This window comes from Hypanus sabinus, assembly GCF_030144855.1.
Source record: "Hypanus sabinus isolate sHypSab1 chromosome X2 unlocalized genomic scaffold, sHypSab1.hap1 SUPER_X2_unloc_8, whole genome shotgun sequence".
NCBI lineage: Eukaryota > Metazoa > Chordata > Chondrichthyes > Myliobatiformes > Dasyatidae > Hypanus > Hypanus sabinus.
Window position 1 is genome coordinate 213,291 of NW_026779008.1, and position 140,520 is coordinate 353,810.

The 140,520-nt window shown below is 44.4% G+C and overlaps 1 protein-coding gene and 1 long non-coding RNA gene across 4 annotated transcripts; one reads left to right on the plus strand and one right to left on the minus strand.

Annotated features, from left to right (window-relative positions):
• Positions 1 to 30,517: 30,517 nt before the first annotated feature.
• On the minus strand, positions 30,518 to 48,859 carry LOC132385979 (uncharacterized). The gene is made up of 3 exons (XR_009509369.1): positions 48,734 to 48,859; positions 36,353 to 37,362; positions 30,518 to 30,798 (listed from the first exon to the last, which is right to left on the minus strand). It is a non-coding gene; the product is annotated as an uncharacterized LOC132385979 (long non-coding RNA).
• A 5,242-nt stretch (positions 48,860 to 54,101) lies between these two features.
• LOC132385977 (zinc-binding protein A33-like) lies at positions 54,102 to 105,613 on the plus strand. 3 transcript variants are annotated; one of them, XM_059958208.1, is made up of 10 exons: positions 54,102 to 55,933; positions 56,400 to 56,495; positions 56,906 to 57,139; positions 58,941 to 58,963; positions 59,050 to 59,168; positions 69,327 to 77,328; positions 78,758 to 79,024; positions 86,569 to 86,670; positions 91,735 to 92,002; positions 105,149 to 105,613. In XM_059958208.1, exons 1-6 carry the CDS (start codon positions 55,523 to 55,525, stop codon positions 69,875 to 69,877), a joined length of 1,434 nt encoding a protein of 477 aa, XP_059814191.1. In that variant the 5' UTR covers positions 54,102 to 55,522; the 3' UTR covers positions 69,878 to 77,328; positions 78,758 to 79,024; positions 86,569 to 86,670; positions 91,735 to 92,002; positions 105,149 to 105,613. The 3 variants fall into 3 exon arrangements, with proteins under 3 accessions (XP_059814191.1, XP_059814193.1, XP_059814192.1); XM_059958210.1 differs by lacking the exon at positions 86,569 to 86,670; XM_059958209.1 differs by lacking the exons at positions 86,569 to 86,670; positions 91,735 to 92,002.
• The last annotated feature ends 34,907 nt before the right edge of the window (positions 105,614 to 140,520 follow it).

A 140,520-nucleotide genomic window follows, 5' to 3' on the forward strand; every position in this document is an offset into this window, starting at 1 on the left:
TATTTTAAACCATCCCCAACGGCTCTTACAAACTTGCCCATGAAAATATTGGCTCCACTCGGGGTTCAGTAGAAACCCATCACTTTTGAACAGGAGAGATCCCAATGATCCCAGATCTTGAATCCCTGCCCCCTGCACCAGCTTCTCAGCCATGCATTAATCTGCCAAATCACCCTGTTCCTACCCTCACTGGTACGTGGCAGATGCAACAATCCAGAAGGGATGAGAATATACAAGACAGGTTTAGTAAGTTTGCAGATGACACTGGAATAGGTGCTATAGTCGACAGTGAAACAGGCTATCAAAAATTACAGGGCAATCTTGACCAGTTGAGTACATGGGCTGAGGACTGGCAACTGGAATTTACTTCTGATCAGTCCAGGATGTTGCATTTTGGACATCAAGTTCAGGTTGGACTTTCGTAGTGGAAGGGATTGTCTTGCGGAGTATTGCAGGGCAGTAAAACCTTGGAGAACACATCCATGGCTTACTGAAACTTGAGTCACAACCTGACAGGGTGCTGAAGAAAGCTTTTGGCACCCTCACCCCCATACATCAGGGCACTGAGAGTAACGGGTTGGCTGTAATGGTGCAGTTGCTTAGGGCACTGTTGAAACTACACCTGGGGAATCATAAACACAGGTGATTCTGCACCCATTCGAAATCCAGAGCAACACACATGAAATGTTAGACCACATAAGGTCAGGCAACATGAATGGAGGGGAATAAATGGTTGACTCTTTGTGTCAAGACCCTTCATCAGGACATGAATTGAAGGGGGAAGAAGACAGAATGCAAATAATTAGAGTCTAAATGTTGATGGACTGTCATTCATTGTCTTTCTCCCTGTCATCTGTTTCCCTGCTCCTCATCAGATGCATTTACCCCGACTACTGTCCAGAGCCAGAAATCTGCCCTCTGCTAACCCGTCTCTGGTTTCTAACTGAACATCCAACTTATGGTTCCCCATTCTGCTTTCAGACCCTGGAGGACAGGGGCGTATTCTAACACAGCGGTGTGACACGTAGTCCTTTAGAAGCAGTGAAAATGAACCAGAAAATTGAAATGAGCTGGGAGTAAAGTAGTTAATTACTGGTGTGGTTCATCCCGAAGTAGAGTTTCGATTTTAACTCTGGGCTCAGCAAATGTGAAGATTAAATATCCGGCACGCAAATTATTTAAATCCTCTTGCCAGTGTGAAATCTGTAGTGCACCACAAGGTTGGATAACTGAGTCAATCTTCTCACATTCAGTCAGAAGAACGGCCTCTCTCCAGCATAAAAACGCTTGCGTGTCTGTAGTGTGGTTGAGTGCGTGAATCCTGAGCAGGAGAATGGTTTCTCCCCCATGTGTTCTTTCTTGTGCATCTGTAGGTTTGAAGACCGAGTGAATCCCTTCCCGCACCCTGAGCAGGTGAATGGTTTCTTCCCAGTGTGAACAGACTGGTGTGCCAGGAAAGCAGTTGACTGAGTGAATCCCTTCCCTCAACCTGAGCAGGTGAACGGCCTCTTGCCAGTGTGAATTTGCTGCTGTAACTTCACTTGAGACGACCGAGTGAATCTCTTCCCACACTATGAGCAGCAAATGTTCTCTCCCCAGTGTGCATTCGATGGTGTGTCAGTAGGTCCGACGACCGAGTGAATCTTTTCCCACAGTCTGAGCAGGTGAATGGCCTCTCCCCAGTGTGAATTCGTTGGTGTATCAATAGATCAGACGACCGAGTGAATCCCTTCCCACAAACAGAGCAGGTGAATGGCCTCTCACCAGTGCGAATTCGCTGGTGTATCAATAGGTCAGACGACCGAGTGAATCCCTTCCCACAAACAGAGCAGGTGAATGGCATCGTCCCAGGGTAAATTCGCTGATGTACCTTCAGTTTAGATGACTGATGAGTCCGTCCGTGTTACAGCGATTTTCAACCCAGGTCGGGAGAAGAAGTCATTTTCCTCCTGTTGACAGTTCTTCCTGCCTGTGAAGGATTGGGACACCTTTATGTGGCTCGGTTTGATTCTCTGGGTTTGTATTATTCACTACTCCCTCACAGCTACGCAGGTGAGTTGCTGCCCACTGAGGGAAACGCTCTGCACCGATTGCCTGACTTGCCGGACAGATGGAATGTTAGTTTAAAGTGATTTGCCGTTTTTTGGTTGTGCAGAAATTTCCTGTTCAGAGCGATGGTCGGTCCACACACTTATTTAAAAAATAGAGGGGACATTAGCAACATTTCAACTTCTGGTTCTTTCTCACAGCACTGTAAAATGCCTGAGAGATTACATGGGTAATGATGGATTCTTTCCAATTACTCTGATGACCTGTTCCCCACAGGTGACTGATGGTGGCGAACTCATCGATGCACTTCTGTGATGTGAAAGCTGCAGGTCACCTGTTACCCAGGAAAGGGTATTTGCTGTCGTTCTGTACCCAGAGAGAGAAACATGTTCTCACGTCTAGAAAGGTCCGGAAAAAGAGGCGGCAGAGTAAAAGTGAATTTCTGAAGATCTAAAGCTGAAGGAAGGATGTTGTTGTTTTTTTTATACAACATTAGTTGACATTTTCACGGACTTGAAGGTAAACACTTCAACTGTACTTAACTCAGTACTACTTTTGTTCCAAGTTCCTAATACCGTATTTGGATTTAAATATGTGGAGCTCAGCAGCGTTTTCGAGATCCATCCTCTTTCGTTCCCTTCCCTCTGTTCTTCAAAACACGCCGTACTGACCGATCGGGAAATCGCTGATATCAGCCATGCCTGCCCCATTACCCAGTAAACCCCACGAACCAGAAACCTGTCTCTCTGCTTCGGTCGCAGTGATGCGCATGCGTCCCAAAATGCACCAGCGCTTTCGCTCATCATGATTACCCGCGGCCTGTTTACGGATCGTGCGACTGAGAGAGAAGGAAAGGACCGGGACTGTCCTGGGGTGCGGAGCCACAATGTGTCCGGAGATCATAGTAAGTGTATCTCAGTCACATTTCGGTCGTGCGTACCGATAAAATTTCTGCCCAGAGTCCCGCTCCAACCTGCTGCCAATTCTTTGGCCGCAATGCGCATGCGCTGCTTTCCGGAATTGTCTGTCAGCTTTGCGCATGCGCACTTTATCGTCTGGTCACGCACAGGAAAATCTGGATCAAGCAAGAGAAAGCCTGCAGATCCAAAGCAATTCACACGAAACGCTGCAGGAACTCACAGCACAGTCAGCATCTAATTACAGAAGCAAAAACTCAGAGTGGGGAATAGAGGGGGACGGGCCTCTGTTTACCAGAAGAAAAAAACGATATTCGTGCAACCAGGTTGGAGGGTACCCAGATGGAATCTGAGGTGTTCCTCCTTCACACTGTCATCTTGACACAAGTGGAGGCCTTCGATCAACACGTCGGAACGAGAATGGGAAGCGGATTTGAAACGTTCGGCCACCAGGAAATGCCCCTTGTGGTGGATAGTAATCATAAGACACATAGCAGCAGAATTTCGTAGTTTAGAATTTAATCCTCACTAACGCCCTGTGCAACTTCAACATAAAATCTGAATTCCTGGTATTAATAATGTGACTAAATGAGAAGCGAGAGTGTATATTGAACCTCTGGAATTTAATGCTGGAGAGGTAGCAATTGTGCAGAAGGAAATGGCAGACGAACTGAACAGGTGTTTGGGACCAAGCTTCACTGTGGGAGACACCAGCATTATGCCAGAAGATCGACTGTATCAGGAGGCAGAAGCGTGATAAGTTGCCATTACTAAGGGAAAGGTTCTTGGGATCTGAAAGTCCTAAAGGTGAATAAGTCGCCTGAAGCTTAATGTGAACACCCCAGAGTGCTGAAAGAAGTGGCTGACGAGATTGTGGACGCATTAGAAATTATATTTCAGGAACACTAGATTCTGGAATGGCTCCGGGAGAATTACAACTGTCACTTCAGTCTTCAAGGAAAGGAGAGTGGTGGAAAAAAGGAAATTAAAGGCCAGTCAGTGGTTGGGGTAATGTTCCAGTTGTTTGCTCAGGATGTGGTTTCACGGTACCTGGAGGCACATGATAATATAGGCCTCAGGCTGCATGGCTTACTGAAGGAACGCCCTTGCCTGATAAATCTATCGGAACTCTTTGACGAAATAATAAGCATGATCGACAAAAGAGAATCGCTGGATGCTGTGCACGGATTTTGAAAAGGCAGTTGACATGAGTGCGCTTAACATGTTAAGAGCAGACGGTATTACAGCAAAGCCAGTAGCATGGATAATGTATTGATCGTTTGGCAGGAGGCAAAGAATGGAAATAAAGGTATGGTTGTTTTTTGTTGGTTGGCTGCCGATAACTAGTGGTGTACAACAAGGGCGTATGTTGGGACAGCTTATTTACTACATCATATATCAATGACATGAGGAATGGAATAGTTGGCTTTGTTTCCAAGGTTGTGGATGATGTAAATGTACGGGGAGGGGCAGGTCGTTTTTGAGATCCATCCGCTCTCCTTCCCTTCCTTCTGTTCTTCCAAACACGCCATACTAACTGATCTGGAAATCGCTTATATCAGCCATGCCTTCCCCTTTACCCAGTAAACCCCACGAACCAGAAACCTGTCTCTCTGCTTCGGTCGCAGTGATGCGCATGCGTCCCAAAAGGCACCAGCGTTTTCGCTCATCAAGGTTACCCGCGGCCTGTTACCCACAAGTGGAGGCCTTCGATCAACACGTCGGAACGAGAATGGGAAGCGGATTTGAAACGTTCGGCCACCAGGAAGTGCCGCTTGTGGTGGATGGTAATCATAAGACACATAGCAGCAGAATTCCGTAGTTTAGAATTTAATCCTCCCTAACGCCCTGTGCAACTTCAACATAAAATCTCAATTCCTGGTATTAAGAATGTGACTAAATGAGAAGCGAGAGTGTATATTGAACCTCTGGAATTTAATGCTGGAGAGGTAGCAATTGTGCAGAAGGAAATGGCAGACGAACTGAACAGGTGTTTGGGACCAATCTTCACTGTGGGAGACACCAGCATTATGCCAGAAGATCGACTGTATCAGGAGGCAGAAGCGTGAGAAGTTGCCATTACGAAGGGATCTTGGGATCTGAATGTCCTAAAGGTGAATAAGTCGCCTGGACCTTAATGTGAACACCCCAGAGTGCTGATAGAAGTGGCTGACGAGATTGTGGAGGCATTCGAAATAATATTTCAGAAACACTAGATTCTGGATGTTGGGAGAATTATAACTGTCACTTCAGTCTTCAAGGAAACGATAGTGGTGGGATAAAGGAAATTAAAGGCCAGTTAGTCTGAACTCAGTTGTTGGAGTGATGTTCCGGTTGATTCTTCAGGATGTGTTTTCACGGTACCTGGAGGCACATGATAATATAGGCCTCAGGCTGCATGGCTAACTGAAGGAACGCCCTTGCCTGATAAATCTATTGGAACTCTTTGAAGAAGTTATAACCATGATCGACAAAAGAGAATCGCTGGATGTTGTGCACGGATATTGAAAAGGCAATTGACATGAGGCCGCTTAGGAAGTTAAGAGCAGAAGGTATTACAGCATGGATAATGCATTGGTCGTTTGGCAGGAGGCAAAGAATGGAAATACAGGTTTGGTTGTTTTTTGTTGGTTGGCTGCCGATAACTAGTGGTGTACAACAAGGGCGTGTGTTGGGACAGCTTCTTTATTACATCATATGTCAATGACACGAGGGATGGAATAGTTGGCGCTGTGTCCAAGATTGTGGATGATGTAAATGTATGGGGAAGGGCAGGTAGTTTTGAGAACGTAGAGTGGTTAAATGACGTTTTAGACTGATTAGGAGAATGGAGATATAAGAGAAAGATGGAATATATTGTCGGGAAATGTACGGCCATGAAATTTGGAATATAAGTTTCGACTATTTTGCGGATGGAGAGGAAATGCAATGTTTGAGGCGCAAAGGGACTTGAGAGCTCCCGTGCAGGGTTCACTAAATTCTAATTTGCTGGTCGAGTCTGTGGTGAGGAAGGCAAATGTGAAGTCAGCATTCATTTCGCTGGAACTGCTATACAAACGTAAGGATATAATGTTAAGGCTTTCTAGAGAACTGCTTAGGCTGCACATGGAGTATTGTCAGCAGTTGTAGGATCCTCGACTGAGAAAGGATGTGCTGACATTTGACAGGTTTCAAACGAGGTTCAAGTAAATGAATCGAGGATTGCAGGTCTTGACATACTAAGCGCCACTGTGTCACTTCACATGGTCTTATGAAGGCCAATGTGCCAAAATGCCACATTATGATTCTCTCCAGGAATTATGGAACTTCCCAGATCTCTCTGTCCTCCGGCACACCTCAATTCCATGTCATTCACTCAAGTGCTACCTTGCCTGGTTTTCGCAAAATGTAACATCTCACACGTGCCTGAATTGAATTCCATCCGCTTTTTTGCAGCCCATTTCCATCTGTTTTCCTGATGCTGCAAGAATTGATCACATACTTCGCCATCCACTGCCGCTCTGAATCAAGTTGTCATTTGCAAAGGCTGTTTACCACATTGTCATTGAAATACGTGTACTTACATACAGTATGGTGTACCTTAGAATGTCTTCCAACGAGTTACCCACGACTGATGTCAGATTCACATGCCCCTAATTTCCCGGGTTATTCTCAGAGCCCTTCTTGACTAATGGGAGTTAACCCCCAACTTTCCGCCCGTGGCTGAGGCGTTTTGAATATCTCTGCCAGTGCCCATGCAATTACTACACTAGCCACCCACAAGAGGCGAGGGGAAACCCAATCTGGACATTCTTCATCCCTAATTTGCGTCAGGTTGGCAAAAACCTCTTCCTTTGTAATCTGTATATTGTCCATGACCTCAGGGCTGTTTTTGGCCCATTTCCTTCATTCATGTGTCGATCACCCAAGCAAAAACAGATGGAATCGTTTAAGATCTTCCCCATCTCTTTCGGCTCTATTATTGCATGATCATTCTGATGGTCAAGGGCACCATTTTTGTCCCTTGCAATCATTTTGCTCTTTATACATCTGCAAAGGTCCTTGGGATTTTCCTTTACCATAACCGCTCGATACAACTCATGCCCTCGTTTAGCCCGACCCAATCATCTCTTAAATATTGCATGCATTTCATATACTTCACAAGACAGTCATTTAATCCCAGGTGTCGATGCCTGATATGCCTCTCTCTTGTTCTTAAAAAGGCCCTCAACATCCTTCTAAATCAAGATTCCCAAAAGTTTGCGATTTATTCCGACAGGAACCTACACGCCCTGAACTCTCAATACTTCACATCTGAAAGTACCGCACTTAGAAGGGATCCTAACCAAGTCCACACCAGCCTGAACTCTTTCGATGACATCGAAATTAGTCTTCTTCCAATCTAGAATTTCAATCCGTGGACCATTTGTGTATATCATCATAATTATGTTAAAGGTATGCAGAAATGAGTTCAGTGGACCTTGACACTGTCTTATACACCCTTTTTCAATTTATTCCCACCTATGTTCTTGACACTTCTCATGCTTTGAATTTTTTTAATGATTTTAAATTCTCTGGCCCCCCAATGTCTTACTTTCACCATGGACGTCCAGTCCCTATATACATCCACCCCCACCGAGATGGTCCCAAAGCTCTACGCTTTTTTCTTTTTTTTTGGATTCCAGACCTAACCAATTTCCCTCTACCACCACTCTCCTCCGTCTAGCGGAATTAGTTCTTACTCTCAATAATTTCTCCTTTGGCTCCTCCCACTTCCTCCAAACCAAAAGTGTAGCCATGGGCACCCGCATGGGTCCCAGTTATGCCTGCCTTTTAGTTGGCCTCGTGGAACAGTCCATGTTCCAAGTCTGTACGGGTATCGGACTCTTTTCCTTCGGTACATCGACGACTGCATTGGCGCTGCCTCTTGCACGCATGCTGAGCTCGTCGACTTCATTAACTTTGCCTTCAACTTTCATCCTGCCCTCAAATTTACCTGGTCCATTTCCGACACCTCCCTCCCCTTTCTTGTTCTTTCTGTCTCCATCTCTGAAGATAGCCTATCTGCTAATATCTGCAATAAGCCTACAGACTCTCACAGCTCCCTGGACTATTCCTCTTTCTACCTTGTCTCTTGCAAAAAAGGCTATCCCCTTCGCACAATTCCTCCGTCTATGCCGCATCTGCTCTCAGGATGAGGCTTTTCATTCCAGGACGAAGGAGATGCCTTCTTTTTTTTAAACAAAGGGGCTTCCCTTCTTCCACCATTAACTCTGCTCTCTAACGTATCTCCCCCATTTCCCGCACATCAGCCCTCACTCCATTCACTCGCCAACCCACTCGGGATAGGGTTCCCCTGGTCCTAACCTACCACCCCACCAGCCTCCAGGTCCAACGTATAATTCTCCGTGACTTCCGCCACCTCCAACGGGGTCCCACTACCAAACACATTTTTCCTTCCCCCCCCTCTTTCTGCTTTTCGCAGGGATCGCTCCCTACGCGACTCCATTGTCCACTCGTCCCCCCCCCCCCATCCATTCCCACCGATCTCCCTCCTGGCACTTATCATTGCAATCGGAACAAGTGCTACACCTGCCCTTACACTTTCTCCCTCACCACCATTCAGGGCCCCAGACAGTCCTTCCAGGTGAGGCGACACTTCACCTATGAGTCGGCTGGTGTTGTATACTGCGTCCGGTGCTCCCGACGTGGCCTTTTATATATTGGTGAGACCCGACGCAGACTGGGAGACCGTTTCGCTGAACACTTACGCTCGGTCCACTAGACAAAGCAGGATCGCCCAGTGGCCGAACATGTTAATTCCAAGTCCCATTGCCATCCTGATGTCTATCCATAGCCTCCTCTATTATCAAAATGAATCCAAACTCAGGTTGGAGTAACAAAACCTTATATACCGGCTGGGAAGCCTCCAACCTGATGGCATGAACATTGACTTCTCTAACTTCCGTTAATGCCCTCTTCCCTTCTTACCCCATCCCTGATATACTTATCCGTTTGCCTGTTCTCCATCTCCCTCTAGTGCTCCCCCTCCTTTCCTTCTCCCGAGGCCTCCCTCCCATGATCCTTTCCCTTCTCCAGCTCTGTATCACTTTCGCCAATCACCTTTCCAACTCTTAGCTTTATCCCACCCCCTCCGGTCTTCTCCTATCATTTCACATTTCCCCCTCCCCCCACCACCTTCAAATTTCTTACTATCCTTTCGGTTAGTCCTGACGAAGGGTCTCGGCCTGAAACGTCGACAATGCTTTACCCTATAGATGCTGCCTGGGCTGCTGTGTTCCACCAGCATATTGTGTGTGTTGTTGTTTGATTTTCCAACATCTGCAGATTTCCTCAAGTTTAATCAATCTGATGGCCTGGTGGAAGCCGCTGTCCCGGAGCCTTATGGTGCTGTTTTTTTTTTGCTGCGGTACCATTTCCCAGATGGTAGCAGCTGAAACAGATTGTGGTTGGCGACGACTGGGTTCCCCAATGAAACATCGAGCCTTTTTACCCACCTGTCTTTGTAAATATCCTGTAAAGTGATCATTGTATGCAAGTTCTTCCCAATACACTGCTGTCACCTGTGAACTTCGCCCACTGACCCTGGCAGACGAGTTTCAACACATCTTTCCGGGGTTTCATTCTGGAGCGCACGATCGACGTTCTGTCCCACTGACCAGTGAATGCCCTGTACTGTTAAAAGGAGCTGCAAACATTTGGTAAATTATGGCCTGACGAGGACACAGAAAGATGCGATAGAGTAACCGGAAAGTATCTCAAAACACAGGCCGTCATGCTCCCCTTGAACGTTTCACCTTTTACCGTTATGGGAGCTGCAGTTAATAAGTGAAAATTTAAAAGCACCCTCTGTCACAAACATCTTTCTTGCAGGAATCTCTGATCTCTCTGCATATTCTTTCCTGGAACTCGCTCGGACTGTTCGGTGCTGTCTGTAGTATAATCCCGTTAACATTGTCAAACGTTCCTGTTTTCTCAATTACACCGATAGCGCCTCACTGTTGAGTTTTCCAGTCTGTCCTGACTGAGAACGGCTGTGACATTTTCCATGACTAGTAACACCACCTCTCCTCCTTTAATCCCGCCAGCTCTGTCGCGTCCACAACAACGAAATACATTGAGGTGCCAGCCCTGGCCTCCTGAAAATGTCTGACTGATGGCTGCAATGTCACAATTCCAAGTGTTGATCGATTACCTGCGCTCCTCTGTCTTTCCTGCGACACGTCTTGCATTGGAATATACGCAGCTTAGGACTCTAGGTGCGCGCTCAGTCTTTTGATTCCTGCGTTTGTCTGAGGTTTTACCGACATCTGTGTCCACAACCTCTCCAGTAACTGTTCTGGCCCTCGGGATCGCATTCCCCTGAAACTCCAGCTGAGACCGCACCATGGAGCAATGGCCAACCCTCCCGCCAGGACTTCTTTATCATTTCAGTGATTCACCTCCCCCCACAGCGTCACTTGTACAAATCCCATCCCAGCTCTCTGGATCAGGCTTTTCATTCCAGAACTAATGAGAGTTTCTCCTCCTTCAAAGAAGTGGGCTTTTCTTCCTCCACATCAACGCTGCCCTCACCCGGATCACTACCAGTTCGCGCACTCCATCCTCTCGCTATCCGAACGGAGAGAGGGTTTCGCTAGTCCTCACCTACCACACATTGGCCTACGGGTCCAGCACATAAATTCTGTAATTTCCGCCATCCTCAAGGGGATTTCAGTATCGAGCACGTTCCACCCCCCGTCCTCCACATTCTGCTTCCCCTGGGGATCGCTCCCTATGCGAGTTCCTTGTCCATTCGTCCTTCTCCACTGGACTCCCTCTTAATACTTGCACATGCAAGTGGAACATGTGCCAAACTTGCCCCTGCACCTCCACCCCTCAGGTCCCCAAACAGTCCTTTCCGCTGAGGCGACATGTTACCTGTGAGTCTCTTTGGGTCACGTTCCCGGTGTTGCCTCTTGTGTACCGGTGAGATCTGTGGTAGACAGGGAACTATTTTGCTGAACTCTCACAGTTCGTTTGCCAGAAAAATAAAGCGGGTACTCCCGTTGGCCACCAATTTCATTTATAGTTCCATGTCCATTCTGACTCCGGGTGGAGGAGCAACGCCTTCAATTCCGCCTGGGTAGCTCCAATCTGATGGCATGAACTTCGATTTCTCCAACTTCCGGTAATTGGCTTCAGCCCCTTCACCATTCCTCCATTCCCATTTCTCGTTCTTACCTCAGCGCCTTTCCTGCCCAACTCCTCCCTCTGGTGCTCCACCGCAGCCATTTTCTTCTATGCTCTTCTCTCCTCTCCTGTCGGAATCCCCCATGTCCAGCCCTTCATCTCTTTCACCAAACAACTTGCCAGCTCTTTACTACACCCCTCCCCCTCATCCTGTTTCACCAATCACAAACCACCTTGTAATTCTTCCTATACACCGCCAGTTTTTTGCTCCGACTTCTTACCCCTGTTTCTAGTCCCGATGGACGGTTATGGCATGAAATGTCCACTGCTCAATCGTGTCCACTGATGCTGTCTTGTCTGCTGAGTTCATTCAGCATTTTGTATGTGTTGCTGTCTATTTCCAGCATCTACAGGTTTTCCCGGCTTTCCCCGAGGATATCAATCCCCCTCCATTTCAAGCGAAAACCATCTCTCCTGTACATGTCTCATGTTCCGTGTAAGAGAACCCAATGATCCAGACATCTTAGGCTTTCCCTCCAACAGTAACTCGTTAACCAGATGTTAAACTGCATAATCATCTTATTTTCCTATCGCCCATTGTTCTGCGTCCTGAACCTTGGGATGTAATTACATATCTGCATGTTGAGTCTATCACCCCCTCTGCCTCTCTGTGTTATAAGCGACCTTGTTCGCTGCAAGCAGCATCTTACTATCTTTGCCGAGTTTCGCGAGGAGCTGATGAGGAAGACAGAGTTGTTGATGTTGCCCACATGGAGTTTAGTAAGGTTGTTTTCAAAGTACCGCAGTGGAGTCTCTTCCCAGATCATGGTGCAAAAGATCCACAGTGAACTGGCCATTTGGATTCAGAAATAGCGTTCCCGTTGAAGGCAGTGAGTAGTGTTGGATGGGACTTATTTTGACTGAAGGTCCGCGACTGGAGCTGTTTCACAGGGATCTGAACGTGGAGCAGAGAGAACCCGTCCCATTCCGCACTGACGTGACGGAGGGTTCGAGTTTGAAAACAAATCCTTCTCGTACGTGGAGAAAGCGAAGGTGGCGATGAAGCTGTGGCCTGTAAGTGTATATAAATGACGTACATGGAAATGTAGGTGGGTGGGTTAGGAGGCTTTTAGGTGGCGTGTAGAGTGGCGGTGTTGTGACAAAGGGCACAGAGGTATTTAGATCGGAGAAATTACAGATGGAGCTTATCCCAACCTGATTTGAAATCTTGCATTTAGTCAGATCAAATATGCAGAGAAGAGGTACTGTTAATGACCAGCCTCTGAACCGTGTTGATGACAAGAGGGATCTTGGGGTCCAAGCCCATAGCTCCCTGAATGTGGCCTCATAGGTCAATACTGCCCTCCAGCGCGTCTGCCGTATTTCACGCACCTCTGCCCTCACCCCATCTCCCCACCAGGGATAGAGTCCTCCTGGATCTCAGCTATACCCTACCAGCCTACAGATCCAACGTAACTTCCGCCACCTCCTATGAGATCCCACCACTAGCCACATCTTCCTCTCCCCCCCCCACCCCCCCTACTGTCGGCTTTCCGCAGGGATCGCTCCCGACGCGATTCCCTTGTCCATTCAATCCACCATCCCTCCCAACCGACCTCCCTCCAGGCACTTATCCCTGCAAACGGAAGAAGTGCTACAGCTGCCCCCACACGTCTTCCCTCACCACCATCCCAGGCCCCAGACAGTCCTTTCAGGTGAGGCACCACTTCAACTGCCAGTCAACCGGGTCGATATACTTTATCAGGTGCTCCCGATGTGACCATTTATACATTAGGCAGACCCGCCGCAGGCTGGGAGACCGTTTCGCAGAACAACGGCGCTCGGTCCTCAGGCAGTGGCGGGATCTCCCTGTGGCCACACACTTCAATTCCACAGACCACTCCCTCTCCGATATGTCTGTCCATGGCCTCCTCTACCGTCAAGATGAGGCCACACGCAGGTCGATGGAGCAATACCTTATCTCCCACCTAGGTAGCCTCCTACCTGCCGGCATTAAAATTCAACTCACAGACGTCCGTTGATACCCCTGACCCTACCCCCCTTACCCCATCCATATCTATAATTTTAGTCTGGTTCTCTTTCTGTCTCTTTTCCCCCCTCACTATAATCTCCCCCCACCCTACCGTTCTTTCTCTTTTATTTCCCATATTCTCCACCTTTCTCCATCCCATTTCCCTTCAGCCTATCACTTCCCAGCCCTTTACTTCATCCCTCCCCCCACTTCTTATCCCCCACTCCACCTTCCCAGGTTACTTCACTCCTGATGAAAGGTTTCGGACAGAAACGTCGTCAGTACCTACTCTCATAGATGCTGTCTGGCCTGCTGAGTTCTGCCAGCATTTTGTGTTTTTTATAACACTGCTGAGACCGTATCTGGCTAATTGCATTCAGTCTGGTCGCCCATTACAGTACGGATGTTTTTGCTTTGGAGAGTTCAGCAGAATGCTGCTTGGATTAGAGGGTGTGTCACAAGGAGTGGTGGGATAAGTTGTGTTTTTCAATGGAGTGGTGGAGGCTGAGACGATCTGCGGGAGGTCTATAATCCTATAAGGTGGACATATAGAGGGTGTTGACCCTTGGCCAAGTGGTTAAGGCATTCGTCGAGTGATCTGAAGGTCGCTAGTTCGAGCATTGGATGAGGCTGCGTGTGTGTCCTTGAGCAAGGCACTTAACCACACACTGATCTGGGACGACACCGATGCCAAGCTGTATAGGTCCTAAAGCCCTTCCTTTTGACCACGTGAAGAAGGGAGACTTGCAGCTTTGGCATTTTTCCTATAAAAAAAAACCTTGCCCAGTCTTGCGCCTTGGAAGGTTTCCATGATCTATCGAGACTAACGGAAGCCTACATACGGCCAGTACCGTTTCTGAGAGTGTTGAAGTGTTTCATATCAGAGGGGATGCATTGAAAGTGAAACATAATCATTTCAAAGTTGATGTGCGGGGCAATAACTTTCTTTTGCACGGAGAATGGTGGAATGCCGGGAACACACAAACTGTGCTGTGCCGAGAGGCAATAAGAATAGAAGTATTCAGGATGATCTTTGAAATGTATGTGCAGGAAACGGACGGTTATAGACGTTATGCTGGAAGAAGGAATTGGTTTAGTGGGGCATTTCATTACCAGAGTAATTCCTGTGGTGTACTGTTCACTGTTCCGTGTTCCGAAAGCGCCTGCTTTAGGTACCGTGACCGGGCAACTAGCTCCAGTTATGCACCATTCCCTGGAAAAAGACTTTGTCCCCCCCCCCCCCGTGAACACTTTAAATCTTCAGATTCCTACGTTAAGCGCAATTCTTATTTACATCGGTGGAACATTACAACCTTCTCGTGCTGACGACAAACGTGAATTTAGATAATCAAATGTCAATGCAAAAACAGACTAGACCTGAAACATCTGGCTGAGCTGATGAGGATTCGGACGTGTCTTTCATATGGATGAGAAAGTAATCCGGACAGCGTTTACAGGCAATGGATTTGTAATAAACGCAGATGGGATAAAGGTTTACACACTGCTTAATATTGTTGTGTTACCTTTAAGGCATTTGTTTAGTTTATCATATTTTCGCTTTAGTAATTCGATTGTTATCATTTTCTAGTTAAAGGTAAGATTGTTTAAAGTAAATTCGTTGTCTATGATACATGGCGGCATGCGATGACGTCACACCCGGTTTCGCCGCGTCTTGTGGGAAAATACCGGTTTGGAGAAACGGGAAGGAGAGGGCTCACATGTGTGCAGGGTCAGCGCGAGAAAAGTTTTCTTTCTACGCACTAGAAACATTACTGAAGCAACGCCGTAAGTTCATAAGATAATCGATATTTTGTATTTAAAATATTAACGCTGATTCTGTTAAAATGAATGACGATTGATAAAGTTTATGTTTTTTGTTATTTGAAGAGTTGCGGATAGTTTGTGTTGAAGTGTATTTAAAACCAGTCGATGATGTAGGTAGATTCTGACTGTATGTTGCACTTTAATATAATATAGTTGTTGTAGTTTTACTTTTGCAAGTATTTATGATGTAAATGTGATGTCAAGAAGGTAACGAATACTGTACAAATCTTGTATTGTTTTATCAACAGTTTTCACCATACGTTAATGTGGAAGAGTGAACAGTAAACGATTAATCTTACTCGGACAGCCTCATTGACTGGTTTATGCTTCGAGTTTCGTTCAGAGTTCTCTTACACCTGCGCGAGAACACTACAGTGAAAAGGCGGCATTACCAGGTGTTTCAAGTGCTGCAGTGACAACAGGATCCAGCATCAAGTCGTTGCCATCCATCGACAGGGGCAGTAGGGCATCAACAAGTAAGGCCGCCCAAGCAAGAGCTAAAGCAGAAGCCGCCAAGGTCCGAGCGTTGGACGCAGAACAAGAAACAAAATTGAAAAAGGAAGCGGCTGCCAGAGAAGCAGAAAACCAAAAGGAAGAGGCTGCCAGAGAAGCCAAAAAACAGTTGGGAAAGGTAAGGATAGAGTCAGAGTTAGAAGTGCTGACTACACCGAAAAGCAGAAGCTGCCAGGGTGGATGCAGAGATAATAGAAAGTGCTGAAGAAATGCACGTTCTGGTTGACGTAAAATCTACTTCAGAAAGGTCCAGATTGGAACGCACAAGCGACTATGTCCGATCTCAAATAGACTGAAGATTCGCTCTTCCTCTCCATACTTAGATGCTCACATCCCACCTCTCGAGGAGTCTCAGGAAGGCCCAAATGCATCACATTCACCTGAGGAAGACAATGTACCCTTGCAACTCCGCGACGAATTCAAGTATGAAAGGGCTCAGGACAAATACTTCTCGACACCAAACTTACCAGATTTGGCGAGAAATGAGGCAAAGGCCGAATTCAGAACAGCGAATTCCATAACAGATGTACATCCTCGGTCAGATACCCGCCGACATATTCCCCCAGCCAGCGTGCCACTAGCAGTTGAACCCATGGCACAGCATTTAGCAGGTCGAGATCTCGTCACAGGACTATACCAATTTGACGATAAGCCTGGATATTACCGTGCATGGTACTCCTCATTCGCCAACGCTATCGACGAAGTCCAGCTCAGAGTAACCCAAGAGTTGGATCTTATGACGAAATGGCTGGGAAAAGAATCACGCGAACAGGTGAGACGCATACGTTCAGTGTACGTCAACAACCCCAAGCTAGCCTTAAGCAAAGCGTGGGAGAGACTTCGGGAGGACTATGGGGCCCCCGAAATTATTGAAGCGGCGCTATACCGACGTCTGGAAAACATTCCTAAGGTGTCAGCCAAGGACCACACTAAGTTAAGAGAGATCTAAGATTTACTCATGGAGATTCAAGGCGCCAAAGAAGATGGCTATTTAACTGGTCTATTATACCCAGATACTCCATCCGGGATTAGACAAATCGTGGACAAACTTCCATTTGGGCTGCAGGACAGGTGGCTGTCTGTTGCCTCAGAGTACAAGGAAGAGAACAATGGTCGATTTCCTCTGAGTATTTTACTAGGTTTGTGTGCAAGGACGTGAAGAAGCGAAACGCCCCTAGCTCATGAGTCCAGGTAGCAGTACAATTTACACCAAGCCAGTTAAATCCACTTCGAATAATTTCAACATTAATAAACCTGTCTCAGTGCGTAAAACTGAAGTCTTTACAACTAATAATGACCCTAGCAAGAATTGTCCATTGCACAACAAACCCCACCCCCTCAAAAATGCAGAACGTTTAGGAAAAAAACCCTTTAAGAGAGAATGGCCCTTCTCAAGGAGAAAAAAATGTTTTAAATGTTGTTCCTCTACCTCTCACTGCGAGAGAGTGTACGATCTCCTTGAAGTGTCCGGAATGTAATAGCACTAATCACCATGCATCCCGGCCCTTTACTGCAAACCGACAAAGCTCCTTCAGCCTCACAACAGGACGGCGGGGAGGGAGAGGCTCACTCGAAAACAACTGTTGTCAGCTCCAGCTGTACAGAGGTTTGCGGTCAAGCTCAGTCAAGCCGTTCTTGCCTCACTAAGGGAGCCAAAGACAAGGCCATCAAAGCCTACGTAATTCTGGACGATCAGAGCAATCGCTCACTAGTCAGATCAGAGTTCTTTGACTTGTTCAACATTGAGAGTAATCAGTTCCCATACTACCTTAGAACTTGCTCAGGCAGCGTGGAAACATATGGAAGGAAGGCAGAAGGCTTCCAGCTCGAGTCCCTGGATGTTAAAGTTGTTATCTGTCTCCCTCCGCTCTTAGAGTGCGATGAAATTTTGAATAACCGCACTGAGATCCCGACGCCAAGTGCGGTGCTACACCAGCCACATCTCCACTACATTGCCAAGCACATCCCAGAACTGGATCCAAAAGCAGAAATACTCCTGCTATTAGGAGCAGATGTTCTCCAGGTGCACAAGGTTAGGCAGCAGATCAATGGACCACACGACGCCCACTTTGCGCAGCGCCTGGATCTGGGCTGGGTGGTGATAGGAGAGGTGTGCCTTGGCAATGTACACAAACCGACAGTTTGCACACTCAAGACCAATGTGCCAGAGTTTCATGTGTATCAGGGAAGCACGACAAGGCTTTAACAAATGTAAAGTAACTGACGAGACGCTGGTTCAGTCAGTCTTCGCTCAAACTGAGCATGATAATAAACTTGCTCCATCAGCTCAAGACGCCATTTTCTTAAACATAATGGACACCAAAGTCTTCAGAGATGAAGCAAATAATTGGGTCGCCCCACTACCTTTCAGAGAACCATGCCAGTGCTTGCCAAACAACAAAGAGCAGGCAGTCAAGCGGTTCACGTCCTTGCCAAAAATCCTGAAAAAGGAAACCTGAGATGCAGCAACAATACGTAGCATTTATGAAGAAGATCTTCGCTAATGGACATGCTGAAGTAGCACAACCGCGGAGGGAAGGCGAGGAGTGCTGGTACCTCCCAACGTTTGGGGTTTACCACCCACAAAAGCCCAATCAGATCAGGGTGGTCTTTGGGTCCAGTGCTCAGTGCGCTGGTATCTCCCTTAATGACGTGCTCCTTACAGGCCCCGACCTCAACAATACCCTTCTCGGGGTCCTGCTGCGCATCCGGAAGGAAAAGGTCGCAATCTTAGCGGACATCCAGCAGATGTCCCATTGCTTCTTAGTACAGGAGGACCATCGCAATTTCCTCCTTTCTATGGTACAAGGACAATGACATTAACAAGGAAGTTATCGAGTACCGGATGAAAGTCCACGTTTTTGGCAATAGTCCATCACCTGGCTATCTATGGGCTGCGAAGAGCCATCGGAGAGGGCGCACAGGAGCACGGCGATGACACCGTTGAGTTTGTAGAAAGGCACTTCTCTGTCGATGACGGCTTGATATCACCACAGACAGAAGAAGAAGCAATCGATCTGCTCCGACGTACTCAAGCCTCACTCGCAGAGTCAAACCTCCGCTTGCATAAGTTCGCATCAAACCGTCAGGCAGTAATGGAGGCCTTTCCACACGATGACTGTGCTCCAGTAATCAAAGACCTAGATATAGATGGAGAAACCGTACTCACACAAAGGAGCTTGGGTCTCCTTTGGGAGATTACGACTGACACATTCACGTTCTCCGTGCCGACCGTGATCAAGCCATTCACCCGCCGTGGAGTTCTCTCCACTGTCAACAGTGTTTTCGATCCCTTGGGTCGACTGGCGCCAGTTACGATCCAGGGCAGAGTCCTTCTCAGAGAACTTACCTCTGAGCTCTCCGACTGGGATACACCCCTACCAGAAGACAAGCTAAGCAAGTGGGAGGCTTGGGGAGATTCAATCAATATCTAAAACAGCTTCATATCCGACGTAGGTACACTGCGACCTCACTCACTGAGGCGGCGCACACAGAATTGTGTGTTTTCTCGGATGCGTCTACCAAGGCCATCGGTGCCGTGGCTTACTTGAAAGTAGTCGGGAAGGATGGTCAAGTTGAAGTAGGATTTGTAACCGGTAAGGCGAAGCTCATTCCTCAGTCCGAGCCGACAATTCCAAGGCTTGAACTGTGCGCAGCTGTGCTGGCTGTGGGAATGGCGGATCATATCCAGGACGAGCTGGACCTAGAGCTGGACGATATCAAGTTCTACACAGATAGCAAAGTCGTGCTTAGTTATATTCATACCGAATCAAAACGCTACTACGTGTACGTTCATAATAGAGTTCAAAGTACCCGGCTGTCCTCAAAGCCTGAACAATGGCATTATGTACGTATCGAGGATAACCCTGCAGACCATGCCTCGAGATCCTTACCTGCATCCCGCCTGGCTCAGACATCCTGGTTCACCGTACCCCACCCCCCCCACCAACATAAAAAAACTCAAATGAGCGAGACATTTGAGCTGATTGAACCCAAAGGAAATTCGGAAATTCGGCCGCAAATACAAACAGGAGTCACCTACCTCGAAGAATCGATACGTACTAACGAACGCTTTCAGCGGATCTCCACTTTGAATTCTTCAGTGAGAGGACTTGCGTTCCTCATTCACGTGGCCAGATCACACAAACATTCATCCCGAGACGGTAAATGAAGGGGATGGCACAATCATAACTTACCTCGCACTGCGGAAGAATTGACCCTGGCAAAGAACGTCATCTTTAAAGCAACTCAAAGAGCAGCTTTTGCAAGGGAGTTTTCGGCTCTCCAAGCAAATAAACAAATACCAAAGGACAGCCCTTTGAGGAAATTCAAACCGATCCTGAACAACGATATCATTTGCATTGGAGGCCGGTTAATACACTCCCAACTTCCAGCTGCAGAAAAGAGTCCAGTAATCCTGCCCAAAGACAGCCATGTATCCTTACTGCTCACTCGCCATCACCATGAACAGGTAAGGCATCAGGGTCGTCACGACGGAAGGAGCAATCAGGGCAGCGGGACTGTGGATCTTGGGAGGTAAAACACTAATCAATTCAGTACTCCACAAATGTGTAACCTGCAGGAAACTGCTAGGCAAGTTGAAAACTTCTGACCAAGGTGATGTGAAAACTTTCCAAAGGCCAGTTACAGAAGTCATTCTACTTCTAGCTAAGGACTGATTTAGAGACTGAAGTTTTGTATTATGTTCATAATGGCCTTACGAAGCTCAGGCGAGGAGTACCTTATAGGCATTTGTTTAGTTTATTATATTTTCGCATTAGTAATTCGTTCGTAATCGTTTTCTAGTTAAAGTTCAGGTTGTTTAAAGTAAATTCGTTGTCTATGATATATCGCGGCATGCGATGACGTCACCCCCGGTTTCACCGCGTCTTGTGGGAAAATACCCATTTGAAGAAACGGGAAAGAGGGGGTTGTGTGTGCAGGGTCAGCGCGAGAGAAGTTTTCTTTCTAAGCACTAGAAACATCAGAGAAGCAACACCATAAATTCATAAGATAATCGATATGTTGAAGTAAAAATGTTAACGCTGATTCTGTTAAAAGTAATGACAGTTTATTACTTAGATTTGAGGATAGTTTGTGTTGATATATTTAAAAGCAGTCGATGGCGTAGGTAGATTCTGACAGTATGTTAGACTTTATTGTAATATAGTTGTTGTAGTTTTACTTTTGCAAGTATTTATGATGTAAATGTGATACCAAGGAGGAAACAAATTCTGCATATATCTTGTATTGTTTTATCAACAGTTTTCACCATACATTGATGTGGAAGAGTGAATAGTAAACGGTTAATCTTACTGGGACCGCCTCATTGACCGGTTTATACTCGGTGTTTAGTTCAGTGTTCTTACACCTGAATGAGAACACCACAATGGTTACACCTTTACAGAATACATAAACGTGTAGGGTGTAAGGGGTAAAATGAGAATGGACTGAATTATATTGACATGAACTAGAATGGGAACATAAAAATAATGGGTTTATGGAGAACCTAGGAGGGAAGGAATTATATCGCCATGACATACTATGTTTAATTATTCCCTTTGTCATGTTGCAAAACATGTCTCCGGATCGTATAAGTTTTTTTTTTATTGTGCAACAATTGAACACGGGGCATTTTAGCGTGAAGCATATCAGGAAAGAAATCATGCAGTCTTGATTGCAATTTTGGTGGTCTTAACTGATTTCATTTATCCTCTTTCTTCAATTAAAGTGTGACTAATTAAATTCGCAATGCTGTGTTTCATTACGTATAATCGATAGGATTTGTTGGGGTAATTTAGCTTTCCTTAGAAGACAGAAGCAGTGAAGATTTTACTTCCCACTTCTCTTCCCCACAGCCCAGTCCAGTTGATAACGGGAATGCGCCTTTAAGTTGGAGTGTCAACCGCCGTTTATCCAAAGCCTGACATACTTAATTAAGCCAATCAGTAAACGAGCTGGCGGAGACTAATGTGACTCACATTGGGTTAGTAAATGAGCATCTGACTCGACCCACGCCGTCTTGTGGGAATGTCTGACAGTGAAGTTGGTGAGCGGAATGGGAATAGATGGACATATCCGCAGACGGATGTGCGGGCGGCATTCCGGAGTAGTTCTTTGTCTGGCATCTGGCGGGAAGAATGAGGTTCTGAATCTTTTGGACGGGGCTTTGCCCCTCCCCACACACACACTATCCTAACGTCCCGGACTGCCGGTCGCTGGGACAATCCGCTCTGGAATAACTCCTGGGAGATCAGGCGGTGAATCTGAGGAGCTGGAACCCGGACTGGAGACTCGGCCGCCGCCTTTGGCGACTGCTCAGGATGCGGCGCCGTTAATCAACTGAAGCATCGAAGTAACGGGATATTTCACCGCGCTGATCACCTGCTCCCTGAATTTCGACTGAGTCGCCGCGTAAATAAACGTGTTCGTGCAGCAACTGAAATTCATCAGGAAAACACCGACATAATGGAAGATCAATATAGAATCATTAACATCGAATCCTTTTCCCGAGACCTGATAGTGAATGAAATTTACAACCATTGTCATCCACAGGAGGATGAAGTTGCCGGAGAGGGTGAAGAGTAAAACCACAGACCTCCTCCTGCTCTCCATCTCCGGGTCACTGCGGTTCTCCCCCTTGCTCTGACCCTTCAGCCTCTTACGGAACCGACTGGCCACTAAAATGTGCCTGACTGTCAGAGTGTTGAGCAGCAGGATCCCAGCGAAAGGGAGGAACGGAGTTAAAACCGTATCGAGCCAGTCATAGCCCACCCACCAGGGGTCAGTGAAATAATTGTCCTTGGTAATACAGGACCACGGTACATTGTCGATGATCACTTTGGGTTCCCATGTGAAATATCGGGGAACGTTTCTCAGACTCGATAGTACGCCGGTTGTTGTTAGAACCACAGCCGCAGTTTTCCTGGTGCAATATTTTGTTTTCAGTTTCTGGCAGCAAATGGCGACAAACCGGTCAAAGGTGAAAGAGACGGTGAACCAGACAGAACAGTGTGTGGCTGTGTAGCTCAGTACATCGGTAACACTGCACACAGGAGTGATGTCCAACAAACTCCGCGGGAAGTAATACACTCTGATTCGAATCAAAATGACGCTGGTGACAATGATCAGTAGATCGGCCGCTGCCATGGCCACCAGGTAGCGAGTGGTGCAGGTAGAGAGGCCGCACTTTCCCCGGGAGAGGATCACAATCGTCACTACATTCACTGGAGAGAAGGAACAGACACTGGGCATTACTGAAAACATTCTCCGGGTATTAACATGGGATTGGGCTTTGGCTAAAACTCGGGAGTGCTAGAGTCTGTAAACGGCTGCTAATCTTACACCAGAAATGGGTCGCCCTGTCTCTGACTTTTCTTCTTCAGTGTGGAGATAAGATGATGTGTGGGGAATCGTTGGCGATTAAAACAATCTGCAAGAACAACAGCGATTGGTGCTGATCCACATTTCAGTCGCTGATGGGGCCGGTTTCACTGAATTAACTGTGACTGACCAGGACTCTGGAAAATCAGCATCTGATGAGGCCGAGAAGGGATACAGAGAGGAGCAACACACACAAAACTGGAGGAACTCAGCAGGTCAGGCAGAATCCATGGAATTGAATAATCTTTCGTTTCGGTCGAGACCCCCCTTCAGACGAAGCGCTGCCCCAATTTATGACGTGTTTCAGAGGGAAAGAAGGTACCACTTAGTGACCTGTGGCTGAGTTGCTCCGTTAATGGATTAATTCTGTAGCACATCTCAATTCGATAACTCTCGTCAGCAGATCCGTGGACACTGGTTCAGGTGATCAGACCCAATTATTGTCCGACAGGCAGTGAGATCCGACTTGGACAGACTCCACAGGGAGACATGAAACACAGGACCAGGGTTTCACTCTGATCGATAACTCAGAAACAGTGAACTTTACAATGTAAACCCCTCCCAGTCACAGCTTGTGGGGGAGCTGCCTGTCCCCACACTGGGACAACTCCGGACAAGGTGTCATTGAAGGCAAGAACAACGTTCGAGTCGATCCCGTGAGTTAGATGAAAGACAGTAGTTCAGCTCCGCTTGACATTAAATATGAAAAAATCAGAGTGTTGAACTGACAGTATCAATATCTCCGACGGATATTTGTACAATGATCATCAAGATAGAAGCTTATCAAATGATCACAAATAGATTTACATGGTTAACACATAGAAATAACAAACATGAATTGCTCTGCTCACTCACCAGGAACTCCAATGACGGCAATGAACACGTACAATATTTTCTCCACACTACAGTACCTATCCAACAATGCAGGCATTTTCTCTGTCCAGTGACCTGTCCCCACTGTGCTACAGGCGATCTCTCGGCATGAAACGTTGAGGCAGCACATGCCTGGGGTTTTAATACCATTTAGCGACTCCACAGAGACACATTTCAACAGATTTAAAAATAACTGTTTTAAAATTATTTACAAAACAATTGTCAGGCAGGTGCAATCCCCGTGGTGACAGATTGCGATTAAATAATTAACTAGTGCAATGTTTGGACTGTTTGTGTGAATTAATTTGTCCCAACAAAGGTGACTGAACCTTTAGTGGTTTCTTATCAATTCAATGTGATCCCACTGTAAATATGTACTTCAATGGAGCCAATTGAGAGACACAGTATATTGAAGTAAATTATGTCATTGTAGCTTGTAAAATTGCATTGTATCACCTACTGTTACCATTCTCCTCGAGAGTACACATACTTGGATTAGTTTGTGTTTGGGGGACTCTAATGAGAGGGTCGCCAGGTAAAGATCTGCTTGTGATGGTGAATAAACACTTCCATATCCACAAAATCCCCCCGCATCTTCAGAGACTTAGTGACAGTCAGAACATTTCGGTGCTCGTCCGGGACCCACCCTTAACCATAATACATGATCATAAATTCTAGTAGGGGGATGAGTATGTTTCAATCATATCACCACGTATGTGTTAAAGAATACGGCGGAGCGCTGGAGAGGCGGATAAGAAAGTGCAGTTCTGTGTAGCGTGTTTCTGTGTCTCTGTGTCGATCGACTCGTTGTCTCTGCCTGACCCTGCCTGACTATATACATATCCACAGTCGTCGAGTTCAATTTATCCCCTCGGTTCAGTCCCGTATCTTCTCTTTCCCAGAGTGTTGCATTGAACGTGGCCATGTTTAGGGTGGTTCAAGAGTCTCCGGCATTCCAAATAAAGTTTATGGAGCGGATTCCTACTTTAGTTTCTACAAGCGGTCCAGCTGCACCATCCAACCATGTGGTGAACACACGTTCAATTTGGACTCCCCCTAGGTAACTCTGGATACAAGTCGTGGCTTTTCGTCAGCACTATGGGCAATGCATTGTACGTAACACAGTTGTCCTTCCAGGGGCAATGGGCCAGTGTTACATCCTGACAAATCCCAACCCACCTGGGTTGTGGGCGATCAACGGCAAATAAACTTTGTGTCCAGAATTGCATCGTTTCTTTGGGAATCCAGTACTCATAACAGTGTTTCAACCACGTGTTTGCTAACCCAGCCATTAGGCGGCGCTTTTGAGCTCGGTGGCAGCTCATCCTGATCAGCACCCCGTCTCCCTTCATTCTGCCACTGCAAACCTTGTTCTGTGATAGGGTCGTTTGGAAACCCTATTTCGCCTTACCCTCCTCTGTACCTTTCTCCCTCAATCCCTTTTCCCTCGTTCACATCATCCTTCTGAGAGCCCATGCTTCAGCATGTGTGGGATTTGAACGGATCAATCATTTCACACGCCCTTCTGCTCTCCGTACTGTGCGATACCAAGTTCCTCGGCCAGTTCCTACTCTGTCACGGAGTCAAATTCTGCGTATGCAAAGTGGGACCAAAAACACTCGAGAAAACCGGCCACAACCTCGTCACAGATATAAAACTTCCTCCATTTCCACTGTCTACAGTCATGCAAAACCTCCACTGTCACCTCTATTAGTCCTGCAGCTTCTAATGGAACCTTCTGTACATCACCCAGTGTCTCCTGAGCGGGTGTCTGTTCCGCCGGGCAGGGCTGAAGGGAAAGCTGAAGTTAGACAGAAAAGGGTTAGCTTAACTTCCTCTGTTTCATATGAACCGTGAGTTGTCCTGTCTGCTGAATGCACCGGGAAAGTTTCCGAGAATCATCTCTCATTCACTGTTCCAGCACTCAATTGGGCCAAGTCAAAAGGGACGGAATACCGTGTCACACACGCCCCACGCCCTCGGCTCTGATGTGTCCTGCAGTCCCTCCATTGCAACAGGCGCCATTGGGGCACTGAGTATTGAAGGTTCCAACCACTTTCGGAAAAATCTGCTGGAAGTCAGGCCACTTCCCCAATAATCCTGGCTTTTATACTATTAGTCCCGGAGTGCAGGGGCAAAGGATGGCAGACGTGGCTGTTTCTCATGGAGCTCGACTGTAGTGGGTTCCCGGCACGGCCAGCATGGAGGTAGCTGTCTGTGCTGGGCCTTGATGAAAAGAGCAAGAAGCAAGCAGCTGTCAGGATGGGGGAGGAAGCAGAAAGAGCCCCTTACTGGGTATGGAGCTGGAGAGAGGGGTTGAGTTCGAGGTCAGGAACAGTTGGGCAGTGACTTGGCCCTCACTTCTGATCCACCAGCTGGACAATGTAGTGGTTAAGGGTTGAAACTCTCTATAAAGGTTGGGCACTACCTGACCATATCTGCCCCTGGACAAAGGCAACGATTACATAATCAGGTGACTGAAGAGAGCAACCCGGTGTGTGATACATGCGTCTCTTCATACGCTAAATCACCCCAATCTGCATCACCATCATCGTCAGTCCTCGCACATATCACTCCTCTCCGAGCTGAGAGTTCACTTTGCAGACTTTCCATCTGTTTTAAACACTTGCGATCAGCGCAGCCTTTCTTCTCAGCTGCCGATTTCTTCATGACATTCGTAACAGCCGTAAATCCCGACCCTGACTTTTCCTTTCTCTAATTCTGTATCCGCCTGTTTATACTCCTCTTCAGGTTTCTCATTTTCTCTTGTTAACGCTTTCACACTGAGCCTGAAACTGTCTCATGTGGATCAAATTCCCCTGAACCTGCTCCGTCAGAATTTCTAACTCTTCCCTGCACTTACACAATTCCTCTGCCAGTTTCAGTATTTTCTCTCTTCACTTCCGTTACATCATCCAACAAACATTCCATCATAACAATTTTAATCCCTTGTAATTTCTTTATTTTTACTAACTGTTTTCCACAATTGTTCCTCCAGAGTCCCGGAACCTTGGCTGTCAAACTTTTCTAACCACGCCTCATATTCTGACCATTTCCTTAATAATTAATGATGAAAGTAACCTCTGAAATCCTCTAAATCCCTGGGTTATTCCTGTCCTTCCCCTTTCACAGTTTAATATCCTAACCTACTGTGTCGTTTAACTCGTCACCAGGGTCCCAGACCACTTTTCTTTCTTTTTGAGTGCACCCGGGGCGCGAAAATATGTTCACCGTTCATCAACTGAGATCAGTTTGGAAACTCACCAGGCAACTCGTAATCAATCTCAGCTCGCATTTTATTTTTCCTGCACAAACAACAAAGTAACTATGTTGACCCCAGGCTAACAACTTAAAACATGAATTCCACTGCTCCCTCTGTACTAATACACACCCTGACCACTTCTCAAATTCACAACACTGAAATAGGGGATTCCACTGTATCCAAATGATCCATCATTTCTTCTCCAGTCTCTTCCTTGGGGGTTCTTCCTTGTGATAGTTAGTCGCAGGAGTTATCACACCTTTGCATTTGAAACTCTTTACTTGTTTTGAAACAAGCATGATTTGAAACATTTGAAACAACTCTTATCAGTTCAGAGGACGCATCTTATTCTTGTTGGCTGAGGTCCATCAGGCTGATGACTAACAGATTTCCATTGGATGTAGTCCAAGGGCTAATCAACATCATGCCAAAGGTAATTTATTTTGTTCTCCTCCACTATGGATCCAAACAGACAAACTGTGTCGCTCAGACTCTCAGCAGAAATATCGAGATTCCTTCTGCAGAACTGCCACTGTACGTAATCCACACCTTATCTCAGAGAGACTTCAGGTTCAGAGATAACGAGATTGCTTCTGCAGACCTGACAGTGTACATAATACACAGATTATGTGAGAGTGATTTCAGGCTTACAATGGGAATACCAGTAACTTCTTGTGTAAAGTTGATCTGATCAGGTTATCCCACAACAATCAGTTCACTAAATGGGGGTTACAGAGCAGCTTCACAAAATGGCAGCCTCTATTCCTTCGACCTCATTGCCAAAACACAGACAAGTGATCACTCTACTTCCACTGTCATCGACCCATTCACGTTCGATATTTTCTTGCATATGTTAATCCATTCAGACAGTGGTGTATTTTGGTGCAGAGCAGTCAGGATGGGATGCTCCCCCAGTCAGATGTGGGAACTCTGGACATCTGACAGTTTTCCGATGACTATTTGCAGGAAGTGCACCCAATCACATCGCCTGACTGACTGGTTCAGGGAGTTGGATGTACTCAGGATCATTCGGGAGCCTGAAGATACTATCAATGAAACATCTGAAGAGGTGGCCACACCCAGAGTACAAGCTTCGGACAGGAGAAGCGTGACCACCAGCAGAGGTAAGGGTCATTAGGAAGACAGTGCAGGGCTGTCCTGTGGGCGGTCTCCTCAGCAGAACACCTTGTTGGATACTGCGGGGTGGGTGGGGAGTTGATCCATTGGTGCATGGAAGCAACAGAAAGGCCGGCAGCACTGTCCACTCTGAAGCTTAATAGGGACGTGTACATTTTGGCCTTGTGGCAGTTATAAGAGATGATATTCTGGGGAGAGAAAGGAGATTCTGTAGGTGTGGACAGGATTTAAATTAGAACTGATTTCTGCGTCACAGATCCAAACCATTAAACTCCAGTCCCATTAAACGGGAACATTAGCCGAGGAATACCTCCCACGCCCAGTGAACAAAGTGCAGAACTGGGTTTGATAAACAGCAGCAGTAATTGCCGAGTTCGGCACCAACATTCACTTTTGAACTTTATTCAGCAACTGTGATGGTGAAATATCCAGCCTGTAGCCTGTCGCCTGTTTAAACAGTTTCCCCAGTGTGAACTCGGTAGTGCGTCACAAGGTGGGATGACTGACAGAATCTCTTCCCACATTGGGAGCAGGAGAATGGCCTCTCTCCAGTGTGGACTCGTCGCTGTGTCTGTAAGTCGGATGACTGACTGAATCTCTTTCCACAATTAGAACAGGCGTATGGTCTCTCCCCAGTGTGAATACGCTGATGTATCATCAGTTGAGATGACTGAATAAATCCCCTTCCACAGTCTGAGCAGGTGAACGGTCTCTTCCCAGTGTGGACTCGTTGATGCACCTTCAGTTGATATGACCGAATAAACCCTTTCTCACAGTCTGAGCAGATGAACAGCCTCTCCCCAGTGTGAATTCGCTGATGTGTCTTCAGTTTAACTGTCCGAGTAAATGCCTTCCCTCAGTCTGAGCAGGTGAACGGCCTCTCCCCAGTGTGGACTCGCTGGTGCACCTGCAGCTTACATGCTTGCTGACTGGTAAGTCAGACTTGTGGAGGACGGTGCGAAGTTGCTCCTAATGGATGACTGCACCCTCAGGGTGGCGGAGCAGCAACTTATAAGTGGTATTGTGGTACCTTCAGACAAGATGAACGAGTGCACCAGTCTTGTCTGTTTGAATCCAGAGCCCAAGAAAAGCTCCCTTTCGTGTCTCAGTGGTCTTTGACCCCCTGAAGAACTGTTTCTGAGTGACAGCTAAGATCCACCTGCAATTCCTCGGCCCACTTTCCCAACTCGTCTCGATCCCACTGTAACCTTAGACAACCCTCACTTTCTCCACACACCGGTTTTGGTGACATCCACAACCTCACTAATTGTTTGATCTACATTCTCCAAATAATTAACACACATCATTGCCCAGTTGTAAGCGGGTGAATTTACTATCCCTTTCATCTCCAGGGGTGACGAGACTGCCTGGATCCGAGGGGGGGGGGGTTTCAGGGAAACACGGGCTTTCAGTGTCTGAGCCGGTGAGGAAGCCGTGAGTGGCCAGTCCACAAGACAAGACAGCAGATCCCCTCGGCAATCAAACCGACCCTCATCAGGCCTGTCCCTCCGTGTCCAATCCCCCTCTCAGTGCGAACTCAATCGCCACTGCCACTCCTTCAATGGGGCGACTGAGTCGTGCAGACGGTGTGAAACCACCTCATTTGCGTCGGGACCATTTCCATTCCACCCATCCCCAGGCAAAGGAGCTGGTTTTAAACTTGTTTTTACATTGGTTTATTTCTGATTTTAAAAGTTGTCATTTCTGTGTACTGATGTCTGTTTGTCATCCTGACCAGTTCTGCCTGAAGTTGTTTGGCCAGATTGTTTTTGGTGAAATTTGACAATGGCGTCTCCCCGGGTTTGGACCTTCATGTCCGTATCTCAACAGGAACCTTCCCTGCTCCCACTCCAGGCTCAGCTGAGAGTGACCGTAGTGGCACTGGAGACGGCCCAGTCCCTGACCTCCCAGACGGCACCGTTACAACTGGTACCAAGACCTCCCAGACCAGCCCCAGTCTAGCATCTGCTTGCTCTGAGATCTCTCTACCCACCCGTACAAGTACAACACTGACACCCCCCCCCCCCTCAGCGCCGACACCTACCGTCAGTGTGTCCATCACCAGGGGCACACATCATGTTCTTTGGCGGCAAAAAAACCAGCCCGAGACCCCGGTCTCCAGTTGGCAGCAGCTCATTTGAGGGACCCGCCATTTGGGCTCCTCCTCATTCGGGGGCAGACCTTGTGGGTGGGTGAAGCTCATTTCACACTCCTGTGACCCTCTGAGTGAAGAGGTATCCCCTCATGTGCCCCATAAACTCCCCACCTTTCACCCCTAACCCCCTGTCAAGTATCTCTCTGCTGAGACTCACAGAACACAATCCCAACACTGAGTGTTTCTTCATCAAGCAGCTTTATTCTTTATTACCTGCAGGGGGTAAGTTCACCTCCATTCTCACCAGGGATGGGAGGGGAACTCAAACACAACGTTTATAAAATATTCCTTCTGTACATAAGAACGAGACGAGGTTACTGTTCCCAGCGAGCTCCGTGTTCCCGATACATTTGTTGTTGCTGCCATCTCCGGTTGAGTCGTCTCTGTTACTTCCTCATTCCTGCACAGCGTTCAGTGTTTGCAGTCACGAGTTCCTTTAGTAAGCACAAGTCCTGTTGCTTCCTCCGGCTACTTTAGTCACCTACGTATATTGCATATACTAGCTCAGCACTCCGGGGTTTGTAGAACTTTATTTTGTCTCATGAGATACTTACATTAAAATTCAAAGTTCAGTACATATTTCCCCATTCCCTCCTCTTTGTTGTCCCATGACAACAGACATCCAATATTATCCGGACTTAAGGAGTGAATGATGTCTTTATGGCGAAAATACTTCAGATCTCAGGGCTTTCCTTTCCCTTATATCCCACCCATTACCTATGAGTACCCAGAACCCTGATGTCCCCTCGTTTCGGTCACATGGAAGCGTAAAAGAATAATAATCTGATTATTATTACTCTAATGGTTATTCCATAATGTAACACGGTATTCTCTCATCCAGATTCCCAAAATGGCTTCCTGAGGGGTTATCATTGTGGAACTGTACAATGTAAACCAGAATCCCACCAACCTCCCAGAGTCCCAAATGGCCACTGACTTACTGAGGGGTTATCATTGTGGAACTGTACAATGTAAACCAGAATCCCACCATCGTCCCAGAGTCCCAAATGGCCACTGACTTACTGAGGGGTTATCATTGTGGAAATGTACAATGTAAACCAGTATCCCACCATCCTCCCAGAGTCCCAAATGACCACCGGCTTCCTGACGGGTTATCATTGTGGAACTGCTCTCCCACTTCTCTCATTCTATCTGCTGCCTCTCAAATATAATCCATCAGGTGAGTTACATTTTCAGTTTTGTCTGGTGTGTCGGTGCAACATTCTTGTCCAATTAAAGCACACGTAACCCACTTTTTATCTAATATAAAGTCTCGGGTGGCTGGAAAACGATGCTGGAGAGGCAGTGACGGGAGACAAAGAATTGGTAGACAGACTGAATAAGTATGTTGTGTCTGTCTTCACAGAGGAAGACACCAGCATAATGGTGGAACTTCCGGGTGTCAGGAGTCAGAAGTGTGCAAAGTTACCAGAACCAGAGTGAAGGTTCTTGAGGAACTGGAAGGCCAAGTTAGATAAGTCACGTGACCCAGATGGTGTACACCCCAGCTTTCTGAAAGAGGTGGCTAAAAAGATTGTGGCCCCATTAGTAATGAACATTCAGGAATCACAATGTTCCGGAATGGTTCCTCAAGAATGTAATATTGCCAATGTCACACCACTCTTCAAGAAGGGAGAGAGGCAGAAGAAAGGAAACTATAGGCCAGTTAGTCTGTCCGCAGTGATTGGGAAGATGTTGGAGTCGATTATTAATGATGAGGTCTGAGAGTACAGTGTCACAAGATAAAATAGGCCACAGTCAGCATGGTTTCCTGAAGGGAAAACCTTGCCTGACCAACCTGTAGAAATTATTTTAAGAAATAACAAGCAGGACAGACAAAGGAGAATCGATTGATGATGTTCACCTGGATTTTCAGACGGCTTCTGACATGATGCCACACACGAAACTGCTTTAACAACCCACGAGTCCATGGTATTACCGGAAAGATTCCAGCATGGACAAAGCCGTGGCTGACTGAGAGGAAGCAAAGAGTGGGTATAAACGGAGCCTCTTGATGAGTGGGTTCCACAGTCGTTTGTGTTGGGACTGATACTCTTTCTGTTAAATGTCACTGATGTGCATGATGAAATTGACGACCTTGCTGCAAAGTTTACAGGTACTATGAAGATGGTTGAGGGTCAGGTCGTTTTGAGGAAATAGAGAGACTATGGAAGGTCTTCAACAGATGAGGAGAATGGGCGAAGAAGTGGGAGATGGAATTCAGTGTCAGCAAAGGGTATCAGCATGCACTTTGGTAGAAGAAATGAAAGGGCTGACTATTTTCCAAATACTTCCTAAAGGTCAATTTGCAGATTGAATCTGTGGTGAAGAAGGCAAATGTAATGTCAGAATTCATTTCAAGAGGAATTGAATATAAACGCAGGGATGTAATGTTGAAATTTTTGTAAGCACTGGTGAGGCCTCACTGGGAGTACTGTGAGCAGTTTTGGACTCCTTATCTGAGAAAAAGATGTGCTGAAACTGGAGAGTATCCAAAAGAGGTTCACGTAAATGATTCCCAAATTAAATATGTTGTCATATGAGGAGTATTTGATGGCTCTGGGCCTGTGTTGAGTGGAATTCAAAAGAATGAGAGCAGACCTAATTGAAATATATCAAATAGTGAAAGGATTTTAAAGTGAATACGGAGAGGATGTTTCCTATTTTGGGACAGTCTAAGACCAAAGGACACAGCCTCAGAATAGAGGGGTGTCTTTAGAATGGAGATGAGGGGGAATTTCTTTAGCCAGAGAGTAATGAATCTACGGATTCTATGGATAGTGAATCATAGGCAGCTGTGGAGGCCAAATCTTCATGTATATTTAAGGCAGAGGTTGATAGTTTCTTGACTGGTCAGGGCATGATGGGCTACCAGAAGAAGGCAGGGGATTGGGGCCAAGAGGGAAATTGGATCCGCTAAAATGAAATGGCGGAGAAGACTCGATGGGCCAAATGGCCTAGTTCTGCTCCTATATCTGATGGTCTTATGGCAATCTCTCATTTAACATCAGCAAGAGCCAGGAGCTAATTATTGACTTCAGGAGGAGGAACCAGGAGATCTGTGAGCCTGTCCTCATCAGAGATCAAAGGCGGAGAGGGTCAGCAACCTTAAATTCCTCAGTGGCATCAGTTTCCAGGATGTGTCTTGAGCCCAGCATGGAAGTGTAATTACGAAGAAAGCACAGCAACATCTCCATTTCCTTAGAAGCTTGCAAAGATTCAGCATGACATCTACAACCTTGACTAACTTCTGCAGGTGTGTGTGGAGAATATGTTCAGTGGTTACATCATGGCCTGGTATGGAAACACCAAAGGAAAATCCTGCAGAAAGTAGTGGATATGGCCCAGTACATCACGGGTAAAACCCTCCCCACCACTGTGCACATTTCTCTGGTGCGCTGTCTTAGGAAAGCTACAACTATCATCAAGGAACCCACCATGTGAAACATGATCTCTTCTCACTGATGCCATCAGGAAGAACGTGCAGGAGTCTCAGGACCCACTCCACCAGGTTCAGGAACTGTTATCACCCTTCAAACATCAAGATCTTCAAACAGAGGAGATAATCTTACTCAAATTCAATTGCTCCATCACTGAACTGTTCCTATAACCCATGGACACATTCACGGATTCTTCATCACCTGTTCATGGTAATTATTTATTACTTTTTTTTTCTTTTGTATTTGCACAGTTTGTTGTCTTTTGCACATTGGATTTTGTCTACAATGTTGGGTTCGGGCTTTCATTGATTCAATCATGATTCTTTGATTTACTGAGTTTGTCCGAAAAAAAAATCTCAGGATTGAACATGGTGACATGCGTAAACTTCGATAATAAACTTACTTTGTAAATTTTGAATTCTACATTTAAATTACTCTCTCAAACACACATGTGCTTTGTAATTTCTAAAGGTTCAGCATCGACTGGCTAAATGATTTGGCTCTGATCAGAATGATCGTCCCATCACAATGACCCCTCTTCTGAGGTATCCCAGCTACAGGAAAGATTCCTGAATCAAACTGGGATCACTGTTTCAAGCGTGTACGCACACACACAGACACACAGCTGTGATGAAGAGCTTTGAGGGGGTTGGTCCTGACTGGAATCAACTCCTATCTGTGCATGGACCTGGATCCACTGCAATTTGCCGATCACCACAATCTGTCTACAGCAAATGCAATCTCACAGGCTCTCTTCTCAGCCTTAGATCACCCGGACAAAAGCAATGCACAAGTCAGGCTGCTGATTACAGCTCAGCGTTCAACACAATCAGACCCTCAATTGTAATCAACAAGCTCCAAAACCTGGGCCTCTGTACCTCCTTCTTCAACTGGATCCTCACCAGGAGACCCCAGTTTGTGTGGATCAGAAATAACATCTCCTCCTTGCTGACAATCAACACTGGCACACCTCAACGATGCGTGCTCAGCCCACTGCTCTACTCTCTCTGCACCACGTCTGTGTGTCTAGACTCATCTACAAACTTGCTGACAACCCAACTATTGTTGGTGGAATTTCAGACGGTGACGAGGAGGAGTACAGGAGTGAGATAGATCAGCAAGTTGAGTGGTGTCGCAGCAACAACCTTGCACTCAGCATCATGAAGACAAAGGAATTGATTGTGGATTCAGGAAGGGGAAGTCGAGGGAACACACACCAGTCCTCATCGTGGGATCAGAAGTGAAAAGGGTGAGCAGTTTCCATTTCCTGCCTGTCAACATCTCTCAGGAACTATCCTGGGCCCAACATATTGATGCATATTGATGCATATTTCATTCGGAGATTGAGGGGAATCGGTCTGTCACTAAAGACACTTGCAAATTTCTACAGATGTACTGTGGAGAGCATTCTAACTGGTTGCATCACTGCCTGGTGTGGAGAGGCCAGTGCACAGAATCGGAAAATGCTGCAGAAAGTTGTAAACTCAGCCAGCTCCTTCATGGGCACCACAGCATCCAGGACACATTCAAAAGATGAGGCCACAAAAAGGTGGCATCCATCATTACGGACCCTCATCACCCAGGACATGCCTTCGGCTCATTGCTACAGGACCCTGAAGAGACACTCAATGTTTCAGGAACAGCTTCTTCCCTCCACCGTCAGATTTCTAAATGGACAATGAACTCTAGAATACTTCCTCAGTATTTTCCCTCACGTTTGCCACTACATTTCAGATTTAATTTTATAAATACTTGTTCTAATTTATAGTTTTTATTACTATGTATTGCAATGTACTGCAGACACAAAGGAACAAATTTCACCACATATGCGGATGATATTAAACCTGATTCTGATACACAAACACACACAGCTGGGCTCAGAATACAACACTCCCACATTCCTCCCTTTGTGACACCCTGCTTGCTCCGCGGCCCCCGGTATGAAGCTCAAACTGTTGCAACACCTGCCCTTTAAATTCATGGCAGAGGCTGTGTTCTGTCTGTTCACTGTTTGAGTTCGATATTAAATGAAGAGCATTGAATGGGAAGTAAGGTTTGAATAGAAGAATAAAGATCTCCTCTGAAGGTATAAGGGGTCCTGGTGAGAGCGTACATGGAACACTGCACAGGTCTGGTCTCCCTCCCGGAGTCAGCTTGTGGGATGAAGGGAATGAAGGGATTTCCCAGATTGATTTAGGAGGTGAGGTAGTGTCCTTGGAGAGATTATACTGACCGGGCCTTTCTCAAAATTAGAGAAATAAAAGGCCGTCTGACTGAGACAGACAGAGTCTCACAGGGTATTGACAGTGTTGAGGGAGAAATGATGTTTCCTTTGGCTGTGGTGAGGAATGGGGGTCACAGAATCCGAGTACACCTCAACAGGACTGAAATGAGGTGGAACTTCCTCATCCAGACGGCAGTGAAACTTTGGAATTTTCTCCACAAGGTTTCTAAATTTGAAGGACAAATTTTGGGGCTCTGCGATGCTGGGAATGTTGCGCGAAAGTGGCGCTGAGGTCAAAGATCAGGCATGTTCTGTGTGAAAGGCGGAAAAGACGGAAAGTCTGTTTATTTGTTCCTAAAGTCCGAGTTTACCTTTGCGCCTGGTTCTCCTTTGACCTTCAGCCTGTCCTTTTGCACAGGGGAGCGCTCACAGCACCGGAGTTCCATCGGCAGCCGCTGCGGGCCAGCTCCCGGATCCCAGCAGCAGGAGACAGGACCGGGAGGAAACTCCGGACAACAGGCTCCGATCCACGGCGGGGAAAGACCGGGCACCCCTGTGTGGTTGAAACATCTCACGGTGTCTCCGCCCGAATCTTCACCTCCGCCGTCGGAAGGATTCAAAACTCCGGCCGCTGTTGCAGCCTTTACCCGGGGAGCTGCTCCCAATCTCGGGTCTCTCACCGGGTCCACTCGTTCCCGGTTCCAAACTTCGGTCCGCCCAGCGGGACGCCCACTGACACTCGTCAGCCAATGGAGGCAAGAGTCTCTCAGGGGTGTTCTCTGATTGGCTGTGAGTGTATCCGAGGACGGGCTGCTGCCGGTTGCTGGATATGTCAGTCAAGGTTTGATATCAGAAACAAAACAAGTTCCCAAAGGCTCAAAGATCAAAGTAAAATTAGTAAACCCAGATAAGACATTTTCAAAACAAAAAGTAAAATCCACATTAATATATTGATCTATAAATTGACAAACATCAACCCAAAATGTTTTAACATATTCACAATCCCAAAACAGATTAAATAAATCCTCTGGATATCAACCACAAAAATAACAGTTAGTTTCAATATCAGAATTAACCCGTCAGATAAATACTATTTGGATAATATCTATGCATAGTTTTAAATAAGCCCCAAATACTCCTCCACCTCAGATTACCCAAGCGACTATTCCAAAAACTAACAGTGTACATATAAGTCACCACATACAACTCCTACAAACATACAGAGCAAAGCTACAGAACGGTAGCTATATCTGGATCACTGAAAGATCAGCCAGAGTGCAGAAGACAACAAACTTCGCCAATGCAAATAAACAACGAGAACATGAAATAACGGCAGCGGCTGCCGATAGATGTCCGGTGCTCTCAGCGCTCCCTGTTCAATCTGACAGGACAAGAAATAGTGAGGCGCAAAGGTAAACTCGTGTTTCAAAAAATAAGAAATAGAAAAGGTGTGGCCATTCGGCCCCTTGTGCCTCTTCTGCCCTTTACTCAGAACATGCTTGACTTTTGACCTCAGCACCACTTTCCTGCAACTTCCCATCACCGCTGAGCCCCAGGATATGTCTATTCAATTCCGAAACCTTGTGGAGATAATTGCAGTGATTCACTGCACTCTGGGTGAGGAAATTACTCCTCATCTCAGTCCTGCTGAATTGTTCTCGGATTTTGAGTCTGTGCCCGCTGGTTCCACACCTTATGGGAAACATCATTCCAGCCCTTCTGCTGTAAATATCCTGTGAGATTGTATTTCTCTAATTCTGAGACAGGAATGCGATCTGTCTCTGTCAAACCACCTTTTATTTCACTCATTTTGAGACAGTCCCAGTACGATGATTTGTTGTGGGAGCAACTCTATGGACAGCAGGTGAGTGCAGTTATCCTGTGTTGTTCCGCACCCTGATGGTTGAGGGGTAGTAACTGTTCCTGACCCCGGAGGGGCGAGTCCTGAGGCTCATGTACCTTATACCTGATCACAGCAGTGAGAAAAGAGCCTGCCTGTGTGGTGAGCCTGATCACAGCTGCCTGTATCACCGTCCCCTCTGGCCTGCCCTATCCGGGACCAAAGGGATTGTGGAGAGTAAATGTGGTACTCTGTCCAGTATCAGTGTGATCTGTCCCCTCTGGCCTGCCCCATCCGGGACCAAAGGGATTGTGGAGAGTAAATGTGGTACTCTGTCGAGTGTCACTGTGATCCGTACCCTCTGGCCTGCCCTATCCGGGACCAAAGGTATTGTGGAGAGTAAATGTGGAACTCTGTCGAGTATCAGTGTGACAAGTGTCCTCTTCATCTGCACCGTCCGCACGATCCTGTTGCCCGTTCTGGGTTCTTCGTCAGGACCCGAACTCCATCACCTCACTACCGTTTCTCTGTGCTCACTCTCGCTTTTCCCCAGTCCCGTTAAAGAGTCAATTGCGCTCCATATTCATCAGAATTTATGTCACCCGGGGCCAGGTCTGACACGGCGAATTGAGATTAGTTAACTTAAAGGAGTGGGCAGGCTTGGACCTGAGACAGTTTAGAAAAGTCTGCACTGCCAGCTGGACTTACTGATAAGTCCAGGGGTTTGCCGGCATTGGACTCTCACGTATCCTTCAAACGAGCTATAAAGTACGCAAGGGATTCTCCTTTTTTCTGTAGTTATCGGGTAAATTCACCAAAATCCGCTTGCAGTCGTGCTGTCATTCAAATGGGTTCCCATACCTCAGTGACCCACCGTACCATGGCTTGTATTACATCAGCCCCTCTGGTGGCTCCCGGTCACCTTTGGCCATCTGCCTGGGAAAGGGGTACCCACTCCCTGTCCCTGCCCGAGAGGTTCCATATATATCCCTGAAGAGTGGCACAAGTCCCCGGGCAGGGTCTGGAAAGGGGAACCCACTCCCTGTCCCTGCCCGAGAGTTTCCAGATATATCCCTGAGGAGTGGCGCAAGTCCCCGGGCAGGGTCTGGAAAGGGGAACCCACTCCCTGTCCCTGCCCGAGAGGTTCCATATATAACCCTGAGGAGTGGCACAAGTCACCGGGCAGGGTCTGGAAAGGGGAACCCTCTCCCTGTCCCTGCCCGAGAGGTTCCATATATAACCCTGAGGAGTGGCACAAGTCTCCCGGCAGGGTCTGGAAAGGAGAACCCACTCCCTGTCCCTGTCCGAGAGGTTCCATATATAACCCTGAGGAGTGGCACAAGTCCCCGGGCAGGGTCTGGAAAGGGGAACCCACTCCCTGTCCCTGCCCGAGAGGTTCCATATATAACCCTGAGGAGTGGCACAAGTCCCCGGGCAGGGTCTGGAAAGGGGAACCCACACCCTGTCCCTGTCCGAGAGGTTCCATATATAACTCTGAGGAGTGGCACAATTCCCCGGGCAGGGTCTGGAAAGGGGAACCCACTCCCTGTCCCTGCCCGAGAGGTTCCATATATAACCCTGAGGAGTGGCACTAGTCACCGGGCAGGGTCTGGAAAGGGGAACCCACTCCCTGTCCCTGCCCGAGAGGTTCCATATATTACCCTGAGGAGTGGCACAAGTCTCCCGGCAGGGTCTGGAAAGGGGAACCCACTCCCTGTCCCTGCCCGAGAGGTTCCATATGTATCCCTGAGGAGTGGCACAAGTCCCCGGGCAGGGTCTGGAAAGGGGAACCCACTCCCTGTCCCTGTCTGAGAGGTTCCATATATAACCCTGAGGAGTGGTACAAGTCCCCGGTCAGGGTCTGGAAAGGGGAACCCACTCCCTGTCCCTGTCCGAGAGGTTCCATATATAACCCTGAGGAGTGGCACAAGTCCCCGGGCAGGGTCTGGAAAGGGGAACCCACTCCCTGTCCCAGTCCGAGAGGTTCCTTATATAACCCTGAGGAGTGGCACATTCTCCGGGCAGGGTCTGGAAAGGAGAACCCACTCCCTGTCCCTGCCCGAGAGTTTCCATGTATAACCCTGAGGAGTGCAGGCAAGTCCCCGGGCAGGGTCTGGAAAGGGGAACCCACTCCCTGTCCCTGTCCGAGAGGTTCCATATATAACCCTGAGTAGTGGCACAAGTCCCCGGGCAGGGTCTGGAAAGGGGAACCCACTCCCGGTCCCTGTCCGAGAGGTTCCATATATAACCCTGAGGAGTGGCACAAGTCTCCGGGCAGGGTCTGGAAAGGGAAACCCACTCCCTGTCCCTGTCCGAGATATTCCATATATAACCCTGAGGAGTGGCACTAGTCCCCAGGCAGGGTCTGGAAAGGAGAACCCACTCCCTGTCCCTGCCCGAGAGGTTCCTTATATAACCCTGAGGAGTGGCACAAGTCCCCGGGCAGGGTCTGGAAAGGAGAACCCACTCCCTGTCCCTGCCCGAGTGGTTCTATATGTAACCCTGAGGAGTGCAGGCAAGTCCTCGGTCAGGGTCTGGAAAGGGGAACCCACTCCCTTTTTCAATGAATTCAGGTAATGCCCCTGGTCCGGACGGTTATACTGCCAAATTTTTAAAATCCTTTTCTTCTATACTTGGTCCTTGGCTTTGTAAAAATTTTAAAGATGCGTTAACTGTAGGTAAATAACCACAATCTTTTTATGATGCCTCCATTTCTCCAATTCTTAAAAAAGATAAAGACCCCACTGAATGTGAATCCTATCGGCCAATATCCTTGCTGAATACGGATTCTAAGATTTTTCCTAAAATTCTTGCCACCAGATTAGAAAATGTATTACCTCAAATTATCTCGGAAGATCAGACCAGATTTATTAAAAACTGTTATTCATCTTTTAACATTAGAAAATTTATTAATATAATTTATACTTCTTCATCTAAAATACCAGAATGTCCTTTTCTTAGATGCTGAAAAAGCATTTGATAGAGTTGAATGGCTATATTCATTTTATACTTTGCAGAATTATAATTTTAGCTTGAAATTTATATCATGGATTAAATTAATGTATTATAAACCTTTGGCTTTGTTTCTTACCGATAATTAAAGATCTCCTTTTTTTCAGTTGTCCCGTGGGACCAGGCAAGGTTGCCCTTTAAGTCCTCTATTATTTGACATTGCTTTGGAACCTTTAGCCGTTGCCATTCGTGAATCACCTAATATTTTTGGTATTACCCGTGGGTAAGGGACTTATAAGTTATCATTATATGCTGATGATTTGTTACTATACATATCTGACCCTGAGAGATCTATTCCTGCTATTTCATCCTTGCTTGCTCAGTTTAGTAGCTTTTCTGGCTACAAACTGAATTTTAATAAGTGTGAATTATTTCCATTAAATATGCAAGTTCCAATTTATAAACACTTACTGTTTTAAGTTGTCACAGATCATTTTACTTATTTGGGTATTAAAATTACCAAGAAACATAAGGGTTTATTTAAAGTTAATTTTTTTACCTTTAATTGAACAAATCAAGCAACTTGTTACCAGGTGGTCCCCATTATCTCTGTCATTGGTTGGTCGAATTAATACTATCAAGATAATAGTATTACCCAAATTTTTATATTTATTCCAAGCATTACCAATTTTTATTCCTAAATCTTTTTTTGATATTATTGACTCCAAAATGTCCTCGTCTGTGTGGCAGAATATAAATCCTAGATTAAGTAAAAAATATTTACAGAAGCCTATGAAGGAAGGTGGTTTTGCTTTGCCAAACCTGAGATTTTACAATTGGGCAGTTAATATTCAATATTTAATATTTTGGACACAAGAATTGGTCGTAGTACCTTGCCCACAATGGGTAAATTTGGAGTGTAAATCTGTACAAGACTTCTCATTGTTTTCTATTTTAGGATCTTCGCTTCCTTTTGCTTTATCTAAACCAAATAAACAAATAGCTAATCCTATAGCTAAACATACATTAAGAATATGGTTTCAGTTTCATAAATTCTTTGGCTTGAATAATCAAGCCCTATTATATCTAAATTCTTTTTCCAGCCCTCTTTTATGGACTAAGCCTTTGTGTTATGGAAAACAAAAGCTACAACATGTTTTCGTGATCTATTTTTAGATAACAGTTTTATGTCCTTTGAACAGCTATCCAGACTAAAACTCTTTTTTTTTTCAGATACTTGCAAGTTAGAAATTTCTTGAATGTGAGTATTTTCTGCAATTATGTCCAATGGATATTATAGAAAAAATTCTGGCTCTGAATCCTTGCCAGAAGGGTTAAGCAGCCATCATTTATCATATGATCATGAAAATACAGCCAGGAGTATCAGAAATAATTAAGAAGGATTGGGAAAAAGAACTTCACTGTCTTATACCCACAGAGCAGTGGGAGAAAATTTTACAATTAGTCAACTCTTCTTCTATTTGTGCTAAACATGCCTAATACAATTTCAGGTTGTTCATAGGGCTCACATGTCCAAGGATAAACTTGCTCGATTTTATTCTTATGTTAATCCAACCAGTGACAGATGTCAGTCTGAAGTCACTTCATTGACCCACATGTTCTGGTCTTGCCACTATTTTCAAAATTACTGGAAAGATATTTTTGCTATTATTTCAACAGTTCTGAATATCAAAATGCAACCGCATCCTATTACTGCAATTTTAGGTTTACCAATGGTGGATAATAGTCGTTTATCTCCCCCCCCCCCCTCAGCCCGGCGGATGATTGCATTTGTTACATTAATGGCGAGAAGATCCATCCTACTGAATTGGAAATAAATTAATCCACCAACGATATTTCAGTGGTTTTCTCAAACTATTTCTTGTTTGAGTTTAGAAAAAATTACAAGTGTTGTCTTTGACCCTTCAGTTAAATATGAAGAAACTTAGAGACCATTTATTCAACATTTTCATATAAGCTAAATTGACTTTTCCTAAACCTTACTTTTAATATCCTTAATTATTTGGATGGAGGTGCGGAGTTATTGACGCTACTGTGTATAATTGATATAATGCAATGGCCCATGTCGGTTAGGATTTTTTCCTTTTTTTTGGGGGGGGGGAGGGTTCCTTATTTTATCCATTTTTTATAACCACTATGAGTTTGGAAGGTTAATATCATGTATTTGTATTTATACCTTAACCTATTAATTATGTACTCTCAAGCTCTTTGTATTCATGTTTCATTTATGTTTGTTTAAAATCAACAAAAAGATTTAAAAAGGACTACTCAGAGGAAAGGGTGGAATAGGCGCAACGGGCCGAGTGGCCTGCTCCTGTTTCCTTTTTCTGAAGTCCGAGCTTACCTTTGCGCCTGGCTCTCCCTTGACCTTCAGCCTGTCCTTTTGCACAGGGGAGCGCTCACACACCGGAGCTCTGGTGTTCTCTGATTGGCTGTGAGTGTGTCCGAGGGCGGGCTGCTGCCGGGAGCTGGAGATGTCAGTCACAGTTTGTTCTCAGACTCATAGCAAGTTCCCCGAGGATCAAAGTTCAAAGTAAATTTTATTATCATTTTTTAATATTTAAACAATTTATTAAACACAAACAAAAACAGAAACATTAAACATATGCTAACAAAGTCAGGGAATCACACAAAAGCAGCAACGAATATATAACCATTAACTTTAAATATACAATAAACAAGGAAAGCCGCTGTAAATATTTATGACAGAGAAATGATCCCCATGAGATTTAGTGTTATTAGTAAACCCAGATAAGACATTTTCAAAACAAAAAGTAAAATCCACATTAATATATTGATCTATAAATTGACAAACATCAACCTAAAATGTTTTAACATATTCACAATCCCAAAACAGATGAAATAAATCCTCTGGTTATAAACCACAAAAATAACAGTTAGTTTCGATATCAGAATTAACCCGTCAAATAAACACTATTTGGATAATATCTATGTATAGTTTTAAATAAGCCCCAAATACCCCTCCACCTCAGATTCCCCAAGCGACTATTCCAAAAACTAACAGAGTACATGTAATTCGCCACATACAACTCCTACAAACATGCAGAGCAAAGCAACAGAACGGTAACTATATCTGGATCACTGAAACATCAGCCAGAGTGCAGAAGACAGCAAAATTCTCCAATGCAAATAAATAACGAGAACATGAAATAACCGCAGCGGCTGCCGATAGATGTCCGCTGCTCTCAGCGCTCCCTGTTCAATCTGACAGGACAAGAAACAATGAAGCACAAAGGTAAACTCGTGTTTCAGAAAATAAGAAATCGAGAAGGCGTTGCCATTCGGCCCCTTGCGCCTCTACTGCCCTTCCACTCAGAACAAGCTTGTCTTTTGACCTCAGCACCACTTTCCTGCAACTTCCCATCACCGCTGAGCCCCAGGATATGTCTATTCAATTTAGAAACCTTGTGGAGGTAATTGCAATGATTCACTGCACTCTGGGTGAGGACATTTCTCCTCATCTCAGTCCTGCTGAGTTGTCCTTGGATTTTGAGTCTGTGACCGCTGGTTCCACACCTTATGGGAAACATCATTCCAGCCCTTCCGCTGTAAATATTCTGTGACATTGTATTTCTCTAATTCTGAGACAGGAATGTGATCTGTCTCAGTCAAACCACCTCTTATTTCACTCATTTTGAGACAGTCCCAATATGATAATTTGTTGTGGGAGCATCTCTATGGACAGCAGGTGAGTGCAGTTATCCTGTGTTGTTCCACAGCCTGAGAGTTGAGGGGTAGTAACTGTTCCTGACCCAGATGGGGCGAGTCCTGAGGGTCTTGTGCCTTCTACCTGATCACAGCAGTGAGAAAAGAGCCTGCCTGTGTGGTGAGCCTGATCACAGCCGCCTGTATCACCGTCCCCTCTGGCCTGTCCTATCCGGGACCAAAGGGATTGTGGAGAGTAAATGTGGTACTCTGTCGAGTATCACTGTGATCCGTCCCCTCTGGCCTGTCCTATCCGGGACCAAAGGGATTGTGGAGAGTAAATGTGCTACTCTGTCGAGTATCAGTGTGATCCGTCCCCTCTGGCCTGTCCTATCCGGGACCAAAGGGATTGTGGAGAGTAAATGTGCTACTCTGTCGAGTATCAGTGTGATCCGTCCCCTCTGGCCTGCCCTATCCGGAACCAAAGGGATTGTGGAGAGTAAATGTGGTACTCTGTCGAGTATCACTGTGATCCAGGCTCTCTTCCTGCCTCTTATTATTCTTGTCTGTGATTGCAGTGCGACAATCTCTAGCCCAATGTCCCCTCTTTCTACAAACCCCTTTTTTGTCCTTAGCCAAGTGTCCTCTTCATCTGCACCGTCCGCACGATCCTGCCACCCGTTCTGGGTTCTTCGTCGGGACCCGAACTCCATCTCCTCACTACCGGATCTCTGTGCTCACTCTCGCTTTTCCACAGTCCCTTTAAAGAGTCAATTGCGCTCCCTATTCATCAGAATTTATGTCACCCGGGGCCAGGTCTGACACAGCGAATTGAGATTAGTTAACTTAAAGGAGTGGGCAGGCTTGGGTCTGAGACAGTTTTGAAAAGTCTGCACTGCCAGCTGGACACACTGATCTGTCCAGGGGTTTGCCGGCATTGGACTCTTACATATCTTTAAAACGAGCTATAAAGTACGCAAGGGATTCTCCTTTTTTCTGTAGCTACTGGGTAAATTCACCAAAATCTGCATGCAGTCGGGCTGTCATTCAAATGGGTTCCCTTACCTCAGCCACCCACCGTGCCATGGATTGTATTACATCAGCCCCTCTGGTGGCTTCCGGTCACCTTCGGGCATCTGCCTGGGAAAGGGGAACCCACTCCCTGTCCCTGCCCGGGAGTTTCCAGATATATCCCTGAGGAGTGGCACAAGTCCCCAGGCAGGGTCTGGAAAGGGGAACCCACTCCCTGTCCATGTCCGAGAGGGTCCATAGGTTACCCTGAGGACTGGCACAGGTCCCCGGGCAGGGTCTGGAAAGGGGAACCCAATCCCTGTCCACGTCCGAGAGGTTCCATATATAACCCTGAGGAGTGGCACAAGTCCCCGGGCAGGGTCTGGAAAGGGGAACCCGCTCCCTGTCGCTGCCCGAGAGGTTCCATATATAACCCTGAGGAGCGGCACAAGCCCCAGGCAGGGTCTGGAAAGGAGAACCCACTCCCTTTTTCAATGAATTCAGGTAAAGCCCCTGGTCCGGACGGTTATACTGCTGAATTTTTAAAATTCTTTTCTTCTATACTCACTCCTTTGCTTTGTAAAATTTTTAAAGATGCGTTAACTATAGATAAATAACTGCAATCTTTTTATGATGCCTCTATTTCTCCAATTGTTAAAAAAGATAAAGAACCCACTGAATGTGCATCCTATCGGCCAATATCCTTGCTGAATACGGATTCTGAGATTTTTACCAAAATTTTGGCCACTACATGAGAAAATGTATTACCTCAAGTTACCTCTGAAGATCAGACCAGATTTATTAAAACCTGTTATTCATCTTTTAACATTAGAAAATAAATTAATATAATTTATACTTCTTCATCGAAAATACCAGAATGTCATTGCCTGAGATGCTGAAAAAGCGTTTGATAGAGTTGAATAGTTATATTTATGTAATAATCTGCAGAATTTTAATTTTAGCTTGAAGTTTATATCATGGATTAAATTAATGACTTCGGTTCTTACCAATAATCAAAGATCTCCTTTTTTTCAGTTGCCCCGTGGTACGAGGCAAGGCTGCTCTTTAAGTCCTCTATTATTTGACATTGCTGTGGAACCTTTAGCCGTTGCCATTCGTGATTCACCTAATATTTTTGATATTACCCATGGGTAAGGGACTTATAATTTATCATTATATGCTGATGATTTGTTTCTATACATATCTGACCCCGAGAGATCTATTCCTGCTGTTTCATCCTTGCTTGCTCAGTTTAGTAGCTTTTCTGGCTACAAACTGAATTTTAGTAAGAGTGAATTATTTCCATTAAATATGCAAGTTGCAGTTTATAAACACTTACCATTTAAAGTTGTCACAGATCATTTTACTTATTTGGGTATTAAAATTACCAAGAGACATAAGGGTTTATTTAAAGTTAATTTTTTACCTTTAATTGATCAAATCAAGCAACTTGTTACCAGGTGGTCCCCGTTATCTCTGTCATTGGTTGGTCAAATTAATACTATTATTAATAGTATTATTAATACTATTAATAATATTACCCAAATTTTTATATTTAAACCAAGCTTTACTAATTTTTATTTCTAAATCATTTTCTGATATTGATTGCAAAATATCTTCATACATGTGGCAGAATAAAAATCCTAGATTAACTAAGAAATATTTACAGAAGTCTAAGTAGGAAGGTGGTTTGGCTTTGCTAAACCTAAGATTTTACTACTGGGCAGTTAACATCCGATAGTTAATATTTTGGACATGAGAATTGGTGTAATGGGTAAATTTACCCACAATAAATTTGAAGTGTAAATCTGTTCAAGACTTCTCATTGTTTTCTATTTTAAGATCTTTGTCTCCTTTTGCTTTATCTAAACCAAATAAACAAATAACTAATCCTATAGTTAAACATACATTAAGAGCATGGTTTCAATTTCGTAAATTCTTTGGCTTGAATAAGTTTATCTTATCAAGCCCTCTTATATCTAACTTTTTTTCCATCCCTCTTTTATGGACTTTGTGTTATTGTGTTTATGGCCGTTGTGTTATTGAAAACAAAAGGTATAACATGTTTTTGTGATCTATTTTTAGATCAGTTTTCTGTCCTTTGAACAGCTATCCAGCCTAAAACTTTTTTTTTTTAGATACTTGCAAATTAGAAATTTCTTGAATGTTAGTCTTTTCTGAAATTATGTCCAATGGACATTACAGAAAAAATTCAGGCTCTGAATCCTTGCAGAAGGGTTTAGTAGCCATCATTTATAATACAATCATAAAAATACAGCTAGGAGTATCAGAAATAATTAAGAAGGAATGGGTAAAAGAACTTTACTGTCTTATACCCACAGGGCAGTGGGAGAACATTTTACAAATAATCAATTCTTCTTCTATTTGTGCTAAACATGCCTAATACAATTTAAGGTTGTTCATAGGGCTCACATGTCCAAGGATAAACTCGCTCGATTTTATTCTTATGTTAATCCAGCCTGTCACAGATGTCATTCTGAAGTCACTTCATTGACCCACATGTTCTGGTCTTGCCCCTATTTGCAAAATTACTGGAAAGGTATTTCTGGTATTATTTCAACAGTTCTGAATATCAAATTGCAATCCTATGACTGCATTTTTTGGTTTAACAATGGTGGATAATGGTCGTTTATCCCCCCTCAGCCCTGTAGATGATTGCATTTGTTACATTAATGACTAGAAGATCTATCCTATTGAACTGGAAAGAAATTAGTCCTCCAACTATATTTCAGTGGTTTTCTCAAACTATTTCTTGTTCGAGTTTAGAAAAAATTACAAGTGTTGTCTTTGACCCTTCAGTTAAATATGAAGAAACTTGTAGACCGTTTATTCAACATTTCCATAAAAACTAAACTGACTTTTCCTAAACCTTACTTTTATTGTCCTTAATTATTTGGATGGAGGTGCGGAGTTATTGACGCTACTGCGTATAATTGATATAATGCAATGGCCCATGTCGGTTAGGATTTTTTCCATTTTTTTGGGAGGGGAGGGTTTCTTATTTTCTCCATTTTTTTTAACCACTATGAGTTTGGGAGCTTAACATTAATAAGGTATTTATACCTCAACCTATTAATTATGTACTCTCAATCACTTTGTATTCATGTTTCATTTATGTTTGTTTAAAATCGATAAAAAGATTTAGAAAGAAAGGACTACTCTGAGGAAAAGGTGGAATAGGCGCAACGGGCCGAGTGGCCTGGCCTGCTCCTGTTTCCTATTTTCTGAAGTCCGAGTTTACCTTTGCGCCTGGTTCTCCCTGGGCCTTCAGCCTGTCCTTTTGCACAGGGGAGCGCTCACACACCGGAGCTCCATCGGCAGCCGCTGCGGGCCAGCTCCCGTATCCCAGCAGCAGGAGACAGGACCGGGAGGAAACTCCGGACAACAGGCCCCGATCCACGGCGGGGAAAGACCGGGCTCCCCCTGTGTGGCTGAAACATCTCACGGAATCTCCGCCCGAATCGTCACCTCCGCCATCGGAAGGATTCAAAACTCCGGCCGCTGTTGCAGCCTTTACCCGGGGAGCTGCTCCCAATCTCGGGTCTCTCACCGGGTCCACTCGTTCCCGGTTCCAAACTTCGGTCCGCTCAGCGTCCCGCCCACTGACACTCCTCAGCCAATGGAGGCAAGAGTCTCCCAGTGGTGATCTCCGATTGGCTGTGAGTGTGTCCGAGGGCGGGCTGCTGCCGGGAGCTGCAGATGTCAGTCACCGTTTGTTCTCAGACTCATAGCAAGTTCCCCGAGGCTCAAAGTTCAAAGTAAATTTTATAATTACTTTTTAATATTTTAAATTTTTATTGAACACAAACAAAGACAGAAACACTAAACATATGCTAACAAAGCCAGGGAATCACATAAAAGCAGCAACGAATATATAACCATTAACTTTAAATATACAAATAAACAAGGAAATCCGCTCTAAATACTGTTGGACAGAAGGGACTGTATCTAAGAGGAGTCACAAAACAAGAACGTTTACAGAGATAACACAAAATATTGACAGATTTGTACAGTCTTTACAGGTTTCTGGTTACGGGAAGTGTTCAGAGTATAAACGTATAGTTTGAAGTCTGAGGTAAAAATCTAAATGAAGGTTTCTTATTGCTGTGTTTGCATTTATGGATACAAAATTTGCTGTAAATTAACAAAAGATTTATGATAGAGAAATGATCCTTGTGAGATTTGGTATTACTAGTAAACCCAATAAGACATTTTCAAAACAAAAAGTAAAATCCACATTAATATATTAATCTATAAATTGACAAACATCAAACCAAAATGTTTTAACATATTCACAATCCCAAAACAGATGAAATAAATCCTCTGGATATCAACCACAAAAAGAACAGTTAGTCTCAATATCAGAATTAACCCTTGTCAAATAAACATTATTTGGATAATATCTATGTATAATTTAAAATAAGCCCCAAATACTCCTCCACCTCAGATTCCCCAAGTGACTATTCCAAAAACTAACAGAGTACATATAAGTCGCCACAAACAACTCCTGCAAACATGCAGAGCAAAGCTACAGAATGGTAACTATATCTGGATCACTGAAAGATCAACCAGAGTGCAGAAGACAACAAACTTCGCCAATGCAAATAAACAATGAGAACATGAAATAACCGCAGCGGCTGCCGATAGATGTCCGGTGCTCTCAGCTCTCCCTGTTCAATCTGACAGGACAAGAAACAGTGAGGCACAAAGGTTACCGAGTGTTTCAGAAAACAAGAAATCGAGAAGGCGTGGCCATTCGGCCCCTTGCGCTACCACTGTCCTTCAACTCAGAACATGCTTGACTTTTGACCTCAGCACCACTTTCCTGCAACTTTCCATCACCGCTGAGCCCCAGGATATGTCTATTCAATTTCGAAACCTTGTGGAGATAATTGCAATGATTCACTGCACTCTGGGTGAGGACATTTCTCCTAACCTCAGTCCTGCTCAGTTCTCCTCGTATTCTGAGTTTGTGAGTGCTGGTTCCACACCTTCTGGGAAACATCATTCCAGCACATCCACTTTAAATATCTTGTGAGATTATATTTCTCTAATTCTGAGACAGGAATACAATCTGTCTCAGTTAAACCACCTCTTGTTTCACTCATTTTGAGACAGTCCCAGTACGATCATTTGTTGTGGGAGCAACTCTATGGACATCAAGTGAGTGCAGTTATCCTGTGTTGTTCCACAGCCTGATGGTTGAGGGGTAGTAACTGTTCCTGACCCTGGTGGGGCGAGTCCTGAGGCTCTTGTACCTTCTACCTGATTACAGCAGTGAGAAAAGAGCCTGCCTGTATGGTGAGCCTGATCACAGCCGCCTGTATCACCGTCCCCTCTGGCCTGCCCTATCCGGGACCAAAGGGATTGTGGAGAGTAAATGTGGTACTCTGTCGAGTATCACTGTGATCCGTCCCCTCTGGCCTGTCCTATTCGGGACCAAAGGGATTGTGGAGAGTAAATGTGGTACTCTGTCGAGTATCACTGTGATCCGTCCCCTCTGGCCTGCACTATCCGGGACCAAAGGGATTGTGGAGAGTAAATGTGGTACTCTGTCGAGTATCACTGTGATCTGTCCCCTCTGGCCTGCCCTATCCGGGATCGAAGGAATTGTGGATAGTAAATGTGGTACACTGTCGAGTATCACTGTCACCCAGAAACACTTCCTGCCCCTTATTATTCTTGTCTGTGATTCCAGTGCGACAGTCTCAGGCCTAATGTCCCCTCTTTCTACAAACTCCTTTTCTGTCCTTAGCCAAGTGTCCTCTTCATCTGCACCGTCCGCACGATCCTGCCACCCGTTCTGGGTTCTTCGTCGGGACCCGAACTCCATCTCCTCACTACCAGTTCTCTGTGCACACTCTCGCTTTTCCACAGTCCCTTTAAAGAGTCAATTGCGCTCCCTATTCATCAGAATTTATGTCACCCGGGGCCAGGTCTGACACAGCGAATTGAGATTAGTTTACTTAATGGAGTGGGCAGGCTTGGGCCTGAGACAGTTTAGAAAAGTCTGCACTGCCAGCTGGACACACTGATCTGTCCAGGGATTTGCCGGCATTGGACTCTCACGTATCCTTAAAACGAGCTATAAAGTACGCAAGGGATTCTCCTTTTCTCTGCAGTTATGAGATAAATTCTCAAAATCCGCATGCAGTCGGGCTGTCATTCAAATGGGTTCCCTTACCTCAGTGACCCACCGTGCCAGGGCCTGTATTACATCAGCCCCTCTGGTGGCTCCTGGTCACCTTCGGGCATCTGCCTGTGAAAGGGGAACCCACTCCCTGTCTGTGTCCGAGAGGTTCCATATATAACCCTGAGGAGTGGCACAAGTCCCCGGCCAGGGTCTGGAAAGGGGAACCCACTCCCGTTTTCAATGAATTCAGGTAAAGCCCCTGGTCCAGACGGTTATACTGCTGAATATTTTTAAATCCTTTTCTTCTATACTCGCTCCTTGGCTTTGTAAAATTTTTAAAGATGCGTTAACTGTAGGTAAATAACCACAATCTTTTTATGATGCCTCCATTAATCCAATTCTTAAAAAAGATAAAGACCCCACTGAATTTGCATCCTATTGGCCAATATCCTTGCTGAATACGGATTCTAAGATTTTTACCAAAATTTTGGCCACTACATGAGAAAATGTATTACCTCAAATTATCTCTGAAGATCAGACCGGATTTATTAAAATCTGTTATACATCTTTTAACATTAGAAAATAAATTAAAATAATTTATACTTCTTCATCTAAAATACTAGAATGTCATTTCTTTAGGTGCTGAAAAAGCGTTTGATAGATTTGAATGGCTATATTTAGTTAATACATTGCAGAATTTTAATTTCAGCTTGAAATTTATATCATGGATTTAATTAATGTATTATAAACCTTTGGCTTCACTTCTTACCAATAATCAAAGATCTCCTTTTTTTCAGTTGTCCCGTGGTACGAGGCAAGGCTGCCCTTTAAGTGCTCTATTATTTGACATTGCTTTGGAACCTTTAGCCATTGCCATTCGTGAATCACCTAATATTTTTGGTATTACCCGTGGGTAAGGGACTTATAAGATATTATTATATGCTAATCATTTGCTACTATACATGTCTGACCCTGAGAGATCTATTCCTGCTGTTTCATCCTTGCTTGCTCAGTTTAGTAGCTTTTCTGGCTACAAACTGAATTTTAATAAGTGTGAATTATTTCCATTAAATATGCAAGTTCCAATTTATAAACACTTACTGTTTTAAGTTGTCACAGATCATTTTACTTATTTGGGTATTAAAATTACCAAGAAACATAAGGGTTTATTTAAAGTTAATTTTTTACCTTTAATTGAACAAATCAAGCAACTCGTTACCAGGTGGTCCTCATTATCTCCGTCATTGGTTGGTTGAATTAATACTATCAAGATAATAGTATTACCCAAATTTTTATATTTATTCCAAGCATTAACAATTTTTATTCCTAAATATTTTTTTGATATTATTGACTCCAAAATACCCTCGTATGTCTGGCAGAATAAAAATCCTAGTTTAAGTAAAATATATTTACAGAAGCCTAAGAAGGAAGGTGGTTTTGCTTTGCCAAACCTGAGATTTTACTATTGGACAGTTAATATTCAATATTTAATATTTTGGACACGAGAATTGGTCGTAGTACCTTGCCCACAATGGGTAAATTTGGAGTGTAAATCTGTACAAGACTTCTCATTGTTTTCTATTTTAGGATCTTTGCCTCCTTTTGCTTTATCTAAACCAAATAAACAAATAACTAATCCTGTAGTTAAACATACACTAAGAATATGGTTTCAATTTTGTAAATTCTTCAGCTTGAATAAGTTTATCTTATCAACCCCTATTATATCTAACTTTTTGTCCAGCCTTCTTTTATGGACGAAGCCTTTGTGTTTTGGAAAACAAAACGTATAACATGTTTTCGTGATCTATTTTTAGATAACAGTTTTATGTCCTTTGAACAGCTATCCAGCCTAAAACTCATTTTTTTTTTAGATACTTGCAAGTTAGCAATTTCTTGAATGTTAGTCTTTTCTGAAATTATGTCCAATGGACATTACAGAAAAAAATTCTGGCTCTGAATCCTTGTCAGAAGGGTTTAGTAGCTATTATTTATAATATGATCATGAAAATACAGCCAGGAGTATCAGAAACAATTAAGAAGGAATGGGAAAAAGAACTTCATAGTCTTATACCCACAGGGCAGTGGGAGAACATTTTACAATTAATCAATTCTTCTTCTATTTGTGCTAAACATGCCTAATACAATTTAAGGTTGTTCATAGAGCTCACATGTCCAAGGATAAACTCGCTCTATTTTATTCTTATGTTAACCCAACCAGTGACAGATGTCATTCTGAAGTCGCTTTATTAACCCACATGTTCTGGTCTTGCCCCTGTTTGCAAAATTATTGGAAAGATATTTTTGGTATTATTTCAACAGTTCTGAATATCAAATTTGCATTCGTGTTTCATTTATGTTTGTTTAAAATCAATAAAAAGATTTAAAAAGGACTATTCTGAGGAAAGGATGGAATAGGCGCAACGGACCGAATGGCCAGACATGCTCCTGTTCGTTATTTTCTGAAGCACGAGTTTACCTTTGCGCCTTGTTCTCCCTTGGTTTTCAGCCGTTCGGATTGCACAGGGGAGCGGTGAGAGCTCCGGAGATCCACCGGCAGCCGCTGCGGGGCAGCTCCCGTCTGGGAGACAACTCCAGACAACAGGCCCCGATCCTCGGCGGGGAAAGGCCGGGCGCCTCCGTGTAGCTGAAACATCTCACGGAATCTCCGCCGGTCGCTTCAGCTCTGCCTTCGAAAGGATTCACGACCCGCCGGTGGTGCAGCCGAAACCCGAGGCGCAGCTCCCGGTCTCCGGCCCACTCGGTCCCGGTCCAAACAGCGTCCCGCCCACTGACACCCCTCAGCCAATGAGAGCTCCTTCTCCCAGCGGTGATCGCTGATTGGCTGTGAGTGTGAGAGGACGGGCTACTACTGGGAGCTGGAGATGTCAGTCACAGTTTGTTCACAGAATTAAAGGAAAATCCCCGAAACTCAAATTTCAAAGCAAATTTTATTATCAGATAAGTCACCACATACAACCCCGAGAAGCATTTTCCTGCGGACGTACTTAGAAAAAGTATAGAATAGTAAACATAACAGAAGCAGGCAGTGAAAGATCAGCCAGAGTGCTGAAGGTAACAAACTGTGCGAATGCAAATACAGGAACAGCGATAAAATAACAACGTGATTTAGAAAATAAGAAACAGGAGCAGGCGTTGCCACTCGGCCCGTTGCACTGTTCTGCCCCTCACTCAGAACATGTTGAACTTTGACCTCAGCGCCACTTTCCTGAAACGTTCCCAACATCGCCGAGCTCCTAAATATGTCCGTTTACTTTAGGAAACTTGTGGAGAAAACTCCAAATATTCACTGCACTGTGTTGGGGAAATTTCTCCTCATCTCAGTCCTGCTGAGGTGGCCTCGGATTTTGAGTCTGCGATCCCTGGTTCCACTGCCCAGCCAGGAAAAACATCATTCCTGCCCCTACCCTGTAAATACCCTGTGAGACTGTGTCTGTCTCAGTCAGGAAGTTTCTCCATGTGAACCTTGTGTTAATGAAATTGGTGACAGTTCTTTCAGACCAGCAGCTTTGACCACAAGAACACCAGACAGTGGTCAGCACGGAATGTCCTGCAGTTACTGCAGGAGAAGGACTGGATGGACACAGTGGAGTGGTTCCCTGAGCAGACATTCCAGAACATCTGGCAGAATGCCTCATCACCAGATCTCTCCAACGGGCAGCACGATTACTGCTGTCCTGATGAAGGGTCTCGGCCCGAAACGTCGACAGTGCTTCTCCCTACAGATGCTGCCTGGCCTGCTGTGTTCCACCAGCATTGTGTGTGTGTTGTGTGATTCCCCGAGTCTGCAGCGCGCGTAGTGGACAATCCCGGTACTGCAGGGGATCAGCAACTCCCCGAAAGTGAAAGCATTCTGAATCAGGAAGTGCTGGAGTTAACATGGCTTCGAAAGGAGAGACCGAGAGTTTGAGCGAGGAGGTGATTTGTCCGGTCTGTCTGGATTTCTTCACCGATCCGGTTATTCTGGAGTGTGGACACAACTTCTGTCGGTCTTGTATCACACAGTGTTGGGAAAGGGAGCAGAAAAACTCCTGCCCGGAATGTAGAGAGGAGTTTGCTGACCGCACCCTCAGGGTGAATCGGGCCTTAGCAAATCTGACACAAAAAGTTCGGAATCTAAGCCTGAATCCGAAAGGGAAGGAAAGTAAACGTCACTGCGAGGAACATGAGGAAGAATTGAAGCTGTTTTGTGAAACGGACAAGACACTGATCTGTGTGATCTGCAGAGACGCGCAGGAACACAGAGAGCACCGCTTCATGCCGATTAAAGAAGCTGTTAAAATCTACAAGGTAAAAACTAACGTTAACTTAACATATTTCCTTTGTCCTTTGCTACACCTGACTCCTAACCTCCTCCCTCGTCGCCATTCAGGGCCGCAAACAGCCCAGTTCCTCCCGTTTCTTCCATGGTCGATTGTCCTCTCGTATTAGATTCCTACTTCTCCAGCCCTTTACCTCTTCCACCTGTCCCCTCCCAGCTTCTCACTTCATCACCCTCCCCCACGTCCCCCTCACGCTGTCTCACCCGTCACCTGTCAGCTGGTTCTCATCCCCAACCATTTTATTCTGGCTCCTGTCACATTCCTTCCCAGTCCTAATGAAGGGTCTCATCCCGGAACACCGACTGTTTATTTCCCCTGAATAGATGCTGCCTGACTCACTGAGTTCCTCCGGCATTTTGTGTGATAATCGGGTTTGATCACCTGTTACTTTTGAAGCATCTTTGTTTCTATTTCCTTCACTCTCTGACTTCCAGGATCAGCTAAAATCTTCCTTAGACTCTCTCACAAAAAAGGAATCAGACTTCCAGGAAAAGGAGCAGCAACAGAAAGAGAAGATTTCCGGAGTTCGGGTGAGGCTTCCTGAGCGGAATTTCTGATTTTACTGTCGAGTTTTGCTCCCTTTAATGCAGAGTAGCCGAGTATCGCAGCTCCAGTGACCTGGGTTCGATCCTGACCTCTGCTGCTGTCTGTGTGGAGTTTGCATGCTCCCCCTGTGACCACGAGAGATTCCGACACATCCCAAGGACATGCCGGATGAATGGCTAATTACCGTTAACCCTGTGAAGGTGGGGAGGGTGTGTGTGAATCAGATGGGAGTTTATGGGTCAATAAGTGAGAGTAGGTTTCAGGAAAACGTGAGGGAATGGTGTTGACGGGAATGCTCTCAGAAGTAGCATAGACTCCAATAGACCGAACTGAATGACGAAAGGAAACAGAGCACAGCAATGCAGTATATTAATCTTCACCTTTCATTCAACAGGAACAGTCACACAGCCTTCAGTCCCACGTCACATCCCAGTTTGCTGAACTGCGCCAGATTATCACTGAGAAAGAGCAGAGCTTACTCAGGGATCTCAGGGAAGAAGAGAAGAGGATTCTCAACCCAATGGAGAAAAATCTTCTAGCACTTCAACAGAATATAAGGAGTATTCAGGAGGAAATCACTAAGTTAAAGGAACAGATGGATCAGAAAGATGGTGTGATATTTCTCAAGGTGAGGGATTATATTTCAATTTGTTTCTGTCAAAGGGCACTGAATGAACAATGGTATATTTGAAATAAACACAGCACAGCGGCCAATTCTAACAAATCAATTGCCGCTGCTGGCGACCTCACACAAGTTGTTATACCTGCATGATGCGCCCTCCCATCACTCCAATAATGACATTTCAAAATGTCCAAGATACGCTTTCAGTCCTTCAGTAGTAAAATACAATCTTGAAGCGATGAAGCTTCAGGGTAATTCATTGTAAAGTAAGCTGCAACACAGCGGTCAAGAACAGAATGACATCCGCCCGTCCCCAGCTCAAAACTGTGCAGAACAAAGTATGAATACGTAACTTATTCCCTTCGCTTTTACCACGTCCCCACTCACGTGACGAGTTACCATAATAAACACGTAACACAGAATACAATGCAGACAGAAAACAGACGTGTTGCTCCTACACACAGCATTTACAAATGGCAGCAAACTGTTTCTCACCAGACAACTGATACAACTATTCAGGGTTGTTGTTGTCCCATAATAATAAGATTATTAAGGGATTGGACACGCTGGAGGCAGGAAGCATGTTCCCGCTGATGGGTGAGTCCAGAACTAGAGGCCACAGTTTAAGAATAAGGGGTAGCCCATTTAGAACAGTGATGCAGAAAAACTTTTTCACGCAGAGAGTGGTGGATACGTGGAATACTCTGCCCCAGAAGGCAGTGGAGGCCAAGTCTCTGGATGCTTTCAAGAGAGAGTTAGATAGAGCTCTTATAGATAGCGGGGTCAAGGGATATGGGGAGAGGGCAGGTACGAGGTACTGATTGTGTATGATCAACCATGATCACAGTGAATGGCCGTGCTGGCTAGAAGGGCCGAATGGCCTACTCCTGCACCTATTGTCTATTGTCCCAAAACTAGACTTCCACAACTTCTGTACATCCCAGGACAGAATGCAAATCTCTCTGAAATTATTTACTCCGATCATAACACAGAGCTGCTGACTGTTTCCTTAAATACCGCATTAAATATCCTCCAAAACTCCCATTAACACCCGGTTCCAGTCACAGGCTGTGAGTGTGTCTGATGCAGTTGGTGTGAGGGTCTCAGTGAGAACAAAGAATTTGACCCACACATCAGACTTATCTCCTGTATCCGGTTTCCATCAGATTATGGAAACTTTCACTGTCTCTTTATTTTTTGGATACATTTCACATGGGATTATATCCCATTCTCTATCATAAACAGGCCATTAGGTCCATCTTCTATCAGTATCCCTGCTTCACAAGCCCCCTGCCACCTACTCACCACACCCAGCAACAGTGCCCCGAACTCCCTGGTCCCTCAACTGTTTATCCAGCCTCCCCATTACAGTCAGTCTCTGCTGTTCCATTTCATCCACTCCTGTGACAGCGAGTTTCACATCCTCCTCACTAAATTTCTTGTGGAATTTGTTAAAATCCATCTGGAATTACATCTCCCCACGAGTCTCCCCATAAATAGAGGAACTTCCTCCACCCGCACACAATCACATACATCACTGATCTTAAATTCCTCCATCCTATCACACTGACGTCATATCCAGATGATAATGCACAGCCTGTCCTGTCCTCCCTGTAAGTTTCTTCCTCTCAGTAATGGTCTGACATTCATAAACTTTCCCTGTCATTTACCCCATGGTTCTGTATTGTCCGTGTGTCTGAGTGATTGTGGGAGTGGGAATTTTCAACACCTTGTAATGATTTGGATGAAATTCAGGATGTGGACAGTAAGTCCAAGTCTAATCAGATTTGTGTTTTATTTATTTCAGGAGGAAGCTCGTCGGAACAGAAGGTAGGACAGGCTCTTTACTGAAACCCTGAATGGATTTGAAAATAGTTCAGAATAGCAATTTATAACCAGCAGTTTAATATTTACAGGATTAATGACGATGTCCAGGAATTGTCAGTGACAGATGAGACCCTACCGGTTGAAAAATTCGATCACCTCTATTTGTTGAACACAGTGCTGAGAGAAATGCTTGATGCTATTAATCGAGGTAAAACTTACAAAGATTCATTTCTCCTTGTTTATGAAGATCAATTTACTTCCAATTTGAGGCAAAGATTGTCTATAATACTGGGGTGCAGGGGAACTGAAGTTTATTCCACATCAACCCCACTGACTGGGAGGCATCACTGTCACATGGTCAGCTGGAGATGTCAGACCCCTGGACACACCAGCACAGGGTCACAATACAACCAATACACGGGACTGGCAGATGAACCACTGTGTTCCAATCCCAGGCGAATGCACTAACACGCCAGTACATAAGTTTGGATCTAACCAGAGGAACTGGGAATTTAATACTGACAATAATATTGTAGGGAATAAAAATGAGTATCAGTGTGGTGACCGGGATTGTCAGGAAAATACACAAGTCCTTCATGTGCCCTGTGAGTGCAGACCCTGACTGACACAGGTCTTCCCCCTTCCGGATCAGCAACTCTCACTGTTGTTAGAGGCCGAAGAGGGGAGTGGTCGTGATCGGGGACTGAATCACCAGGGGAACAGACAGGAGAATCTATTGATGTGAACGGGACACCCGAATGGTATGTTGCCTCCTGGGTGCCAGGGTCAGGGATGCCTCGAATCGTGTCCGCAGCATTTTAGAGAGGGAGGCCAAAGAGCCAGATATCTTGGTAAATTTCTGACAATGACATTGGAAGTAAAAGCAAAGAGGTCCTGAAAATAGAATTTGGAGAGCTTGGTAGAAAGCTCAGAAGCAGTACCCCCAGTGTTGTAATTTCTGGATTGCTGCCTGTGCCACGTGCTGGTGAGGGTAGAAACAGGATAATCTGACAGAGAAACATGGCTGAGAAGATGGTGCTGGGGACAGGGATTCAGGTTCTTGGATCATCGGGATCTGTTCTGGTGGAGGAACGAACTGCTCAAAAGGGATAGGTCGCACCTCGACCCGAGGGAGAACAATATTCTCACAGAGAGGTTTGATAGAGCTGTTGGGGAGGGTCTGAACTAATTTGTTGGGGGGGAGGTCGGGAACTGGAGTGAAGGGATAGGACTGATGGTAAAATGCAAAGATAGCGTGCAGTCAGACTGTCAGATATGGCGGACAGATGCGAGGACAAAATGTCAGCCAGCAGGGTGAGTGTCAGTGCATTAGAGATGCAGATTTAAAAAGGGTAGTAGATACAGTACACAAAGTGTTATATCTCAATGCATGGAGTATGAGAAATAAGGTGGATGATCTTGTTGCACTATTACCGATTGTCAGGTGTGATATTGTGGCCATTACAGAATCATGGTTGTAGTTGGGATCTGAATGTCCAAGGTTACACAATGTATCGGTGGTGTAGGAAGGTCGGGTGAGGGGGTGGTGTGGCTCTGCTGGCAAATCAGCAGCTAGATGTGACATAGGATTGGAAGATGTTGAATCCTTGTGGGTTGAGGTAAGGAACTGCAAAAGTAAAAATGACACTGACACCAGTCATATACAGGCCTCCCAACAGTCAGTGGGTTGAGGCCCACAGATTACAACTGGAAATAGAAAAAGCTGATGAAAAGGACAATGTTATGAGAATCATGGGAGATTTCAACATGCAGGTCAATTGGGGAAATCAGGTTGGTAAAGGATTTCAAGAGAGTGAGTTTGTTGAATGCAATGTGATGGCTTTCTAGAGCAGTTTGTCGTTGAGCCTACTCGGGGAACAGCTCTACTGGATTGGGTGTTATGTATTGAACCAGAGGTGAGTAGTTAAAAGAAACCTTAGGAGGCAGAGCTCACAACATGACTGAGTTCAACTTGAAATCTGATAAGGAGACAGTAAAGTCTGACTTTGTAGTATTTCAGAGGAGTAAAAGAAATTACAGTGGTCTGAGAGAGGAGTTGGCCAAAGCAAATTGGAAGGAGATGCTGCCAGGGATGAGAGCAGAGCAGAAATGGTGTCAGTTTCTGGGAAAATGAGGATAGATGTACTCCAAAAATAAATAAATACTCAAATGGCGAAATAGTACAACCATGGCTGACAAGTTAATGTAAAGGCAAAGGAGAGGGCATACAACTAAACAAAAATTATTCGGAAGAGAGAGGATTGGGAAGCTTTTAAATATCTACAGAGAGGAACTAAAAGGTGGGAAAAAATAAACAAGAAATTGATTTGAATTGAACTGGCCTGGTTGAAGAGGCTGTCCCGGAGCCTGTTGCTCCCGGCTTTTATGCTGCGGTACCGTATCCCGGATGGTAGCAACTGGTACAGGTTGTGGTTGGGGTGACTCTGGTATCCAATGATCCTTCAGGCCCTTTTTACACACCTATCTTTGGAAAACAAGATAGCAAACAATATCAAATTGTTTTTCAAGTATTGTAAAAAAAATAAAACAGAGATGAGAGTGGATATAGGACAGCTAGAAAATGAGGCTGGATGCATAATAACAGAGGATAAAGAGATGGCAGATAAGCCAAATATTTTGCACCAGTATTCACCGTGGAAGACACCAGCACTGTGCCCGGTGTTGAAGAGTGCGAGGGAAGAGAAGTGAGTGCAGTTACTGTTACAAGGGACAAGCTGCTCAAAAAGCTGAAAGCCCCAAAGATACATAAGTCACCCAGACCAGATGAACTGCACCCCAGTGTTCTGAAAGAGGTCGCAGTAGAAATTATGGAGGCATTCCAAATGATCTTTCAAAATCACTGGACCCTGGCATGGTGCCAGAGGACTGGAAAATGGCAAATGTCACTTGACTCTTTAAGTAAGGAGGAAGGCAGCAGAAAGGAAATTATTGACCAGTTTGCCTCACCTCTGTGGTTGGGAAGAAATTGGAGTCAGTTGTTAAGTATGAGGCTATGGAATACTTGGTGACACTGGACAAGATAGGACAAGTCAGCATGGCTTCGTTAGGGAATATTCTGCCTGACAAACCTGTTGGGATTCTTTGAGGAGATTACAAGCAGGATCGATAAAGGGGATGCAGTGGATGTTGTATACTTGGAATCTCGGAAGGCCTTTGACAAAGTGCCATGCATGAAGGTGGTAACCAGGTTAAGAGGCCATGGTATTACAGAAAAGTTACAGGCATGGTTAGAACATTGGCTGATTGGTAGGAAACAGCGAATGGGAGTAAACGGAACCTTTCCTGGTTGGCTGCCAGTGACTCGTGTTCCTCAGGGACACAGGTGTTAGGACACCTTCATTTTATGCTGTATATCAAGATTTAGCTGATGGAATAGACAATAAGATATAGGAGCAGAAATAGGCCATTCGGCCCATTGAGTTTGCTCCAATATTCAGTCATGGGAAGACCCAATTCTTCCGGACATCCCCACTCCACTGCTTTCACCCCATACCATTTGATGCCCTGGCTAAATGAGAACCGGTACATCTCTGCCTTAAATATGCCTTGGCCTCCACAGCCACATGTCGCAACAAATTCCACAGATTCTCCACACACACTGACTAAAGTAATTTCTCCGCATCTCAGTTCTAAAAGGACGTCCTTCAATCATGAAGTCATACCCTCTTGTCCTAGAGTAAATGGCTTTGTTTCCAGGCTTTGCAGATGATACGAAGATTGGCGGAGGGGCCGGTAGTGTTGAGGAAACAGTTAGGCTGGACAAGGACTTGGATGAGGAGAATGGGAAAGAAATTGGCAAATTATATACAATGTTGGAAAATACATGGTCCTGCACTTTGGTCGTAGAAATAATGTGCAGATTTTTTTTTCAAATGGGGAGAAAATCAAAAAATCTGAGCCGAAATTGGATTCAGCAGTCATTCTGCAGAACTCCCTAAAGGTTAACTTGAAGGTAGAGTCACTGGTGAGGAAGGCAAATCCAATGTTAGCATTGAATTCAATCGGTTTAAATAGCATTCATTTCAAGAGCAGGGATGTGATGCTGAGGATTTATAAGGCACTGGTGAAGACTCACCTTGAGTATTGTGAACAATTTTGGGCTCCTCGTCTAAGAAAAGATGTGCTGGCATTGCAGAAGGTTCATTTCATAAGGATGATTCCAGGAATGAAAGGGTTATCATACGAGGAACGTTTGATAGCTCTGTGTCTGCACTCGCTGGAATTTAGAAAGATGAGGGGGAATCTCATTGAAACCTTTCAAATGTTGAAATTCCTAGAAACCTTTCGAATGTTGAAAGTCTCAGACAGAGTAGATGTGGAAGGGATGTTTCCCATGGTGGTGGAGTTTAGGACAAGAGGGCACAGCCTCAAGACAGAGGGGGAATCTATTTAAAACATGCGGAGAAATTTGTGCCAGCAGCTAGTGAATTTGTGGAACCTGTTGGGTGTATTTAAGGCAGAGCTTGATAGGTTCTAGATTGGACACAGCATCAAAGGTTACGGGGAGAAGACCAGGTAGTGGGGCTGAGGAGGGAAAAAAAGGATCATCAATTATTGAATGGCGGAGCAGACTCGATAGGAAAATGGCCTAATTCTGCTCCTATGTTTTATGGTGATCAGACCACTTCATTGAAGCATTGTGAGAATCAGCTCGGACACACCAACAAGCATTGACATGAGTCAAGATTTCATCTCGGGAGAAGCACACACAGCATAACCGGCCTGGCAAAGCTCCCTCACACACATACACAGGAAGGACTGGCAGATTGTAGTCAGAGCCTCAGCAATGTACGTTGTTATTTCCCTCAGTAACCTGGAAACCAGTCTCTTCAGAGACAGTCATTTATTCATTTAAACAACTCAATCACGTGTGACTCATTGTCAACACACACCAGACATGTGATGACACACTGAAACATACAAATTCTTCAATGTGCACACTCTCCTTCAATGTGTATACACTCCACACGGATATTTACCACAATCAACACACACACACACACACACACACACACACACACACACACACACACTAACAGAGTGTGACACACGGCCACAGAAATAGGCACAAATTCCCATTTAGGATTGAAATCTGCCGTCCTTACCCAGTCTGTCTGTTCTGTGTCACTGAGCTGCCCTCTGACGTGACGTCACATCAACACTTCACAGACAGACTTAGGGGTGAGATTCCTCAGGAGGATGATCTCGGAGGGTTTGATGGATGTTGAACTCACGGCCCACTTCATCAATTTGCAAGACTAAGATGTCTTCTTGAGCATGGTCCATTTGTGTGTATTTGCCACACCCCCCATCCCTCTAACCATTTCCCATCTGTGTATTTATTTTAAAATATGTTATTTTTTACCTGTTTCTACAGCGTCTGAGGGAAAATTCCGTTCACCAACCTCCCTCTCTTAGAATGTTACCCGATTTCCCATCTCACTTTCAATCTGAGGCCTCTGGTTCTGTACTCCCATTTCTTGGAAAAAGAACGTTATTTAAGCTCCTTAGAATTATTTCCCTCCATAAGGGGTCATACCTGAACATCCTACACTACAGCTGAATAGCCCAAGCTTACCCACTCTCTGATTTTAACCCAAGCCCCCAGTCCTGGTAACATCCTCCTGAAGCCTCCTGTCCAGTGTAATGACATCCTCCCCATATTCGGGAACCGGAAAAGCAGACAATACTCCAAGTGTGGTCTGTCATCGACATCAAAGGCCTTGCTTAAGTTCATGTGGACAGTGTGGAATAGGCTGATGAATACAGGACTGAAGGTGTTTTTTTAGATTGGGACAAGAAGGGCGGCGTGGGAGCTAAATTCTGAAGGAAGACAGTGTAAAAAAAAAACTTTGTGTACAAGAACGGCGAGACTGCACAGGACAGCGCGGAGAGTTTAAAAAGATGACCACCCTATACAGCGGGCAGCGGAGTGGGTGGCAGCAGAGTGTAGGGCTTTGGCTCAACGGGCTTAGGCGGTAACGGGAAGAGCTGAGAGCGAGGAACCGACTCTTTTTCTCCCCTTGGCAAATCGGCCTGGACGGACGGGGGAACAGCAGGGCACATTAGTTAACCGTTTAAAAAGTCCGTGTGCTTGGTGAAGTAAGTGGGTGAGTAGACCCATCTTTCTTTGTGTCATTCCTGTAGAATTAGGTAGCATGTCTGCAGGGTCTGTGCTTTGTTCAGGGTGTCAGATGTGGGAATCCTGGAAGACCTCCAGCCTCCCTGATAGCCACATCTGCACCAGGTGAACCGAGATTCAGCTCCTCGGAGACCGTGTTAGGGATCTGGAGCTGCAGCTTGATGACCTACTGCTTATTAGAGAAAATGAAGAGGTGATAGACAGGAGCTACAGGGCGGTAGTTATCCCTAGGCTACAGGGGTCAGAAAACTGGGTGACTGTCAGGAGAGGGAAGGGAAATGCCCAGATAGTGGAGAGCACCCCTGTGGCTGCCCCCCTCAGCAACAAGTATATCGTTTTGGACGCTGATGAGGGGGATGACCTGACAGGGGACGGCTACGGTGACCGGGTCTCTGGCACTGAGCCTGGCGCTGTTGTGCAGGAGGGAAGGAGGGAGAAGAGGAATGCGGTAGTCATAGGGGATTCCATAGTCAGTGGAACAGACAGGAGATTCTGTGCGCCTGGCAGAGATACCCACATGGTGTGCTGCCTCCCAGGTGCCAGGGTACGGGATGTCTCGGATCTGGTCCAGAATATTCTGAAGGGAGAGGGTGAGCAGCCAGCTGTCTTGGTACATGTTGGTACCAATGACATAGAGAGGAAAAGGGAGGAGGTCCTGAAGAGAGATTTCCGGGAGTTAGGAATGAAGCTGAGAAGCAGGACCTCCAGGGTAGTAACCTCAGGATTGCTACCTGTGCCACGTGCTAGCGAGGGCAAGAATAGTAGGATCAGGCAGAGACTGGTGCAGGGGGCAGGGCTTCAGATTCTTGGATCATTGGGATCTCTTTCGGGGGAAGTACTACTTATTCAAAAAGGACGGGTTACCCCTGAACCCGAAGGGGATCAATATCATCGCGGGAATGTTTAATAGAGCTGTTAGGGAGGGTTTAAACTAATTTGGCAGGGGGATGGTAAACCGGAATGATAGAGCGGAGGAGAGGGAATCTATAAATCTAAGATAGTGAGCAGTAAAGATGTCAGGAAGGACAGGCAGGTGATGGGGCAAATTTGCAGCCACTGGGATGAGTTGCAGTGCAATCAAAGCAAAACTGACCAAATACTGGACTTAAGGTGTTATACTTAAATACACACAGCATAAGGCATAAGGTGGATGATCTTGTCGTACAGCTACAGATTGGCAGGTATAATTTTGTGGCCATCACTGAGACGTGGCTAAAGGATGCATGGCTGTGAGAGCTAAACGTCCAAGGATACACGGTGTATCGGAAGGATAGGCAGGTAGGCAGAGGGGGTGGCGTGGCTTTATTGGTATGAAATGATATTAAATCATTAGAAAGAGGTGACATAGGATCGGAAGTGCAGAATCTTTCTGGGTTGAGCTAAGAAATCGCCGGGGTAAAAGGACCCTGATGGCAGTTATCTACAGGCCTCCTAACAGCTGCAGTGATGTGGATTACAAATTACAACAGAAAATAGAAAAGGCTTGCCAGAAGGGCAGTGTTATGATAATTGTGGGGATTTTAACATGCGAGTGGATTGGGAAAATCAGGTCGACACTGGATCTCAAGAGAGAGAATTTGTAGAATGTCTACGAGATGGCTTTTCAGAACAGCTTGTTGTTGAGCCCACTAGGGGATCAGAGATACTGGATTGGATATTGTGTAATGACCCAGAGGTGATTAGAGAGATTGAGGTGAAGGAACCGTTAGGAGGCAGTGATCGTAACATGATTGAGTTCACTGTGAAATTTGAGAAAGAGAAGCCGAAATCCGATGTGTCGGTATTGCAGTAGAGTAAAGGAAATTACAGTGGCACGAGAGAGGAACTGGCCAAATTTGACTTGAAAGGGACATTAGAGGGAAGGACGGCCTAGCAGCAGTGGCTGGAGTTTATGTGAGGAGTGAGGAATGTGCAAGACAGATATATTCCAAAAAAGAAGAATTTTTCAAATGGAAAAAGAGAAGTCAAAGCCAAAGTGGCTGACAAGAGAAGTCAAAGCCAAAGTAAAAGCAAAGGAGAGGGCATTCAAAGAAGCAAAAATTAGTGGGAAGACAGAGGATTGGGAAGATTTTAAAAGCTTACAAAAGGAAACTAAGAAGGCCATTAAGAGGGAAAAGATGAACTATGAAAGGAAGCTTGCAAATTATATCAAAGAAGATACTAAAAGCTTTGTCAAGTATATAAAGAATAAAAAACGGTTGAGAGTGGATATTAGACAGATAGAAAATGATGCTGGAGAAATTGTAATGGGAGATAAGGAGATGGCTGAGGAACTGAACGAGTATTTGCATCAGTCCTCACTGAGGAAGATATCAGCAGTATACCGGACACTCAAGGGTGTCAGGGAAGAGAAGTGTGCGCAGTCACAATTACGACAGAGAAAGTACTCAGGAAGCTGAATAGTCTCAGGGTAGATAAATCTCCAGGACCAGACGGAATGCACACTTGTGTTTTGAAGGAAGTAGCTGTGGAGATCGCGGAGACATTAGCAATGATCTTTCAAAAGTCAATAGATTCTGGCATGGTTCCGGAGGAGTGGAAGATTGTAAATGCCACTCTGGTATTTAAGAAAGGGGCAAGGAAGCAAAAAGTAAATTATAGACCTGTTAGATTGAGAAATGGTTGTAAAGTTTCTGGAGTCAATTGTCAAGAATGAGGTTACGGAGTACCTGGACGCATATGACAAGATAGGCCAAACTCAGCATGGTTGCCTTAAAGGAAAATCCTGCCTGACAAACCCATTGAAATCTTTTGAGGAGATTACAAGTAGGCTAGACAAGGGAGATGCAGTGGATGTTGTGTATTTGGATTTTCAGAAGGCTTTTGACAAGGTGCCACACATGAAGTTGCTAAACAAGATAAGAGCCCATGGAATTATGGGAAATTTACTTATGTGAATAGAGCGTTGGCTGATTGGCAGGAAACAGAGAGTGGGTTAAAGGATCCCATTCTGGTTGTCTGCCAGTTACCAGTGGTGTTCCACAGGGCTCCATGTTGGGGCCACTTCTTTTTACATTGTATATCAACGATTTGGATTATGAAATAGATGGCTTTGTGGCTAAGTTTGCTGATGATACAAAGATAAGCGGAGGGGACGGTAGTGCTGAGGAAACAGAGAGTCTGCAGAGAGACTTGGATAGATTGGGAGAATGGTCAAAGAAGTGGCAAATGAAATACAATGTTTAAAAGTGTATGGTCATGCACGTTGGTAGAAGAAATAAACGGGCTGACTATTATTGAAATGGAGAGAGAATTCAAAATTCTGAGATGCAATTGTACTTGGAAGTGCTCGTGCAGGATACCCTTAAGGTTAACCTCCAGGTTGAGTCGGTGGTGAAGAAGATGAATGCAATATTGGCATTCATTTCTAGAGGAATAGAAAATAAGAGCAGGGATGTGTTGTTGAGGCTCTATAAGGAACTGGTAAGACCTCACTTGGAATACTGTGTGCAGTTTTGGGCTCCTTATTTATGAAAGGATGTGCTGACATTGGAGAGGGTTCAGAGAAGATTCACGAGAATGATTCCGGGAATGAGAGGGTTAACATGTGAGGAATGTTTGACCGCTCTTGGACTGTACTCCGTGGAGTTTAGAAGAATGAGGGGAACCTCACAGAAGCATTTCGGATGTTAAAAGGCATGGACAGAGTGGATATGGCAAAGTTGTTTCCCATGGTGGGGGAGTCTAGTACGAGAGCATGACTTAAGGATTGAAGGGCGCCCATTCAGAACGGAGATGCAAAGAATTTTTTTTAGCCAGAGGGTGGTGAATCTGTGTATTTCTTGCGGCAGTGGAAGCCAAGTCATTGTGTGTATTTAAGACAGAGATTGATAGGTATGTGAGTAGACAGGGCATCAAAGGTCATGGTGAGAGGGTGGGAGAGTGGGACTAAATGGGAGAATGGGAAAATGGATCAGCTCATGATAAAATAACTCCTGCTTTAAAAATCTAACACAAGAAAATCTACAGATGCTGGTAATCCAAGCTGCACAGGTCCTGATGAAGGGTCTCGCCAGATCTCTCTGACACCTGTCTGGAGAGAGTTGATGTTGGGAGGATGTGGGTGGGTCGAGAACGGTGAGCACAGCCTCCGACTATAGGGATGTCCATTTAGGACAGAGTCTCCCCCGATCCCCGGGGCCGCGCTGTCCGAGTCTCCCCCCGATCCCCGGGGACTCTCTAATTCTCTGCTTCTCCCCCCAGTCTCTGTCACCCTGGATGTGGAAACGGCGAGTCCGTGGCTCGAGGTGTCTGGGGATCGGAAGAGTGTGAGATGGACCGGGACCCGGAGGAATCTCCCTGACACCGGGAAGAGATTCACAGACCGGCCTTGTGTGCTGGGATCGGAGGGATTCCCATCGGGGAGACATTACTGGGAGGTGGAGGTGACGGGGAATCGGTTCTGGGGTCTGGGAGTCGCCGCAGAGTCTGTGGAGAGGAAGGGATGGGTCAGTCTGAGTCCGGAGACCGGATTCTGGGTCATCAGGCGGAGTTATGACGTGTTATATCGGGATTATGACGTGTCCGGTCGCCCCTCCCCCGAGTCCCGTCTCGCTGCCCGTCCCATCCCCGGGAGGGTGGGAGTTTATCTCAGTTACGAGTCCGGGACAGTTTCATTTTACAACGCGGAGACCAAGTCCCATCTCCACACCTTCACTGGGAATAAATTCACGGGGAAACTTTATCCTTTCCTCGCATCCGGGGATGTGAACCAGTGGCTGAGAATCTGCTCCGGTTCCGCTCCGGGTCTGTAAACGGGTCGGGTCCCGGGACCGGCGTCAGGAGTAAAGTCCCTGTAAATATAAATGTGCGGAGAGTGCAGCTAAATACGTGGCTCAGGGGATGGTGCAGGAGGGAGGGCTTCATGTTTCTGGTCAATTGGGCTTTGTTCCCGGGAAGGTGGGGCCTGTTCCGACGGGACGGTTTGCCCCTAAACTGGGCGGGGGGGAGGGGAGGAATAAAATTCTTGCGGGTAGATTTGCCAGTGCTGCTCCGGGGAATTTAATCCAGATTTGCAGAGGGAGGGGAACCAGAGTGTTAGAGCAGATAGTGAGGTGCAGGAGGATAAGGAACATGAGAGGACTGCATGTATAAACGGAAATGAAAAAAAAAGCGGATGATATACATATTCTCAGGTACATCTATTTCAATGCACGGAGTATTGTCGGTAAAACAGATGAGTTTAGGGCTTGGGTTGACACGTGGGATAACGACATGACTGCTATTAGTGAGGGGCAGAACTGGCAGCTCAAAGTTCTGGTAAAATTGGAGAACGGCCAATTTTGTGGAAATGAAAAAGGATCCAGGAAGAGTGGATTGGGATAAGCTTTTTTTTCTGGCAAGGATGTGTTCAGTAAGTTCACAGGCATAAGAAATTAAAGAGAGATTGGGTTGGCAATGTTATAGCAACTTCATTTAATTCAAAATCGAGAGGAGTTGCAATTTCGGTTAATAAATCTTTACCTGTGGGGAGATATGTGATTATACATTGTCAAATTTTTTCAGAATTATGGAATTTTATGAACATTTATGCACCAAATGAAAATGATGCAAAATTCATACAAGGAGATTTTTTGAACTTGGCTGACGCAAATGATAAAATATTAATAGGCGGAGATTTTAATTTTTGTTTAGATCCAGTTTTGGATAGGTCAACTAAAGTTGTTACAAAATTAAAAGTAATAAAACTAACTTTATCATTAATGAAAGATTTAAACCTGATTGATATATGGAGGAAAATTAATCCAAGAGAAAGAGATTATTCATTTTATTCAAATAGACATAAAGCTTAGATGGAGATTAAATACAATTTTATTAAAACGTCAAGATTTTTGTGATTTTATGAAAAAACAGATTCAATTTTTTTTGGATACAAATTTACATTCAGTTGAGGGTAAAATTGTATTATAGGAAGCGATGAAAGCATATTTAAGGGGTCAGATTATAAGTTATACATCTAAAATTAAGAAGGAAAATTGGGAAAAGATATCATAAAGTTAGAAAAAGAATCTCAAAGATATATGACAGAACAAAAACAAAGACAACTTGTTAATAAAAAACTACAATATAATACACTCCAGACATATCGTACAGAAAAAGTAATTATGAGAACTAAACAGAAATATTACGAATTAGGTGAAAGATCACATAAAATTCTTGCTTGGCAGTTGAAAACAGAACAGGCTTTTAAAACAATAAATGCAATTAGAACAAGTGTAAATAAGGTTGCTGATAAACCTTTAGAAATTAATGAAACTTTATTTTTTTTATATACTGAACTATATCAATCAGAATCACAAAATAAGATTACTGAGATGGATAAATTTTTATCACAAATAACCCTTCCAAAATTTAATTTGGAAGAACAGAAAGGATTAGATATGCCCTTTACATTAAAAGAGGTTGAAGAAGCTTTAGGATCACTTGAGAGTAACAAATCCCCAGAAGAAGATGGTTTTCCTCCTGAATTTTATTAAAAAATTAGACATATTAATTCCTCCCTTTATGGAATTAATATACCAAGTGGAAAGAATGCATAAACTCCCACAATCTTTTTTAACAGCGATCATAACTGTATTGCCAAAAAAAGAGATCCTCTAAAACCAACATCATATAGGCCTATTTCTTTGTTGAATACAGATTATAAGATAATAGCAAAAATTTTATCTAATAGAATATCTAAATATTTACCAAAATTAATGCATATGGATCAAACAGATTTTATTACAATCAATGGATAATCTAACCTGGTTACTTAGTATAATTCATCTGGCACAAAAAAGAGAGGAAATGAGTGTGGCATTTGCTTTGGATGCAGAAAAAGCATTTGATAAATTGGAATGGGATTTTTTTGTTTAAGGTATTGGAAAAATATGAGCGAGGAAAATCTTTTATACAATGGATTAAAACCTTAAATACTCATCCTCAAGCTGAAGTAGTTACAAATGCTCAGATTTCAACACCATTTTGCTTAACGAGGTCAACTGGACAAGGCTGCCCGTTATCACCTGCTTTATTTGTATTGGCAAAAGAACCATTAGCTGAATTAATTAGAACAGATTCAGATATTGGCGGTTTTAGAGTTAATCAAGAAGAATATAAAATTAATTTATTTGCTGATGATGTTTTGATTTATTTTACAAACCTATTACAATCTTTGCAAAGATTATCTTTTAAATTGGAAGAATACGGGAAAGTATCAGGGTATAAATTAAATTGGGATAAAAGTGAAATTTTACCCCTTACCAATTATAATCAATGTCGATTAGTAACTCAATTTCGATGGTCAATAAATGGGATAAAATATTTAGGTATCAGAGTTGACAATGATGTAAAAATTTATATAAACAAAATTATTTGCCATTATTAAAAAAAATAAAAGAGGATCTTGATAAATGGATGATGTTACCAATAACATTAATAGGTAGAGTTAATGCTGTAAAAATGAATATATTCCATAGATTGCAATATTTATTCCAAACTTTACCAATACAATTACCGCAGAAGTTTTTTCAAGAACTAAATAAATATGTAAGGAAATTTCTTTGGAAAGGAAAGATGTCAAGAATATCATTGGAAAAATTGAGATGTAAATTTGATTTAGGAGGGTTACAACTTCCAAATTTTAAGAATTATGATAAAGGAAATCAACTTAGATTTATTGCATCTTTTTTTGATGAAAAAAAAACCCGGCATGGATTAGAATAAAATTAGATAAGATAGGAGAAAACATACCAGAAGATTTTACATACAAATGGGAATCCAAATTGATATGGGAAAAAAAAGAATCTCCTATATTAAGACTCTTGATTGATTTATGGAATAAGGTAAATATGGACGATAAGATAAAGAAATCTTTATTAGCAAACTTTAATTCAAAATAGGCTTATTCCTTTTACAATGGATAATAAACTTTTACATAATTGGTTCCAAAAGGGGATTAAATATATACGTAATTGTTTTGAAGGAGGTATATTGATGTCGTTTGATCAATGAAAAAATAAATATAAAATATTAAACAACACTCTTTTCTCTTATTTTCAATTAAAGGACAATTTACGAGAAAAGCTGGGTCAAACAATGTTGATGCCAAAACTTAGTGAAATAGAAATATTAATTCAAAAAGGAAAAATTTAAAAAAATACATCTTGTATGTACAATTTGATTCAAAAACAGACTGAATCTGGAATTCATAAATCAAGACAAAAATGGGAAACTGATTTGAATTTTAAAATTGTTGGAAAAAGTTGGTCAAGATTATGTTCTGATAGTATGATAAATACAATAAATGTTCAAATTAGATTAATACAATATAATTTTTACATCAATTATATATAACACCACAGAAAATAAATAGATTAAATTCAAATATGTCTGACCAATGCTTTCGATGTAATCAAGAAATTGGTACTTTTTTACATTCTACTTGGTCTTGTTTTAAAATTCAACCATTTTCAATATATCTGACTTTTATTGGAACAAAGTACTGGAGTTCAACTCCCAAATAGTCCAATATTATTTTTATTAGGAGATATTGAAAGGACAATACCGAAAATTAAATTGAATAAGTATCAGAAAAAATTGAAAAATATTGCATTGGAAGTAGCTAAAAAAGTTATCGCAATTACTTGGAAATCTGAGTTATATTTAACTATGGATCATTGGAATAATGAAATATATTGTTGTATTCCACTTGAAAAAATTACATATAATCTAAGAAATGAATATGATATATTTTTCAAAATTTGGCTCCCATACCTACAAAACATGGGATTAAATATAGAGGTCCTTTGAAGATAAAATTATAATGTAATTGGGGAAAGTAAGAATACATATAAATATTATTTTGAACTCCATGGAGCATGTGGGTATCCTCCAATATCGAGGCAATCTTTTTCTTCCTTATTTCTTTCTTTAGATAAGGGTTAAGGTGGGGAGGGGGAGGAGGATTAATATTATTTTTCTTTTTCTTACTAATTTTTCATTACATTTATTCTTTGTAATTTTCTAAAAATTTAATAAATAAATAAAAAGAGCATCCCAGTAATCCAACAGCCCACTCATCTTTGCTACCCTTTATGTCATTTCCTTACGTTTAACACAATTATTACGTGCCTTTTCCAGCTCAAACTGTGAATTGATTTAAAGTCAGTCCCATAATTTAATAGCTTTTATTTGAAAACTATCTACCCTCGCAAAGATTGTACTTAAGACTGCATTTGATTTTTCTTCAGCCTTGTACGCTTCACATTGAAGTAGTATGTGTTTCGACGGTTTCATAATGACAAAATGTACACGACACAGAATGAAGTTTTCCAATTAGTTACAAGGCGTAATTAAGCATAGTGTGGATATTTCTGTCATGTGAATATCATTCCTTCACTTGTTTTAAGCCCTTCTTCTATAAACCCAACAGGTTTATGTATTCTGGAAAGGTGTCTGTCTTTACGTCCATTATCCTACGTCTTGCCATAAGCCCCTAATTCTTAACACTACCAACCCTATAGCTTCTAATTTGCTAAGTGGAAGGTCTATATCCACAGCTTAACATTTAACAGCTTTTGGAGCTAAACAATCAAAATCATCATTTACCTCAACAGTGTGATATGCAGGCCCCATAATGTGCAGACATATAAATCAAACTTTATATATGAAATACCGTTTGACAAGTTTCCAACAGTCAATGTGACCTACTGCCAGAATGACCTGTTTAAGACTCATCAAAACCGAAATGTATTCTGAGCAAATTATAAGGACCACTTTCTTCCATCCACTGTAAGCCTAAACTGTTGGCAAAGAATTCTGCCTTCTGTGCTGATAAATGGCTATAAGTCATTTCTTTATCATTACCTGCAATTCAGGCACACAAAAACAGCCACACCAACATCCCCAATTAAATTATCTTTTGATTCATCTGTAAAAATGGTTACTGTATGATAATAACTTTCATTAATAAACTGATGACCAACAGACTCTCAGGCAGAACTGAATCCGATCGTGTAAAAACTAAAATCACCTGAAGTCATTGGAAAAAACAATGTGGGGTTACAGAGAAAGCTACAGTGGGACATACTGTATCATCAAATACACCCGTATTCCCAGCGTGGAAAGAACCCAGCCACCCAAAACAAAAAACACTCTTCTAGTGATGTCCCCAACCGTCCTCCAGCGCACCTTTAACAGGATGATCATTTCCTTGACCCGCAAATTAATCCAGTATGTTGACATCAACTTGAATCTTTGAGGGCAATTGTCCCATTGCAATCAGTAAAGCCAAAACAGGAGACAACATTACCGCACCAGAACACAATCTAAAAGTCTGTAATTGTATCACATACAAACACTTTTAATTTGAAGATGAAGCTGATCCACAAGCCACACAGACATAATCAAGAACAGATCAAATTAAACAAATATAATTGGTAAACAAAGATTTTCATGTTGCACCCAAGAATACCCACATAGATGTCTGAGGAGATTTAAAGCTCCTTTACATTTATCAATTATTTTACTGATAGTTGCTTCCCCGTCAGCTTATTATCCATCCACATACTGAGAAATCTTACCACTGACACTTCCTCAAGACATTAATCCTATAAGGTAAAATCAACTGCAAGTCTATTAATGCTGTTTGTAAACCACGTAATGTGTTTTAACGACTGAAAGCTTACAATCCTCATCAATCTGCCCACTGTTTGATCCATTAATTGTAAATTGCAGTTAATACCTCAAATCCATAAAGCTAAGTCATCTGTATATTGTGATTTACCCAGGGAATCCCATTTTCCCATCTCAGAGAAAATATCATTAATCATAATATTAAATAATGAATGGCTACAAATACTGCCTTGTGGGATTCCATTCTCTATCTCATAGACACAAACATGCCGACCTTTACTTGGACAGTCCATACAAAAAAAAAACTCAGAAAAATTATACAATGTCCCCCTTACTCCTAATTTAATCAAAAGTCCTTTCTTCCATATTATTTCCCTTTTCAGTCTCAAGAAATACTGCTATTACAACATCTTTATTTAATTGTGCTTTCCGAATATCATCTTCCAAACCTAAAACTGAATCTAATGTCATTTCACACTTCCAAAATCCACTCTAATAAAACACTTTATCACCACTCTTTCCAAAATATAACTCAAGCGCTTGATTACCATACATTCCATAAGTTTACATAAATGAGACTTTCACTATAGGCCCTTAACTAGAAGGATCAAATGGGGATCTGCCAGGTTTTCAGGCACTACTATTTCCATTTTCCATGAGGAAAGTAGATGCACAATTCAAATATTTAATATTTTACAAATGCGAATTATATACAATTACAATTTCAAATATCACTCTTTCCTGGAGACACCTGACCTGCATTATTAATAGACTTCTTAAATTCATACAAACAAATCTCTCCATCAGTGATACTATCATTGCTGCAGCTGACTTCCAGCACATCAGGGTATTCACTGAAAAACAGATCCCTATATTGTTTAACTTCTTCACTTAAATTATCCTGATTATGAATCTCTGCAAATGACCCAGCCAGTAACACAACCTTCCATGTTTCAGTAACAATCATTTTGCCCTCAATAATCAACACTGGAATATTATGATCCCCACAAATCCCATTTTCTAAATCATATCCCAAACAATTCCAAGTTTGATATCCCTTCATATAACCTCCAATAAATCACCTACTTCCTCACCACGGCCTTTGCCCTTTTATTGTTAATAATGTAACTCGGAGACTGATGCACCATCACATAAAAACTCACATTTCTCCCAATTTGCTTCCTGTCCCGTTATAAAGCCAAATCCAAACTCATAAAGACTGGAAGGCTGACTGACGTTCACATAAACTAATCACCTTCCGAGTTCTCATTTGAGCGACAGGCACTGCAGCCAATGACAGCAGGGGTCAGTGTTAAGTCTGAGCTACGATAGGCTGAAGGAAATCGGCCCATGACCAGCCCCTCCTCTTCCGCTCCATCGCCATGGCGGATATCAGCGAGTCGCTTCTGTCGGTGTCGCCGGCCTCGGCGCCCACAAGGACGGGTGTGATTCCCCTTCGCGCCCCGGTGGGTCTGTTTCGGTGCCGTCTGTGGTGGCTGACGAAACATGCTTTGACAGGGAGCGAGCGAGGTCCAATGACTACAACTCCCAGAAGGCCCCACTGATGACGTTGTGGTGTTGTTTCGGGGTAAGGTATCAAAGCAAAATGGAGGAAAATGTAATGCATTACGTTTTCTGGACTGTGTCGTGCCTTCAATAAACAATTAAACTAAAAGAGAGATTCCAGCGAGAAATAGAGAGAAAACAGAACAATACAACACAGTACAGGCCCTTCGGCCCACAATGTTGTGCCGACCCTTAAACTCTGCCTCCCTAAGCTTAAATTCCTCCATATATCTGTCTAGTAGTCTCTTAAACTTCACCGGTGTATCTGCCTCCACCAGTGACTCGGGCAGTTCATTCCACGCACCAACCACTCTCTGAGTATAAAATCTTCCTCTAATATCCCCCTTGAACTTCCCTCCCCTTACCTTAAAGCCATGTCCTCTTGTATTGAGCAGTGGTGCCCTGGGGAAGAGGCGCTGGCTGTCCACTCTGTCTATTCCCCTTAATATCAACTATACCTCTATCATTTCTCCTCTCATCCTCCTTCTCTCCAGAGAGTAAAGCCTTAGCTCCCTTAATCTCTGATCATAATCCATACTCTCTAAACCAGGCAGCATTCTGGTAAATCTCCTCTGTACCCTTTCCAGTGCTTCCACAACCTTCTTATAGTGAGGTGACCAGAACTGGACAGAGTACTCCCTGTGGCCCAACCAGAGTTTTACAGAGCTGCATCATTACATCGCGACTTTTAAACTCAATCCCTCGAGTTATGAAAGCTAACACCGCATAAGCTTTCTTAACTACTTTGTCTACCTGTGATGCAACTTTCAGGGATCTGTGTACATGTAGCCCCAGATCCCTCTGCTCCTCTGCACTGCGAAGTATCCTGCCATTTACTTTGTACTCTGCCTTGGAGTTTGTCCTTCCAAAGTGTACCACCTCACACTTCTCTGGGTTGAACTCCATCTGCCAATTCTCAGCCCACTCCACTCCTGCATCCTATCAATGTCTCTCTGCAATCTTTGACAATCCTCTTCATTATCCACAACACCACCAATCTTTGTGTCTTCTACAAACTTGCCAACCCATTCTTCTACCCCCACATCCAGGTCGTTAATAAAAATCACAAAAAGTAGGGGTCCCAGAACTGACCCTTGTGGGATACCACTAGTCACAACCCTCCAATCCAAATGTACTCCCTCCACCAGAACTCTCTGCTTTCTGCAGGCAAGCCAATTCTGAATCCACCTGGTCAAACATTCCTGGTTCCCATGCCTTCTGACTTTATGAATAAGCCTACTGCGTGTAACTTTATCAAATGCATTACTAAAATCCATGTAGATCACATCCACTGTACTACCCTCATCTATATGCCTGGTCACCTCTTAAAAGAACTCCATCAGGCTTTTTAGACACGATCTGTCCTTCAGAAAGCCGTACTGACTGTCACTGATCAGACCATGATTCTTTAAATGCCAATAAATCCTATCTTTCTGAATCTTTTCCAACAGCTTTCCCACCACAGATGTAAGGCTCAATGGTCTATAATTATCGGGACTATCCCTACTACCCTTTTTGAACAAGGGGACAACATTCGCCTCCCTCCAATACTCCGGTACCATTCCCGTGGACAATGAGGAGATAATGATCTTCGCCAGAGGCTCAGCAATCTATTTCCTTGCCTCGGATGCAGAACTGGGAAGCGCAGATGGAGTTCAACACAGATGAAGAGGTTCATTTCTGCAGGTCAAATTTGAACAAAGAATATAATATTAATGGTAAGACTCTTGGCAGTGTGGAGGGTCAGAGAGATCTTGCGGTCCATGTCCATACGACACTCAAAGCTGCTGTGGAGGTTGGCAGTGTTGTTAGGAAGGGGTCTGGTGTGATGGCCTTCATCAACCGTGGGATTGAGTTCAAGAGCTGTGAGGTGATGTTGAAGCGATATTTCTCCTAACCTGTACATAAGTAATTGTACCCCAACACGGCAGGGCTGTGGGCTTAGTTGGACCCCACTTGGGAGTCCTGTGTTCAGTTCTGGTGTCCTCACTACAGGAAGGATGTGGATACTATAGAGAGTGTAGAGTAGATTTACAAGGATGTTGCTCTTGGATTGGAGAGCATGCTTTATGAGAATAGATTGAGTGAACTTAGCCTTTCCTTCTTGGAGCGACGGAGGATGAGAGGTGACCTGATAGGTGTAAGATGGTGAGAGGCTTTGACCATGTGGATAGCCAGAGGCATTTTCCAAGGCTTGAAGTGCCTAACACGTGGGGACGTAGTTTTAGCTGCTTAGAAGTCGGTACTGAGGGAATGTCAGGGGTAAGTTTCTTACACACAGAGTGGTGGGTGCATGGAATGCACTGCCGGCAGCGATGGAAGGTGGATACAACAGGATATTTTAATAGACTCTTCGATAGCGTCATGGAGGTTAGAAACACAGAGGGCTATATGATCGGGAAATCCGAGGCAGTCTCTAGAGTAGGTTACATGGTCGGTACAACATTGTGGGCTGAAGAGCCTGTAATGTGCTGTAGATTTCTGTGTTCTGTGTCAAAGACAGGCAGAGGGATTAGTTTAAATGAACAGGAGGACAGCATGAAAAGGTTGGGCCAAAAGGCCTGTGTTAGTGCCGTAAGTGACGGGTTCTGTCCCAACCATCGACTCTAATCCCCTCAGCAGATGCTGCCTGACATGATAACGTTCTTGAAAAGTTGCATTCAGTTCCGCTTAGCATTCTGTACAAAGGATGTTTTGTGCTGGAAGAGTGCAGAGGAGATTCATCATGATTGAGGGGGCTTCTGTTCATAAGTCCATAAGGCATAGGAACAGCATTAGGCCATTCAGCCCATTGAGTCAGCCACCTTTCCATCACGGCTGATCCCAGATCGCACTCAATTCCAGATATCTGACCTCCCCCCATATCCATTGATGCCCTGACCGATCAGGAAACGATCAACTTCCGCCTTGAATATACCCACACACTCGGCCTCCACCGCAGTCTGTGGCAGAGCATTCCACAGATCCAATACTCTTGGCTAATTAAAAAAATAAGCTGCTTACCTCCGTTTGAAAAGGTGGCCCCTCAACTTTGTGGCTGTGCCCCACCACAGGAAATACCTTCTCCCACCTTATCCAGTCCTTTCAACATTCGGTAGGTTTCAATGAGATGCCCCGCATTTTTCTGAGTTCCAGTGAGCACAGGGTCAAAGCTGCCAAGTGCTCCTCATATTTTAACCCCTTCATTCCCAAAATCATCTTTCTGAACTTCCTCTGGACTCTCTCCAATGACAACACATCCTGTCTGAGATGTGGGGCCCAACACTGTTGACAATACTCCAAGTGTGGCCTGACTAGAGTCTTATAAAGCCTCAGCATTATCTTGTTGCTGTTATATTCATGGGGTGAGATTGGACTGTGTTGATCTACAGGGGGATCTTGGAATCCGAGATCATAACTCCCAGATAGTGGTTCCATTGTCAGGCAGTTATGTTGCAGTTGTATAAATCTCTAGTTTATCCACATCTGGAGAATTGCATTTGAAGACAGGAATAATGCGGAGGTTTTGGATGGTGAGTGGAAGAGGCTTAACAGGATGCTGCCTGAATAAAGAGACACCGGACAATCTCGGGGAATTTTCTCCGGAGTGGCAGAGGCTGAGGGAGATCTGACAGACGTTTACAGGAATGTGAGAGACACAGACAGAGTGGACAGCCGGGATTTTTTCTCTAAGGTGGAAATGTCCAATGCCAGGACAAAGGGGGAACACATCCTCATTGGTCCTTTTTGCACTATTGAAGTATTTTGTGATTTAGTGTAATTTTGTTTTTTCTCTGCATAGCTGCTGTTGGAAAAAAAAACAATTAGAAAAGACAATGATGTTAAAAACTTGACTCAGAATGTTTAAAGAAGATTTGCGGTTCAAGTTTTGTTTTTCATTCCCAGAGTGGTGGGTGTCTGGAGTGAATATCGGGTGGTGGTGGAGGCAGATGTGATAGAGGCTATTGGATACCACGTGGATGAGAGGAGAATGGAGGGATGTGTTCCTTGTGTAGGCAGAAGGGATTGGTTTAGTAAGGCATGAAGTGACCAGTTCAATTGGTTCAGAACAACACAGTGAGCAGAAGGGCCTGTTCAAGGACAAGTACAGCAAGCAGAGCAGGTAAACTGGATAAAGTGATCCCACTCAGAGAACAGACTGTGACGTCAGTGGATATATGCCGTCATCACAGTTCTCTCACCAAAGATACTTCACTGCTGGATAAAATGAAGTTTGTGAAGTTTATAACCAATCGGGTGAATTGTACTGATCAGGCATCTCATCCTACTGAGGAAATTAAAATTGTTGTGAAAGCTGCAGAAAGGTATCTTGGTGTAACTGGTGTTATGTGGTAAGCTGTAAATGAAGCTCTGAGTTGTGGGGGTTTCTGCATCCCAGTCTACTTGTGAAGATATGTAATGGGATTGAAATATTGAAGTGAAATGCAAGAAGCCTGATTTTACATGGTCAACACTTTCAGCAGTTTATTTCTGATTTGTCAGATTCTTCCGATGTTATATCTGTTCAGGAAACCTGCACATTTTAAGTTTTATTCCTGTGCAGGATTATATTGTCGTTTGGCTTGACAGGTCAGTTGGTAGAGGGGTGGTGTTGTCAGTTTTATAAGGAAAGGGGCAGAGTATAGTGTTGCGAATGGGAATAAAATGCATCATGAACTTGTCGAAAATCTTGATTCAACAGGTATGTGTGTAATTTTCTTTTGAAAAATATTAGCTTTCTGAATCGTATTTGGAGGTTTGGCCATCCACTTTTCTCATGGAAAATGGTTGTAGTAGTTCCCATTCTAAAACCTGGATCTCCCCGTCTGATCCTCCTTGTAGGCCAATATCATTAAAGTCTCATTTATGTAAACTTGTAGAATGTATGGTAATTTAATGTTTGAATTATATTTTCGATAAAAGAGGTAAATTCACGTTTTATCAGAGGAGAATTTGGAACGGTAGAATAAGACCATAAGACAAAGGAGCAGAAGTCGGTCATTCAGCCCATCGACTCTGTTCTGCCAATTCATCATGAGCTGATCCATTCTCCCATTTAGTCCCACTCCCCCACCTTCTCACCATAACCGTTGATACCCTGGCTACTCAGATACCTAGCAATCTCTGCCTTAAATAGCATTGGAATCAGTTTGGGTTTGGAAGATCATAATAGGAAAGTACAGTTAAATAAAGATGTTGTAATAGCAATATTTTTGATATTGAAAAGGCAAATGATATTTATTGAAGGATGGACTTTTGATTAATTTTTGGAAATGCAAATGAGAGGGCTATTGTACAATTTTTTCTGATTGTTTCTATTTGTACGTCTTGTAAAGGTCTGGATGGGCAAGTATGACATTGAATTCATGTTTATATTTGGAAGATGGTATTAGTAAAGCCAGTTAAATATAGAAGTTGTAACAGCAGCATTTTTACTATTCAAAAGGCAGATGGTATTTATGGAAGGAAAGAATTTCTATGAAATTGTGGAAATGAGGATGGAGGGGCGATTATCTAACTTTGAGTTGTTTTAATTGAACGTTTTGTGTCAGGTATGCCACCCATATTATATTCAGTTATATTCAGGTTGTTATGAGATAGAGACTGGGATCCCACAGGCAGTATTTATTATTTTATATTGTTATGAATCCCGTAACTGGAGAACTTACCAGCAGAGATAGAGAGGTCCGTTGAAGTCTGATGTCACTATTTTCAAACGTTTTACTCGTAAAGGGACACAAAAGTAGGGTTAATACATACATTTAGATAGTGCACATTGTCAACATTCAATCTAAAGCGCGGGTATAGTAATCATCATCATTAAGAAGTGAGCTCTGCTGGTGTCTAGGGGTTAATAGATTGTCCGTTGGAAATATAAAAGTCACTCTGAAGGTCTGCAGGCCGCAGCCCTTTGAAAATCGCTGGGTTTTGCGTGGGGCGACCGAGAGAGAGAGATTGGGCGGGGGAGAAGAGAAAGAACTTGCCGAGTCTTGATGAATCTTCCGTGAAATCGGGGAAGCGTTGGTTCCCTCTCCCCGATGATAGTTAAAAGCGGTTTCCTGTGTGATTCCAGCCACAAATTCCAATCCCGGAATCTAACGCACGTGGCTTCCTTCAGAATGGCATCCCGCTACTGCGGGATCGCTCTCTCGTGTCTTCTGGGTGCGTCTAAGGTGCTGTCCCCCTGAGACTCTCCTTTATACTTCCTCACGGGAACGCAGGTGTCAATCAGGTTGGGATGATGCAATCTCTCTCTCAACCAGCCCACCTTGCCCGAGGGCTTTTCACGTGGTCTCCATGAGACAATAGTTGCTGGCATCTTATTCTGTATCCCTGGTGGGACGTGCAATTTTTCACGTTCCTCTCTCTCTCACTTCTTGGGTCTACTGACCCCCCCCCCCCCCCCCCAACGGGTGCTCTTGCGATTCTCACAAAGGAGGGGGCTGGGATCATAACAATATTATAATTAATAATATTTTTCTCTGAGACAGGTTTTTCATTGTGTAAATCACTATGTGCAGATGATGGAGGTTTATGGATTAGAGGTAGAAATTTCACTTTTACTGTGTATAGGATGCTTTAGCAATTAGTAAGGTCGAACAGTCGGCGACTAGATGGGATTTAAGCTTTCAGTAGCAAAAACACAAGTTATGTGCTTTACAAACAGGATTAATGGACCTGCACTTGATTGGAAATGATATGGTCAAACTCCTTAAAAGGTGTCAGTGGTAAGATTTCCAGGCATGTGGACGGATAATAAGCTGACATTGAAGCACCTGATCAGAAAATAATTGATAAATGTAAAGAAACATTAAATACTCTTCGTTATCCCTGTGAGTATTCTTGGGTGTGACATGAAAATATTTGATGACCAATCTCGTTTGTTTAATTGGATCTGTTCTTGATTATGTTTGTGGTTTATAGATCAGCTTCCTCTTCAACTTTATGATGTTTGGGTGTGATACATTTTGTGCTTTAAGATTGTGTTGTTGTTAAGTCAGGTCGTCCCCTGTTTCGGCTTTACTGGTTGAAATGGGACAATTGCCCTTACAGGGACAGAGGTTAAAGTTGACGTTAACAAATTGGATTTAACATCATGTGCTAAAGGGTGGTGGGGAACATCTCAAGAAGAATGCTTTTAGTTCTGGGTGGCTGGGTTCTTATCACGCTGGGAATATGGGTGTATTGGATGATACAATATGTCCCACTGTAGCTTTCTCAGTAACCCCACTTTGTTGTTTTTTCTAATGACTTTAGTTAATTTTAGGTTACACAATTGGATTCCGTTCTGCCTGAGAGTCTGTTGGTTCACGAGTGTATTAATGAAAGTTATTATCATACGGTCAGCATTTTTACAGATGGATTAAAACGTAATTTAACTGGGAATGTTGGTGCTCTGTTCTCATTTTTTGTGTGTGCCTGAGTGCAGGCAATGATAAGCAAATCACTTACCAGCCATTTGTGGGTCTATGAAGCAGAATTCTTTGCTTTGATTTTAGGGTTACTGTATGTGGAGGAAACTGGTCCTTGCAAACTTGTAATTTGTTCAGATTCTCTTTCGGTTTTGATGAGCCTTAAAACAGGACATTCTAGCAGTAGGTCAGATTAACTGTTGGAAACTCATCAAGCATTATTTCATATACAAAGTTCGGTTCATATGTCTGCACCTTATGGGCCCTGCACATCACACTGTTGAGGGAAATGATGGAGTTGACTGTTTAGCAACAAAACCTGTTAGCAGTTCAGCTGTGGATATAGACATTCCACTTCGCAAATCAGAAGCTAAGGGGATGGTAGGGTTAAGAATTCAGGACTTATGGCAAGATCTGAAGGAAAATTGCCATAAGGACTGATGCCTTTACAGAATACATAAACAAGTTGGGTTTTTGGAAGAAGGGCTTAAAACAGGAAGGGAAGGAATGGTATTGACACGACTTAGAATTGTCAACACTGTGCTTAATTATGCCTTGTATTTAATTAGAAAACTTCATTCTGTGTCACAGGACCATAGAACCCTAGAACACTACAGAACAGAACAGGCCCTTCAGCCCTTCATGTTGTGCCGACCCATATAATCCTTAAAAAAAGTACTAAACCCACACTACCCCATAACCCTCTAATTTTCTTTCATCCGTGTGTCTGTCCAAGAGGTTCTTAAATACCCCTAATGTTTTAGCCTCCACCACCAACCCTGGCAAGTCATTCCAGGCACTCACAACCCTCTGTGTAAAATAAAACTTACCCCTAATGTCTCCCCTAAACTTCCATCCCTTAATTTTGTACCTATGTCCTCTGGTGTTTGTTATTGGTGCCCTGGGGAACAGGTACTGACTATCCACCCTATCTATGCCTCTCATAATCTTCTAGACCTCTATCAAGTCCCCTCTCATTCCTCTACGTTTCAAAGAGAAAAGTCCCAGCTCTGCTAACCTTGCTTCATATGACTGTTGTGTACATTTTGTCATTATGAAACTTTTAAACACATACTATTTCAGTGTGAAGCAGATATGGGCGAAAAAAATCAAATGCAGTCTTCAGTACAATCTTTGAGGGGTTGATAGTTTTCAGACTAAAAACTTTATTAAGTTATAGGACTGACGTTAAATTAATTCACAGTATTGAACATGCAGAGGCATATAATAATGGAATCGTCCCAATTGTATCGGGACGTTACTCTGGGGATGACGACTTAACAGAGGTGGCTGATGGATGTGGGAACAGCAGGAGAGACGTGTCCCACCGAAGAAGTTCTCCAATGGCGGGGGTAGGAATCCGTCGCTGACAAGTCAAGTTAACGACTGTGTTAACTCTAAGGAAATGGCATATAAGGTAGCAAAGGTGAGTCGGATGTTGGATTATTGGGATGCTCTTAAAATCCAACAAAAGGCAACGAAAAAAGCCATAACAATGGTCAAGACGAAATATGAGGGCAAACTAGCCAATAATATAAATCAGGATACTAAAAGTTTAGTTTTCAGTTACATGAAGAGTGAAAGGGAGATGAGAGTTGATACTAGACCACTGGAAAATGATGCTGGTGAAGTAGTAATGGGGGACAAAGAAATGGCAGATGAACTTAATGAACAATCTTCACTGTCTTTTCCAGTCAGCACCACCCCCACTTGTCCCATTTAACCTGTTTCAGTTCGTGTGGACTGTAGCACCCGGGGGAGCTCAGGACCCTATTCTATTCTGTTGTTGGATGCGGTGAACGAGTTAAAATTAATGGATCGATAATTCTCATCTCATGATTATTTCACTCTCTGCATATTTACATTTACAGTGATCTTACTCCTGACGCCAGTCCCAGGACCCAACCCATTTACAGACCCAGAGCATAACGGGAGCAGATCCTCAGCCACTGGTTTTCATCCCCAGTCGCAAAGTAAGGATAAAGTTTCCCCGTGAATGTATTCCCAGTGAAGGTGTGGAGATGGGGCTTGGTTTCCGCGTTGTAAAATGAAACTGTCCCGGACTCGTAACTGAGATAAACTCCCACCCTCCCGGGGATGGGACCGGCAGCGAGACAGGACTCGGGGGAGGGGAGACCATGGGACATGTCACAATCCCGATGTAACACATCATAATTCCGCCCGATGACCCAGAATCCGGTGTCCGGACTCAGACTGACTCGTCTCTTCCTCTTCACAGACTCTGCGGCGACTCCCAGACCCCAGCCCCGATTCCCCGTCACCTCCACCTCCCAGTAATGTCTCCCCTATGTGAATCCCTCCGATCCCAGCATACATGCCCGATTTGTGAATCTCTTCCCGGTGTCAGGGAGATCTCTCCGGGTCCGGGTACATCTCACACTCTTCTGATCCTCAGACACCTCGATCCATGGATTCGCCGTTTCCACATCCAGGGTGACAGAGACTGGGAGGGGAAGCAGAGAATTAGAGAGTCCCCGGGCATTGTGGGGAGACTCAGGCAGCACTGCCCCAGAGATTGGGGGAACACTCGGGCAAAGCGTCCCCAGGACCAGTGGAAAGCCCGTGGGCCTTCGGCGCAGTCGGGTTGCCGACAGGCAACCTTTCCCACGGAAGCAGGTGGGCAACTAATATCTCTCCAATATCTTTCCGCTGGACGGAGAGCAGAGATTTACCGATCAAACAGACACAAAATGCTGTAGGAACCGAGTGGGTCAGGTAGCATGTGTGGAGAGAGATGGACAATCAACGTTTCAGATCGACATCTTCTCTGAAGAACAAAAATGAATAGGGGAGAGAGACAGCAGAAACGAGTGCGGGAAAGGAGTGGATTAAGATGGGAAGGGGGTGAGTGAATGGATTTAAACAAGAGGTCACAGAGGCTCTTCTAAACTTTTAGTATCCTGATTTATATTATTGGCCAGTTTGCCCTCATATTTCGTCTTGACCATTCTTATGGCTTTTTTTGTTGCCTTTTGTTGGATTTTAAGAGCATCCCAATAATCCAACATCCCACTCACCTTTGCTACCTTCTATGCAATTTCCTTAGGTTTAACACAATTAATACATGCCTTTTCCAGCTCAAACTGTAAATTGATTTAAAGTCAATCCCATAATTTAATAAAGTTTTTACCTGAAAACTATCTTCCCTCGCAAAGATTGTACTGAAGACTGCAGTTGATTTCTCTTCAGCCAGCCTTATATGCTTCATATTGAAATAGTATGTATTTCGACAGTTTCATAATGACAAAATGTACACGACACAGAATGAAATTTTCCAATTAGTTACAAGGCATAATTAAGCATAGTGTGGGCATTTCTAAGTCGAGTCAATATCATTCCTTCCCTTGTTTTAAGACCTTCTTCTATAAACACTGCAAGATTATGTATTCTGTAAAGGTGTCTGTCCTTATGTCCATTATCCTACGTCTTGCCAAAAGCCCCTAATTCTTAACAGTACCAACCCTTTAGCTTCTAATTTGCTAAGTGGAAGGTCTATATCCGCAGCTTAACATTTAACAGCTTTTGGTGCTAAACAGTCAACATCATCATTTCCCTCATCATTGTGATCTGCGGCCCATAATGTGCAGGCTTATAAATCAAACTTTAGATATGAAATACCGTTTGAGGAGTTTCCAACAGTCAATCTGACCTACTGCCAGAATGACCTGTATAAGAGTCATCAAAACCGAAACGTATTCTGAACAAATTATAAGGACTAATTTCCTTCACCCACTGTAAACCTATCATCAAATACACCCGTATTCCCAGTGTGGTAAGAACCCAGCCACACAAAACAAAAAACACTCTTCTTGTGATGTCCCCAACCATCCTCCAGCACACCTTTAACAGGATGATCATTTCATTGCCCTCTGAAATTAATCCAGAATGTTAACGTCAACTTGAACCTCCAGCAACACACACAAAATGCTGGTGGAACACAGCAGGCCAGGCAGCATCTGTAGGGAGAAGCACTGTCGACGTTTCAGGCCGAGTCCCTCCGTCAGGACAGGTATAGATGTTGCCTGGCCTGCTGCGTTCCAGCAGCATTTTGTGTGTGTTGCTTGAATTTCCAGCATCTGCAGATTTCCTCGAGTTTGAACTTGAACCTCTTGTTACTTTGAGGGCAATTGTTCCATTGCAATCAGTAAAGCCAAAACAGGAGACAACATTACTGCACCAGAACACAATCTTAAAGCCTGTATCACATACAAACATTGTTAATTTGAAGATGGATCCCATTCTCTATCTCATAGAAACACAAACATAACATGCTGACCGGTACTTGGACAGTCCATCCAAAAAAAAACTCAGAAAAATTATACAATGTCCCCCTCACTCCTAATTTAATCAAAAGTCCTTTCTTCCATATCATTTCCCTTTTCAGTATCAAGAAATACTGCTATTACAACATCTTTATTTAATTGTGCTTTCCAAATATCATCTTCCAATCCTAAAACTGAATCTAACGTCATTTTACCTTTTGAAATCCACTCTAATAAAACACTATATCAACACTCTTTCCAAAATATAACTCAAGTGCTTGATTACCAAACATTCAATCAGTTTACATAAATGAGACGTTCACGATTTTGGCCCATAACAAGAAGGATCAAATGGGGATCTACCAGGTTTTAGAATAGGTACGACTGCTGCCATTTTCCATGAAGAAAGTAGATGCACAATTCAAACATTTAATATTTTCACTAAAGAGAATTATATACAATTACAATTTCAAACATCTCTTTCCCGGGGACACCTGACCTGCATTATTAATAGACTTCTTCAATTTATACAAATAAATCTCTCCATCAGTGATACTGTCATTGCTACAGCTGACTTCGAGCATATCAGGGTATTCACTGAAAAACATATCCCTACATTGTTTAACTTCTTCACTTAAATTATCCTGATTATGAATCTCAGCAAATGACCCAGCCAGTAACACAAACTTCCCTGTTTCAGTAACAATCATTTTGCCCTCATTAAACAACACTGGAATATTATGATCCCCACAAACCCCCCCCCCCATTTTCAAAATCATATCCCAAACATCTCCAAGTTTAATATCCCTTCCATTATTATCTCCATATAATCTCCAGTAAATCACCTCCTTCCTCACCACGGCCTTTGCCCTTTTATTGTTAATAATGTCACTCGGAGACTGATGCACCATCAGATAAAAACTCACATTTCTCCCGATTTGCTTCCTGTCCCGTTATAAATCCAAATCCAAACTCATAAAGCCTGGAATGCTGATTGACGTTCACATAAACTAATCACCCTCTGAGTTCCCATTTGAGCGACAGGCACTGCAGCCAATGACAGCAGGGGTCAGTGTTACGTTTGAGCTGCGATAGGCTGGAGGAAATCGGCCCATGCTCAGCCAATCCTCTTCCGCTCCATCGCCATGGCGGAGATCAGCGAGTCGCTTCTGTCGGTGTCGCCGGCCTCGGCGCCTACAAGGACGGGTGTGATTCCCCTTCGCGCCTCGGTGGGTCTGTTTCGGTGGCGTCTGTGGTGGCTGACAAAACATGCTTCGACAGGGAGCGAGCGAGGTCCAATGACTACAACTCCCAGAAGGCCCCACTGATGACGTTGTGGTGTTGTTCAGGGGTAAGGTATCAAAGCAAAATGGAGGAAAATGTAATGCATTACGTTTTCTGTACTGTGTCGTGCCTTCAATAAAAAATTAAACGAAAAGAGAGATTCCAGCGAGAAACAGATAGAACAAAGAACAATACAGCACAGTACAGGCCCTTCGGCCCACAATGTTGTGCCGACCCTTAAACTCTGCCTCCGTAACTAAACTTCCTCCATATACCTGTCTAGTAGACTCTTAAACTTCACTCGTGTATCTGCCTCCACCACTGACTCGGGCAGTTCATTCCACGCACCAACCACTCTCTGAGTATAAAATCTTCCTCTAATATCCCCCTCGAACTTCCCTCCCCTTACCTTAAAACCATGTCCTCTTGTATTGAGCAGTGGTGCCCTGGGGAAGAGGCGCTGGCTGTCCACTCTATCTATTCCCCTTAATATCTTGTATACCTCTATCATGTGTCCTCTCATCCTCCTTCTTTTCCGAGAGTAAAGCCCGAGCTCCCTTCATATCTGATCATAATCCATACTGTCAAAACCAGACAGAATTCTGGTAAATCTCGTCTGTACCCTTTCCAATGCTTCCACATCCTTCTTATAGTGAGGTGACCAGAACTGGACAGAGTACTCCAAGTGTGGCCCAACCAGAGTTTTACAGAGCTGCATTATTACATCGCGACTCTTAAACTCTATCCCTCGACTTAGGAAAGCTAACACCCCATAAGCTTTCTTAACTACTCTGTCTACCTGTGAGGCATCTGGACATGTAGCCCCAGATCCCTCTGCTCCTCCACACTTCCAAGTATCCTACCATTTACTTTGTACTCTGCCTTGAAATTTGTCCTTCCAAAGTGTACCACCTCACACTTCTCCAGGTTGAACTCTATCTGCCACTTCTCAGCCCTCTCCTGCATCCTATCAATGCCTCTCCGCAATCTTTGACATTCCTTAGCACTATCCACAACACCACCAACCTTTGTGTCTTCTGCAAACTTGGCAACCCATCCTTCTACCCCCACATCCAGGTCGTTAATAAAACTCACGAAAAATAGGGATCCCAGAATTGATCCTGGTGGGACACCACTAGTCACAATCCGAATGTACACCGTCCAGCACAACTCTCTGCTTTCTGCAGGCAAGCCAATTCTGAATCCACCTGGTCAAACATCCCTGGATCCCATGCCTTCTGACTTCTGTATAAGCCTGCCATGTGGAACCTTATCAAATGCATTACTAAAATCCATGTAGATCACATCCACTGCACAACCCTCATCTATATGGCTGGTCACCTCCTAAAAGAACTCCATCAGGCTTTTTAGACACGATCTGCCCTTCAGAAAGCCATGCTGACTGTCACTGATCAGACCATGATTCTTTAAATGCCAATAGATCCTATCTTTGTGAATCTTTTCCAACAGCTTTCCCACCACAGATGGAAGGCTCAATGGTCTATAATTATCGGGACTATCCCTACTACCCTTTTTGTACAAGGGGACAACATTTGCCTCCCTCCAGTCCTCCGGTACCATTCCCGTGGACAATAAGGACATAATGATCCTAGCCAGAGGCTCAGCAATCTATCTCCTCACCTCGGATGCAGAACCGGAAAGTGGCAGAGGGAGTTCAACACAGCTGAAGAAGTTCATTTCTGCAGGTCAAATTTGAACACAGAATATAATATTAATGGTAAGACTCTTGGCAGTGTGGAGAGTCAGAGAGATCTTGGGGTCCACGTCCATACGACACTCAAAGCTTCTCTGGAGGTTGGCAGTGTTGTTAGGAAGGGGTCTGGTGTGATGGCCTTCATCAACCGTGGGATTGAGTTCAAGAGCTATGAGGTGATGTTGAAGCGATATTTCTCCTAACCTGTACATAAGTAATTGTACCCCGACACGGCAGGGCTGTGGACTTCGTTGGACCCCACTTGGGAGTCCTGTGTTCAGTTCTGGTGGCCTCACTACAGGAAAGATGTGGATACTATACAGAGTGTAGAGTAGATTTACAAGGATGTTGCTCTTGGATTGGAGAGCATGCCTTATGAGAATAGATTGAGTGAAATTAGCCTTTCCTTCTTGTAGTGACGGAGGATGAGAGGTGACCTGATAGAGGTGTATAAGATGATGAGAGGCTTTGACCATGTGGATAACCAGAGGCATTTTCCCAGAGACTCTTAGATAGGTTCATGGAGCTTAGAAACACAGAGGGTTATACGATCAGGAAATCCTAGGCAGTCTCTAGAGTAGGTTACAACATTGTGGGCTGAAGAGCCTGTAATGTGCTGTAGATTTCTGTGTTCTGTGTCAAAGACAGGCAGAGGGATTAGTTTAAATGGACAGGAGGACAGCATGAAAAGGTTGGGCCGAAAGGCCTGTGTTAGTGCCGTAAGTGACGGGTTCTGTCCCAACCATCAGATGCTATTCCCCTCAACAGATGCTGCCTGACTTGACAACGTTCTTGAAAAGTTGCATTCAGTTCCACTTAGCATTCTGTACAGAGGATGTTTTGTGCTGGAAGAGTGCAGAGGAGATTCATCATGATTGAGGGGGCTTCTGTTCATAAGTCCATAAGGCATAGGAACAGAATTAGGCCATTCAGCCCATTGAGTCAGACACCTTTCCTTCATGGCTGATCCCAGATCGCACTCAATTCCAGATATCTGACCTCCCCCCATATCCATTGATGCCCTGACCGATCAGGAAACGATCAACTTCCGCCTTGAATATACCCACACACTCAACCTCCACCGCAGTCTGTGGCAGAGCACTCAACAGATCCAATACACCTTGGCTAATAAAAAAATAACCTGCTTACCTCTGTTTGAAAAGGTGGCCCCTCTGCTTTGTGGCTGTGCCCCACCACAGGAAATACCTTCTCCACAACCACCTTATCCAGGCCTTTCAACATTCGGTAGGTTTCAATGAGATGCCCCGCATTTTTCTGAGTTCCAGTGAGCACAGGGTCAAAGCTGCCAAGTGCTCCTCATATTTTAACCCCTTCATTCCCAAAATCTTCTTTCTGAACTCTCTCCAATGACAACACAACCTGTCTGAGATTTGGGGCCCAACAGTGTCAACAATACTCCAAGTGTGGCCTGACTAGTGTCTTTTAAAGCCTCAGCATTATATCTTTGCTGTTATATTCATGGGGTGAGATTGGACTGTGTTGATCTGCAGGGGGATCTTGGAATCCATTTTCATAACTCCCAGATAGTGGTTCCATTGTCAGGCAGTAATGTTGCAGTTGTATAAATCTCTAGTTTAACCACATCTGGAGAATTGCATTTGAAGACAGGAATAATGCGGAGGTTTTGGATGGTGAGTGGAAGAGGCTTAACAGGATGCTACCTGAATAAAGAGACACCGGACAATCTCGGGTAATTTCCTCCGGAGTGGCAGAGGCTGAGGGAGGTCTGACAGACGTTTACAGGAATGTGAGAGACACAGACAGAGTGGAGAGCCGGGATTTTTTCTCTAAGGAGGAAATGTCCAATGCCAGTGGGCATGCACTTCAGGGGAAAGGGGTAACACGTCCTCATTGGACCTTTTTGCACTATTGAAGTATTTTGTAATTTAGTGCATTTTGTATCTTTTCTATGCATAGCTGCTGTTGAAAAAAAATAATTGAAAAGGCAATGATGTTAGAAACCTGACTCAGAATGTTTAAAGGAGATTTGCGTTTCAAGTTTGGTTTTTCATTCCCATAGTGGTGGGTGTCTGGAGTGAATATCGGGTGGTGGTGGAGGCGAAAGAGGCTATTAGATACCACCTGGATGTGAGGCGATTGGAGGGATGTGTTCCTTGTGTAGGCAGAAGGGATTGGTTTAGTAAGGCATGAAGTGACCAGTTCAATTGGTTCAGAACAACACGGTGAGCAGAAGGGCCTGTTCAAGGACAAGTACAGCAAGCAGAGCAGGTAAACTGGATAAAGTGATCCCACTCAGAGAACAGACTGTGACGTCAGTGGATAGATAGATAGATACTTTATTCATCCCCAAGGGGAAATTCAACATTTTTCCAGTGTCCCATACACTTATTGTAGCAAAACTAATTACATAGTATTTAACTCAGTACAAATATGATATGCATCTAAAATCACCCTCCCAAAAAGCATTAATAAATAGCTTTTAAAAAGTTCTTAAATAGTTTACTGAAGTGCATTGAGTGGTATCTTAAGCTCAGTCCTAACCCCGGCACTTTAACATGTCTTGCCCCTGGTAGTTGAATTGTAGAGCCGAAAGGCGTTGGGGAGTAATGATCTCTTCATCCTGTCTGAGGAGCATTGCATTGACAGCAACCTGCCGCTGAAGCTGCTTCTCCATCTCTGGATGGTGCTGTGCAGAGGATGTTCAGGGTTTTCCATGATTGACCGTAGCCTACTCAGCGTCCTCCGCTCAGCCACCGATGTCATACTCTCCAGTTCTGTGCCCATGACAGAACCCGCCTTCCTTACCAGCTTATTAAGACGTGAGGCGTCCCTCTTCTTAATGCTGCCTCCCCAGCACGCCACCACAAAGAAGAGGGCGCTCTCCACAACTGACCGATAGAACATCTTCAGCATCTCACTACAAACATTGAATGACGCCAGCCTTCTGAGGAAGTACAGTCGACTCTGCGCTTTCCTGCACAGGGCATCTGTGCTGGCAGTCCAGTCTAGCTTCTCGTCTAACTGCACTCCCAGATACTTGTAGGTCTTAACCTGCTCCACACATTCTCCATTAATAATCACTGGCTCCATATGAGGCCTAGGTCTCCTAAAGTCCAGCACCATCTCCTTGGTCTTCGTGAAATTGAGACACAGGTAGTTTGAGCTGCACCATATCACAAAGTCCTGTATCAGTTTCCTATACTCTTCCTCCTGACCATTCCTGACACACCCCACTATGGCCGTATCATCAGCGAACTTCTGCACATGGCAGGACTCCGAGTTATATTGGAAGTCTGATGTGTACAGGGTGAACAGGAGCGGAGAGAGCACGGTCCCCTGCGGCGTTCCTGTGCTGCTGACCACCGTGTCAGACCTACAGTCTACCAACCGCACATACTGAGGTCTGTCTGTCAAGGATATATGCCAGCATCACAGTTCTCTCACCAAAGGCACTTCACTGCTGGATAAAATGAAGTTTGTGATGTTTATAACCGATGAGATGAATTGTCCTGCTCAGACATCTCATCCTGCTGGAGAAATTAAGATTATTGTGAAAGCTGCAGAAAGGTATCTTGGTGTAACTGGTGTTCTGTGGGAAGCTGTAAATGAAGCTCTGAGTTGTGGGGGTTTCTGCATCCCAGTCTACTTGTGAAGATATGTAATGGGATTGAAATATTGAAGTGAAATGCAAGAAGCCTGATTTTACATGGTCAGCACTTTCAGCAGTTTATTTCTGATTTGTCAGATTCTTCCGATGTTATATCTGTTCAGGAAACCTGCACATTTTAAGTTTTATTCTTGTGCAGGATTATATTGTCGTTTGGCTTGACAGGTCAGTTGGTAGAGGGGTGGTGTTGTCAGTTTTATAAGGAAAGGGGCAGAGTATAGAGTTGTGAATGGGAATCAAATGTATCATGAACTTGTAGAAAATCTTGATTCAACAGATATATGTAATTTTCTTTTGTGAAAATATTAACTTTATAAATTGTATTTGGAGGTTTGGCCATCTACTTTTCTCATGGAAAATGGTTGTAGTAGTTTCCATTCAAAAACCTGGATCTCCCCGTCTGATCCACCTTGTAGGCCAATATCATTAAAGTCTCATTTATGTAAACTTGTGGAATGTATGGTAATCGAGTGTTTGAATTATATTTTCGATAAAAGAGGTAATTTCACGTTTTATCAGAGGCAATTTGGAACGGTAGAATAAGGCCATAAGATAAAGGAGCAGAAGTCGGTCATTCGGCCCATCGAGTCAGCTCTGCCATTTTATCATGAGCTGATCCATTCTCCCATTTAGTCCCACTCCCCCACCTTCTCACCATAACCGTTGATACCCTGGCTACTCAGAAACCTAGCAATCTCTGCCTTAAATAACATTGGAATCAGTTTGGGTTTGGAAGATCATATTAGGAAAGTAAGGTTAAATAAAGATGTTGTAATAGCAATATTTTTGATATTGAAAAGGCAAATAATATTTCTTGAAGGATGGACGATTAATTTTTGGAAATGCAATTGAGAGGGCTATTGTACAATTTTTTTCTGATTGTTTCTATTTGTACGTCTTGTAAAGGTCTGGGTGGGCAAGTATGACATTGAATTCATTTTTATGTTTGGAAGATGGTATTAGTAAAGTCAGTTAAATATAGATGTTGTAACAGCAGTATTTTTACTATTCAAAAGGCAGATGGTATTTATGGAAGGAAAGAAATTTTATGAAATTGTGGAAATGTGGATGGAGGGGCGATTATCTAACTTTGAATTGTTTTAATTGAATGTTTTGTGTCAGGTATGGGTGGGAAAGTTATATTCAGGTTGTTATGAGATAAAGACTGTGATCCCACAGGCAGTATTTATTATTTTATATGATAATTAATATTTTTTTTCTGAGATAGGTTTTTCATTGTGTAAATCCCTATATGCAGATGATGGAGGTTTATGGATTAGAGGTAGAAATTTCAATTTTACTGTATATAGGATGCTTTAGCAATTAGTAAGGTCGAACAGTCGGCAAATAGATGGGACAAGTTATGTGTTTTACAGACAGGATTAATGAACCTGCACTTGATTGGAAATGATTGGAACTGATATGGTCAAACTCCTTGTCAGAAACACACTGAGTCTCAGCAATTTGCAGAACGGTAAACTTTATTTTTCGAGTCTGCAGAGTCGGACCCAACCAGCTCCTGCTAGATTGAGTGCCGAATTACACTTTACACAGTTTTTTATACCCTACATTCTTCTTTAATCTCATTACAAAATTACAAATGTGATTACCCCTTTGGCCCACTTATCAGCCTCAGCGCATTAACACCGTTATTGTTCAACCGTTAAGCATGTCTTCCCGTTACCCGTATCGCTTCTTTAATCAGCAAGCTATTGTTTCATCCTGATTTTGCAAATTGGTTTATACGTTGCCCTGCAAGTTGCTTTGCACGTTCTTTCTGTGTCAGCACATTCTAAATGGACTCCTTAAGAATCATTTCTCTCAATCCACCCTTTTTCTTTTTAGAATGTGCTATCAGTTGGGCTTTTGCCACGGGTTTACATAGGCTTCTTCCTCTAGCTCTATTTCCCTTTGTAGGAGTACCTGAACAGGATCAGCCGGGGCCCCTGGTTGCATGACTTGTCTTGCCACCCGAGCTACTAGCTCCCGCAAGCAGGGGATCAGACATGGTAGCAGAAGGAGGACCATCAATCCCCCTCCTATAACCCCTAAAGCGGTTCGCCACCAGCCTCCTTTCAACCATCCGTCCAGCCAGTCCCAATACCCCAGCGGCTTCAAGGTCTGTACCGGCACGTGGGCCAGTTTCCTTATTTTATCTGATATTTTTTTGAACCACCTTTCCGTTGTCATCTATCTTTAAGCAGCAGTTGGTTAGATTAAACTTTCCACATACTCCTCCTTTTTGTTGTAGTCATAACATTTCTCGTTTACATGCGAGTGTGATACAAAGGACCCTGGAAAAACCGTCATGCCCACCCTTACCGTCGTCCTGCACTTATCACATCCCCCTTCAGCGCTTCTCAACAATAGCAGTATATACATTACAGTCCCAAAGTTCATTCTGTCCGTCTTTTGAGCTTTAGCACCATCGGGTCTTCTCCCTGGACGCAAGTCCATTCTGCACCTTCTTCGGGCTTTACGGGTCCCTTGATTCTCGCGGCGTGGGTCCACCCTTTTTCTTTTGTCCTTACTGCGGCTTCGGTGGTCAGTAGCACCTGGAATGGGCCTTCCCACTGCGGCTGTAACTTCTCTGGCTTCCAAGTCTTAATCAGGACCCAGTCACCGGGCTGAGTTCGGTGGAGTGCGAAGTCCAGAGGTGGGGTTTGTGCGAGTAACCCCTTCCTGCGCAATTCTGGAAAAGAACGAGACAGTGCCTGTAAATAGTCCCTTACAAAGACATCTCCCCCTTGCAGGGAAGGATAGCCCTCCACCTTGTTCCAATATGGAAGGCCAAACAACATTTCATAAGGGGATACTCCTATATCTTTTCGAGGAGCCGTGCGGATTCTTAGTAGGGCCAGGGGTAGACACTTGGTCCAGGGTAGCTTGGTTTCCATCATCAGTTTTGTCAATTGCGTCTTCAAAGTGCTGTTCATCCTCTCAACTCTTTCTGAGCTCTGAGGGTGCCAGGGGGTGTGCAGCTTCCACTGGATTCCTAAGGCGTCACAGATTAGCTGGTGTGTTTTTGAGGCAAAGTGTGTTCCCCTATCTGAATCAATAGACCCCATTATTCCATATCTCGGGACTATATTTTCTAATAGGATCCGTGCCACTGTAGGGGCGTCCGCTTTAGTGGTTGGGAATGCTTCCACCCACCGAGTGAAGTGATCCACAATTACTAACAGGTACTTCCATCTCTGAACTTGTGGTAGTTCCGTAAAGTCTATTTGGATCCGATGGGACGGTCGGTCGGCTAGTGTTTGTCCCCCCTTATGGGTGGCACGCATCATTTTCTTGTTTACCTTTTGGCAGGTGTAACAGCCCCACACCTCCTGTTGAGCTAGTGTGAATATCCCTTTACAGACATAGTCCCTTAGGATAGTGTCGCACATAGCTTGCACTCCCCAATGGCTTTGTTGGTGTAGTTGTTGCAGTATATGACGAGTTACTTCCTTATTCAGTACTTGCCGTCCGTCGGGGGTCTTCCACTCGCCTTCTGATGTTTGTCGGGCTCCCCTGTTGATTCCATGTATAAGAACTGTGCCGGGTTACAACTATTGTTCCTTTCAAAGCTTACATCATCCCCGACCATCAGAATGGTTTCGTATTTCAGTATGCGAGAGTCCGTCAACCACCGCTGAGCTTTTTGGGCTAAGAGGGTGCTAACGGAGTGCTGGGTATACACCGTCATTCTTCCCCCAAAGGTTAATTTCCGTGCTTCTTCTACTAGTACGGCTGCTGCCGCTACGGCTTGTATGCACTTCGGCCATCCCCGGGATACCGGGTCCTAACATTTTTGATAAAAAGGCCACAGGTTGCCGCTTTCCTCCTTTTTCTTGGGTTAGTACTCCTAACGCAGTTCCTTCATTGTTTGTTGCATACAGCTGAAAGGGCTTTTCCAGTGCTGGCAGTGTTAATACCGGGGCCCGAATTAGTTGCCCTTTTATTTTCCTGAACTTCTGTTCTTCTTCTTCGGTCCAGCTGATTATTCCCCGGTCTTCCTTTGCCAATTTGTCGTACATAAACTTCACCAGGGGGGTATAATTCTCTATCCAAATCCGGCAATAGCCCACTAAGCCCAGAAATTGTCTTATTTCCTTCTTTGTCCTGGGAAGCGGTATTTTAGTTATTCCCGCTATTCTTTCTGGGGTTATTTGGCGGTGCCCTTTACTGACTCTGTGTCCGAGATATGTTATTTCCTTCTCGACAAATTGCAGTTTCTTCTTGGACACCCGCAATCCTTTTTCTCCTAGGTAATTCAGGAGTCTTGTAGTATCGTCTCGCACTACCTCCTCTGCTGGTCCCGATAGTAGTAGGTCATCGACATACTGTAATAGTTGGTTCTTTTCGGTACAATGGAATCCAGCCAATACTTGCTCCAGTACCTGTTCGAATAGGTTTGGGGACTCCGTGAACCCTTGGGGCAAGACGGTCCACCGGAGTTGCTTCTTCCGCCCAGTGAATGGATTTTCCCATTCAAATGCGAACATATCTCGGCTACCTTCCTCCAACGGGCAACTCCAAAAGGCATCTTTTAGATCTATCACACTGAACCATTCATGTTCAGGAGGTATTTTGCTCATTAATGTATAGGGGTTAGGCACTACCGGGTATCGTGTTTGGACTACCGCATTTAAGCCTCTCAGATCTTGAACCATTCGATACGTGCCGTCGGGCTTTCGGACCGGTAGGATGGGGGTATTAAAGGGTGACATACATTCTTCCAGGAGTCCATCTGATACTAATGTCTCAATTACAGGTTGTAATCCCCTCCTCCCTTCCATGGCAATGGGATATCGCCGTCTTCTCTCTTCTGCTTGTTTGTCCCACTGTGGGTCGTTTACTGGAAATTTCCGGTCCCCCGGTAACTCATTCGGCTGTTCCCTTCCCCAAATTGATATTGCAGCTTGTCGTATCATTTGCCTCTCTTGTGCAGAAAATAGCGTTCCCATAATCGCATGCATTTCTTCCCAAGTGTAAACATTAGGTCCTAAGAATTGATCCAACTGTTCTGCCAGTCCCATTGGATCTTCTAATAAAGTTTTCATATCTTTCTTAAATCCTCGTACTTCGGTACTTGTCAGAGGGACGTTTACAAATCCTGTTCCTCCCCGTTGTCCTCCCATTGGAACCTCTCGAAGGGGACACAGCTGTACCTCTTCCTTTTTTAATTCGTCTTTCTTTTTCTTATCTGCTCTTGTCACACTCCTTGTTTCGATCCTTGTTTTTGCTTTTTCCCTAACATCCCTCTCCGGGTCTATTTCTTCTGTTTTTTCACTTTCTTCACGTCCTCCCTCTGCTCCCGCAAGGGGCGCAGAAGGCTGGACATAGGGAGGGGGTAAATGATCGAGTGGGTCCCACTTCCGCTCCCCTTTAATGCCCAATTTAAAACTCTTTGTTGTTACTCCTGGCCAGGGAGCCCAACAAAAAGCATAAGCAATTTCTTCCGGTTTTACACTTGGTTTTGAATTAACGTAAATGTTTAAGGCTTGTCGTACCCAATCCTCCTCAGACCCAAGCCGCGGCCACCAGACCGCAGGTTTTTCTATCGGCTGTTTCGACCAAATTAAACAGTACTGTATCATTCATTTTTTTTTTCTTTTGTTTCCCTTTTAGTCTTCCACATCCCCAATTCTCAAACATTCTACCGAGGGGGCTATCAGGAGGAACCCCCGGGTATGGTCCCGGTCTTCTCCGTCTCCTCTTTCTTTTTAGAGCCACCCCCTCCCATCTTATTCCGCTCTTACTTAATCAGGAGGACCCCCGGGTAGCGATCCCGGTCTTCTCCGTCCTTACTTATTCCCGCACCGTTCTACTATAATAGTAGGCACTTACCCGGTGCGTCCTGGGGACTTCCAGTACCAGGTACTGTCCCCTTCTCCCCGTTTACCGCTCTGCGCTGTCCGGATATCACTCGCTCAAGCCGCGTTGGAGCGACGAGCAAGGAGTCAGGGACCGCCAAACTCGGCGGGGTGCACCGTCTCCGATGTCCTTCCTCGTGTCCACCGCGGCCGGAGTGTGGATCCCGGACGAGCCCCCACGTTGTCAGAAACACACTGAGTCTCAGCAATTTGCAGAACGGTAAACTTTATTTTTCGAGTCTGCAGAGTCGGACCCAACCAGCTCCTGCTAGATTGAGTGCCGAATTACACTTTACACAGTTTTTTATACCCTACATTCTTCTTTAATCTCATTACAAAATTACAAATGTGATTACCCCTTTGGCCCACTTATCAGCCTCAGCGCATTAACACCGTTATTGTTCAACCGTTAAGCATGTCTTCCCGTTACCCGTATCGCTTCTTTAATCAGCAAGCTATTGTTTCATCCTGATTTTGCAAATTGGTTTATACGTTGCCCTGCAAGTTGCTTTGCACGTTCTTTCTGTGTCAGCACATTCTAAATGGACTCCTTAAGAATCATTTCTCTCACTCCTTAAAAGGTGTCAGTGGTGAGATTTCCAGGCATGTGGACGGATAATAAGCTGACATGGAAGTACCGGATCAGAAAATAATTGATAAATGTAAAGAAACATTAAATATTCTCAGTTATCCCTGCGGGTATTCTAGGGTGTTACATGAAAGTATTTGTTGACCAATCTCGTTTGTTTAATTGGATCTGTTCTTGATTATAGTTGTGGTTTATAGATCAGCTTCATCTTCAACTTTATTATGTTTGGGTGTGATGCAAGCACAGGCTTTGAGATTGTGTTGTGGTGCAGTAAATTTATCCCCTGTTTTGGCTTTACTGCATTGGTCAGGCCTAATCTGGAGTATTGTGTGTAGTTTTTGTTACTGGCCTGAAGGAAAGTTATCAACAACATTGAAAGAGTGCAGAGAAAAATTACAGTACGTTTGCTGGGACTTGAGGACTCGAGCTTTAGGAAAAGTTGAGGACTTTATTGCCTTTAGTGTTGGAAAATGAAGGGGGATTTTGCAGATTTATACAAAATTTTCAGTGTTGTTGACAGGGTAAATGCAGACAGGATTTTTCCTCTGAGTTTGGGTGAGATGGGAACTGGAGATCGCAGTTTAAGGGTGAAAGGTGAAATATTTATGAGGAACCTGAGTGGGAATTCCTTCACTCTGAGGGTGTTGAGGGTGTGGGAAGAGCTGTCAGTGGAAGTTATGGATTTCATTGCAGAAAAGTTTGGATCAGTACATGGACGGGAGGGGTATTGAGGGCCATGGTGCAGCTGCGGTTATTGGACTCGGCAGAATAACAATTCGGTACGGACTAAATGGGAAAAAGGGTTTGTTTGTGATGCACCATCAATAACTCATTCTAAGACGTAAAGGCGCGATATCAGCTTTTATTGACTGGAAGAAGGAACAAGCAGTGAGTGACCACCATACTACATCCTGGTGACTGAGAGGCCGGGCCCAGGCTCTGATCGCCTTTATACAGGGGTCTGTGGGAGGAGCCACAGGAGCAGTCAGCAGGGGGCGTGTCCAGACAGCCACACGTAGTTCACCACAGTTTGCTTGTCATAGTGCTCTCTGACTCCGAATAAAGTGTCGATGAAGGGGAATTGGTTGCGGCTGTTGTCGGGAAGCAAACGATGTGCTTTCAGGATTTCCTGCTGGGGAAAGAAGTGAATTGATACAGGACATCCATGGTCAAAGTGTGGCGATCAGAGCCAAGGATTGTAAAGTTGTTGAAAACAAACACAGACACCCCCCACACACACACTCTCACTCACACACACTCTCTCTCTCTCTCTCACACACACACACACACACACACACACACACACACACACACACACACACACACACACACACACACACACACACACACACACACACACACACACTCCCTTCAACTTCACATTGGCGTTCACACCACTTCCCAAAAATATCTCATTCCTCCTCTTTGGCTCAAACTCTCCCCACTGTCCTGCCCCCATCTTCACCCCTTCCCACTTTTGCCACCTCTGCTTCCCCGTTCTCTCACTGTATCTTTCTCTCCATCTCTTGTCTCCCACTCCCTCATACTTTCCCTTCCTGCTCTCACCTCACCAATTTCCCTCTCTTCCACACACTATCTCTCTCTCCTCTCTTCATCCGTTACCTTCCCACTGACACACTCTTGTCCTCCCTACCCTACCCACTCACTCACTCACTCCCCTTCTTCTGTCCCTTATTGTCTCTTTCTCCCTTTCTACACAAAGCTTCCCCTGCCTCTCACCCTCACCCCAATTCCTCCTTTACTGCAGCTCGTTTTCCGGGCCATCTCCCGTCCCCACATCCCCCACCCCGCACTGTGATAACGGTTGACTCGCACAGTGAATTGTCTGATGTTGCGCAATTCTTCGTTTTAAGGACAGTGACAATGTTTTCTCGGAATACGAAGGCTTGTGGTTTCCGGGAGAGGCCAGTTTGTTCCCTTTTTATGTGCTACAGAATAGGTGGGGGAAGGGAGTGTGGAGGAGAGAGAGAGAGAGAGAGAGAGAGAGAGAGACTAAATATGTATAAGCCTCAATCTCTTTCTCACTGTCCTCCTCCCTTCATCTGTTCTCAGCCACACCACCCCACTCTTTCCTCCACACATTCCACCCTAATCTTCCCCCTTTTCTGTCGCTTGTTTCCCGGCCACCCTCCCGTCCCCACATCCCCCACCCCGCACTGTGATAACGGTTGACTCACACAGTGAATTATAGATGTTCTGCAATTCTTCATAGTTTGGAAAGCACCAATGTTCTCTCAGAGCTAAAGGCTTGTGGTTTCCGGGAGAGGCCAGTTTGTTCCCTTTCCGTGCGCTGCAGAATAGGCGGTGGAGGGGATGTGGAGTGGACGGGAGAGCCATGTGTTCTCAGTAGCTGCACGGTCACGACAAAGACCAATCGCCGTCTGCGAGCTGGTCTCTGACACAGAACGACACAGACACACAAAGAGACGGACAGACACATACGATTTTGCATATAAACACACAGAGATTCAGACATACAAAAATACTTTAAAATGAATGCAGTTTGCATTTTTGTCGTTTTAAGATGGAGGCAGCTATTTTGTGAACTGTTTGAAATGATTCTTGCTCTGGGATAATCTAGTGTGCTTGTGGGGATGTCAGCAGGTTGGGGGTTCACATGGAAATGGGTCTGCACATTGATTTGCGGATGTGCGGAGGTTTCAGGGTATGTTGGTGAATATGGATTTTGGAGTGTCGGTGAATTTGGGGGTGCACACTGCTTTGGGCATTTCAGGGTGCACAGTGATTTTGGAGTATTTAGGACTGCGCACAGATTTGAGTCTCTCAGCGGATTTGGGGTTGCACACGGATTTGAGGATTGTGCTGACTTAGAAAAGTTTTGGCGAATATTGGGTGCACAGGGATTTGCGCAGGCATAGGGGTTTGTCAGTGAATATGGGGTTGTTGGTGGATTTGTGGGCACCCACTGACTACGGGGTGAGGATGGGTTTGGGGAGGAGCGTAGATTTAAGGGGATGTCAACTAGAATATGGGGACTATGCATGTGGACGTGTGTTTGAAATTTAAACTTTGTTCTTGCTTCTTTTCAGGAGGAGGCAGCTTTTTTTGTGAACACAGTTCTTAAATATTCTCTCTCTCTCTTCGGCTGTCACTCAGAATCCAGCTCCAGCCTCTTAAAGTGACACTCGGAGTTAAGGAAACAGGAGCTGGTAACAGGTGTGTCGGTTGCTTTGGGGTGCACACTGACTGGAGGGTAGAAGGTGGGTTTTTCGGTGAGCACAGATTTGTGGGTGCACACCGATTTGCAGATATGTGAAGAGTGGGTGTGTTTGCGGATTCGGGGGTGCACTCTGACTGGAGGGTTGAATGTGGTTTTTTTCGGTGAGCACAGATTTGTGGGTGCACACCGATTTGCAGATATGTGAAGAGTGGGTGTGTTGGCGGATTCGGGGGTGAACACTGACTTGGGGGAACCGGTGGATTTCGAGGTGTTACAAATCTCATGGTTTTTCCCTTTATACGGACTTCAATAATAAATGCAATATGAAATTTGACCTCTGTTTTTGATTTTTTTTAATGGAGACAGCCATTCCCTGAAATGATTCTTGCACTTAATGTGTATGTGGGGCTGTGTGTAGATTTGGGGCTGTGACGAGACTCAAGGCAAATTTACACTGGCAGCATATTCAATTGATCCCAACCTTTGTTGAGACAGTTGACTCCCACATATGGTCTAAATATGAATTCAATAATGTAATCACAATCTCTCACCGTGGGCATTGCGCCGGTCAGACGTTATCAGGTGATGAGCCGTTGAAATATCCGGTCACCTTGGGGCTTCAGTTCATTAATAAAGCCGCGTCCTGAGCACACGGCAGAGGCGGCCGCAGTGTCTCCGGTCCGGGCTCCAGATCCTCACATTCACCGCCTCATCTCCCAGGTATTCCTAAGGTGAGGCCATGTTCGGCACAGCACCTCCTGTTTTGTGCCAGAGGTTTCGATGTTTATTCCCGGGCGGATTGTCCCATCGATCGGCAGCTCCGGGCAGTTACCAGAGTGTGCGTGGGGGACGGGGCAAAGCACCGGCCTGGAAACTCGTTACCTCATTGGATCGGTCAGATGGCAGTCACAGAATTACTCCTGAATGCCGCTCGCCCATTGGTCTGCAAATATTCCCATCAGTTCCCATTCCCTCCCACCGAACTCGCAGCCCGACGTTGCCAGAAAGTGGCGGAGATCTAGTCGACACGTACAAACAAGCTGGAGGAACTCAGCAAGTCGGGAAGCAACATTTCGTTCCGAGACCCTTCGTCAGGACCACTTTGATGGCGACGGTCTTGCCGGATGCTGGTTGGCTAATCCATTGTCAATCACCTCAGTCTCCGCCTTCTCCTTGAATAATTGGCTGACATGGAGAACGAGGTTTGTATAAACGGCAGCGGACACTCCAATTTAAAGCCACATTCCGGACACGAACTGGACATAGTGTGGTGTAGAGAATTGGGACATAAAACCCTCACTGCTTCCTTTTTCAAATGAAACCTAAATTACCCCCAAAAAGTCCTATAGTTTGTACGTAACAAAACACAATAGCTTGAGTTAAATTAAAATTATTGCCATTTTTAAATGAAAACTACATACCCAGAATGATGCTTCCCAACACGAACAAAGGAATACAGTAATTAGGCATAGTGTGTCAAATTCTAGGTCGTGTCAATGTAATTCCTTATCTTCTTGTTTCATCCACAAACTTCCATAAACACAACAAGTATGTATTCTGTCAAGGTGTCTGCATTGATGCCCTTTATCCCACCAATCTTGATTTAATTATTAATCCAACAACCCCTTAGCTTCTGATGTGCTAGTTAGAATTTTAACAGCTTTTGTAACTGATCCGCTGTGTGCAGGGACCCATAAGAAGTGGAAATATAAACCAATACTCTGCGTATGAAATAACGTCTGATGCGTTTGATTTCCAACAGTAAATCTGTCCTACTGCAAGAATACCGGTTTGAAGACTCATCAAAACCGAACAGGCATCTGAACAAATTACAGCTTTGTGTCACACTTACCCAACAGGCTGGTACATGTCTCGGGGAAAAGGAGATCCAGCCACTCACCAACCCCACCTCCCGTACACACAGGTGCTGTGAGAATCAAGTTTATGCCTCGCGCCCGCACACAGTATCAAATTCACACCAGATACCGTTATGAAATACACCTTAAAGAGTTTACTAAAACTAAAAGAGTACTAGGCAATACAACATATATGAAAGAAAAGAAGAAGCAAAAGGCGCCAACTTATCAAAGTTCAGTCAGTTTAGTGCACATCGTTGGAGCTCAACCATCGAACCATTCGACCCCTCGTCGCTTGCCTCCGCCCTCCGCGTCTTCGCACCCGGGGCCACCCCGGTGTTCGACCGGGCACGTCAACCTTCCTCGGCGTCTTCCTCCCGACTCTCTGGAAAACCCGCGAAAACACCCCGGCCCCCAAGTTCCCAGCCTCACAAGACAAAATAACAATCCCCATTGGTTACCAAATGAATACAATCCCCATATCAGCAAGTCTAAAGCTAAACAACTGCGAGAGAAACACCTATCAGACAAAGAAGCATTCCTACTCTTAACAAACCAAAGAAGCCATTTTGAGTCACATACACAGGACATTGTACATTTACATGGACAAATTTCCACCACCCACTGTAAGCCAAAAATGATGGAAACAAATTCTACTATATATACTGATAAATGGTTGGTAAATTGTTTCTTTATCGTTACTTGTAATTCATGAACAAAAAACAGCCACACCATCATCCCGGTTACGTTATCGTTTGATTCTTCTGCAGCAATGTTTAACATATCATAATAATTTTCGAAATTATGCTGACGAATCAAGATTGTCAAGCAGAACAGAATCCTGAGACCTCATTAAATTGTGTATCCTAAAATCAACTAAAGGCATTGAGAAAAACAATGTGGGGTTACCAAGAACGCGACAGTGGGACATATTGCATAATCCAACAAACCCATATTCCCAGCGTGAATAGAACCCAGCCCCTGGACAACAAGCTGTGTGAAATGACAGCCAGAATCTCTCACCAGCGGAAAACAAAATAATATAACGTTTTATGCTTTGCCGAGACCTGGTTAACGGAGGAGACACCGGACCACGCCATCGAACCCTCTGGGTTCTCCCTGTCCCCTGTGGACAGGTGGAAACCCCTCACTGGGAAGAGTAAAGGAGGTGGGGTATGCTTCATGGTCAACAATGCTTGGTGCAACCCCCAGAATATGCATGTGCTCCAATCCTTTGTTGCCCAGATGTGGAGCCGCTGTTTAGACCCTACTGGCTGCCCAGAGAGTTCACGGTGTTATCATCACGGCAGTGTACATTCCGCCCCAGGCTGATTCTGACCTGGCTCTCAAGGAACTGTACGAAACCCTCAACACGCTGAAGACTGCCCAGCCAGAGGCTGCCTTCATTGTCGCCCTGACTTTAATCCAGCATCGCTGACCGAAGTGTTGTCAGCACATCCAGGTGAGCGCTCGGGGAGCTGGCACACTCGACCTTTCCATAACGCTTACAAAGTGCTCCTCCGACCACACTTCAACAATCAGATCACTCTCTGATCCGGCTTCTGCCGATGTACAGGCAAAAGCTGAAACAAGAGACGGCCATGGGTGATCATTCCACTGTTGGTCCGACCAATCGGACTTCATGCTGCAGGACTGCTCGGATGACATCAATTGGATTGTCTTCCATGATGAGGATGCGACCAAGTTCACGATGGGGTCACGTGCTTCATCTGAAAGTGCATCGAGAATGCTGTTCTCCAGAAATCAGTCAATGTTGTTTCTTTATCGTTACCTATAATGTGGGCACAAAAACAGCCACACCAACAATCCCAGTTAAATAATATTTTGATCCTTCTGTATTAACATATCACAATAAATTTCCTTAATATACCTAAGACCTAACAGATTTCCAGGCGTAACAAAATCCCGAGACTTTATTAAACCGTGTATCCCAAAATCAATAAAGGCATTTACAAAAACAAGTTGGGGTTGCCGGGAATGCCACAGTGGGACATATTGCATAATTCAACGAAACCACATTCCCAGCGTAATAAGAACCCAAGCACCCAAAACTGTAACACTCTTCTTGTGATGTTCCCAACAGTCCTCCGACACACCTCCAACAGGATGATCATTTCTTTGCTCCTTCAAATTAATCCAGTACGTTAACATTAAATTCAATCTCCGCAAAATCAATCAGTAAACCTGAAACAGGAGACGACATTACTGCACCATAACAGAATCTTAAAGCCTGTGCTTGTATCACAGCCAAACATTTGAAAGTTGGAGATGAAGCTGATCCATGAGCCACAGAATCAAGACAAAATCTAATGAAACAAATGTAAATGGTCAGCAGAGATTTTCATGTCGCACCCGAAGAATATCCACAGAGACACCGAGAATATTTACTGCTCCTTTATATTTCTCAATTATTTTACTGATACGGTGCTTCCATGTCAGCTCATTGTGCTTCCACCTGCCTGGAAATCTCACCACTGACACGTCTTCAGGAGTTTGATCAGATGATTTCAAATCAAGCGCAGGTCTATTAATCCTGTTTATAAAACAAGTGACTTGTGTTTTTCCACTGAAAGCTCAAGTCCCATCTATTTACCAGCTGATTAATTGCTAATGGCATCCTATATACAGTTAAACTGACATTTCTACCTCTAATGTTTAAAGCTCTATTATCTGCAAATAGTGATTTACCCACCCCTGTATCTATCTCAGAGAAAATGTTATTAATTATAATAAGAAATAAAAAATACTGCCTTGTGGGATCCCAAACTCTATCTCAGAAACCGGTGTATAACTTGCCCACCGGCTCCTGCAGAAGGCGTCTAAATAAAAAAAAAAATCTCATAAAACTTTACAGTGTTTAACTATGATCAAAAGGCCTGTGTAAAGGCTAAGAAACCGGCATGTAAGTAGTGAAACAGGGATTTCAGCTCATCATTATATCCCAGTTATCTGCCTTCTCCAATTCATCCTTTGGTCTATTGCCTTCTCTGCCTTGCTGATTCAAATGCTCAAAGAGATGGTCTTTAAATGCTTGCTTGCAACATGTCCTCCGTCATTATGTTCCAGAGGGTGACCTTCAGAAGCAATTATTCCTAAGATCACCTCTAAACTTCACACGCTTCTTCTTAAAACACTCCTTGTTATTCAGACCTCTGTCTGGAATCACAGAGTCCCAATGAAGAGAAAGTGTGCTTCCTTCCAAATGGTCCATGCCCACTTGAATTCAGCCCATTTGCCTGCATCTAGCCCATAACCCTGTGATCATGTACTATCCATTAGCCTGTAAATATATCCTTTAAACCCTCTAGCTGAACTCCACCCTACCACTTTCTATAGTCGCTCCTTCCACATCCCCATCATTGTCTGTGGATAAAATGTCCCCTTTTAGTCTTTCTTCTCTTACGTAAAATCTATGCCCTTGAGTTTTACAACCACCCCCTCGTGCTTGAAAAGGTGGTCTCCATTTATATTATCGATGCACCTCATGTTCATTGTCTTCTTTAAGATCACCTCTCAACATTGGATGCTCCAGGAGAACATTATTCCCACCAATGCGGTCTCTCCTTGCTCCTCAGTCCATACCATACATTCTGATGAATCTCCAGTGCAATTAAACATTTTCTGTCGTGTGGCACCAGAAGCATACACATCTCAAGCTTTTGATACAATTCATGTTTTAAAAAGTCCTTCCAAGAGTTCTGTTCAGTACTTTCCTAATATCGACAGGTATCCCAGTGGACGCCTTCATTCTATTTACCTGTCTCGACACCTTTAGGTACCGTTGTACCTCTGCGTCAATGCTACGCCTTCTATAAGAAATTCTGAAGACGCAGGAGAGATATATCCCGAAGAAGAAGTATTTTAAAGGGAGGATGAGGCTAAGCAAAAGAAGGGGCATAGAATATAGCAACTATTTGTAGAAAGCTAGAGGAACGGAAAGCTTTTATAACTTGACAGCATCGACGTTCAGAAGTTCAAAGTACATTTATTATCAATGTATATATACTGCATACAACCTTGAGACTCGTCTCCATACCGGCAGCCACAAAACAAAGACATCTCTTAGAACTTATTAAAGAAAGAAGATCGTCAAACACCCGATGTGCAGGGGTAAAAAAACAGATCTTGCAGATAACAAAGTCAGCACATAACATATTGAACTGAAGTGCTTGATAGTGACTCTAAAGCTAAAGAACCAGTCATCACTGCAGCAGATTCAGGAGCCCGTTTATTGCAGACCAGCACAAAGAAAAGTAAACCCCGCAGTGCTGTGATCTGAACTTACCTGTCCTTCTCCTCCAGCCCCAACACCCTGACATTTTCAGTCTGCCCTCGTACTTCAACCTCCTGAATCTCAGGTCATTCCATGCCTCTGGTTCTGGGCCGTGCCGCGTCGTAACACTCTCAGCCATATCAATGCGGAATGCAAAGAAAACAGAGCAGTGAGGACAGAAACGATGAATGTCAGGGTAATCTAGGCAGTAACATAAAAGAGGAAACCAGAATCCTTTTTTTTCAGATATTCCTCACAAAGCGTACAGGAGAGGTAAAGTGGATACCAGACAACTGTAAAATGGTGTTGGAGAGGGAGCAAAGCCGAACAAAAAATAGTAGATCAAGTCAATGTTATTTTGCATTAGTCTTCACCATGGAAGACAGCAGCAGAACACATGAACATCCGAATATCAGACAGTAGAAACGTGTGAGTATTTCTCCCTCCCTCCTTTCTTAAAAAGTGGGATAACATTAGCCATTCTCCAATCCTTAGGAACTGATCCTGAATCACATGCAGGTGAACTGGGAGAATCAGGTAGGTGCTGGACCCCAGGATAGGGAGTTTGTGGAGTGTCGAAGGGATGTATTTTTGGAAAAGCTTGTGCTTGAGCCAACCAGGAACGAGGCTATTTTGGACTTGGTGATGTGTAATGAACAGGAATTGATAAGTGATCTTGAAGTAAAGGAGCCATTAGGAAGTAGTGATCATAACATGATAAGTTTTTATCTACAATTTGAGAGGGATAAGGGCAGATCAGAGGTGTCAGTGTTGCAATTAAATAAAGGAGACTACGGAGCCATGAGGGAAGAGCTGGCCAAAGTTAAATGGGCGGATGCCCTGGCAGGAAAGACAGTGGATCAGCAGTGGCAGATATTCTTGGGGATAATACAAAAGATGCAAACGCAGTTCATTCCAATGAGAAGGAAGGATTCAAAGAGGGAAAAGGGGCCACAGTGGTTGACAAAGGAAGTCAGAGATTGTATAGCATTAAAGAAAAAGAAGTATGACAGGGCTAAGATGAGTGGGAATACAGATGATTGGGAAAGTTTTAAGGAACAGCAGATCTTAACTAAAAAAGCAATACGGAGAGAAAAAATCAGGTATGAGCTCAGTCTAGCCAGGAATATAAAAGGGGATAGCAAAAGCTTTTTTAGCTATGTGAAGAGAAAGAAGATAGTTAAGAACAATGTTGGCCCCTTGAAGAATGAATTGGGAGAAATTGTTATGGGAAACAGGGAAATGGCAACAGAATTTAATGCGTACTTTAGATCTGTCTTCACCAGGGAGGACACAAGCAATCTCCCAGATGTATGGATGGACCAGGGTCATAAGATATCAGATGAATTGAAACAGATTGACATTAGGAAAGAAACTCTGATGAGTAGACTGATAGGACTGAAGGCTAATGAATCCCCGGGTCCAGATGGTCTGCATCTGAGGGTTCTAAAAGAGGTGGCTCAGGAAATTGCGGATGCATTGGTAATCATTTTCCAATGTACCTTAGATTCAGGATCAGTTCCTGAAGATTGGAGAGTGGCTAATGTTATCCAACTTTTCAAGAAGGGAGGGAAGGAGAAAATGGAGAACTATCGCCCTGTTAGCCTAACGTCAGTCGTGGGGAAGATGCTTGAGTCCATTATTAACGACGAAATAGTGGCATATCTTGATGGCAGTAATAGGATTAGGCCGAGCCAGCATGGATTTACCAAGGGCCAATCATGCTTGACTAATCTGTTGGAGTTTTTTGAGGGTGTAACAAGGATGTTAGATGAGGGTAAGCAAGTGGATGTAGTGTACCTAGATTTTCAAAAGGCATTCGATAAGGTGCCAAATAGGAGATTGGTGAGTAAAATCAGAGCTCATGGCATTGGGGGCAGGCTTTCAACATGGATAGAAAACTGGTTGGCAGATAGAAAGCAAAGGGTAGCAGTGAATGGGTGTTTCTCGGACTGGCTGGAGGTGACTAGTGGGGTACCACAGGGCTCTGTATTGGGACCACAGCTCTTTACGATTTATGTCAATGACTTAGATGAGGGCATTAAAAACTATATCAGCAAGATTGCTGACGATACTAAACTGGGTGGCAGTGTGACATGCGAAGAGGACGTTAGGAGAATACAGGGAGACTTGGATAGGCTGGGTGAGTGGGCAGATACTTGGCAGATGTCATTCAATGTGAATAAATGTGAAGTTATCCACTTTGGAAGCAGGAACAAGAGGGCAGAGTATTGTCTGAACGGTGTAGAGTTAGGTAAGGGAGAAATGAAAAGAGACATAGGAGTCCTAGTTCATCAGTCAATGAAGGTGAATGAGCAAGTGCAACAGGCAGTGAAGAGGGAAAATGGAATGTTGGCCTTTATTACAAGGGGAATTGAGTACAAGAGCAAGGATGTCCTTTTGCATTTGTACAGGGCCCTGGTGAGACCACACCTGGAATATTGTGTACAGTTTTGGTCTCCAGGTTTAAGGAAGGACATTCTGGCAATTGAGGAAGTGCAGCGTAGATTCACTAGGTTGATTCCTGGGATGGCAGGGCTGTCTTACGCAGAGAGATTGGAGAGATTGGGCTTGTACACACTGGAATTGAGGAGATTGAGAGGGGATCTGATTGAAACGTTTAAGATAATTAAAGGATTTGATAGGATTGAGACAGGAAATATGTTCCAGAAGTTGGGAGAGTCCAGTACCAGAGGGCATGGATTGAGAATAAGAGGTCAGTTATTTAAAACAGAGTTGAGGAAAAACTTCTTCTCCCAGAGAGTTGTGGAGGTGTGGAATGCACTGCCTCGGGAGACGGTGGAGGCCAATTCTCTGGATGCTTTCAAGAAGGAGCTAGATAGATATCTGATGGATAGGGGAATCAAGGGATATGGGGACAAGGCAGGGACTGGGTATTGATAGTGAATGATCAGCCATGATCTCAGAATGGCGGTGCAGACTCGAGGGGCCGAATGGTCTACTTCTGCACCTATTGTCTATTGTCTATCTAAGGAACATTGGAAAATGATTACCAATGCATCCGCAATTTCCAGGGCCACCTCCTTTAGTACCCTAGGATGCAGACCATCTGGACCTGGGGATTTGTCAGCCTTCAGTCCCATCAGTCTACTCATCACCGTTTCCTTCCTAATGTCAATCTGTTTCATTTCCTCTGTTACCCTTTGTCCTTGGCCCATCCATACATCTGGGAGATTGCTTGTGTCTTCCTTAGTGAAGACAGATCTAAAGTACTTATTAAATTCTTCTGCCATTTCTCTGTTTCCCATAACAATTTCACCCAATTCATTCTTCAAGGGCCCAACATTGTTCTTAACTATATTCTTTCTCTTCACATACCTAAAAACGCTTTTGCTATCCTCCTTTATATTCCTGGCTAACCTGCGTTCTTACCTCATTTTTTCTCCCCGTATTGCCTTTTTAGTTAATTTCTGTTGTTGCTTAAAAATGTCCCAATCATCTGTCCTCCCACTCACCTTAGCTCTGTCATACTTCTTTTTTTAATGCTATGCAATCTCTGACGTCCTTTGTCAACCACTGTGGCCTCTTTCCCCCCTTTGAATCCTTCCTTCTCCGGGGGATGAACTGATTTTGCACCTTGTGCATTATTCCCAAGAATACCTGCCATTGCTGTTCCACTGTCTTTTCTGCTAGGATATCTGTCGTTAACTTTGGCCAGCTCCTCCCTCATGGCTCCATCGTCTCCTTTGTTCCACTGCAAAACTGACACTTGCGAGCTGCCCTTATCCTTCTCAAATTGCAGATAAAAACTTATCATATTGTGATCACTACCTCCTAATGGCTCCTTTACTTCAAGATCGCTTCTCAAATCCAGTTCATTACATAACACTAAATCCAGAATATTCTTGTCCCTGGTCGGCTCTTGTACAAGCTGTTCCAAGAATGCATTCTGTAGGCACTCTACAAACTCCCGATCCTGTGGTCCAGCACCAACCTGATTCTCCCAGTTCACCTGCATCTTGAAATCCCCCATAACTACTGCGACATAACCTTTGCCACATGCCAAAGTTAACTCTATTCAACTTGCACCCAATACCCATGCTACTGTTTGGTGGCCTGTAGGCAACACCCATTGGGGTCCTTTTGCCCTTACTGTTCCTCAGTTCTATCCACACAGACTCCACTTCTCCTGATCCTATGTCCCCCTTGCAAAGGACTGAATCTCATTCTTCACCAAAAGAGTCACCCCAGCCCCTCTGCCCACATTTCTGTCCCTACGATATCACGTATACCCTTGTACATCCATTTCCCAGGTCTGATCTCCTTTCAGCCATGACTCCGTTATCCCAACAACATCATAGTTACCCATTCGCACCTGTGCTTCAAGCTCATCTGCCTTATTTCTGACACTTCGTGCATTCAGATATAGAATTTTTAGCCCATTTCTCCTCTTTCTGTTTGAATCGCTGCCGATTGTGCTTAACCCAGCTCCCCGCACTCCCATCGGGCTATGCGCCCCTAGAATTTTGTTGTCCTTCCTAAATTTACATATTCTTTCTACACATTTAACTCCATGTTCCGTTAGACCATCCCTCTGTACATGTGTCCTCCTTATCACTTGTTCCGCCTCACCATTCTCCACTACACACTTAATATTCCGGAACCGTGTAGTCCCCACCTGTCCTTTATTCTTCCTCTCGCTATCCTCCCTCACATTCTGGATCCCCACCACCTACAAATTTAGTTTAACCCCCCCCCCCCCACCCCAAGAAGCTCTAGCAAACTTCCCTGCAAGAATGTTAGTACCGCTCCAGTTCAGGTGTAAACCGTCCCCTCGGAACAGATCCCACCTTCCCTGGAACAAAGCCCAATTATCTGAAAAACCTGAAGCCCCCCCCTCCTGCACCATCCTCTCAGCCACGTATTAATCTTTATAATCCTTCTGTTCCTTGTCTCACTCGCACGTGGCATAGGTAGAAATCCTGAGATTGTTACCCTGGAGGCCCTGCTCTTCAGCTTCGCAACTAACACCCTGAGCTCCCTACGCAGTTGTATTAGTTGTATTAGTCATAGATACTTCAATAATAAATGCAGTTTGGAATGAAATTACTTCTTGCTGTTAACTCAGGCGGACGCAGCCGTTCTGTGGACTATTTGAAATGATACGTGCTCTGGGATAATCCAATGTGCATGTGGGGGTGTCTGCTGAGTTGGAGCCGAAACGAATCTCAAGATTGTCTCATTTGTTCATACATTGATCATGAAGTTAATTTGAATTTTCACGTCTGTTCTTTTTTTTAATGGTTCAGGCAGCCATTTTGTGAAGTGTTTGAAATCAGTGTTCGAGAGCATGCGCAGTTTGCGGACACAGATGGGAAGGGACCGAAACAAGTGGATAAAGTGATGTCGAAGTCTACGGACAAATGTTCATTCAGGCAGGGTCAGGCGGAGACATGGGTTACCCACACATAGCCTCACACACACACACACACACACACACACACACACACACACACACACACACTCACACTCACACACACACACACACACACACACTCACACACAACTACACTGTCTTCACCGTCTAGAGAACATGGAAAAGAAACATAGAAAACCCTACAGCACAAAACAGACTCTTCGGCCCAAAAATCTGTGCCGAACATGTCCTTATCAAAGAAACTACCTAGGGTTACACATAGTCCTCTATTCTTCTGAGCTCTCTGACCAAACCAGAACAATTTTATGAGACCCTATCGTTTCCACCTCCACCACCGTCGCCGGTAACCTGTTCCACTCTCTCACCACTCTCTGCGTAAAACAACCTATCTCTGACCTATGCCTTCTTCCAAGCACCTTAACACTGTGTCCTCTCGTGCTAAACATTTCAGCCCAGAAAAAAGACTCTGACTATCCACATGATCAGTGCCTCTTCTCCTCTTAGACACCTCTATCAGGTCACCTCTCATCCTCTGTCGCTCCAAGGAGTAAAGGCCAAGTTCACTCAACCTACGCTCTTAAGGAATGATACCCAATCCAGGCAACATCCTTATAAATCTCCTCTGCAACCTTTCTATGGTTTTCACATCCTTCCAGTAGTGAGGCGACACGAACTGAGCACAGTACTCCAAGTGGGGTCTGATCAGGGTCCTATATAGCTGCAACATTACCTCACGGTTCCAAAACTCAATCTCACGGATGATTAAGGTCAATGCCCCACTTGCCTTCTTGACCACAGAGTGAAACTGCGGAGCAGCTTTGAGTGTCCTATGGTCCCGGACGCCAAGATCCCTCTGAACCTCTACACTGTCAGCAGTCTTACGATTAATCAGCCATCATAATTGACATAATGAAATGAACGACCTCACACTTATCTTTTTTGAACTCGATCTGCCACTGCACAGCCCAGTTTTGCATCCTATCAATGTCCCGCTGTAGCCTCTGACAGCCCTCCACACTATCCACAGCTCTTTGACACATACGGGATGAGATGATTAGAACACACTCACGGCTGAGTTTGATGGCCATGCATTAGGGTTAGGGTTGGACCCGGACGAGCCCCCTGATGTTCTGCCTGTTACTGTCACTGAGGAAACTGGAGGGTTTCTTCAATATGAAAGTGTTTATTCATCACCACCGACAGACAGTTTCTTGGGGACCCTCTCGTTACAGTGCGCCAAGCACAAACTATATCGAGTGTTTATATTCTTGAGGAGAATGGCAACAGTAGGTGATTCAATACAATTTCACAAGCTACAATGACATAATTGACTTCAATATTCAGTGTCTGACAAATGCTTCTGTCACAACCACGCATTCAGCAGCGCGGCAGATTCGGCAATTGCGCTCGCGAATATGCACGTGGCAGCCAATTATTATTTCATTGTGATCGCATTTAACCACGTTCGTCCCATCGTAGTTTTTGTCCGGACTTGAACCTCGGACACAGCAACACTTCCCTTTCCGCCTTGCCTGTGAAATTGGACTGTTGAGTCACCTGAATCTGAAGACTAGCGGTCTTCGTTTAATTCTCGCTTATACTTTTCAGCCGCGGAGTCGGCTTCGTTTTCCATTTCAGAGTTTTAATTCACGGCTTGTTTGGCCGAGCGTCTTTGTTTGCTTTTCCCTTTAACATTGTTGGCGTTAAAGTCTGTGTCCTTTCGAACTGCTTCAGTGTCTCTCTCTGCGCACTCTGGCCATGTCCGCAAACTAACTCTTGCAAATGGTCAAAATATTAAATCTTTAATTTAATCACATTCTGTCACCGCGGGGATTTCACGAGGCAGGTGTAAATGGTTTGTAAATAATTTAAAAATATTTATTTTTAAATCTGTTGCAACCTCTCCCTGTGGAATCGCTAAATGATTTTAAAAACCCCAGGCAAGTGCTGCCTCGACATGTCATTCCGAGAGATCACCTGTGGCACAGACGGATCACTGGACAAATAAAATGTCCTCAATTGCCCGTAGGTACCTGAGTGTGCAGAAAATATTGTTCGTGTTCATCGCCGTCATTGGAGTTCCTGGTGAGTGAGCAGAGCAATTCATGTTCGGTATTTCTGAGTGTTTACTGCTGTGAAGTTGTTCATGATCAGTTAACAAGCTTTTAACTTGATGATCATTGAGTACATATCCGTCAGAGGTATCGATCCTGTCAGTTCCATATTCTGATATTTATATTTAGTGACAAGCGGTACTAAACCGCTGCCTCTCCTCTCACTCATGGGACCGACTCGAACGTTGTTCTTGCCTTTAACGGGACGTTGTACTGAGTTTCTCCAGCGCTGGGGACAAGCAGCTCTCCGGGAGGGTGTGACGGGGAGGATTTCAGTGGAGCCTTTTCCAGAGCAGTCCCATTGCTGGGCACAGGCAGCTCCATAGAAAGGTGTGACAGGGTGGGTTTGAATGGGATTTTTCCCAGTGCTGGGGGCAGCACCTTCCAGGGAAGTTGGAGGGTTTTACATCGTGAAGTTCCCAGTTCCTGAGTTATTGATCAGAGAGAACCCCTGGTCCTGTGTTTTACGTTTCGTTACGAAGTCTGTCACAGTCCGATCCTACTGTCTATTGGTCAATGACTGGGTCTGATCAGCTGAACCAGTGTTCACGGATCTGCTAACGTGTGATATGGAACTGAACTGCGCTGTAGAATTAATCCAGTAACTCAGCCTCAGGTTACTAGCTTGTTTATGCTTTCCCTCTGAGACCCGTCGGGAATCGGGGCCCCGCTTCGTCCAGACGAAGAATCTCGGACCGAAACTAGAGTTTGTTCAATTCCATGGAAGCTGCCTGACCTGCTGAGATCCTCCAGTATTTTATGTGCGTTGTTCCCATCTGTGTCGCTTCTCGGCCCCGTCAGATGCTGAGTTTCCAGAGACCTGGTCAGTCCCGGTTAAATCAGTGAAACCGGCTCCATCAGCGACTGGAATCGGGATCAGCACTGATTGTGTAGTTCGTGCAGTTGGTTTTGATCGCCAACATTTGCCCATATAGCGTTTTAACTCCACATTGCAGAGGGCAAGGTAGAGACAGTGTGACCCCTGTCTGATGTTGGATTAGCAACGGTTCACAGACTCTCGCACTCCTGATCTTCAGATGAAAACCGATCCGTTGTAAATTTCCGCAGAATGTGTTCAATCATGTACAGTGGGGAGTGGCCAAAATCCAGAAACAAAACCCCCCTGTTCCCCGCCCGCCCTCATCCCACCCCGTCACAGACTCTCCCACAAAACGAAGGCTGGAGTCCTGGCGAACTCTCGCAAGAAGCTGGAACATCTGCCCCGTCTGGCAATAAAGAGGAACTTTTTGAGAAGAAAAAGTGTCAGTTCTCTCTCTCTCTCTCTCTCTCTCTCTCTCTCTCAAGTGAATTTATTGGCGATCGTGCGGCCTCTCCACCTGCACCACTCGCTACCTGGTGGCCATGGCAGCGGCGGATCTGCTGACGGTTGTTACCGAGATCATTTTATTTGAAATCAGTTGGTATTACTTCCGGTGGAGTTTTCTGGACATCACCCCTGTGTGCAGTGTTATCACTGTATTGAAGTTCACAGCCATACAATGTTCTGTCTGGTCCACCGTCACTTTCACCTTTGACCGGTTTGTCGCCATTTGCTGCCAGAAGCTGAAAACAAAATATTGCACCGGGAAAACTGCGGCTGTGGTTCTAACAACAACCGGCATACTGACCTGTCTAAGAAACGTTCCCCGATACTTCACACGGGAACCCGCAGTGATCATCGACAATGTACCGTGGTTCTGCAATATCAAGGACAATTATCTCACTGACCCCGGGTGGGTAGCATATGACTGGCTCGATACGGTTTTTGTTCCGTTCCTCCCTTTCGCTGGGATACTGCTGCTCAACGCTCTGACAGTCAGACACATTTTAGAGGCCAGTCGGGTCCGTAAGGGGCTGAAGGGTCAGAGCAAGGGGGAGAACCGAAGTGACCCGGAGATGGAGAGCAGGAGGAGGTCTGTGATTTTACTCTTCACCCTCTCCGGCAGCTTCATCCTCCTGTGGATGACGGCGGTTGTAAATTTCATATATTATCAGGTCTCAGGGAAAGGATTCGATTTCAATGTTTCCGAATGGATCTTTATCTACGTCGGGGTTTTGCTGAAGAATTTCAGCTGCTGCACGAACACATTTATTTACGCGGTGACTCAGTCAAAATTCCGGGAGCAGCTGATCAGCGCGGTGAAATATCCGGTCACCTCGGTGTTTCAGTTCATTAATAAAGCCGCGACCTGAGCACAAGCCGGAAGTGGTCGCAGTGTTTCCAGTCCGTGTCCAGCCCCTCACGTTCACCACCTGATTTCCCAGGTGTTATTCCCAGGCCGATTAACCCATCGTCCGGCAGCTATGTGACGTCAGCATAGCTTGTGTGTGGGGTGGGGCAAAGCACCGTCCGGGAGGGTCAGTATCTCATTGGACCGGTAAGATATCAGTCGGAGAACTGCTCCGGAAGGCGCAACCCCATTGGTCAGCGGATATTTGGATCTATTTCCATTCCCTTCAACCATCCTCACTGTCCGACGTTCCACCATGTCGGCGGCGTATAATACGATGCTAGTTGACTATTCCAATATTATCACAGCAGTCTACGCTGTCCCTTGAATGATTGGCTAACGTGAAGGAATATGGCGGGATTTGGATAAACGACGGTCGACACTCCCACTTCAAAGCGTTGATCCCGCCACCATCTGGACTGGAGTGTGGTGCGGAGAATTGGGAAATACAACCCTGGCCGATTCCATTGTTTTTCCGTTCGAAAGTTAAATTACCCCAAAGTCCCAGATATCGTATGCATTGAAACACAATATTATGAATTAAATTAAAGTCACTCCCATTACGTCAGAGAGCTTTTAAATAAAGTCTAACAACCCCCGAAGATTGTAATGAAGCCTCCATTTGATTTCTTTCTTTCTGATACGCTTCGCACTGAATTAAAATGTGTTCAACTGTTTCATAATGACAAAACGTACACGAGCCAGAATGATGTTTACCAACACGACATGAGGAATAGTATTGTCAATTGGAAGACGATTCGTGTTTTAAGCCCTTTTCCCATAAATCCAACACTTCTATGTATTCTGTAATGGTCTCACCCCTTGTGACCATTATCCCACCAGTATTACCATAAGGCCACAATTATTAGCACTAAAAAACCCTTACCTGCTGATTTCCTAGGTGGAAGCTCTTTACCGACAGTTAAACTTTTAACAGCTTTGGTAAGTATACAATCAACCCGCTCATTCCCCTAAACCCCTCTAATACCCCTCTAAACTGAAAGGCTAACTTCACATTCAGTTAGACTTAACGAAGGGTCTCGGCCTGAAATGTCGACAGTGCTTCTCCCTATAGATGCTGGCTTGCCTGCTGCGTTCCACCAGCATTTTGTCTGTGTTGCTTGAATTTCCAGCATCTGCAGATTTCCTCGTGTTTGACTTTGAATAGGAAATAATGTTTGATGAATTTCCAACAGTAAATCTGATCTATTACTGAAGTCACCTGTTTTAAGATTCATCAAAACCGAAAAGGAATCTGAACAAATTACAAATTTATCTGGGCAAATTTCTTTCACCCACTCTCAGTCGAAAACAGATGGCAACCAATTTTGCCGTATGTACTGATAAATGGTAGGTAAATCATTTCTTAATCCTTTTCTGCAATTCAGTCAGAAAAAAAAGTGCTCCACCAACATTCCCAGTTAAATTATCTTTCGATCCGTCTGCAAAAAACGGATAAAATGATTAACCTAGTTAATGATGACTGGTTCACATATCATCATAATTTTCCTTAGTATACTGATGAGCTAACAGATTCTCAAACATGACAGCATCCTTAAACATTATTAAACTGTCCAATCCAAAATTTATGTGCTGGTCACGAAGGCTGTTGGGGTGGTGAAACCTATCCCGGTTAGGGTGGCGGGAGGATGGGGTCAGAGCAGACGTGCACGATATGGAAGAGATGCGGTTGAGGGCAGCGTTGATGGTGGACGAAGGGAAGCCTCTTTCTTGAAAAAGGAGGACATCTCCTTCGCTCCAGAATGGAAAGCCTCATCCTGAGATCAGATGTGTTGGAGACGGGGGAACTGAGAGAAATGCATCGCGATTTTACAGATAACAGGATGGGAATAGTTATAACCCTGGCAGCTTTGAGAGTCCGTGGGTTTGCAGTAGACATCAGTGGATAAGCCGTCTCCCGAGACACAGTCAGTAAAAACAAGGAAAGTACTGAAAGGCTGCGCCTCAATTTTGAGACTGCGCCCTCTAGTGCTGGATACGCTCACCAGAGGAAACATCCCCTCCACATCAACCCGATCTCGTCCATTCAACACTCGGTAGGTTTCAATGAGATCGCCCCGCGTTCTTCTGAATTCCACTCAGTACAGGCGCAATGCTGCCAAATGCTTCTCGTATGTTAACCCGTTAATTCCCGGAATCATCCTGGTGAAATTCCTCTGAACTCTCTCCGAGGACAACACTTCCTTTCTGAGATACGGGGTACAAAAATGTTGACGATACTCCAAGTACAGCATGAATAGAGACTGATAAAGGCTCAACGCTCTCCCTTTGCTTCTGTATTCATGGGCTAATCTACAGAGGGAATACGAGTACATATCTCCCAGATAGTGATTCCAGTGTCAGGCAGTTATGTTGCATTTTAATACTGGAATAATGCAGAAGATTTGGATGGTAATTAGAACACGATAACAAGATGCTGCCTGGATAAAATAAGACTGGACAATCCAGGGGAATTTGCTCTGTTCGGGAGAGTCTGTGGGAAGCCCTACAGAAGTTTATAGGTACCTGAGAAGCACAGACACACTGGCCGCCCGGTATTGTGTTTCGAAGTAGGAAATGTCTACTCGCAGACGAAACGGGGAACAGTACTTCACGGGTCCTTTTTGCGATGTTTGTGTATTTTGTAATTTAGTGCATTTTTCACTCTTTTCATGACACTGCTGCTGTAACACAAACATCTTATATTAGACTGTAATGTTAAACTTGCCTCTGAATGTTTAAAGTAGATGTGTGTTGCAACTTTTGTTTTTTTTTGGACTCATAGTGATGGTGTCTGGGAGGAATTCCGGGGGTGGTGGTGGAGGCAGATGTGATAAAGGCTTTTAGATACCACGTGAATGGTTGGAGAATGGAGGGATGTGGACCTTGTGTAGGCAGAGGGGACTGGTTTACTGAGACATAAAGTGACCGGTTCAATTGGTCCAGAACAACACAGTGAGCAGAAGCGCCTGTTCCCCTGCTGTCATTGTTTTATGTCGGTGAGACCACGGCTGGAGAACTGTGCAACTCTGGCCGGCCGCCTCGGAAAGGACGTGATTAATCTGGAATTCGCAGTGAAGATTCACGACTTTTGTTGCCGGCCGTGGAGAACGGGAGTCAAAAGGAGACTCGATTGTGACTGGGCACTGACCCCAAAACTGAGCGTGATGCACCACCGATTCTCCCCTCCGCCACCACAGGCCCCGTTGTCACGATGTAATTGTCGGGTTACGTAAAGAGTGACAAATGACACAAATTGTTCAATGAAGAATAGTCACAAACGCTCTCTTTTCATAGGAACTACAGCTTCAGTCAGCTTCAGCTGCCGAACATACGGGGCCGCGGAGCCTACTGGGTGTTGCAGTCCTAATGTCTCAGCTTCTCATTCGCTCCGTGCTTCAACACTATTCCTCAGCCATCACAAACATCTGTTGGAACAGATTCACCGTGATGTCGGAGGAGAACCACGCCTGTCGTTCTGGACGCAGAGGCCGGCAACTACCGACAGCAGGAATTAGGGCAATTAATGCCTCACATTCACCACCCCACTCTGAATAAATTCCTCCTCATCTCTGTTCTGAGGGAAGTTTGGAACAAGTGGTGTACCGCAGGGTCGGATGCTGGGACATTGGTTATTTGTATATTTCTCAGTGTGAGTTTGTGAGGCCTCCGTCGGAGAGGGTCGACCATGGATGTTGCGTCCGAACTGTCCAGATATGCACCACAGAAGCCTCAGATAAATACTCCGGACATGGTTTGACCAGAGTGTTATAAATTACAATATAACCTCCTGGATTTTGAACTCAGCGCTTCACGAATAAAAGCCGGTATTCTATAAGCCTCCTTCACCACCTAATCGACCTGTTTCGCCACATCCAACGAGCTGTGAACTTGCATCCCAAGAACTGTCTCTCTGCAACACTGTTCGGCATCTCGCCGTTGGCAGTGAACAAAATTTCTACACCACATTACAGGCCTTTCGGCCCACAATGATGTGCTGACCATGTCACATACTCTAGAAACTGTCAAGAACTTCCCTACCGCATAGCCCTCTATTTTTCTAAGCTCCATGTACCTAACTAAGAGTCTCTTAAAAGGCCCTGTTCTATCCACCTCTGCCACCTTCGCAATGCATTCCATGCACCACCACTTTCTGTGTGAAACACTTACCCCTGACCTTCCCTCTGTACCTACTTCCAAGCACCTTAAAACTGTGCCCCCACGTGTTAGCCATTTCATCCCTGGGAAATAGCCTCTGGCAATCCACACGATCAGTGCCTTTTATCATTTTATACACGTGTATCAGGTCATCCCTCACCCTCCGTCGCTCCAAGGAGTAAAGGCCAAGTTCACTCTGCCTGTTTTCATAAGGCACGCTCTTCAATCCAGGCAACACCCTTGTAAATCTCCTCTGCACTCGCTGTATAGTATCCACATCCTTCCCGTAGTGAGGTAACCAGAATTGGACACAGTACTCCAGGTGTGGTCTAACTAAGGCGTTGTTTCTCTGTAACATCACCTCACAGCTCTTGAAATCAATCCCACAGTTGATGAAGCCCAGTACTCCATACGGCTTCTTAACAACACTCTCAACAGACGCAGCAGCTTCGAGTGTCCTGTGGACACAGACGCCACTATCTGGCTGATCTGGGTCATCGGACAGGGGTTATCGGACTTGAATTATGATTTGTTCAGTGTTGCCACCTCCCCTGAACCCCGACTCGCTGCCTGTCCCAACCCCGGGAGGGTGGGAGTTTATCTCAGTTACGAGTCCGGGACAGATTCATTTTACAACGCGGAGACCAACTCCCATCTCCACACCTTCACTGGGAATAAATTCACGAAAAAACGTTAAACTGTCTTCTGGATTTGCGATGAAAACAAGTGTCTAAGAATCTGCTCCAGTTCCGCTCCGGTTCTGTAAACAGGCTGGGTCTTGGGACCAATGTCAGGAGTAATGTCCCTGTAAATATAAATGTGCGGAGAGTGAAATAAACACGAGATGAGAATTATCGATCTATTAATGTTAACTCGCTCACCACGTCCATCAACAGAACAGAAACACGGCGGATTCGGTCCTGAGCTGCCCCGGGTCCTAAAGTCCACCCGCACTGAGTCAGTTTAATGGGGACAAGCCGGGGCGGTGCTGACTGGAAAAAGGAGGTCAAGTTGAATCTTGGAAAGACCGTAAGACATAAGAGCAGAATGTGGCCGTTCCGCCCATCGATTCTGCTCCGCCATTCTATCATTGCAGATCCCGGATCCCACTCAACCCCATACACCTGCCTTCTCGCCATGTCCTTTGATGGCCTGATCGATCAGGAAATGACCATCTTCCGCCATAAATATACCCACAGACAGCTTCCACCGCAGCCCGTGGCAGTGTATTCGACCGGTTCACTACTCTCTGGCTAAAAATATTCCTGCTTACCTCTGTTCAAAAACATCTCCCCTCAATGTTGAGGCTGTGCCGTCTACTCTGGATGCCCCATCATATGAAACACATGCACCCTGTCTCGTCCCTTCAACACTCGGTAGGTTTCGATGAGATCCTGCTTCCTTTCTGAGATATGGGACCAAAAACATTGACAAAACTCCAAGTACGGCCTAACCTGTGTATTATAAAGGATCAGGATTATATACTTAATTAAATATTCCATTCCTCTTCAAAAAAGCCAACAATGTATTTTCTTTCTTTAAGACTTAACCTGTGAAATACCTTTCTGGGTCTCTTGCACGAGTCCCCCCGCAGCTCTGATATTTGAATTTTCTCCCCATTTAAACACTAGTCTGCACTATTATTCCTTTGACCAAAATGTATTATCATACATTTCCCAACACCGTATTCAATCTGCCACTTTTTTAACCAATCCTTCTGTTGTCTAAGTCCTGTTGCAATCACATTGTTTCCTCAGCACTACTTTCCCCTCCACCTATCATTGTATCATCCGCAAACTTTGCCACAAAGTCATCAATTCCATTATCTGAATCGTTGATACACAATGTGAAGAGTAGCGGTCCCAATACTGACCCCTGAGGAACACTAGTCACTGGCAGCCAGCCTGAAAAGGCCCATTTTATTCCCACCTGATGCCTCCTGCCTGTCAGCCATTCCTCTGTCCATGCCAGTATCTTTCCTGTAACAACATGGGATTTTATCTTTCTCGGCAACCTCATGTGTGGTACCTTATCAAAGGCCTTCTGAAAATCGAAGTAAATGATATCAACTGCCTCTCATTTGTCCATCCTCCTTTTCACTTCCTCACTGACCTCTAACAGGTTTGTCAGGCACGATTTCCTTTTACAGAAACCATGCTGACATTGACTTGTTTTATCATCAGTCTCCAAGTACCTCGGAAACTCATCCTCCTTAAATGATTACAATACTTTCCCAACCACGGAACTCAGGCTGACTGGCCTAGAAATTCCTTTCTTTTGCCTTCTTCCCTTCGTAAAGAGTGCAATTTTCTACTTTCCGATCCGACGGGACCATGCCAGAATCAAGTGATCCTTGAAAGACCGTGACCAATGCATCTGTATCTCTTCAATAGCTTTTCTCAGGACTCTGGGTTGTTGTCCATCTGTTCCAGGGGACTTGTCCACCTTCAGACCTTTGAGTTAGTCACGCGCTTTTTCCTTTGTAATAGCAAAGGCACTCGCTCCTTCTGTGTCTGCCACAGTGAAGAATGATGCAAAGTATTCACTAAGTTTCTCTGCCATTTTTTGTTTCCCATTACTACCTCACCAGCATCATTTTCCAGTGCTCCAATATCAGCTCTCATCTCCCTTTCGCTCCTTATGTAGCTAAAATATAATAGCCTGTTTTATATTATTGGCGAGTTTGCTCTCGTGTTTCTCCTTTACCATTCTTATGGCTTCTTAGTTGCCTTTTGTTGAACTTTAAAAGCATCCCGATGATCCAACATCCCACTCAATTTTGCTACTTACATGCCATTTCCTCAGCTTTTACACAGGCCTTTTGATTAATTTTTGGAAGTTCGACTGTAAAGTTTTATGAGATTTTTTTATTTAGATTTCTTGTGCAAGTTATACGCAAGTTTCTGAGATACAAGAAAGCACAAGGCAGTATTTATCAATTCTTATTATAATTAAGAATATTTTCTTTGAGATAGGTGCAGGGGTGGGTAAATTACTATTTACAGATGATGGAGGTTTATGAATTTGAGATAGAAATGTCAATTTAACTGTACATAGGATGCCATTAGCAATTAATCAGTTGGCAAATAGATGGGACTTAAGCTTTCAGCGGCAAAAAACACAAGTCAAATGTTTTATAAACAGGATTAATAGACCTGTGCTTGATTTGAAATCATCTGATCAAACTCTTGAAGACGTGTAAGTGGTGAGATTTCCAGACAGGTGGATGCACAATGAGCTGACAGGGAAGCACCGTATCAGTAAAATAATTGATAAATATAAAGGAGCAATAAATATTCTCGGTGTCTCTGTGGATATTCTTCAGGTGCAACATGAAAATCTCTGCTGACCATTTACATTTGTTTCATTAGATCTTGTCTTGATTCTGTGGCTGATGGATCAGCTTCATCTCCAACTTTCAAATGTTTGGCTGTGAGACAAGATTCTGTTATGGTGCAGTAAAGTCGTCTGCTGTTTCAGGTTTACTGATTGATTTTTCGGAGGTTGAATTTAATGTTAACGTACTGGTTTAATTTGAAGTAGCAAAGAAATGATCATCCTGTTAGAGGTGTGTCGGAGGACTGTTGGGAACATCACAAGAAGAGAGTTATAGTTTAGGGTGCTTGGGTTCTTATTACGCTGGGAATGTGGGTTCGTTGAATTATGCAATATGTCCCACTGTGGCATTCCCGGCAACCCCAACTTGTTTTTGTAAATGCCTTTATTGATTTTGGGATACACGGTTTAATAAAGTCTCGGGACTTGTTACGCCTTGAAATCTGTTAGTTCATTGGTACATTAAGGAAATTTATTGTGATATGTTAATACAGAAGGATCAAAATATAATTTAACTGGGGTTGTTAGTGTGGCTGTTATTGTGCCCACATTATAGGTAACGATAAAGAAACGACATTGACCGATTTCTGGAGAACAACATTCTCGATACACTTTCAGATGAAGCACGTGACCCCATCGTGAACTTGGTCACATCCTCATCATGGAAGACAATCCAATTGATGTCATCCAAGCGGTCCTGCAGCATGAAGTCCGATTGGTCGGACCAACAGTGGACAGATCATCTATGGCCGCTTCTTGTTTGAGTTTTTGCCTGTACATCGGCAGAAGCCGGATCAGAGAGTGATCTGATTGTTGAAGTGTGGTCGGAGGAGCACTTTGTAAGCGTTATGGAGAGGTTGAGTGTGCCAGCTCCTCGAGAGCTCACCTGGATGTGCTGACAACACTTCGGAGGGATTCAGTCAGCGATGCTGGACTAAAGTCACGGCGACAATGAAGGCAGCCTCTGGGTGGGCAGTCTTCAGCGTGTTGAGGGTTTCGTACAGTTCCTTGAGAGCCAGGTCAGTATCAGCCTGGGGCAGAATGTACACTGCTGTGATGAAAACACCGTGAACTCCCTGGGCAGCCAGCAGGGTCTAAACAGCTGCTCCACATCTGGGCAACAAAGGATTGGAGCACATGCATATTCTGGGGGTTGCACCAAGCATTGTTGACCATGAAGCATACCCCACCTCCTTTACTCTTCCCAGTGAGTGGTTTCCACCTGTCCACAGGGAACAGGGAGAACCCAAAGGGTTCGATGGCATGGTCCGGTGTCTCCTCCGTCAACCAGGTCTCCGCAAAGCACAAAACATTACGTTCTTTTGTTTCCCGCTGGTGAGAGATTTCACTTATCAGTTCACACAGCTTGTTGTCCACGGACTGGGTTCTCATCATGCTGTGAATATGGGTTCGCTGGATTATGCAATATGTCCCACTGAAGCGTTCTTGGTAACCCCACATTGTTTTTCTCAATCCCTTTAGTTGATTTTAGCATACACAATTTAATGTCTCAGGATTCTGTTATGCTTGACAATCTTGATTTGTCAGTATATTGTGGAAAATTATAATGATGTGTTAAACATTGCTGCAGAAGAATCAAAAGATAACTTAACCGGGATGACAGTGTGGCTGTTTTTTGTTCATGAATTACAAGTAACAATAAAGAAACGATTTACCAACCATTTATCAGTATATACAGTAGAATTTGTTTCCATCATTTTAGGCTTACGGTGGGTGGTGGAAATTTGTTCAAGTAAAGTTGTCATTTGTTCAGATGCCTGTTCGGTTTTGATGAGTCTTAAAACAGGTAGTTCTTGCAGTAGGACAGATTTACTGTTGGAAACTCATCAAACATTATTTCATAAGCAGAGTATTGGTTTATATTTCCACTTCTTATGGGTCCCTGCACACAGCGGATCAGTTACAAAAGCTGTTAAAATTTCAACTAGCACATCCAAAGCGAAGGGGTTGTTGGATTGATAATTAAATCAAGATTGATGAGATAAAGGGCATCAATGGAGACAACTTTACAGAATGTTGTATTTCCATGTGAACCCGCAAACCCGCTGATATCCCCACAAGCACATTAGATTATCCCAGAGAAAGAATCATTTCAAACAGTTCACAGAATAGTTGCCTCATTGAAAAAGCAAACTGCATTCATTTTTAAAGAATTTCTGTCTGTTTGCATCTCTATGTGTTCCTTTGCGTCCTTGTATGTGTCTGTCCGTCTCTTTGTGTGTCTGTGTGTGTTTGTGTCAGAGACCAGGTCACAGACAGCGCTCGGTCTTTGTCGTGACGGCGTAGCTGCTGAGAACACATGGCTATCCCGTCTACTCCACACTCCGTGCCCCCACCTATTCTGTAGCGCACAGAAAGGGAACAGACCGGCCTCTCCCGGAAACCACAAGCCTTCATCTCTGAGAGAACATTGCTGCTTTCCAAACTATGAAGAATTACACAACATCTATAATTCACTGTGCGTGTCAACCGTCATCAAAGTGCGGGATGTGGGGACGGGTGGGTGGCGGGGAAAAAGGCGACAGAAAAGGGGGAAGATTAGGGAGGAATGTGTGGAGGAAAGAGTTGGGCAGTGTGGATGAGAACGGATGAAGAGAGGAGGACAGGGGTAAGAAATTGAGGCTGTAGGTATTTAGTCTCTCTCTCTCTCTCTCTCTCTCTCTCTCTCTCTCTCTCTCTCTCTCTCTCTCTCTCTCTCTCTCCTCTCTCCTCTCTCCTCTCTCCTCTCTCCTCTCTCCTCCACACTCCCTAACCCGGCCTATTCTGTAGCACATAAAAAGGGAACAAACTGGCCTCTCCTGGAAACCACAAGCCTTCATCTTCCGAGAAAACATTGTCACTGTCCAAACAACGAAGAATTGTACAACATCAGACAATTCACTGTGCGAGTCAACCGTCATCACAGTACGGGTGGGGGATGTAGGGACGGGAGGGTGGCCCAGAAAACGAGCTGCAGTAAAGGAGGAATTGTGGTGAGGGTGAGAGGCAGGGGAAGCATTGAGTAGAAAGGGAGAAAGAGACAATAAGGGAGAGAAGAAGGGGATTGAGTGAGTGGGTAGAGTAGGGAGGAATGTGCGGAGAACAAGGGTGTGTCAGTGGGGAAGTGAACGGATGAAGAGAGGAGAGAGAGTGTGTGAAAAAGAGGGAAATAGGTGAGGCGAGAGGAGGAAGAGAAAGGATGAGGGATTGGGAGACATGAGATGGAGAGAAAGTGACGGTGAGGGAACGGGGAAGCAGAGGTGGCAAGAGAGGGAAGGGGTGAAAATGGGGGCAGGAGAGTTTGAGGTAAAGAGGAGAAACGGGCAATTTTTTGGAAGCGGGGTGAATGGCAATGGGGGGAGGGAGGGAGGGAGAGAGAGGGAGAGAGAGGGAGAGGGGGAGAGAGGGGGGGGAAGAGGGGGGGGGAGAGAGAGAGGGGGGAGAGAGAGGGGGAGAGGGGGAGAGGGGGAGAGGGGGAGAGGGGGAGAGGGGGGGGGAGAGAGAGAGAGAGAGAGAGAGAGAGAGAGAGAGAGAGAGAGAACGAGAGAACGCGCCACACCTTGACCATGGATATCTAGTATCAATTCACATCTGTCCCCAGCAGGAAATCCTGAAAGCTTCCCGACAACAGCCCCAACCAATTCCCCTTCATCAAGACTTTATTTGGAGTCAGAGAGCACTATAACAAACAAACCCTTTTTCCCATTTAGTCCATACCGAATTGTTATTCTGCGGAGTCCCATAACCGCAGCTGGACCATGGTCCTCAATACTCCTCCCGTCCCTGTACTGATCCAAACTTTTCTACAATGAAATCCATAACTTCCACTGGCAGCTCTTCCCCGACGCTCACCACCTTCAGAGTGAAGGAAATCCCACTCAGATTCCTTATAATTATTTTACATTTCACCCTTAAACTGCGACCTCCAGTTCCCATCTCACCCAACCTCAGATGAAAAATCCTGCCTGCATTTTCCAACACTAAAGGGAATAAAGTCCTTAACTTTTTCTAAAGCTCGAGTCCTCAAGTCCCAGCAAACGTAAATTTCTCTGCACTCTCTCTATTTTGTTGATAATTTTCCTTTAGGCAGGTAACAAAAACTACACACAATACTCCAGATTAGGCTTGACCAACGACTTATACAACTTCAACATAACATCCCATCTGCTGTACTCAATACTTTGATTTATGAAGTCCAATGTGCCAAAAGCACTCATTTTGATGCTGTCTACCTGTGACGCCACTTTCAAGTCATTATGAACCTGTGTTCACAGATCCCTCTGATCTACCAACTCCTCAGGACCCGTGTCTTCATGCACCCCAAATCAGTGCACACCCCGAATTCAAACCTTTGAATATGAAACAATGTTGGATGAGTTTCCAGCAGTAAATCTGACCTGCTGCAAGAATGACCTTTTTAAGACTCTTGAAAACCGAAAGGGAATCTGAAAGAATTACAACTTTGCAGCAAAAAAATTCCTCACCCACTGTAAGCGTGAAATGATGACAAGCGATTCTGTTGCACCTGATAAATAGTTGGTAGGTCATTTTTTATTGTTACCAATAATTCACGCAGAACGCAGCAACATCAACAATCCCAGTTAATTTATATTTTGATCCTCTGGAAAATGGTTCAACTTTCTCAATAATTTCCTTAATATACACTGAACCAACAAATTCTCAGGCAGAACAGAATTGTTAGACTTCATTAAATTGAGTATCTTATAATCAAATAAAGGCATTGACAGAAACAAGGTGGGGTTACCGAGAACACAACTGTGGGACGATTTGCATAACCCAACAAACACATATTTCCAATGTGATCAGAACCCAGGCAACGAAAACTAAAAACACTCTTCTTGTGAAGTTCCCAAAAGTCCTCCAGCACACCTTTAACAGCATACTCATGTTTCCCCCTTAAATTAATCCAATATGTTAAGATTAAATTCAAACTCCATAATTTCAATCAGTAAAGCCGAAACAGGGGACGACCTGACTGCACCACAACACAGTCTCAAAGCCTGTGCTTGTATCACACACAAACATAATAAAGTTGAAGCTGAAGCTGATCTATAAACCACAACTATAATCAAGAATAGATCCAAATAAACAAATGAGATTGGTCATCAAATATTTTCATGTCACACCCAAGAATACTCACAGGGATAACGAAGAGTATTTAATGTTTCTTTATATTTATCAATTATTTTTGTCCGGTGCTTCCATGTCAGCTTATTATCCATCCACATGCCTGGAAATCTCACCACTGACACCTTTTAAGGAGTTTGACCATATCATTTCCAATCAAGTGCAGGTCCATTAATCCTGTCTGAAAAACACATAACTTGTCCCACCCATACCTGACACAAAATGTTCAATTAAAACAACTCAAAGTTAGATAATAGCCCCTCCATCCTCATTTCCACAATTTCATAAAAATTCTTTCCTTCCATAAATACCATTTCCCTTTTGAATAGTAAAAATACTACTGTTACAACATCTATATTTAACTGGCTTTACTAATACCATCTTCCAAATATAAAAATGAATTTAATGTCATACTTGCCCACCCATACCTTTACAAGACGTACAAATAGAAACAATCAGAAAAATTGTACAATAGCCCTCTCAATTGCATTTCCAAAAATTAATCAAAAGTCCGTCCTTCAATAAATATTATTTGCCTCTTCAATATCAAAAATATTGCTATTACAACATGTTTATTTAACTGTACTTTTCTAATATGATCTTCCAAACCCAAACTGATTCCAATGTTATTTAAGGCAGAGATTGCTAGGTATCTGAGTAGCCAGGGTATCAACGGTTATGGTGAGAAGGCGGGGGAGTGGGACTAAATGGGAGAATGGATCAGCTCATGATGAATTGGCAGAACAGAGTCGATGGGCTGAATGACCGACTTCTGCTCCTTTGTCTTATGGTCTTATTCTACCGTTCCAAATTCCCCTCTGATAAAACGTGAATTTACCTCTTTTATCGAAAATATAATTCAAACACTCGATTACCATACATTCCACAAGTTTACATAAATGAGACTTTAATGATATTGGCCTACAAGAAGGAGGATCAGACGGGGAGATCCAGGTTTTAGAATGGGAACTACTACAACCATTTTCCATGAGAAAAGTAGATGGCCAAACCTCCAAATGTGATTCAGAAAGTTAAAATCAAGATTTTCTACAAGTTCATGATGCAGTCTATTCCCATTCACAACACTATACTCTGCCCCTTTTCCTTATAAAACTGACATCACCCCTCTACCAACTAACCTGTCAAGCCAAACGACAATATAATCCTGCACAGGAATAAAACTTAAAATTTGCAGGTTTCCTGAACAGATATAACATCGGAAGAATCTGACAAATCAGAAATAAACTGCTGAAAGTGTTGGCCATGTAAAATCAGGCTTCTTGCATTTCACTTCAATATTTCAATCCCATTACATATCTTCACAAGTAGACTGGGATGCAGAAACCCCCACAACTCAGAGCTTCATTTACAGCTTACCACATAACACCAGTTACACCAAGATACCTTTCTGCAGCTTTCACAATAATTTTAATTCCCTCAGTCTGATGAGATGTCTGACGTGTACAATTTACCGCATCCGTTATAAACATCACAAACTTCATTTTATCCAGCAGTGAAGTACCTTTGGTGAGAGAACTGTGATGCTGGCATATATCCACGGACGTCACAGTCTGTTCTCTGAGTGGGATCACTTTATCCAGTTTACCTGCTCTGCTTGCTGTACTTGTCCTTGAACAGGCCCTTCTGCTCACTGTGTTGTTCTGAACCAATTGTCACTTCATGCCTTACAAAACCAATCCCTTCTGACTACACAAGGAACACATCCCTCCATTCTCCTCACATCCACGTGGTACCTAATAGCCTCGTTTGCACCTGCCTCCACCACCACCCGAAATTCACTCCAGACACCCACCACTATGAGAATGAAAAGCAAAACTCGAAACGCAAATCTCCTTTAAACATTCGGAGTCAGGTTTTTAACATCATTGCCTTTTCAATTTTTTTTTCAACAGCAGCTATGCAGAGAAAAGAGACAAAATGCACTAAATTACAAAATACTTCAATAGTGAAAAAAGGTCCAATGAGGATGTGTTCCCCCTTTCTCCTGAAGTGCATGCCCACTGGCATTGGACATTTCCTCTTTAGAGAAAAAATCCCGTCTCTCCACTCTGTCTGTGTCTCTCACATTCCTGTAAACGTCTGTCAGACCTCCCTCAGCCTCTGCCACTCCGGAGAAAATTCCCCGAGATTGTCCGGTCTCACTTTATCCAGGCAGCATCCTGTTAAGCCTCTTCGGCTCACCATTCAAAACCTCCACATTATTCTTGCATTCGAATGCAATTCTCCAGATGTGGTTAAACAAGAGATTTATACAACTGCAACATAACTGCCTGACAATGGAACCACTATCTGGGAGTTATGAACTTGCATTCCAAGATCCCCCTGCAGATCAACACAGTCCAATCTCGCCCCATGAATATAACAGCAACGAGATAATGCTGAGGCTTTATGAGACACGAGTTAGGCCGCACTTGGAGAAGTGTCAACAATGTTGGGCCCCACATCTCAGACAGGATGTGTTGTCATTGGAGAGAGTCCAGAGGAGGTTCAGAAAGATGATTTTGGGAATGAACGGGTTAAAATATGAGGAGCACTTGGCAGCTTTGACCCTGTGCTCACTGGAACTCAGAAAAATGCGGGGAATCTCAATGAAATCTACCGAATGTTGAAAGGACTGGATAAGGTGGGAGAAGGTATTTCCTGTGGTGGGGCACAGCCACAAAGTTGAGGGGCCACCTTTTCAAACAGAGGTAAGCAGCTTATTTTTTTTTATTAGACAAGGTGTATTGGATCTGTGGAATTCTCTGCCACAGACTGCGGTGGAGGCCGAGTGTGTGGGTATATTCAAGGTGGAAGTTGATCGTTTCCTGATCGGTCAGGGCATCAAAGGATATGGCGGGAGGTCAGATATCTGGAATTGAGTGCGATCTGGGATCAGCCATGATGGAAAGGTGGCTGACTCAATGGGCTGAATGGCCTAATGCTGTTCCTATGCCTTATGGACTTATGAACAGAAGCCCCCTCAATCATGATGAATCTCCTCTGCACTCTTCCAGCACAAAACATCCTTTGTACAGAATGCTAAGCGGAACTGAATGCAACGTTTCAAGAACATTATCATGTCAGGCAGCATCTGTTGAGGGGATTAGAGTCGATGGTTGGGACAGAACCCGTCACTTACGGCACTAACACAGGCCTTTCGGCCCAACCTTTTCATGCTGTCCTCCTGTCCATTTAAACTAATCCCTCTGCCTGTCTTTGACACAGAACACAGATATCTACAGCACATCACAGGCTCTTCAGCCCACAATGTTGTACCGACCATGTAACCTACTCTAGAGACTGCCTCGGATTTCCCGATCATATAGCCCTCTGTGTTTCTAACCTCCATGACGCTATCTAAGAGTCTATTAAAATATCCTGTTGTATCCACCTCCACCATCGCTGCCAGCAGTGCATTCCACGCACCCAGCACTCTCTGTGTGAGAAACTTACCCCTGACATTCCCTCAGTACCGACTTCTAAGTAGCTAAAACTACGTCCCCACGTGTTAGGCACTTCAAGCCTTGAAAAATGCCTCTGGCTATCCACATGGTCAAAGCCTCTCACCATCTTATACACCTCTATCAGGTCACCTCTCATCCTCCGTCGCTCCAAGAAGGAAAGGCCAAGTTCACTCAATCTATTCTATCTATCTATCTATTAAGGCATGCTCTCCAATCCAAGAGCAACATCCTTGTAAATCTACTCTACACTCTCTGTAGTATCCACATCCTTCCTGTAGTGAGGCCACCAGAACTGAACACAGGACTCCCAAGTGGGGTCCAACTAAGCCCACAGCCCTGCCGTGTTGGGGTACAATTACTTTTGTACAGGTTAGGAGAAATATAGCTTCAACATCACCTCACAGCTCTTGAACTCAATCCCACGGTTGATGAAGCCCATCACACCAGACACCTTCCTAACAACACTGCCAACCTCCACAGCAGCTTTGAGTGTCGAATGGACATGGACCCCAAGATCTCTCTGACCGTCCACAATGCCAAGAGTCTTACCATTAATATTATATTCTGTGTTCAAATTTGACCTGCAGAAATGAACCTCTTCATCTGTGTTGAACTCCATCTGCGCTTCCCAGTTCTGCATCCGAGGCAAGGAAATAGATTGCAGAGCCTCTGGCGAAGATCATTATGTCCCCATTGTCCACGGGAATTGTACCGGAGTATTGGAGGGAGGCGAATGTTGTCCCCTTGTTCAAAAAGGGTAGTAGGGATAGTCCCGATAATTATAGACCATTGAGCCTTACATCTGTGGTGGGAAAGCTGTTGGAAAAGATTCAGAAAGATAGGATTTATTGGCATTTAAAGAATCATGGTCTGATCAGTGACAGTCAGCACGGCTTTCTGAAGGACAGATCGTGTCTAGAAAGCCTGATGGAGTTCTTTTAAGAGGTGACCAGGCATATAGATGAGGGTAGTGCAGTGGATGTGATCTACATGGATTTTAGTAATGCATTTGATTAAGTTACACGCGGTGGGCTTATTCATAAAGTCAGAAGGCTTGGGAACCAGGGATGTTTGACCAGGTGGATTCAGAATTGGCTTGCCTGCAGAAAGCAGAGAGTTCTGGTGGAGGGAGTACATTTGGATTGGAGGGTTGTGACTAGTGGTATCCCACAAGGGTCAGTTCTGGGACCCCTACTTTTTGTGATTTTTATTAACGACCTGGACGTGGGGGTAGAAGAATGGGTTGGCAAGTTTGCATAAGACACAAAGATTGGTGGTGTTGTGGATAATGAAGAGGATTGTCAAAGATTGCAGAGAGACATTGAAAGGATGCAGGAGTGGGCTGAGAATTGGCAGATGGAGTTCAACCCAAAGAAGTGTGAGGTGGTACACTTTGGAAGGACAAACTCCAAGGCAGAGTACAAAGTAAATGGCAGGATACTTCGCAGTGCAGCCTAGCAGAGGGATCTGGGGCTACATGTACACAGATCCCTGAAAGTTGCCTCACAGGTAGACAAAGTAGTTACGAAAGCTTATGCGGTGTCAGCTTTCATAACTCGAGGGATAGAGTTTAAGAGTCGCGATGTAATGATGCAGCTCTATAAAACTCTGGTTGGGCCACAGGGAGTACTCTGTCCAGTTCCGGTCATCTCACTATAAGAAGAATGTGGAAGCACTGGAAAGGGTACAGAGCAGATTTACCAGAATGCTGCTTGGTTTAGAGAGTATGGATTATGATCAGAGATCAAGGGAGCTAAGGCTTTACTCTCTGGAGAGAAGGAGGATGAGAGGAGAAATGATAGAGGTATACTTGATATTAAGGGGAATAGATAGAGTGGACAGGCAGCGCCTCTTCCCCAGGGCACCACTGCTCAATACAAGAGGACATGGCTTTAAGGTAAGGGGAGGGAAGTTCAGGGGGGATATTAGAGGAAGATTTTATACTCAGAGAGTGGTTGGTGCGTGGAATGCACTGCCCGAGTAAGTGGTGGAGGCAGATACACTAGTGAAGACTACTAGACAGATGTATGGAGGAATTTAAGCTAAGGGAGGCAGAGTTTAAGGGTCAGCACAACATTGTGGGCCGAAGCGCCTGTACTGTGCTGTATTGTTCTGTTTTCTCTCCATTTCTCGCTGGAATGTTTCTTTTACTTTATTTTTTCACTGAAGGCACGACACAGTACAGAAAACTTAATGCATTACATGTTCCTCCATTTTGCTTTTACACCTTACCCCGAAACAACAACACAACATCATCAGTGGGGCCTTCCGGGAGTTGTAGTCATTGGTCCTCGTTCGCTCCCTGTCAAAGCATGTTTCGTCAGCCACCACAGACGTCACCGAAACAGACCCACCGGGGCGCGAAGGGGAATCACACCCGTCCTTGTGGGCGCCGAGGCCGGCGACACCGACAGAAGCGACTCGCTGATCTCCGCCATGGCGATGGAGCGGAAGAGGAGGGGCTGATCATGGGCCGCTTTCCTCCAGCCTATCGCAGCTCAAATTTAATACTAACCCCTGCTGTCATTGGCTGTAGTGCCCGTCGCTCAAGTGGGAACTCAGAGGGTGATTAGTTTATTTGAACGTCAGTCAGCCTTCCTGTCTTTCTGAGTTTGGATTTGGATTAATAATGGGACAGGAAGCAAATTGGGAGAAATGTGAGTTTTTGTGTGATGGTGCATCAGTCTCCGAGTTACATTATTAACAACAAATGGGCAAAGGCCGTGGTGAGGAAGTAGGTGATTTACTGGAGATTATATGAAGGGATATCAAACTTGAAATTGTTTGGGATATGATTTAGAAAATGGGATTTGTGGGGATCATAATATTCCAGTGTTGATTAATGAGGGCAAAATGATTGTTACTGAAACAGGGAAGGTTGTGTTACTGGCTGGGTCATTTGCTGAGATTCATAATCAGGATAATTTAAGTGAAGAAGTTAAACAATGTAGGGATATGTTTTTCAGTGAATACCCTGATGTGCTGGAAGTCAGCTGCAGCAATGATAGTATCACGGATGGAGAGATTTCTTTGTATGAATTTAAGAAGTATATTAATAATGCAGGTCAGGTGTCTCCAGGAAAGAGTGATATTTGAAATTGTAATTGTATATAATTCGCATTTGTAAAATATTAAATATTTGAATTGTGCATCCACTTTCCTCATGGAAAATGGAAATAGTAGTGCCTATTCTAAAACCTGGCAGATCCCCATTTGATCCTTCTAGTTAAGGGCCTATA

Excerpts from the sequence above, each read along its gene's own strand:
- LOC132385977 (XM_059958208.1), top strand. The coding sequence starts at position 55,523 with ATGGCTTCGAAAGGAGAGACCGAGAGTTTGAGCGAGGAGGTGATTTGT. Across the intron at positions 55,934-56,399 it reads AAGCTGTTAAAATCTACAAG|GATCAGCTAAAATCTTCCTT; the intron begins GTAAAAACTAAC and ends TCTGACTTCCAG. Across the intron at positions 56,496-56,905 it reads AGAAGATTTCCGGAGTTCGG|GAACAGTCACACAGCCTTCA; the intron begins GTGAGGCTTCCT and ends TTCATTCAACAG.